The following is a 135,381-nucleotide window of genomic DNA, read 5'->3' on the forward strand; positions in this document are numbered from 1 at the left end:
CCGCCGGACGCACAGTAATTTTCCGAAACGGATGAAACGCCGCATCTCAGGATGGCGCTCACCGGTCTTCGCAGGCAGGACCAGAGCCCTGTCCCCCCGAGAAAGGCTTGCTCAAGAAGCTTCTGGGTACAAACTGAAGTGCCGCTCTGTGTGGATCATGGTTTTTACTCTGCAGGGATTACCTCCGGGTGTGCTGTTTAGTGTATTTTTGACCTTCTTGCGCAGGGCAGAGGAGGTGAGTGACCTCAGCTCATCGGTGATAAAGTCAGCACTGGAACCCAGCACGGCCCCCAACCAGTCCTCCGCTCCAACCCTTGCACTGCTTTGCTTCCTTTGTATGTGAGTCACGTGGCCAGCCCTTTGAGAAACATTTCCCCCGAAGGTAAGCCACTGACCTCCAGCCGAAGGAGCTGGAAAGCTCGTTGAAATTCAGATTCCTAGGCACCACCCAGACCCAAGGGATCCACCACTCTGGCGGGCCTGGAATCTGCATTCTCACCAGTTCTCCAGGGGATGCTGTCACGCAGCGAAGTGCCAGTGCCACTCCTTTAGAGGGACCACCGCAGCTGCCCTTCATGCCTTTACAACCCAGCGGTGGACACTGGGACCCGTGAAGCCAAAGCAAAGACTCCCATTCACTTCCGCGTGGTCGGCAGTGACACGCGGACCCCAGGCTGGCTTCCACCTGGCGCTCAGTGCACTTTGGAACCATCCTGCGTGGGGATCAGGTGCTGTTTACTCGAGGGACCGAAGCCTCGTATTAACAGAAGCGAAACATAATTAGAAAAATCTGTCACAAAAACCACCCTGCTTTCTAAGCCAAGTACAAATTACCCTGGAGTAAGTCATGCCAAGAATCCCGCTTCATTAGCTCGTGCAATTAAGAATGGCTGTCATGCCAATGGCTGTCAGCGTGTGTTTCTCCTAATTGTTTGGACATGTGGTCCCCCTGACATCTCTTCCTCCCAGTGCGTGTGTAGTTTGAAAGAGCGCCATCGACCATAACGGGCAGTCTTCGTTTTTCTTCATTCGCCCACTCGCCTCCCCATCCATTCTCTGCCCTCCCCAGCATGTCCGCGTCCGGAGGCTGACCCCTAGGGACAGTATCACCACCTGGGCTCCCTTGCTCTCTGGCCTCCGGTTGGGTTGGACCAATAGGAAGAACCAGAGGGGAATAAAGGGCCGGGAGAACAGGGAGGTCGAGGTATCTCCAATGCACACCTTTCTGTTCTTGGTTTCCTCTGTGGCCGCAGCTGCCGGCAGGGGCCCCTCTTTCTGGCTCCAGCTCCCGCCGCCTTAGGTAGCAGCAGCCTCGCCCTCTCAGATCTAAGGGAGCGGATGGCTTCCCGCTGGGTAGTTCTCCTATGTCTGCCTGCGCCTCTGTAGATAGTCTTCTCATGAGGTCCTCCCTTGAGCGTGCCTGTTGCCTATACGCGCAGGTGCATCTGTTTATACTGATGGTTACGTGCACACAAAGGTGTCTAGTCTACCTAAATTACTGGGTTAATCTGCAAATACATGATGGTCTGTCCAGAAGGTATCCATCCATGTAATAAGAAAAATAGAGATTTATTAAAGAAGCTACAAGATACAAGAAACATTGTACAGAGAACAATGATGCCTCAGTCCCCTTCAAAGTAGGCCCCTGGGGACCTCACACAGTTCTCCCAATTGCCATCAGCTGCCCTGTTGTATTTTCCTGAATCTCATACCAGGGGTGTCAAACTCACTTTCACTGGGGGCCACATCAGCCTCGAGGTTGCCTTCAAAGGGACAAATGTAACTTTAGGACTGTATAAGTGTAACTACTCCTTAACTAGGGTCCAGGAGCTTGGCATTGCCGCTGGGTAGAAACAAGGTGCTGAGCTGGATAAAACCAGGTAGAAGGCTGGATTCGGCCCACGGGCCTTGTGTGTGCCACCTGTGTCACAGATGGCCTAAAACCCCATCCCTTTCAAAGGTGATTTTAGTTTTGGAAAAAGCTAGAAGTCACAGAGCCCCAAATCTGGACTGTAGGGGGGCTGAGTCACCTGGGTGATTTGATGTTTCACCAAAAAACTCTGCATGAGATGTGATGTATGAGCAGGCACGTGGTCGTGATGAAGCTGCCAATCACCAGCTGCCCATAGCTGTGGCCTTCCGAGTCATCCAGATAATTTCCACAGAGGAACGTTTAAGTTAAGGCAAAATTTGATGCAGATTTGTTGCTGTGCTCGCTCAGTCATTTTGGATGTGACGGCCACATCCTCACACAGTGGCACGTACCGCCCCCACCGACTAGTACAGTGAAGTCGTCATTGTTCACACATGCGCAGTCCAGTCCACTCTCCCTGGCTGCCAGGTTACTTCAACATCGTGCAAACGGTTCTCGTTATGTTCACAACGAATGGGCTTTTTCTAGACAGACCTCGTATATATGCACAAATCCATACACACACACACATATACATGGAAATATTAAAGGTGACTGTCTACCCCTCCTACCTTCCCTAGGACAAAAGACTTACTGCTGGTTCCACTGAGGAAGCTGATGGGGATGGGCCATGGAGAAAGGGAAAACACGAAAGCCTAAACTCAACTTGATAAAAAACTGGGGGTGGGATTGCAGGAGCTGGGACAGAGGTGGGCGGAGAGGGGAGGGGAGGAGATGGAGAAAGCAGGGGAGCTGAGGGCTGCAGCGCAGGGCGGACATGCAGATTTTGGGGAGAGAGGTGACAGTGAGGAGTTGACAGGAGCTTCCTGTGTGTCGGGCAGTACGACTCCTCTCCCGGCTGCCCACCAGTTACGATCACCATCTCTCTCCCCCGACTGGGTTTTAAAACATGTCTGCGAGTTCTCCGACCTGTCTCCCATCAGAAGGCGGAGTCTACTTCCCTTCCCCTGGACTGTGGGCTTCCTTCAGGCAGAGGACAGCACCCGTGACCCTGTGTGACTGCAGCGGTGCGGCCACAGGTGTTCTAGCTGACAGCCAACACCCGCCACCAGACCTGGGAATGAACAGACCTCCGGGCGGTGCAAGCCCACCCAGTGATCGAGGGTTCAAGCCCCGCCCAAGTTGAAGATCTATGAGCAAAGAGAGTGTCACTGCTGTTTTAAGCCACTAACTTCTTGGGTGGTTTGTTACACATCAAAAGACAACTGGACATTCAACTTTCAACATTCAACTTTTACATTCAGACTTGGGGTTCTTTTCTTTTTTGTTTTTGTTTTTTAGTTATTACAGTATTACTGACTATATTGCCTTTGCTGTACTTTACATCCCTATGACTATTTTGTAACTACGACTTGTACTTCTTAATCCCTTCCCCTTTTCCAGCCATCCGCCAGTCCCCTTCCCATCTGGCAACTATCCCTGTGTTCTCTGTCCCTTGGAGTTTGTTTGTTTTGTTTTGTCACTTATTTTGATTTTCAGATGCAATGTATAAGTGAAATCATATGGTATTTGTCTTGCTCTGTCTGACTTTTTTCACTCAGCATAATACCCTCCAGGTCCATCCATGCTGTCACAAAAGGTAAGACTCCATTCTTTCTTTATGGCTGAGTGACATCCCATTATATAAATGGACTGCATCTTCTTTATCCATTCATCTATCGATGGACACTTAGGTTGCTTCCATGCCTTGGCTATTGCAAACATTGCTTCAATGAACAGAGGGGTGCATATATTTTTTGAATTAATGTTTTGGATTTCTTCGGATAAATAACCAGAAGTGGAATTGCTGAGTCATGTGGTAGTTCTATTTTTAATTTTTTTATGAGGAACCTCCACACTTCTCCACAGTGGCTTTAGCAATTTGCATCCCCACCAACAGTGCACGAGGGGTCCCTTTTCTCCACATCCTCACTGACATTCATCTGTTGAATTATCGACGACAGCCATTCTGACAGGTTGGAGGGCCTATCTCATTGTGGTCATAATTTTGCATTTCAAATTTGCATGGTGGTTCTAATTTGTGATGTTGAGCATCTTTTCCCACCAGACTTGGGTTTCGTAAGTGGGCCTTTGGGTGGCCCGGTGTTTCTCAGTAATAAGAAAGATGACCCAGAGACAAGACTTTTTACCCTCTTAGCAGTCTTCTGAGAAAGTCTCAGGGTGAGTTCTGTGTGTAATACGGCAGGCACTGCGTGCCCTGCACATGGGAGGGCTTAATACACTTATACTGTGGGTGAGCAAATGAGCCATGAGGGGGGAGGCCCCAGGAGGGTACCACAGTACGGTAGCCATCGGGGGTGGGGGTGGAGGCCTCCAAGGCGCATGCTCGGCTCCGCAGCTGGTGGGGTGCGGGGTTGAGGCACGTCTGGGGTACGGTGCTCACAGCCCTGTTGAACAGGGAAGGGGGCCAGCAGACAGCTCGGAAGTTCATCCACGTGCAGGAGCGAGGACAAGTGGTTAAAGGGCTGGGAGTGGAGATTTTTCAGAGACAAAACTGTCCCTCTGCAGCACAGCATCTCGGAGGGTGGTGGCTCCTGGGACGAGACAACCCCCGAGGCCTGGCCAGGACGGGTTCTGAAAGAGACCGAGAGCCGCCCTGGGCTGCTCCACGGGATGCAGTGGTGAGTCTGGGAAGGGTTCTCACGGAGCGAGGGCCAGTGCGGCCCCCGAGAGAGGAGCTGCTGGTGGGCAGGGGACGGAAGACCTTCAAGAACAAAGACGTCTAACAGTTATGTGTCGGTCATGGCTGTGATATTCCGCAGTAACAATCGATTGCGCCAAGTTTCACGGAAGTCTCTCTTACACAGGGACTCCGTCGGTGGTGGTTTGAGGAGCCAGGGCACTGGGCAGGGCCCAGCAGGGGGCAGGCGAGGGTCAAAGGCCAGACACAAGCAGGAAACACGAATGTGGGAGCAGAGGCCACCGGAAGAAGCACGGGTCCCCAAGAATCCCCTTCTGCGGCGGTTGCTCCAGAGATCAAAACACACATTTTAAATATAGCACGTCTGTTCAGAGTTAATACTACCCCATTTCAGGAACAATGGGTAATCACATAGCTCCCTTTCCCACTGCAAACATTACAAATACTACAGCAACACGTTATCACTCTTGCTTTACACAATCGCCGTTTAAAGAAGTTAAGAGAAAAAGTCTTTTATATTTATCCACAAATTTACCATTTCCAGTGCTTTCCATGTCTTCCCAAACAGCTGACTTTCTACCTATGATCATAGCCCACCGGTGTGAAAACATTCCTTCAGCATTTTTGTAGCAGGTCCAGCACAAACAAGTTCTCTCGGTTTTCTTTGATCTCGAACATGTCTTTATTTCAGCTTTGTTTTTGAAGAATATTTTCACTGGGACTGGCATTCTGAGTTGATCTTTAGAAGTGTCTGTTTCTCTGCTTGATTTCCTATCTTTTTATTTATCTCAGGGGTCTTCTCATTTACGTCCTCGGGTATAGTTACCATAGCTGCGGTAACATCTCTGTCCGACATCTGTTGTCTGTCTTTTCTTCTTAGATGTGTATGTGTGTGTGTCTTTCTCCCTTCCCTTCTCTCTCAAATTAACGAATCAATCTTTAAAAAAGAACTGGAAGGCCCTGGCTGGCATAGCTCAGTGGACTGAGCACGGGCTGCGAACCAAACTGTCGCAGGTTCGATTCCCAGTCAGGGTACATACATGGCTTGCAAGCCATGACCCCCAGCAACCGCACATTGATGTTTCTCTCTCTCTCTATCTCCCTCCCTTCCCTCTCTAAAAATAAATAAATAAGATCTTTAAAAATAAAAAAGAAAACAGAACTGGAGCAAGACAATTTCTGGGGATAAGCTGGAAATTGGCATGAAGATTCAGTTTACATCCATGCACAAAAACTCAGTTCCACATAATGCAAAGGAGGATGTCCCCTGTCTGCCCCCCACCCCTGCCCGCTTCTTGCCAGGGCTGTGCAGAGCATGGCCCCTTGTCATTCACAGGAATGCAGCTCCTCCTGGCATCCAGAGCTGCCCCTCCTCCCCCCCACAACCTGCTCTGCGGGCTGGGGCCGGGGTGAGGCGTCGGGGTGCCATGTGTAAGACCGTGCAAGCTCAGTTGGGCACCTGAGAGTGAGCGCCCCTTCCCTTTCGTTCCCAGCACCTCACCTGCCTCACCCTAATGTGGACCTTCCTGAGCACGGAGCAGCCTGTCACTGTCCACTCGAGTCCTGCGGGAGGACGCGTGGGCCGTGAGTCACTTACTCGGCGAGGGAAGACGGAAGAGGCCGGCGGAGGGAGAGGCAGGAGTGCTGGCGCCGAGCCCCACGGGGACAGGCTGGTGCAGAACTGCCGAGGGCCCAGAGCCGCCATGTGTGGGTCCCCAGGTTGCCACCGCGCGTCGGAAGGGCAAGGGGCGCTCACTGGCCAGCACTGCCACCCCCTCCACCGGGAAGCACAGCTGGGTCCCTGTGCAAGCACTTCCTGCGTGTCCCCAGGGTTCACTGCCCCCGCTCAGGCTATCTGAGCGGCTCTGATCTTGTGACTAAAGCGATCCAACCAGCCCCCCCCCCACCCCCCACGCCCTGTCTCAGCTACCCGCTTCAGCTAGTCCCCCGGCCTTAACTAGTACCCTTAAACTCACCTGGTTTCTCTGGCCTCAGCTAGCTTCTCCTTGGCTTCAACTAGTTCACCTGGCCTCAACTAGCCCCCTAATGCCTCCTGTCTTGAAGACTTTACCAGCCTCAACCTGCCCCTTGATTTCTGGCCTTGCCTGTGTCAGGGCCTTGCCCATACCTGGGAGGCCTTCACCTGCCTCCTGCCGGGACCCTCCCACAGAGCCCGAAGGCTCTGTTCAGGCACCTCCAGCCTCCGCCCCCCTCAGGGCTGCCCCCGGCCTTCCCCACCCCCGTCAGAGTTCCAGGGGAGGGCGGGGCTGCAGTTCCTGTGCTGGCGCCGCAGGCCAGGCCAGCCCAGCGAGTCTGCAGGGCTCATGGGGTCACACAACCACACCCCCCGCAGGGCACCCCGCTCCCCCCCTTAGAGATGAGGATGCTGAGGCTCAGAACACCTCAGTGCCCCGTGTGAGTTCATGCTTTTAGAGAATGGCAAACGAGACATTTAAACCCCATTCTGTCTGACCCCGCAGCCCAGGCTGTGCCACCCCTGCCCCGCCCAAGGCCTCCTTCCTAAATGCGAGGACTCCCAAGGCCCGGAACGAGCCGTCAGCAGGCACGTGCTGAGGGAATGAGGCCAGGATAAAGGGACAGACGAGCCTGGGCTGTGGCCTGAGAGAGAGCTGACGGGCGCAGACAGCTGCCCAGACGGGACAGAACAGGGCGGTGACCGTCCTGGCCTCTCCCCGCCCGTGGTGTTCTGGCCTGGAGCAGATGCCCCCACAAGGGTCCTCGGGGGTTGGGGGGTCTCTGTGGGTGAGACCAGGCGTTTGCCTCCCAGAGGCTCCCTTCCGGCTGGAGGGAAGCCTGGGGCGCGGGCTTGCTGCCTGGAGCATGCTTCTGCCCCCAGAGAGCTGGGTCTCCATGGAAATCAGTTTGCGGAGAGAAAGGAGCTATTTTAAGGACCCGCGAAGGGAGAACCTGTGGGCTGGGCTTAGGGAAGGTAGCTGTGGGAGAGCGCTATTCTGAAAGGCTCCCTAATTTCCCTCCTATCCGAGCGGAAAGAGAACTGGAGCCCAGGACGGAGGAGGAGCCTGCAGGCTGGTTGTCCCTGGGGAGTGGCCCTCCGGGACAGCGGGGGTGCCGGGGAGGGTGGGGGCCCCGGGCCCGGCCAGCTGCTGCGAGGAAATATCCACTGCAGAACGACACCTTCCTGTTGGCACAAAACCTGCGTTCTGGGAATCATGCAGAGAAGGAAAAAATTGCTTCTTAAAACAAGTAATTGTAGCAGCCTCTGCAGTCTCAGGAGTGGGGGGCCCTTGGTGAGGAGGGCTCGTTCAACAGTCCGCCCGCTTGGTTAGGAAGCTGGCGAGGAAAAGCTGGCGTGAAATACAGATGCTCCCCGACCTACAGTGGGGTTACATCCCCAAAAATCCTCTGCAAATTGAAAACATCACAAGTCAAGCCCTGGCCAGTGTGGCTCAGCTGGTTGGGAGTTGTCTTGCAAAGTGAAAAGTTGCTGGTTCAGTTCCTGGTCAGTGCACATGCCTAGGTTGTGGGTTCGGTCCCCAGTGGGGCACGTGTAAGAGGCAACTGATGGATGTTTCTCTCTGTTTCTTTCTCCTTCCCTTCCCTTCTTTCTAAAAATGAATAAATAAAATCTTTTAAAAAATATCATAGGTTGAAAGTGCATTTAATACCCCTCACCTACTGAACGCCATAGCTTCGCCTCGCCCACCTTGAAGGTGCTCAGAACGCAACATCCAAAAGCCACAAGCAACACAGCCGTGGCTACTTAACCCTGAGGTCGCGCACCTGGCTGGGAGCTGCGGCTGGCCCCCGTGTCCCTGGCCGTGGGACAGACCAGGATTCAAGATCCAAAGCACAGTTTCTACCGAATGTGTACCATTTCCACACCTTTGTGCAGTCAGAAAATCCTAAGTTTCACCACCGAACCACCCTAAGTCGGGGACTGTCTGTAACGTTGGTGATAAACAGGTGGCAATTTCTGGGGTCCCTCCTCATCCTGCTGTAGGGGTGATTGGGAGGCCTAGGACGGGGAGCAAAGCAGAGATGGCAGAGAAGTCTGGCTGGAGTGGGCCCCAGTGGGCAGTGGCAGCCGGAACTCGGGGACCGAGGGGGTCAGAGACCTTGAGGAGCGGGCGCAGGGCAGGACGGTTAAAAGGACAAGGGTGAGAGTTTCTCAGTCTTGCAGGGTTGCCCCCGGTCCCAGGCGCTGCGGTGGGCCCTGCCATCCGTCAGCTGACAGACGGAGTCTTGCTGGCGTTCGCACAGCCTGTGCTACCCAGCAGAAGGGGGCCGTTCGCCTGCGGGCATCAAAACCCAACGTTACACCAACCGGAGTTTGCAGCCAAGAGAAGATTTCTTGAGGAGATGATGCCGTGCCCGGAGTCACAGGCAGCTCATGCTTGAAGACCTGGCCCCGATGGCTTCCAGGGGGTGGATGACAGAGGGAAAACATCATCAATCACGGTGACTAACAGGGTAAAAGGTCAAGGCCTCTACTGACGGGCTGGTGCTGGGACGGCAGGTGGTCACTCCTTCACTGCGTCTGGTCCCGACCTCAGCCACGGAGCGGCTCTGTGCAGCTCCGCCAGGGCCTGTTTTGGGGATTGTTCTGCTTTCCCGGGTCTGGAGCTAAAGCACCACTGAGGCCAAGACAGAGTCTTTAGTTTGATTGAAAATCTCTGCCGCTACAGCCAGCGGACCCAGGACCCTGTTCCTAAGACTGCTGGATGCTGACCAGAACCTCATTGCCCTGAGGGCTTAACGGTTCAGCAAGGGAGAGGGAGGTGGGTGAGTCGGGGTGCTCGGTGCAGCCAGTTTGAGTCAAAGGGAAGAAAAAATCAAAATAAAGGGTAAATCAGAGAAAGTCAGGGTCCTGCGTGGTTGCACCTGTGTTGGCGCTTCGGCGAGAGGCACGAGGGGCACTGAGCTCGCCCAGGCCCCTGGAGCTCAGGACCGAAGGTGACAGGGAGCCCAGCGTGCACCCCACTCTGCCGCTCACCCCAGAAATGGCGTGGAGGGCCTGAGGTCTGTTCTGGGCTCTCTGCTCTCGTCCCCCGCATGCCAGCCCACCCTGGCAGCCCAGGCATCCATGCCCTGCTCCTCAGGGGCAGAGGATGGATGTTGGGGGATCGGCTTAAAGGATGTCAGGGCATCTCAAGCTGTGCCTCCACCCCCGCCCTCGGCCTATGAAGTCAGAAGGCTGGTGCCGAGGCACTTTGGTCAGGCTGTGTGTGTGGGGACCAGGAAGGGAGCCTGCGGGCTCGGGCATCCTGTCTGAGCGGGGGAGGGGCTCAGGTGGCAGCGGGTGCCCAGTCCTGTCTCTGCCAGTCTCCAGGGGCCATTGCTGAAGGGCAGTGAGCGGGCTGCCCCGTGGCTGCCCAGAGCACTGCTCCTTTAAGCTCTGTGCGGCGTCTCAACCGGAGCGGGGGCCGAGGAGCTGGAGATGGGGGCAACGGCAGCCCAGGCCAAGGCCCCCAAGGCACACTGGGTGAAGCCAAGCAGCACCCGCCCCGGCCCCTCGGGCTGGGGGCCTCTCCCGAACCCGTGGACAGGGCAAGCTGCCTGAGAACGCTGGGAGCCGGAGGCCCGAGACCTGAGCATTGTTTATATGTGTTCATTGTCCTTGGAGCTTAGCGACCAACAGTCCCACAAGCCGTGAGGAACGTGGGACTGCAGGACAGCAGGTGGTGAGCGAGGGGATGACACTGGCAGAACTGGGGTGGCTGCAGGTGCCCTGAGTCACGCAAACACGCGTGACGTCTACAGCCGTTCTGGGTCCAGGCGGAACTTCAGACTGGGTCCAAGCAGTCCCCTCTGGTCAGCACAGTGCTGGCCCATCGCCACGGTTAACCTCAGCACCCTGGCCTGCCCTCCCTCGCCGCCGCTCCGCAGCCTGGACGGCCTAGAGGCGCTGCCTGTGGTCGGGCGCCAGGAAGAACTGCCACACGGACGGGAGCTGGGTGAGAAAGGCACTTTATTGGTCGCACAGACTGACACACCACGAGGGGACACGGGGTGTGTGTCCCGTCTCCAGCACGCACACACGCACACGCACACACACACACACACACACACACACACACACACTCCTGGGTTTGGTTTCCTACATCAATTCTGTTACGTGGAAAAGCAACACAAGGAAAGACATCACCGACCTATTCTAGTCACCGAGGGAGCGGGGCCCAAAGCCACGAGAGCCGGGCACCGAGAAGCCCCCCACCCCCCCGGACAGCCACGGGGGGAGCTCAGGCGCAGGGGCAGCAGCGGAGGCTCTGCTATTATTAGCATGACGGGACAAGCACTGGGAGGCCTGCCTTGCCCTGTGGCCTGGTGGAGGTTACCCACAGCAGGGAGGGCATGGGCCGGGGGGAGGGGTGGGGGACAGGGCCCTGGTGGAGGCCTGGGCCGAAGCTGGGCCTCCCCACCAAAGTCAGAGCTGCTTTTCCTCCTTCAAAATAAGAGCTGAGAGGACCCAGACAGACCCCTGGGCTGGACACCAGTTCTGCCTGAACCGCTGGGGCTTTAGCTAAAGCAGTTTTTGTCACTGAAGCTACAACTACAAGGTCAGGTTCCTTGTACCCTGAATGAGCACTCACTCTTCAGCTACCTGCAGGCCGGGCCCCGTGTCGCTCCGGCAGGGCACCGGCCTTAATTTTTAATGCTTTGCCCAAACCACTCAGGACATGCTGTTCTGAACTGGGGGGTCCGGGAACGTGGTTTTGGTCGGCTGAAGAAGACTCAACCCACAATGTTTGCGAAGCACTTAGCAGGTGCCTGGCACACGGTGAGTGCTTGATACATGCAGCCATTATTATTATTAATATTATTATTATTATTTATATCTCCACCCGGAAATCAGCATTTCAGTTCCTTTCTTCAAAAGCAGTGACCGGAACGAGGCTCTTGGGTCCCAAGTACCGAGATCGAGCTGGGGGCCCAGGTGCGCCGGGGGCTCGTCGCCCACCGGGTGCGCTTTCCCTTCCAACCTCCGCACGAGGGGCCGAGTCTGGAGCCGGCACAGGCCGCTGGTCACGCAGGAGCCGGGCCTCTCCTGGAAAGTGTGCGGCCCTGCACAGGAGGCTGGGGAGGAGGGGCCGACAGGAAGTCCCGGGAGAGTGTTGGAGTGGCTGGGCGCGGCTGCTCGGGCTCCGGTCTCGCTGGCGGCTCACCGGGCGCTTCACTGCGGGCCAAGGACAGGAGGGGTCGGTCAGTCAGTGTTGCATTCTCGCCAGGCCGGGTCTGACTGACCGAGGGTCCCCAGGTCCCTGCACACGGTGCGCTAGGTCAGGGTTCCTTCGTCTGAGCGCTGGAGGGAGCCGACACTGAGTACTGTGCTCTAAGCACTTCAAGCACATTCTAACGCACGCACATCATGTTGTGTGTGTGTGCATGGCACACACACACACGACTTGGATGTCAACTACAGCATAGAGTAATGGCGTGCAAAAAAACTGAAGCCTCCTCACAAACCTATGAGGCAGGCTCCCCTAAGAGCCCCCTTTTTATAGATGAGTAAACCGAGGCTCAAGGCACAGCGTCAGGAGGTGGGCGCGGGGGACTTACACCCAACACAGTCGGGCTCCACAGTCTTATTAGCACTGTTAGTTCTGCTCGAAAAGAAATCTATCTTAAGCCCTGGCTGGTATAGCTCAGTGGATTGAGTGCGGGCTGTGAACCAAAGTGTCGCAGGTTCGATTCCCAGTCAGGGCACATGCCTGGGTTGCAGGCCATGACCCCCAGCAACCACACATTGATGTTTTTCTCTCTCTCTCTCTATCTCCCTCCCTTCCCTCTCTAAAAATAAATAAATAAAATCTTAAAAAAAGAAAAAAAATCTATTTTATAAAAAGGAAGGGGACAGTGCACCTGAAGTGTCTACAATCCTGGGAAATCTTTAGTACTAATATTAATGACATGTAAATGATCTGGGCAGGCTCAGAGTTTATCCACAGTCCCTCCTATAACCCTTTCACTCTTGGAGCAGGGACCTTCACGACAGCCCCGGGTTCAAATCCTGGCTCCACCCCTTCCTCATGGAACGGCTCCCAGAACCACTGTTTACTGGAACCCACTCCTGAGCTGGGTTGTCATGATCATGCACATTCACACACATGTCCATGCATGCAGAGGAGCTCCCACGCACACAGGTCCTGGACACGGTGGTTGTCATGCATGTGCACATGCATACACATGAGCCTATGTGCGTGCACTCCTCAGCGTGGTGGTTGTGTCGCTTGCTCGTGCACACACACGCACCCCCCCACGCACCCCAGCGCACCTGCGTGGTAGCCCTGCTGAGCGGCGAGTCCTCGGGGGGCCGGTGCTTGCCCTGGTAGGGGAGCTCGGTGTTCTCGCGGTAGTCGCGGCCCTTGGAGTACTGCAGGTGCAGGACTGCCGGGCTCTTGACCGGGAGGGGCGGCCGTGGGGCTGGGGTGGGCAGCACCTGCTGGCTCTGCTCCGACCTGGAAGGCTTGACGGGCCTCTTGGCTGGCACTGGGACCGGGGCGCCGGTGGGGGCCTTGGCCTTCCCCTGGCTCTTGTCCCCAGCGGCCGGCCGGCCCTCAGCTGAGGTCGAGCAGGTGAAGGAGCGGAGCCGGGGCGTGGGACTGAGGAAGGGTGGGGGCGTGGGCACCGGCTTGCCTGCCCCCTTGCTGCCCTCAGCCTCCTGGGCTTTGGAGAGCAGGATGCTGGGCGACAAGGACCCTGTGTCTGGGCACAGCGGGGGCTCCTTCTTCAGCATCTTGGGAGACTCCTGCTCTCTCCTGGGAGCCGGCTTGGGGAGAGAGCTCACAGACCCGTACAGTGGGTTCTCGAACATCTCGGGCTTGGCCAGCTTGGGCTCCTCCTGAGGCAAAGGTTCTAGGTCGCCAGGCCTGCAGAGGGAGAAAGAGGGGACAGGGGGGAATCCCATGGGAATGACGGCTTGATGCCGATGGCGTTTGCTTCGGGGGCTGGCAAAAACGTTTGGCAGCGGAGGGAGGCGGCAGCTGCACGACGTTGCAAAGCACTGAATGCCACCAAGTTGCTCCCTTTTCAAATCATTAATCTATGTTACGTGAGTTTTGTCTCAATTAAAAACAAAATTAAACACGAAAGGAAGAGAAACTGTGTGACTTGTATGTTGATGATCACATAGGTAACCTCCATGTCGCCTGGGCCTTTTCCGCTATAAAAACTGTTCACAGGACCCTGGCTGGTGTGGCTCAGTGGACTGAGCGCCAGACTGCAAAGCAAAGGGTCCCCGGTTCAATTCCCAGTCAAGGCACATGCCTGGATTGCAGGCCGGATCCCCAGTAGGAGGCGCATGAAAAGCAACCGAACGTTGATGTTTTTCTCCTTCTCTTTCTCCCTCCCTTTCCCTCTCTAAAAATAAATAAAATCTTTAAGAAAAAAACAAACAAACAAAAAACACCTATTCACAGGGAAGAGTGGGCTCACATGGCACCACCAATGTCAAAACCAGCCCCTCGGCCCTCTTCGGACAAGCCCGCCCTCCTCAGCCCTGCCCCCCACTGCTGCTACAGGCCTGCCTTCCTGGTCCCCACCCCACCCCCATCCCCAAGGATCCCGCAGCCTCTCTGACGTCTCTACCAAATTCTGCTCTGACCCCTGGGGAACGGAAGCCTTACAGGTGACCAGACACCCTCAGTCCCCATCTGTGCTACCTGAGTGTCCCTGTTCAAGGGGTTTCCTTTCACAGATGTGTAAGAGCCATTGACAAAGGAGTCAGCCACGAACGGACAAAATCTGGACTCAGGAGACCCACATTCCTGACGGACACAGTGCCCTCCCCGGCGGGGTCCTGGGGACTGCGGTTCCTCCCTGGCCTCACTTAGAGTGGGGGGAAAACCCCGTGGTCACAGGGGCAATCCCAGGGAAGCTGGAGCCGGGGACGCCGCCAGCAGCGAGCCAGTGGGCCTGCTGCTGACGAACAGCTGGAGGGGGGGAACACGCCTCTGTTTGCCGGTCTCCCGATTTCTCGGGGCTCTTACTAGATAGTGGGGTTTCTGCCGAGCAAAGGAGGAGAACCAGGAACACCAGGAAGGGGAACCCATTTTACTTTCTGGCCAGTGGCATAATCTCCCGGGGTATGGGGGTGGGGGGGGTCTTCTGGGTCCTGCTTCCTGCGAGGAGGAGGCTGCCGTGGAGAAAATGTGGGTCCCTGGGAACCCACTGACTGCAGGCCACGCCGCCTCTGACCCACAGAACGTGTCCTGACACCCAGCTCAAAGGCACTGAGCAGCCAAGGTCAACGGGCTCTTTGGGGAGTATGGAGGGGGCCGGGGGGGGGGGACAGGGCAAGATGGCATCCTTGCCCAGGTGCCAAGGAGACAGCATGACAGGGGGCGTCGGGCAGGCTGGCCTCGGGGACACGCCGATGGAGGCCCGACTGCAGACTCAGTTTTGGGCTCGCTCCCCTTTGGAAAGACCTGGAAGCAGTCGTGGAATGAGGAATGTTGGGGCCTCGAAAGAAGACTTTGGAAAGCCACCCCTCTGCCTCAGGCCACCCTCTGTCCCCGGTCTGGATCCTCGAAGACCTCGGCTGTGAGTTGGCCCAGGGAGGAAGGGGCAGGGGCGGGCAAGCAGCGCCGACCGGAAGCTTCTAGTGAAGAGGTAAGAAGGAGAAAAGGACAATGAGCGATCTGGCCCCTGACAGGCACTCTCGGCGACCAAGCCAGGAGGAGTGGGTTCTCCCCAGGAATCAGGGGCGGGGCCGGGAACAGGGCCCTGGATGTAATCCTTCTGGGGGTTCCAAAGCTCAGTCCCCCGCGGCAAGAGCAGCGACCGCGCAGGTCAAGTCCCCACTCTGGGAGGGGATGCTGTCACTGCCAGAGGGGAAAGCTTGGTCGGGTCAGGGGAGGCTGGGAAAACCACAAAAAGATGGAAAAAGCCTTAATTCCACGGCCAGAGGTGAAAGGAAACCGACTCCCGTCGCAGGCCACGGCTGTGGAGTAAGCGAGCCAGTATCCAGGGCACAGAGCTCTTTCCCGCGGCAGAAGGACTCGGCCTCTCGGAGGCCGGAGTCGGTTCCTCGGATGCTGGAGTCGGGGCTAAAGCAGCCAGGCACTCGGCAGGGCCTGAGAACAGCCGTCTTTCTGGCTAACCACATGGCCTTGGTCCAGGGCGAGCGGCTGTGCAGGTGCGCCCAGGACTCAAGGGTTCCCCGGGGTTCCCCGGGGTGTGGGATTCTTCGGGCACACTGGGATGGCCGGTCATCCTACTAGGGTGTAGGGAAATAGTGGGGTGACATGGAGGAAGCTGGTGACACCCCCTTTCCTGTAGCCTTTGCTCCGGCTGAGCCGGGGCCTGCACAATGAAGCAGGCTGCAGGCAGGGATGGGGGGGAGCTAACTCCTCTACCTGCCCCCCCAGGTGAGCTTAAAACGCCACCTGGGGGGGCCCTACCCACAGATGTCCCCATTCTAAAGCTGTCTCCCGTGAAGCTGGAGGGAACACCCCACCCTCCCGCCCCCTTCCAAACCGTGTGCTATGCTCAACTGGTTCAGCACAAAGACTCGCTAACTTTGGGAACTGAGAAACACTCCACTCGGATGGTCTCCTTGTTCCAGGTGGCTGTCCACAGACCGGTTCCCCGGGCTGCCGAAGAGGCGGCTTTGCTAAACGGGCACCTCGGCGCCCAGCGCGGTGGCCTCTACCCTCGTTTTCGTTCTTCCTTCCTCCTGAACACCGCCGACACCTTCCGAACTTGGGGGCACAGAGAGGGCCGCGGTGGGCTCGGGGCACGCCTCCCTCCTGGTCCTCTCCGGCCCCCTCCCGCCAGCTACCTTCCTCCCTGCCGCTCATCTGTCCACTTTTACTATTTATTTCCAGAGGAAAAGCTTCAGGAATAAAACTGTAAACTGCCTCTGGACAAGGATGGAAGCAGAGAGAAGAGGGCGACACTGTTGGGCCACACTCCCGTCGTCCCCGGGTCCCACTAAGGGACAGAAAGCACGACCGAGAAACAGAACCGCCCGTAAAGGGCAGCAGGTGGCCCCCCGAAGCGTCACAAACAATGAAGACAGCTGCCAAGGACAGAGACGCCGGTGCTGTTTTGCGCATCTGCCGTCGTCGTTCGTGGGGCTCTGCCCCGGGACTTCTCATTTCCCTCTGCCACTTGCGGTTGCTAGAGACTCGCCCGGCTCCACGCGATGATACTGCTGAGTGAGTCTGCTGGGTTCCGGTGCCCACGTGACGGGCGGCCGTGGCTCCTCCCTGGCTCTCCCCCCCGTCCCCGCCGACCCTACCGACACCTGTAGTTCTTCTAGACACGGGTCAGCTTTCTCTGACCTCCTGCCTTTTCCCGCAGTTTCATGGCCCCAGCCCTTCCCTCTCTGCAGGCTAGCTGCCCTCTCCTGGCCTCGGCCGCGCCTTTCCCCGACGGCCCTTAACAGCAGAGCCGGGAGAGTTTCTAGCACGGTCACGGGGGAGCAGGCGGTGTGCAGCCGGGGGCAGAGAAGGGAACTGCAGCTGGAGAGGGACTTCTGCACGGAGATCCCCACCGCGGCTCCTCGGGGGCCTCCAGGGAGCAGCAAGCGACCTGAGGGTCCACTGGTCTTAGAAACGCATTTTTCAATAAATGTAGTTTCAATACAAGGGCACCACATGATGCTGTGTATAATGCGCACTGTTTTGCCCAAATTTTTGAGGGAAAAATACGCTGCATATTATGCGTGGGTGTAACGAGTACGGTCCACGGGTATAAATGACCCCGTGTAGAATGTGCACAAAAACGTGGGTGCACATTATGCAAGGCAAAAAAAAAAATACAGTCCTTTTCTTGACAGTATCTTTAAGATGTTCTATTTAAAAAGCCTTTCCAGTCACACCCACAGGGTGGGACGGCAAGTCCTTCTCCGGTGCCCGTCGCGTTCCAGGCCCCGGGGATGAGTCAGGGACGGAAGCAGACACCACCCCTGCCCCCCTGCAGCTGCCGTCCCGGGGCTGGGTCCCCAGCAGCGAGGGCCCGGGGAAGGGACAGGCCTCGGTGGGGGGCGTGCTCACCTGGACTCCTGTGTCCTGGGGCAGGGGCCCCGGGTGGCCGTGGAGGACGAAAACTTCTTGGGCGATATGGGCGGCTGGGAGGGTGGCGTCGGAGGGCTCTCCCCCCGCCCAGGCCCCAGGGAGGGGTCCTTGAGCGGCTGGTCGTAGCTCCAGGCGGTGGGCTGCTGGTCGGGGGACAGGGCCTGTTTCATGTGCCCCAAGGGCCCCATGCCGATGTAGTTGGGGTTGATGATTTCGGTGATGCCGGAGCCCGTGCAGAGAGGGACCCTGTGGGCGACACACACGAAGGCCCACGTCAGGTCTCCCCTCCCCTCCCCACCCGAGGACGGTGTCTTCTGATGTTCCTCAGGGCCCCTCAGGATGCCCTCCACTCCCTCGCTGCACCGCCCCACCTTCGTTCATTCATTCACACAGCACAGCAGTGTCTGCAGGCCCAGGAGCGCCGGGCCCCGGGCCAGGCAGAGAGAACACGGCTGTGCGGGAGACAGTGCAGTCCCCGCTCCCCCGGAGCTCAGGTCTGCTGGAGGAGGCCAACCAGACCTGCTCAGGGACTGGGACACCTGGCGTGTCCCTGGTGCCGAAGTCCAACTGAGTCACCGAAGAGGCAGGGCGGGGCTGGCAGGAGCGTCAGGACCCACCGGGCCCAGGGTGGCCAGGGAAAGCCTGACTGAGGAGGCGGGCAGGAAGGACGGGGGAGACCATAGTTACTGCCATGGCCCTGGCGGGGGAGGGGCTTAACTACTCCAGGGGCCGCGGGGAGGGTGCCCAGTGGGGAGAATGGAGTGAGCGCTGTCCAGGCCGGCGGGGCCGAGTGGCCGTGCGGGAGGGGAGGCTGGGGGGGAGGCACACGGGGCGTTCCACCCGAGACGTGTCAGCGTGCACAGCGGGGTATGAGCATGAGAATGGAAGTGGCCACGTGGGCATTTGAAGATGGGGGCACGAAGGTCAAGGCTGGAGCCTCACACACAGGGGGCAGTCAGAGCAGACGGCCCGGGCCCGGGCGAGGTGACCTGAGACTCCAGCCCTGCGCCGCCCCTTGGGGACAGAACCGTTGTCCCTCTTTGGAAGACGGCGCTATCTATCGTGAGAACAAACTACCAGAGTTCTGAGTTTCCAGGTTACGACGACCCTCCCGGTGCCCATGCCCTCAGCCAGCCTGGTTCCACGCCCGCACAGGCACTGTTCACGCTCCCACCAGTGAAAAGGGAAATGACCTGCAGGCCTACGCTGACCCTGACCCTGGAGCCGAGGGCGCAGGTGAGAGCCACGACACTTTTGTCGATGGGATAATAGCGGAGAAAAGGATCGGAAGGAGATACTCAGCACCCGTGGCTACAGCCCCCAGGAGTTGGACGCAGACGAGGGAATGGTCTGGAGATGTGAGTTCCCATGTTCCCCGGGGCGTGCGGGGGGGGGGGCGTGGCGTGGGTGAGAGCCGGACGGATGGACAGGTGGTGTAGGGACCAAAGTGGCCAGCACGCTGGGGGTGGCAGCGGCGTCTGGATGTCCCCTCGGCGGGTGAGCAGGCACAGAGACCACGACAGCCTTCGCGGGCTTCCTGCTGGGGCTCGAGGCCCCACCAGAGAGCTGAGGCGACTCTTACAACGTCCCATTATTGCCAGTCCTGGCTCTGGCAAGAGCAGCCTGTGTGTGTCCCCCCACACCCTGCCTCCGCCGACTTCTCCCCTTAGTAACAGGACAGCGTTTGCTGCCTCCGGTGCCAAGACTGCCGACGTTGCCGGTCCATGGGGGACCTGGCCACCGTTCCACGCAGCCGTCCCCACATGTGTTTTCTCCTGGACAGGGCCTCTATCTGGGCTGTGAGTGCCTCAGTCAGGGGTGGCACCTATCTGCCTTGGTTTCTCCAGAACTTGCACACAGTAGGTGCTCAACCCAAGTCACACGAATCCCCACAGGGCCACAGGTTAGCGGCCTGACACCTTGGAGCTGGAAGCAGGACAGCGCCTCTTTCCCTCCAGGCCCTCAGTTTCCCTGCTCCCCCTCCCCTCCCCTGGGTCCTGGGTCTGCAAGGCCAGTCGTCTGCAGGGAAACCCTGGTAACCCCCGCCCTGTACCTGTTGGTGGGCTCCCACTGCTTCATGGGGTCGTGGCTGCTGAAGCTCTTCAGACACCGGGGCCCGCTGGCCTCGTCCCGCTCCGTCTTCACGAAGTCTGCAAGGAGAGGCCGGGACAGAGCACGTGAGGGCCCAGCAGGCAGAGTCCGGGCCAGGAGGGCGGAGGGTTCTACGGACGAGCCGGAGCCAGACGGCGGACACCGGCTACCTGGGCAGGTGGGCTCTACGAGACTTGGAGGCCTCATGCGAGTTCAGTGATTGATTAGTTCTGTCTGCCATGGCTCCAGAGGGAGGAGAGTTGGCACATGGGACCCAGGCAGGTCATTTCATGTGACACTTCCAACTTTTGTCCCTTGGTGGCAAGGGACAAAACAGGCAAATTATTCTTGGCAGATCCTAATAAAACAAATATACAGCCCTGGCTGGTGTGGCTCAGTGGGCTGAGTGCTGGCCTGCGAACCAAAGAGTCACCAGTTCGATTCCCAGTCAGGGCACATGCCTGTGTTGCGGGCCAGGTCCCCAGTAGGGGGCACTGGAGAAGCAACCACACATTGATGTTTCTCTCTCTTTCTCTCTCTTTCTCTCTCCCTTCCCCCTCTCTAAAAATAAATAAATCATTAAAATATATATACATAACAAGGTGACTCCCCCAGAGCTCCTGGTACCAAAGCCAACCCCCTCATGCGTTTAAAGGGCAGGTGGGACGTGTCTTCACTTCCAACTCTCGTGTATGGCTGCAGAGGTCCCCTCACTCACACCCAAGGTCCTGCTAGAGAAAGGAGCTCCCACAGGGCAAGGGGGTGGTCCCCGTCCGTGCGAGGCAGCACCCCAACGGCCCAGTGCCCCCTGCAAGGAGTACTGGGTGCCGGACAGTCCCCAGGCAGGGAGCCCCCCTGCCTCGCTGTCGCGCAAGGCAGGACCCCATCACGTTTACAAATTCTGCCCAGCACCGGGCTTCCCCTCGGGCTGGCTGCTTCCTCCGTGTACGACCTTCAGCCAAGCACTCTCTGTGGTTCCGTGTCCCCGCCCACCACACAGGGACGACCCCTGGCCGTCAGGCAGGAGATTCAACAGCTTTGCCGAGAGGAACCACACTCCCGTCCCTAACCCCGCGGCGCTGAGGGGGACGAGGGGATGGAGGGGGCCGGGGGGTGGTTGGAGCCTGCTTACCGTACAGCTTCTCCCTCATCTTGCCCTGGGACGTCTGCAGCTTGATCTCCCCCCGGAAGTGGCCCGTCATCTCTCCGTGGTGGGTGAGGGGCGTGTAGATGGGGAGCTCAGTTTCCGTGGCCTCTAACCGCAGAGCAATGCAGCCCTCGCCTGGGGACGTGGCGGGGACAAGAGTCAGGTCAAGGCCCCACCGTTTCACGGGAGACACACCGCGGATCTGGCCCGGAGAGTTAGCTCTGCCACCGGAGGCGGGCTTTCAAGGCAATGGCCAGGGCAGGGACCCTCGAATCAGCCTGTGGTCCAACATGCCCCGGCGACCTGGGGAAACGTGGCCAAGTTTACAGCAGGCCAGCTCCGCGCAGACTAGTTGGTGTGAAAAAGAAATGAAATCACAGAGCATCCCGCAGAAAAACAGAATTAAATCCTAATCTGATGGCTGGAAGGAATGACAACTTTCCACAGTTGGAGGCTGTCAGAAATGACAAAATAAGACTGACAGGGAAGAGGTCATAAAAGTTTAAAACTTTTACACAGAGGGGGAAAAAAAGAAAAAGAAAACGAGATGATTGACTGGAACCATTCACGGAAGTCAGCTTCAACAAAGCGGGTTTTATCTGAACTCACGAGGAACTCCTCAAAATTAAACCCCCAGCTGACAAATAGGCAGATCACCCAAACAGTCATTTCACACAAAAGAATTGTTAGCTGGCTAATTTCAGTAAAGGGGAACTCATCCAGCCTCGGAAGCCGTCAGCGACGCACATGAAGGCAGCACAAAGGGGCCCTCATGGCCTTGAACTCTGCCCAAAATAGGAGGAGGGAAGAGACGCCCAGCGCCGGCCCGGACCGGGAAAACCCGTGCCCTGGGACGGGGCAAGGTCAGTGCGGGCCATCAGCTTGATAACAAGGACCAAGGATCATGCCCATGTTCACACCCTTTGACCTGCAAACAGGGGAACTCATCCTAAAGAGATGACCCCAAACAATAAAAAAAAAAGTAGCTTCAGGAGAATAAGAAATGCCCCCACAAAGATCCATCTCAGCATCACTGATCACACCAACAAACACCACCGGCAGTAACAGTAATAAAGGCGACCTTTAAAAATGAGGAGACGGCACACCCACGGAATATTAGGAAGCCGTGAAAAAGCAACAATCGCAGAGACCATGGGGGAGAATCACGGAAAGTGGGTCTTACCGAACACAAGGTGAGGAGAGCAGAATATAAACGGCATCTCCGTGATGATTAGAGAGGCAGAAACCTGCGCACGCGTGCGAGAGGGTGCGAGCACGAAGCCACAACAGAAAGGACCGGTGCAGAGAGAGGGGAGGGGGACCGACCGCCGGTGGGTGTTTTTCTCTGTTGCTATTGCAGCGCACTCTTTGCGAGCATGCATTCCCAGAATAGGCAACAAAGGAGGCAGACAGTGCTTGACCGAGGAAACGGAACCATCAGACCCGAGTTCCCGGTTCCTGCCACCGAACCTGCGGGTTCTGGCATCCACACGGAACCTCTCTCTTTGCCCCGTCTCGATGGACAGGAGATTCGGATCTGGAGCCAGGACACCCCAGGCTCTGCCCGGCCCCTGCCCTGGCTCAGGGACCCTCTTTCCAGTGCCGTCCCGGGAGGGGGTGAAAGGCCTGATTCTGGAGCTGGGCTGCCTGGGCTCGAGTCCAAGGTCGCACCGTAGCTTGTCAAAGCCACTGTGACAGCAGTTTGTCCAAGCAGCTACATGACCTTGAACAAGTTGCTTCCTGTCCTCACCTCTGCAACAAGGGCAGTGACTGTCCTCACATCTCAGGGCTTCTCAGGGCCGAGTCTGCACAGCGGGCGAGAGCGCCCGGGGGCACCCATGCCCCTCTCTGTTCCCGGCCCTCCACCGTCAGCTCTGAGCACCTCCAACTTCCTCCCTCCGAAAACAAACCCCTCCCCGGACCAGGTTCACAGTCTTGCCGGCCTCAGCCCCCCCCCCTCCCCGGCTTCCTCACCGCACCCCCCACCGCCGTTCACTCCCTAACCGCCTGGGAACGCTGTCTCGCCGCGGCCACGATGGTCCCCAAGTCGCTCTAAGGGCCAGGGCTGAGTTTTTATTTTGTTGGATCTCTCAGGCACATCTGCCATCATGCCCTTGCCTGCTTCTCAAACCAGCTCTGACCGCGCCCCCGATGCCACCGCGTCCGACCGTGCTTGCCCACCTCCTGGGCCCGCCCCTCACCTCAGCGGGCCGAGGTCAGGAAATGGAAACCCCAGCTCCTCGAACCAGAAGTGCAGGGCCATCCTCGACACCCCACTTTCCCGATTCCCAAAGCCAGACCACGCCCCTTCGTACCACCTCTCAGGTTCACCCCACCTCTCCATCTTCACTGCCACTACTTTCACTGTGGACCCCTGTCTGTCCCCTTGATCCTTGCCAACACGTGTGTGAGAGGGAGAGCTGATCACGTGATCCCGTGCCCCGAGGATCAGGTGTTTGCCCCTCAGCTTGTACGCGCGGCTGCCTGACCAGGCTCTTGCCCCTGGCCTCTCCTGGCCGCCTACCCTCTCACTCCATGCTGCAGACACACCGACTAGCCAAGTGCGAGGGCGGACCTGACCCTGGGCTGCAGCCATGCACAGGCTGACGGCGTTACACAGAATGATGTCTCTCCAGCAGCACAGCTGGCGGGGCCGCTGGCCCGAGCGCTGAGCAGTGCTGGGCGGACCTGGGTTCAGACGAGGGCTCAGCCGGCTCCTACCCCTATGACTTGGGCAAGCCCCTTCCCCTCGCTGCGCCTCGGTTTTCTCATCTACAAACTGGGAGAACAGTGTCCGCTTCATACGGCCTTGTCAGAACACAGTATTTAAATGCCTGCAAAGAGCCCAGCACGGAATCGGACACAGGAGTCTCAAGACATGGGAGAGGCGGTGGCTGCTGTGGCGGGAAGGGCGACTGACCAGTGACTGTCCCCTGGCAGCCCCGGCCTGGGGCAAGGAGCGGCAGGAGAGTAGGGTGGGGAACGGAAGGGGGGCTTTCTGTGGCGGAGATGCCACCGCTTCCCTTACATCAGAGGCCACCGGCACACAGCAGGTAAGACACCCGAGGCACCCAAGGGACCCTCACCGTAGGATTCATCGCTGTCGGAGGATTTAATGCTGATCAGGATGTGCTGGTCCAGCAGGAACTCGGGGTCGGAAATAATGGGCTTCAGCTGCAGAGAAAAGGGCACGGGGTTAGAGGTGACAGGTCGGGGACAGGCAGGCGAGGGTCGCCAGCCCAGAGGAGAGGACGCTGGAGGAAGCAGGCCTGTGCGTGTCGGTATGAAGCACATCTGAGTCTGCCTGCCGTGCCCAGAGAGCAGGGAGGAAGCCACAGGTGCTCCATACCCAGCGAGGTGACGGTGGGCTCAACTTCCTTTCCTGTCCCCGTCCCCCATTCACGCTGAACCCCAGGCCCCAGGGACCGGGCCAGACCCCAAACACGCCGCACCGTCCCTGTCTCCCTTGCCCTCCTTTGCCATCCCCAGGGGCCAGGCGGGCCAGCCAAAGGGAACCGGACCAGGAACCAGGTCTGCGTGCACCCGCCCCCACCCCAGGCCCCAGGGCAGGGTGCTGTTCCAGCCGCAGCCCCTCCCAGGACGGAGGCTGTCGTGACCGTGGCACCCAAGGCCTCCGTGTCCGCCCCCGTGGAGCCACCCGGTGGGTCGGGACTGTCCTGTGGGTAGGTGGCTGTGTGGCGGAGAGGCACAGATCCCGAGTTCTAGCCCTGTCCCCGACTGCGTTGCTCCAGGCTGTCCCCTTGCTTCCCACCCACAGTTACAGAGACCCCTGGTGCCATGCTGAGTGACAGAAAGTTCCAGAACAGATGACTGGACATCGCAGTGGGTGCTCCAAGGCATTCTGGGTTCCAGAGATGCACCAATCACTCTGTTCACTGACTTCTGTTCACAGCCTGGCGGCCGCCTCGTAATAAAACCCAGGGCCAGGCACTGCGCATGCAGGGAGGTCCCACCCCTGGGGGAACAGTGGGAGCGGGGGGAGGGAGCAGGTGACATCTGAATGAGTGTCTGTGGGTGCACACTCACCATGGGTGCAGGGGGCAGCAGAGAGTGCCGGGCGTCTCAAAGGGGTTGGAAAGGGTGAAGTGAGCGGAGGCAGTGAGAGCGGCGGTGAGGGTCTCGGGGGGGCAGCAGAGAGTCAGGCCCCTGAGGGGCTGTGGGAGCAGATGAGGCTGGAGATGGAGGGGGGCTGGGAGCCAAGCCGAGGGGCTTGGGCTCACCCCGTGGGCCACCAGGGAGTTGGCGGACAAAGGAGGGTGTGCCAGGAGGAGACGGGCATTCCAGCAAATTCCATCAGGCTTCTCAGTGAGAGGACGGGAGCATGGAGACAGCTGGGAGGTGGCAGCAGGTGGAGAGGAGGGGACAGAGACAGAGCATTGGGTCTTGGCGGCGGTCAGGATGTGGGGACAGGAGCACCCTAGAGGTCCCCGAAGTGGACAGGGTGCGGCAGGGACTGGGACGCTGGCCTGACTTGAACACAGGAGGAAACAAGCACTTGGGTGCTGTGTGGGGGCAGCTGGGAGAAGCAGCAGGAGGGTGGGTGGCGCCCAGATCCACCTGGATGCAGGTGAACCTGAAAACAGCCCAGGACGTCTGACAACCATGCCTCACCTCGTGGGGGACCCCCCATCAGAGCGCACCTGAACTAGAATACTGTGGTTCGGGTGCGGCCTCTGCTCCTGAGACGGCATGGCCTTCGTGAGGGTGGCCCGAGAGCTGGTGCCAATCACCAGTGAGTGCCAGCATGGGCAGCCCAGCCCCTCGAAACCTGCCTACACCCCACCGCAGCCTTGGGAGAGGACAGGTCCCTCCAGCTGTGAAAGGCCATCCTCCAAAACTCACCTCGGGTGTCACCTCTGAGGGGACCCTCCAGGAGAGGCCCCAAGACCCCGCCCCAAGCGACAGATCATCCCAGCCTTGTAACTGCCCCTGTGCCACCTCCCTCGCTATGTGACGAAGACACAGGTCCTCCCCTCCACTGTGCGCCCAGCGCACACACCCAGACGTGTTCACGGTCAACCGAACATCCCCAAACTGCCCCGGGTTCCAGGGAGAAAGCCATGCCTTTCCGCAGTGAAGACGAACGTGTCCCCGCTAAGGTCTGCCTACGCGTTTTAAGTGGTAGCCCTCTGCTCGCACGGGCCACAGTCACCTCAAGTTCTCTCTGCGTTCACGTCCGCACAGGAGCCCGTGGCCTCCTCTCCACGCCTGCGCTTGACCCTCGGAGCCAGGGCCGACCAGGCGAAGGAGCACTCACTCACTCACTGCGGGGGAATCAGGGCCTCGGGGCACGGGGGTCCTGGGTCTGTCACTGAAGTCGGGTGACCGTGGACAAACCTCTCTGGGATCTGCCTCAGTTTCCCTCTTTGCAAAGCCACGTGGTCAGCCAAGGCGACCTCTCCATCCCTCCCACAACACCTCACGGGAACTGAAATCCCTTCAGAGACACTGGGGCTGCTGGACACAGGACCACATTTAGCCACCGCCGAGCAGGGCACCACAGACCGCCTTAGCAGAGGGCTGGTGCCACCCACGGGGGGGGGGCGGGTCTGCAGCAGCCTCGTCCGCGTTCGGCACCGGGAGGCCCACTCCCTCGGGGCAGGTCCGGCCGGGGCTCTGTCACTGCCCGGCGCGGCTGGCTGCGTAGCTGTGAAACCCTCCCGGGCAGGTGGGGGTGTGTGTGTGCGTGTCCTGTTCTCGCGTTACCTTTGGAAGGGTCTCGCCAAACCTCACCACCAGCTCCCCTTCGCTCCCTTCTTCATTGTCCCCTTCCTGGCTCTTGACAAAACCTGTCGGGGGACAAGGGGGCCGGTTTTCAGGGAACAGGTAGGCTCCTGGGGCCGCCCCACCTGGGCCGGCGAAGATGCCGTCCTGCCCCTTATGTCTGCGGGGGCCACAGCATCGTCTGGGGGGGGCAGGCATGCCGGGGATTCTGTGCTGGTGCAGGGGATGGCCAGGTGCCAATGGGGTCTATTTATTTTTAGGAAAATCAGATTTCTCTCCTTAAAGTCTCCTTTGTGCAATGAACCAGGCAACGAGGAACTCAGAGCTTCGCAGGCAAGGAGATCAGGAACGCGACAGCTCTCCCACGCCGCTCAAGGAGGCAGCCTTTGAGATGCTAATTTAAGCTCCCTAATATGCTGTTTCCATAGAGATGTATGCAAATATCTCAATAATTTATTAAAAAACGCCCTCACAAAAGTCCTCATCCTTTTTGGAAGTACTTTGCCCCTGCTCTGTGAACTGGGACCTGGAGACTTCACCGGACATACGTGGAGAAGGTGGGTCTCTCACCGGGGGCCGGGCCTAGGGGAGTCTGAGAAGGGAGGGGGTGGGGCAGCACTGTGCGGGGGGCCGGGGCCTTCTTCCTGATTTCTGGGAACTCTCCACCATCCCGTCACCACCTCTCCCCCACTCTCCCCGCCCCCTCACTACCACCACCACTCCCCACACCATCCCAGAGAGAAGACCTAGAAACCCCAGGAGTCTGCCCACGCGGAACAGCCTCAGACAGCAGGTCTGCCAAGTGTCACCTAGAGGGGAGTTCTGTGCTAACTGCTGCTGGCTGAGGGGGGCTCCAGACCCCCCGGGGGAGCTGTCTGTGGTGCAGAAAAGAGCAGAAGACCCCGGGGAAGAGCGGGCGGCTCAGGGCCTGGCACAGACCCCAGGAGCTCTGGACCTTTGCCCAGGACCCTCTGGTTCTGTCAGAGCTGGGCCTGGAGGGACCCTTGCGTGGGCTACACTCTGCCCTGAAGGGTGAGGAAAGGATCCAGCTGCCCGGGTCACCTACAAGGGGCTAGGGGTCATGACTGCAGTGACGGCCCTGTCCCTGGAGTGGAGCATCTCAGACCCCTGGGAACCACCCCCCCCACCACTGGTGTCCCCCTGTACCCTCCGCCTGCAACCCCCCTTCTCTGACCCCCCCCCTTGAAATGCACCCACGAGTCTTCCCCAGAGAGGAGCAACGGGGCAAAGGACCACCCACGGAGAGGCCACGAGAGCGGAAGGAAGTCCCGCAGCCCTTACTCTCCAAGCAGCTCGAGTGGAACTCCAGGTAGAATTTGGTCTGGGACTTGGTCTTCAGGGTGGCGAAGCACCTGAGGAACTCGATCTGCCCTTGGCTGTCGACAGTCCCGGGGCCTGGAACAGGTAAGAGCAGAGATCTGGACCCACAGCGTGCCTGCAGACGGGGCGCTGCCCCCCGGGGCCGGGGACGGCGAGAGCCCAGGGGGAGAGAGGTTGCCCTGAAGCCCCGCCGCCGCCCACACGGAAGAGCGTCCCCAAGGTGGCAACAGCAGCTGCGGCGAACCGCAAACTGGCGGGGACAGAGTGGGGTGAGCCACGCGGTCCCGGGTCAGAGCTACCCGCGGCTTTGTCACTGGAGCTGCGTGGTCCCCGGCCACGTCCTTAAGCTCACTGCCTCAGCCTCCCTGCTAGTTCCAGCAGACAGAGCTGGTGCGGCAGAGCTGCCGAGACGGATCCATCTCGTTTCCAAGTTCAGGCCGTGCGGGGCCCCTGCGCTTCCTTCCGCGGGCACAGCCACCGCCCCTCCTGACTCGGAGCCCCGGCCGCTCACTGGTGCGCGGGGAGCTTGTACTCAGCGCTGTTCAGAGACGACGCTTCCGCACGCGTCCCCAGGCCGCCTGTGAGCGGGGTCCAGTCCAGTCTGCTCACGTAGACCCCGAGCCACCGCGGGGCAAGGACAGACACCCCCTCTACCTTTCCCTTCCTTCCTTCTTTCCCGTCCTTTTCTCTCGTCCCCAGCTTTGCCGAGGAACCCCTGACAAACACGACTGCATGTATGTGAGGCGTGTGCCGTGACGCTTTGACACGCGTGCCCGTTGTGGAATGACCGCGAAGATCAGGACAACTCACACACCCACCGCCGTACTTCACCCCCCGTTTTTGCGGGGATTTTGGGTGTGGGGAGAACGCTCGAGGCCTACTCTCGGTAAGCTCCACGCGCACAGTGACATGGCACCGTGTGATCACCCGCTGCCACCGGGCTGAGGCGCAGACCCCAGAACCCCCTCATCTCAGAGCTGAAAGTCTGCACCCCTCCCCAACCTACGTCTCCCCATTTCCCTCCCTGCCCCGCCCCTGGGAACCACCACCCTGTTCTGTTCCTACGATCTGTGAGATCGGCTGCTGTTTTTCCCAAGTTTCCACACGAAGTGATTCCACATAGCACTTGTTTTTCTGTCTGTCTGGTTTCACTTCGCTTTTCTCTCCTTTTTAAAGCACCAGGGCACCGAGGCCAGGCTCTGCCTAGGTAGAGGGTGTGGGTTTGTGGGTGTTTCAGGTCGTGGGTGTTTGTGGGCCTCTGCTCGGTGCTGAGTCGCTCCAGGGGGAGGCAGGCCGGCCCCTGAGGATGCTATGAGGGTCCTCATCGAGGGTGTGACAGCAGGGCCCTCCCCATCGGTGCTGCAGGACCTCAGGGAAAGGGGAGATGGATGGGAGCTGGGGAAGAGGTGGAAGGTTCTGGAAAGCCCAAGTGGTCAGAGCTAGGGAGGAGAGAGGATGATGGGTCATGGCCGCTTGGGGAGGGTAGGTCGCATTCCTGGGGACCAACAGCACGGGGAGGCGTCCCAGGAAGGCTGCTCTTGAATGAGTCTGGGCTGTCCGCTGACCACAGAAGTGGTAGTTTGGCAGAGAAAGTGACAACAGTGTCCCCCAGTCACCCAGGCCCAGGGCTGAGCTCGGTCATTTGAAAAATCACCTGTAAATCTGAGCATCGCTTACTCTCGTGTTTCCCAGACTCGGTCATCTTCATCCCGTCTTCTCCACCACACACCTGCCTGCACTCACAGCGACCTACATCTCCTTCAGACTCACTTTTCAAACGTGAACAAGCGCATTTAAACACGAAGGCCTACCACCGCAAGACCAAGTGGGAAACCAGAGTTGCCTGCCTTGCACAGAAGAGTCAAACTCAAAACATACTAGGACAAATGCGTTACCAATAACCGGTCATCCGGGTCCCGCCCGGAAGTGTCTCTGGTGGCAGACGCACCCCACTGTGGAATACACCCAGTGACCCCATTTTAAAGACGGTATTAAAAGGGAGGCTTCCTGGCTGGCGTAGCTCAGTGGATTGAGTGCGGGCTTCGAACCAAAGTGTTACAGGTTCGATTCCCAGTCAGGGCACATGCCTGGGTTGCAGGCCATGACCCCCAGCAACCGCACATTGATGTTTCTCTTTCTCTCTCTCCCCCTTCCTCCCCTCTCTAAAAATAAATAAATAAAATCTTTTTAAAAAGTGAGGCTTAAAAAGCCAACGTATGTGCTGCAGAGAACAGGAAGGTGCTTGGCCTGAAATCGTGACGCAGCTGGGCCGCGGGTGTGCCGGAAGGAGGGGCGTGCGTGCAGGCCGCCGGCGGCTGCCACCAGAGGGCGGTGCCCCAGGGCCCCCGTCTTTGTGGACAACAGAGGGACGGACACTGCCCACCACTTACCATTTTTGGAGACAAACTGGGAGGTGACTCCTGCCTCAAATGTGGCAAACACAGGGCTGTGGTCACTTGTCATGATGTCGCTGGTGCTGCCTGCAGGGGAGGGAAGCCGTTTCTGAGCAGGGGAGGAGAGAGCCTTCTGGTCAACCCAGGGCTGGCAACCCCGCAGCAAAATCACTCACGCTCACGGAAGCGTCCAGAAGTTTTGCGCTCGTGTTCCCACTGACCTCCCACAACCATGCCCAAAGGTCCCAGTAACAGTGTGTGACACGGTCCCCTCTGTGGCCCAGATGTGCCTATGCTCATTTCCCCTAAAGACTCGTGACTTTTAACATAGATCTCGGAGCGCAAGGTGTGGGGAGTCTCGGGGTCTGAGCGCCCTGCTGGACTGAATTTTTAAGTGCGCAGAGCAGAGTAGCTCCAATAACAGGAGCTAACACTTCGCTTCTCAGAATGAGCACTCAAGCGATTAAGAATTCCTTCAGCATATCGTAAACTTCCAGGGTCCATCATTATTTAATCATTTTGATAATCTTCCCATGCTTATTTTTTAAAAATTGCACATTATGCCTTTTTCTTCCATGTAACTTATCTTTAAATCCCTCCAGCTGCATGTATGTATACTATGTATGAGGAGGAACCACACCAATTTCCAGTGTTTGACTACTTTTGATCCATGAAAATCACCATCCCACATAGAGCAAACCTAATACGCCCTTTTCAGAAGAAAGACCTCTATGTTTCTCTTAAAAAGCGCTCCATCATTCAAATGCTACCCGAACCGGAAGATGCCCCGTTGCTGCCCCAGACGGGAGAGGGCACATCCGCTTCTCCAGGCGGCCCGGCCGGGGCTGCAGGGGGCTCTCCCGTGTTACAGATGGGCTCCCGACCGGCCACTCACCGTAGGACTGACACACCACGTGCACCAGCGGGTAGGACTTCCAGAGGACGCGGTCGCACCAGGAGGGCAGGTTGTACTTCATCTGCGAAGCAAAGTCACAAGCTTCGTGAAATGCCCGCGACTCCCAAAGCATGAAGGCGAGTAAAAGAAAAGATGAGCGCGGGGCCTCGGCAACCCTTGAATTCGTCCGCTGTTGGTTCTTTCCAGAATTTCCCCAGAGACGGCGTCACGCCCCTTCGCTGGCCGCATGCCCCCACACTCTCCGACTCCCTGGACCCCCCCCCTTTAGAACCAGCCAGGCCCACTGCTGGGCCCCCTCGCCCGCCCCCTCCCCAGTTCAGCATCTCGTGTTTTTACATTCTTTTACTTTCTGTCTAACTCAGAGGAAACTCTCTACCTGTGTTTTCAACTCGGGCTCTGTTTATCTTCTCCAGCCACTTGCTTTAATGACATACTCCAGCTGTCGCAGCTGACCCCTCTATTCTCACATCTATCCATTGATCTGCTTCTCTGCCCATCTATACAACCACCCATCTGCTCCTTCACCCGCCCACCCATGCATCCACCCACATCCATCTTCCCAGTTGCTTATCTTATCCATCTATCCACGCACTCAATCACCCACTCATCCACCCATCCACCCACTCACCCACCCACTCACCCACCCATCTGCCCATCCAACCATTCAAACAGTACGTACTAAGTCAAGCCCTCTCTGGGCTTCACTTGCGAGCAGCACTTGCACTGGGCGTACTAAACAAAGCAACCTGGCAACGATACTGGTCCCCCTTACTCAATATCCTTATCTCCGTAAGTTCCAGCTCTCTCTCCTCTGCCTCCGAATGGAAAGGTGCTCATCCTGAAAGAGCCTATCTCTGCCATCTCCTTCCATTATTTCTCTCCCTTCTTTTTAGCCATTTTCTTTCAAGGATGTTTTTGCCTGGGCGGCCCATTTATGTATTTTTTAACTTGAGGTACAACATATTGAGTGAAGTGTACTCATCTCAAATGCAGAGCTTGAGGAAGTTTTACGGTCATGTACACCCATTTAACCACTACCCAGATCAAGATTTAGAAAATTTCCACCATCACAGAGGGTCCCCTGTCCCTTCCTTGTCAATACTATCCCCTCTTCAAGGCCAACACTGCTGGGACTAATGGCTCCAACGGTTCACTTGGCCTGCTCTTGAACTTACAGATGGTGCATACAGTGGACCCTTACACGATGCAGGTTCTGTGTGGGTCCACTTAAATGCAGATTTTTTTCAATAAATACGTACAGTACCATATATGGATTTTCTTTGCCTTTGGATTTTCTTGACAACATTTTCTTTTTCTCTAGCTTAGTTTGTTGTAAGCGTGCAGTATAGAACATACCAAATATGTGTTAATCGACTGTTCATGTTATCTGTAAGGATTCTGGTCAGTTACTACTAGTTAAGTTTTGGGGGAGTCCACGGTTACATGTGTATTTTCTATTGCATGTGTTGTTCCAGGGCCAACTGTACATTCTCTCGTGTCCGGCTTCTTTCACTCCTGTTGTTGCGAACAGGAGCCCTTTCATGTTACTGCCGGGGTTGCATCGCACTGTATGTATGTATGTATGTATGTACCACGTCTGTCTGTCCTACTGTTGATGGAAGTGGGACTGTTTTCAGTCTTTGGACATTGTAAACAAAGGTGTTAAACCAGTCTTGCATTTGCTCTTTGGGGAACAAATGGACTAATTTCTCTTGGGTCTACACCAAAGTGGAACGGCTGAATCATGGGGTAGGTGTCGTTTCACAGGTGCCGCCCAACTGCCACTTCTTAACCTTGCGCTTCCCAGCCCTGGCCGCCCCTCTGAAGGACAGAGATGCGGAAAGCGGGGCCCTGCCCCAGGCCTGTCGAGTCAGCACCTGTGGGCATGAGCCCCGGACGCCTGCGCTCCTGAAAATCTGCACCGACGACCCCTCTACACAGCCCTGGTAATGAGCCAGCCTGTCCTCCTGCAGTCGGGATCGCGCCCCCAAGACCCTGCGCCCCCCTGTTCCTTTAAGACCCGCCAAAACCTCTGGGCGGCAAGTCCAGCTCCCCGTGCCGGGATCCCCTGAATGACACGCGCTCTCCACTCCCATGTCTCACCCCTTACCGACCACGAAGGCTCTCACCCCGGCTGCCGTGGTGCGAGCTGCCTGCTGGGTCTTCCCACCTCCTACGCGAGCAAACGCTTTCTGTCTCCTTGGGCGGCTCTGCCTCTGCCTCGCACAGCCCCTAACGCAGAGGGCCCCCGGATCCGCCCCTGGCTCTCCCCGCCTCACCCTCCATGCACTCCTTGTCTTCTCCGGGCCGGCAACTCCCCGGTCTGCGGCTCAGCCCTGGCCTCTCTCATGAGCAGCAACCTAGTGTTTGAACTGCTTCCTGGAGGCTTGCTGAGATTCCCCATCACAGAAGTCGGAAAACAAGCTCTGGTTTTCTTTCCCCCCTCCAAGTCCACCCTGCCTTCTGATTTTCCAGTTTTTAATCAATGGCCATCAGATCTATCAACGTATCCTGCTTTTCTCCTTTTGTTTCACTTTCATTGTTCTTTTCACCCATTCAGACCCCAGTTATTTCTCAGCCGGGCCCACCAGTTGGGCCTCCACACTGGTCCCCTGCGCTGTCCTCGCCCCTCCCACCGAAGCAGACTAGGGTGCTCTGTGCATCTGTGACCTTGCCAGCTGCCCCCCGCCACCGCCGCCCCCTACAGAATGGTTGCCGGCTCCCTGGTACCCATGGAAAAGGTTAAAACCTAAACCTGGGACATTTGAGATCTTGCTCTCCAGCTGACGTCACCGGTTTTGGCTCACTCAAATAAACTTATAAACATCCAAAAACAGCAAACAAACAAAAAACCTTAATCTGGCATCTAGGACTCCCCCCAAGTCAACCAGACCACCCCGTCATCAGCCCCAAACGTGTCCCCCTGAACCTGCCACACAGCCACGAGTGGACGTCTCACAGGAAGGGGTCCCGCCCTGAGGGGGTGCCCTGCTCTGGGGGGGGGCCTCAGCCTCGCTCAAGGCGGCAGTGCTCGGTCTTCCCTTCTCCTCGGTAGCCTCTCTGTTCTGGCGTCTTCCCCGCCCTCGGCCTTCCTCTCCTGCTCCGGTTCTCCGAGTGCCCCTGAGCCCCGGGGAAGCCCAGGAGGCCCGCAGGCAGTGTCTGGGTTGCCCCCCGTTCCCCTGGGCCTCTCGCGGCCCCAGGAAGCTCGCCACTGCAGCGCTCCGGCCTCAGGACCCTACGGCAGGCCCGGCCTCCCCGGGTCGGGTCCGCTGGGAGACGCTGGATGCCAGAGCCTCCTGCCGCGGCGTCTGCCCCAGCAGTTCTCTCCCCCAGAAACGGATCGGCCCCTGACCCCTTGTCGCGGCTGCTTGTTGAAACCCACGCTGTTCTTCAAGGCACCACACATGGCTCCTCTTTAAGAACCCTCCCTCACCCTGGCCGGTGTGGCTCAGTGGGTTGAGTGCCAGCCTGTGAACTAAAGGGTCACTGGTTCGATTCCCAGTCAGGGCACAGGCCTGGGCTGCAGGCCAGGTCCCCAGTAGGGGGTGTGCGAGAGGCAACTGATCGATGTTTCCCTTGAACATCGATGTTTCTCTCCCTCTTTCTCCCTCCCTTTCTTCCCCTCTCTCTAGAAATAAATAAATAAAATCTAAAAAAAGAAAAAGAAACCTTTCCTGATCCTTCCCTGATTGCCCCTCACTGCATCTGGCACCACCAAACTCTCCTGGTGCATCTGTCTTGTCTTGTGTTTCCTGCTATCAACTCTTGGGGGGGTGAGGGGCCGACAGCCCACTCCCCTCTGATCTGCCGTCATGCAGCAGAGCACCCAGCCCGTCACGGCTTACCAGTACCTATCTGCTGGACAAGAATGAACGTTTTATTGCAGCGATCCCCACACACCAAGAGAACCCTTGGGAACCCAAGCAGCCTCAGGGGCTGTTCACTGGCACTCCAAGGCCAGTTGGGGCTGGCACCAGCACTGCCTCGTGGGGAGCTACTGTGTTCACACGCCCACAGGGGCTCTCACAAGGCCTGCGGCAGAGAAGCTGGCTTCCCGAGGACTCGCTGGGCACACATCAGCCAGCAGCTGGACCACAGGGCATTTCTTAAATGCGCTTCAGAACCCAGTTAAGGAAATGACACTTTTAACCCTCTCAGAGTCCCCGGATACTCGGACAGAAGGCAAATACCATAGAAGTCACGAGTCCAGCTCCTTATGTGTATATGTCTGGTCGTCCAGCCTCTCCTTTCCTTTTTTTTAATTTAAAAGATGTTATTTATTTATTTTCAGAGAGAGGGGAAGGGAGAAAGGAAGAGAACAAAGGGAAACATCCCACAGTTGCCTCTCGCACGCCTCCCTCAACTGGGGTCAGGGCCCACAGCCCAGGCGTGAGCCCTGAGCGGGCATCAAACCGAGTTTTTGCTCAGAGATGCAGTGTGATTTCTAGTTCTTTCTCTCTCTCTCTCTCTCTCTCTCTCTCTCTCTCTCTCTCTTTTGTTGTTGCCTAGTGGACAAGGACGCTCATCCCAGCCCATTCGCCTTTACGGGACCAGACCCGGAGCCGCGGGTGGAGACAGAGGGTGGGGAGCACTCACCCCCGTGGCCTTCTGCTTAGTGTAGGCGTACTTGTCCCGAGTCAGTCTTTCGAAGCGGTAGGTGGGGGCGAACGTGATTTCTTCCTCCTCTGAAACCACACGAAGCCCCAGGGTCAGCTTCGCTGCCCAGCGTCTCACGTCTGGAGACACCAAGTTCCCTCCGCCACCCGCCGGGCATGGAGCCTCCCCCACCCATGAGGACGGCATGGAGCCCCGCCCCCACCCACGGGGAGGAGGATGGCATGGAGCCCCGCCCCCACCCACGGGGAGGAGGGTGTTCGGGAGCCGCCTAGGGGAGGCGGAGCGAGGCAGCCGAGGGCCCGGGGGAGACGGACGGCCGCGCTCACCGAAGTGCAGAAAGACCTTCTGCTCCTTCCTCTCCAGGAGCAGCTGGTCGTGCGCCAGGAGGTCTGCGTACTGCTGCTGCCTGATCTTCTGGATGATGGCCTCCGCCTCCTGGAGCGGGGGCAGGGCCGCGTGAGACCCCCGTCTCCTCCGCCCGCGGCCGCCACCGCCCTCCCCAGGTCCCAGAGCCCCCCATGCTGCATCAGACCGGTCCCCGCCTGGGGTTGCCGGCTTGGCGCTTCTTAGCACCGCCGTTTCACAGGGAAAACCCTGCAATGGTGAAACCCCAACCGGATAACCTAAGTTCCTGGCTATTCCAAATTTGCCGAGGGACGTTGTGTTTCTTCATGCTGTCTTTCAATACTGTTCTGTCGCCACCCCATTCGGTAGGAAGGCGTGTCTGTCTCTTGGCTGTTTCTCGTGGAAGCTCCCCGCCCCAACAGGCAGCCCCAGCCCTGGGTGGGCAGCTCCTCACCGAGGTGGGCAGGTCCACGCGGTAGTTGAGGTCCCCGAGCCAGAAGAGGTGGGTGAAGCGGTGAGTGATGTTGAAGGGGCTCAGCTTCTTGTCTCCCAGAGCCAGAAACCGAAGAATGTTCATGTAGTTCTGGTTTCGCCTAATGGACCGACAGAGCAGCCATGTCAGGGCAGGGCTCCCCCCTCCGCCGTGGCGGAGCTCAGAGGGGGAGCGGCGGGACCGAGACTCAGGTTTCTGGCCCCTGCTGCAACAGACCACGGGCCAGGGCCCCGGGAGCGGGAGCTCAGTGGGGCCCGGAATTGTGAACGTTCCAGATGGCTGTCTTCACGACTGGGCCACCGGCAGGCACCTGAAAGGGTGCGCCAGGGGAGGTTCGTGACTCCAGAAAGAAGTAATGTTCAAGTGTCTATCCACTAGGCTAATGACACAAGAAATGTCCGTTCTGCCCTGGCTGGAAGTCACAACTGTGAAGACACTGCAGGAAAAGACCCCAGAGGCCGAGGGGATGGGGTCCCCGCCGCGGCCAGGGCGGTCGCAATCAGGGCTGAAGTCTGTCTGGACAAAACACCCCAACACAGGCTCTCGGGGAAATGACTGCTGTTACCTGAGTTTCTTTTCACTGCCGGAAGTCAAGTGGCTGTTGACGAACCCCAAGGAGGTCCCATTGAACATGAATGACACCCCCACAGCTCCCTTGTTCCCTAAAGGGAGGGGAGAAAGAGGTCAGGATGCCAAAGGGGCCGGCCCGTCCCGGGGCGGGCAGACAACACGAGGAAAGGCAGGCAGAGGCAGGTGCGGGAGAGTGGGGAAGGAAGAAAGCAACGTAGCTTCGTCTGGGAGAGGAGATGGGATGGGAGACAGGGACGAGGAGGCTGAGACCCCTCCGGGGGAATAAGAAAGCGAGGAGAATGGCCAGTAGCCTCAGCAGGGCCCAGGGAGGGGGCTGTCAGGGCACCCCATCCTGGCATCTCCCCCTAAGGGGTGCTCAGTCCCCCCACGCGCCACGCAGGCTGGACGATGAAAAGCGGCCAGGAGCCGTGGGAAGAAGTCACGGAACACGGAGCCGGGGCCGGGGGGGGGGCCGACCTTGCACCCGGCTGACTCCCGGTTCCCGGGGAAACCAAAACCCGCACCGGGACCACCTCCCTTTCCACCGGTTCTACTCTCTTCTGGACCAGAGGTTCTCCAAGTCCGCTCCAGCGCCAGGGTCCCGGGGGAGCGTGTGGGACAGGCACGTTCTCGGGCCCCACCCTGGAGCTGCGGCATCAGAGAGTCTGGGGGGAGGCCCAGGAATCTGGGGGTGTGCCAGGTCCTCTGGGTCAGGGGTGGGCAAACAGGGGCCCACCCCCAGCCCCAAATGGTTGTTACCTCTTGAAAGAGTTGGGGAAAAAAAATCAAAAGAATATCTTGCGACATATTAAAGTGACATGAAACTTTAGGTTTCGGAACCCGTGAAGAACATTTTATGGGCGCACCGCTACGGCCGCAGGGCTGAGGAGCTGCGACAGGCCACAGGGTCCGCAGAGCCCCACACCTGCGCTGCCCCCCGTGACTCTGCCTGGGAGCCCAGCCCGTCCCACACAGCAGCGATGAGCCTGTGTACCGAGCACGTGAGACGTGGCTGATCCAACCACGGCTGGCGTGGCTCGGCGGGATGGGCCTTGCCCTGCGAACCAAAAGGTCGCTGGTTTGATTCCCGGTTGGGGCACATGCCCGGGTTGTGGGCCAGGTCTCCCGTTAGGAGCACGTGAGAGGCAGCCTATTGATGTTTCTCTGGCACATCAATATTTCTCTCCCTCTCTCCCTTCCCCCTGCCTTTCCCTCTCTCTAAAAGTAAATACATAAAATCTTTAAAACAAGAAAAAAGGCCTTGGGCATCCGCCAGCTCTGCTTGGGAAGGGATAGGTGTGGGGTGCGGGGTGGCAGGCAGCCCAGGCAGCCACCGAACAAAGACGCCAGGAGGTTCCTAGGCAGCAGAGGTGTGGATTTCACAACAGGACAGCCACTGCGACAGGAAGGAAGGAGGGACAAGGGGGTGTGGACGCGGCAGTGCGAGGTCTGTCAGCAGAAACGCTGAGAGAGCTTTTCGTGTTTGGTTGCAGCAGTTCTGCTGTTTCCTGTTCTCTCTGGGACTGCCCTGGCTCTACCCCAACCCCCAGAAACCGCTGGCCTCACCCTCACCTCCGCCCACGGCCCGTGTGGGGGCACCTGCCACACGCACTCACACATCCACACACAGATGCACACTCACACAGTCACGGGGTCCTCTGCTCTCATTTCGACTCTCTGAGGCACCCCAGTTGGTCCCGCTGGCTTGTGGCTGAGGCCTGCCTTTCCACACCCCACCCGCATCAGTCCAGGGTCAGACCAGGGGTCGGCAACCCGCACCTGCGTCAGCTCAAGGCCCCCCCCCCAGGCCTGGGTGGCGGGTCAAGCGTTACAGAACAGCCCCTCCCATTCACCGCATGCATCTGTGTCTGCTTCTGTGTGACAGCGGTAGGGACAAGGAGGGACACACAGCCTGCAAAGCTCAAGAATTTGCTCTCTGGCCCTTCGTAGCGCGTCCATGAACCCCACCCTAGGTCCCCCTGTGCAAGGTGGGGCCCGGGGGCCAGCGGTGCTGACACCACCAGCTCCTTGTTGGAAACACAGCAAGTCGGGCCCCACCAGAGACTGGCCGAGTCAGAGCCTGCATTTCGGGCAGAGCCCTCACGGTGCTGGTGTTGACCCGGGTGAGTGTCAGCTCGGGGACCAGCCGCCTTGGTCTGCCCAGGACCGAAGGGATACCAGGACGGGAGACTCAGGCTTTAGCCCGGGCATGTCCCGGTGGCACCGGACAGGCTGAGGGACGCGGCCCCGCCCCGCCCCGCTCACCCAGCGTGTTGGCGATGCCCGTCTTCACGTTGTCCGTGCAGATGTGGCTGATCCGGTTCTCGTGCTCCGGCTTGGCCAGCACCACAATGCGAATGTTCCAGAGCGTGTGGATGGCGATCTGGTGGGGAGGACAGCGCTGTGACCCTGGGCCGGGGGGTCCTGCCTGGCCCCAGAGATAGAGACGCACACCTAGCCCTCGCCTCCTGAGTGTGGGGTCCCCTGTCCATAACCCTTAGACTTTGGGGGACTCCTAACGACGTCCCACAGATGGGACAACGTATCTCAAAGACGAGAGCTGGCCCTGATGAGGTTTCGGTGACGTGAAGATGCTCTACAAGCACAGGCAGGGCCGAGGGGGCCCCAGGCACTTCCAGGGACACTCACGGGCCCTCTAGGTTTCTGAACACAGGCCCCCCTCTTGGGCCCCGGAGGTGAGGGGAGGACCCCTGAGCACCCAGGCATTTTTAGAAATGGAGCACCGATATGCCGAGCCCACCCACGCCTCTGAGAAGCCCCTGGCCAGCCTCGCAAAGCCCACCGCCCCGGAGTCCCAGCCAGGGTGGTAGCCAGCTGTTCACCGTTTTAAAAGTTATGCTGGTGATTTCTTGCAGGGAGTTTCTGAGTATCTCCAGCCACTCCTTCTCGCCCAGGGGGTCCTCCTGGGTGCCGATCACGTAGATGTCGTGGGGGATGTAATCGGCAGAGTCGTCCCGCGTCTTTCCCTGCCCCTTGGAGAGAAACCAGGACGTGATCTTCTTGGGAGGGGGGGCGTTACCTTCAACAGCAAAACCCAACACCAAGTGAGTCACAGGCGCATCAGCAGAATTCAAACAGAGCTGGGGGACGCGCTGGGGGTGGGGGCATCACACAGACACGAAACTTTTTCAGGCCGCCCCACGCAATGCCTTAGACGCAGAACCAGGTACTACTAACCCCCGGATGTCAGGTCAGTTAAGTGTCTTTGTAAAGATCATATGAAGCCTTGGCTGGAATGGCTCAGTGGATTGAGTGCCAGCCTTCGAACCAAAGGGTCGCTGGTTCAATTCCCGGTCAGGGCACATGCCTGGGTTGCAGGCCAGGGCCCCAGTAGGGGGTGCATAAGAGGCAACCATACATTGATGTTTCTGTCCCTCTCTTTCTTTCTCCCTTCCCCCTCTAAAAATAAATAAATACAATCTTAAAAAAAAAGATCATGTGAAGTGTCAAACACCGGAGGAGCCCACGGGGCGTCTGGCACTAGGGGTGCACGAGGGCACACACAGCGCCGAGTCCCTGCAGCTGCACTGTAGCTGAGACACAGCCCTCTGGGGACACAGAGTCTGTGGTCAAGGCGACCCAGTGGGCGGACAGGTTTGGGATGGGGCCTCTGGCCCACGGCCAGGAGACCATGGCTTCTGTGGCTTCCTTGCAAACGAGAGACCTCGGCCAAGGTCAGACGTGAGTGAGGGTGTTGGCCAGAAATGGAGGAAGGGTGTGGAGACCCCCTCCATGCCCACTCCGAAAAATGCACTGAAGTAGCTCAATAAAGAAATGATGAAAGATTTATTTCTCCTCTCAGTGACCTTAAAGGGTAAGTAAGCTTTTCCCCCAGAGATTCGACTTCTTGGCTCCCAAATCCCCAAAAGGCAAGAACTGAAGCCATTTGACGGCTGCGGGGCTCTGCTCCTGACTATGTCTCACTGGGGGGGGCATGAACGCTGGGGACCGGTGGTCTCTGCTTAGGGAGACCCTCCCACCCCACCCTGGTGTAGCCAGTTCCTCTGCACTGTCTTCTGGGTGAAGGGCGCCCCCTGGAGTTGTGCACCAGGACGGCCTTCACCGTGCCCAGCCAAATCTGGGCCTCCATGCTCACAGAGGGAAAAAAGGGCAGGGGCCGTGAGCCCACGTGCACGCACCCGGGCGTGAGCGTCCGTAAGAGACATGGGAGAGGACACGGGAGGGTGCAAGACCCTGGGGTGCAGGCATGAGCTCTGTGTCAGTGCTGCTGCGGCCCCTGGAATATCCGGGCATGAAGGCCTGGGGGGGGGGCGGGGGGCGGGGCGGCTGGCAGCTCGTGGAATCGGGGTTCGGAGCTCTCCTGACTTCCCTTCCGGAAGACTGGCCCATCCTCCACTCCACGGGTGGGCCAGGAGTCCCACATGGAGTTCTCACCCCCTGCCCCCTGCTGAGGCTCAGCCCTCCTTCCGGGGCTGCCGAGCGGCTGTCTGCTGCATGGGGGGTGGGTGGCGGGGGGCCGGGCCTCACTCTGCCCAGAGCCATGCGGGGAGACAGATGCCCAGTTACATTTGCGTTTCAGACAAACAGTAGAGATTCGTCTGTAGAATGAGTTTATCCCATGCAGTATCTGTTTCTCTGAAATTCAAATTTAACTGGCCGTCGTATATCTACTTATTTTTCATGTCTCAATGAATACTTACGCTAGATAATTATTGAGCATAATTTACAGTTCGTATATAAATATGCATTACTATATAAGTACATAGTACAATATCCAGTATAATATATAGTTGGTATTTGGCTGCTAGTACTTATTTCTAGCTGCTTAGTTACACTAAGTAGTAAAATTTGTATTCAGTATAAATTATATTACATTTATATATTTGGTATATAACATATATTAGTGTATAAATATATAATATGTACATTTAGCATAATATATAGTATGTATATATGTGTTTCTAGGTAAATACCTATACTAAAAATTATTTGTCTTTTTTAAAGATTTTACTTATTTATTTTTGGAGAGGGGAGGGAGGGAGGGAGAGAGAGAGAGAGAGAAACATCAATGTGCGGTTGCTGGGGGCCGTGGCCTGCAACCCAGGCATGTGCCCTGACTGGGAATTGAACCTGCAATGCTTCGGTTTGCAGCCCGAGCTCAATCCACTGAGCTACGCCAGCCAGGCCAAATTATTTGTCATTTATGCGAAATTCAGATTTAATTGGGCACCATCCCTCTGTCTGTCTGTCTGTCTGTCTGTGGCAATGCTGCCACTCCAGGAAGGAGTTCTTTCTTCCAGCCCTGCCCCCTCAGCGAGCTGTCCGAGACGGGCAGCCCCAGCCCAGGTGCGCAGCTTCTCCCACCCCCGGTGCTCTCCGACTCCAACAGGCGCCAAAAGCCCCTGAACTTAAGCCCCTGAGTGGCTCCTGGGGAACAAGAGTCCCAGGGCTTGCCCTCCTACCCATCGTCTCAGGAGAAGGTTGGTACTCCCTGGAAGGGAGGCTGTGCAGGGGGGGCGGGGGCGACAGTTCCCTCCGCCGCTCTGAGGATGCCTGAGGCGGGAAGCAGGACCCAGGGGGAGGCGCTGGGAGGGAGGGCGGCCGCCGGACCTACCCATGTTCCAGGTGCCGATGAAGATGGTGATCATGTCGGGCTCCGGCTGCTCCGAGTGCTTGTTCTTCATCTGCTGCAGGAGCTGGCAGAAGCCCTCTCTCTTCTGGGGAGTGAAGGCAGACAGTCTCAGACAGGCCTGTGCCCGGCCCCCCCCGCCCCAGCGCACTGCGCTTTCAGAGCGCTCGGTCAGCCTCGCTCAAACCGAGAGGCGGGGCGCTAGTCGGGGCGAACTTCCCGGACACGGAGCGAGCGGGGAAACAGGTCGCAGACGAGCGAGTGGCCGCTCTGTGACCCAGACGTGCGGCGGCAAGGACCAGCCTCTAGAATATTCCAGAACCGGACACAGGCCCAACCATATCACAGGAGCTGCAGCATGCATTTTAATGCAGAAAAAAACAGAAGCAGCCGTAACGTCCAATCTTAGGAGATGAAGTCACAATGGTTTCAGGGGTCACCCATACGCTGGGACACCACAGGGCTCAAAAACCGCGGTGCAGAAGCACTGTATCAGCAGGACTAGGTGGTCAACATATATTAGGTACAGAAAGCTGGGTGACGAAACAGTATGGATGGCACCACTGCATTTTTATCAAAAAACACAAAAACCATCCTGGAAAGATGCCATCTAGGAAGGTTTACTGGTGGTATGCGGGTGCTGCGATTTTACACTTTTTGCCTCTTTGTAACTTTGCCACCAGGGAGACTAGATTGCTTGTGCAATGCAAGGAAATTAAAGGAACTAATCGAAAAGTAGAAAAAGGAAGGCTGTGGCCATAGGCTCCCTAATAGTCTTCCTTTAGTTATCCTGGGAACCCGCCCAGGTTCAGTTAGAGATAGGGCAAATGCGGTGCCTCAGGTTCCTGTGGGGCTCCACCCTGCGGAGCCTGCGGCGGTGGGTGGCACTGGCTTTTGCCCCTGCGCCCAGCACGATGCCCAGCATGACTCCCAGCACGATGCCCTGCCGGCCTTCCATCGCCTGTCGGGCCCCCACGTCCTTGTTTCTCCCAGCCCCTTCCCTATCACCGCTCCCAGTCCTCCCCACCCTCTCAGCGGTTCTGGGCATCCCGGGACCTCCCACTGGACTCCCGCCAGCCCACCCCTGCCACTTCCCCCACAGGGGGCCCCGTCCCTGTAAACCCGTGCTGGGAGCTCTTGCCCCCCCCTGCCCCGCCTTACCGCGGTGCCAAGCTGTGACCAACTGACACCCGAGGTGAGGTGGCGGGGACCCCTCTTGTCCTGCCTCATCCGCGCTGTGCACCAGAGGGTCAACACTAGGGCCATGATTAATCTTAACCGTCTCCTGTCACTTACTTTGGAGTCGGCAAAAACATATTCCTTCCGCAGGGTCTTCTCCTTCTCTGTTTCCACCAAAATCACCAGCTTGTTCAGAAACTTCTGAGACTTGATGAGCTGCAGGACTTAAGAGAAATGGAAGTTCACCTACTCCTGCGCCAGCTCGACCCCCAACAGGTACGGCGCCCACTCTATCCTGGCACCTGACTGGCAACCCTGACCGTCCCCTGCTCAGGCGGAGCACCGTCTTTGTGCCGAGGCTCCCAGATGCCTCTGCTCCCAGCTGCTCTTGCGGGGAGAGCCTCACACCGGGACAGAGTGGTGTCCGCGACAAGCAAGGGACGGCCTGGCTGGGCGGAGGGAGTGTGACTACTGTCTCTTCATCTTCCTCCCTCTTCCCTTCTCTTTCTCCCCCTCCCTACCCCTTTTCCTGCTTTTGCTTTGCTTTTCATTTACATCTAAATTAAAATTTTTTTTCTATCAATGGAGAAAAGACCCAAGCTGTTCCACAAGATTTGTACACAGTGATATGCCCCGGCCCCACCTCCCTCCAACGTTCTGCTTCTCAGAGGCAACCGCTTTCTTTTTTTAAACCAAGATTTTTTAAAATTTATCTTTAGAGAGAGGGGAAGGAAGGGAGAAAGAGAGAAACATCAATGAGAGAAACATGGATTCGTGAGAGGCAACCACTTTTGACTCTCCTAATGCAGTCTTTTGAAATTTTACTTAGTTTCTAAATAACATGCCTACACGGCTACTTCCCAGTGTTCCAGGCCTGAACAGTGCAGTAGTTCCTAGTGCACGTTGGCTTCTCGCTCTGCAAGATGAATGACAGCCCAAGAGCTCTGTTTCTCGCACAGCCTGTCCTCTGGTCACCATTCTCCCACCCCCACCAATGCATGAGGTCAGTCTCTCCATCCTCCTTCCAATAATTACACGATCCTATTGGCTGGGTAAGTGGTCAGTGTTTTTTCATTTTGACTAGGAAGACGCTACTGACAGACACGTCCCGATGGTTTCCCTTTTTGGCATGCAGCTTTTTGTTTTTCCCAGAGTTAATAGTCGCCATGGTTTTTTCCATTGGTCCCCCCTCTGTTTATAACTCTTTTCTGCGTGGTCAAGCACTTTCGCCAGCTGCCCCCCCGCCACCCAGGGGAGCTACTCCCAGAGCCTCCGGGCCTTCTCTTCTCTGCACGGGCGGCCTCTAGGCCTGGGGCACAGCCATCACCCGCGGGCCTGCCCTGCCCACCCTCCAGGGACCCGTCACCTGCTTCCCTTGTCCTCTTCTTCCTTGGGTTATGCCCTCATTTTTGCAACAGTGGGAAATCGGAGCCCACCCACCCCGTTCTTTGGACATTGGTTTGTTAGGTGCTGACTCCGATGGAGATGAAGCTGGTGGACGAACAGCATGTTTGTACAAGATTCCTAGAAACTGACTTCAAAAGATGCAGACCCGACCTTCAGGCATCCCAGCCCTGGGAGATCTGCTGACCTTCAACCGCAGAGACAGGGTGACATGAAGCCGGGATGACTAAACCCGGACGACACGCACGGGACTGTCCCTGTCCTATCGGAATGGGCCACCGTGCTTGTCTGCACGTGAACTTGGCAAGCCCCTCCCTCCTTATAAACACTTCTGCATCCTGAGAGGGGGAGATGGGCTCTGAGACCTCAGTCCCCACTTTCCAGGTGGCCGGCACCCGGAAATAAACCGCTGTCCTTTACGCCAGCACCTGCCTCTTGAATATTGGCCTTCTCAGCAGTGGGCAGCCAGACTTGCGTCTGGTTACATTTTGGTAAAACAGCATCTCTAGCAGCTTTCCAAGAAAGGAGGGATGGGTGATAAATGTTTGGAGGCCTTGGATGTCTGACAATTCTACCCCCTGCTTCACTAACAGAACCCCAAGCTCAGAATTATCTGCCCCAGACTCGGAGACCTTGCTTCACCACCTCTAGTTTCTGGCACCGCTGCAACGATGTTCCAATCCTCCCGCGTGCAGAGAAGGGCACACAGCAGGCCTGACCGTGACGCCTAGGACAGCCTGCTCCCCAGGAGGCCCTGGGCGAGCACCTGGAACTGACTGGCAGGGGGCGGTTCCCAGCACTCTCCGAACTGCTTGCTGTGCCTAAACTGGACAAACGTGGTGTGGGCTGACCACCTGCCCCCCACCTGGGAGTTGGGGATGGGTGCAGGGGCAGGCAGAGGGCGGCTCTGTGACCGCAGACACCCTGGCCGCCGAGGGTCCCAGGGGTTTCCCTGGTGGACGGCTCTTCACACGTGCATCCACGCCCCATTGGCAGACCTGTGCCTGGTGCCCCTGGACTTCACCCACGTGCCCTTTCCCTGTGATGACCCGTAGCTGCGTGACTCTGCGCCGAGTCCTGCGGGCTCCCCGGGTGAACCACTGAACCTGGAGGGGATCTTGGGGACCCCCAGCACAGGCCCCGATTCTACTGTTTGCTTTAGCTTCTAGGACCTTTCCCTCGAACGCAGTGCTGTAAGGCTTCCCAATGCTGCGTGTGGCTCAGGGCAGGACGGATCTCCTGCCCTGCTGGGCAGTCGGCGGACCCGGTCCAAACTGGAAACCCACGCTGCTCAGGGTGCTGAGAATTTCCTTTAACAAATCTTCTCATTCTGTCTCCATTTTCCCTTACTGGCACTTATATTCCGGTGTGGAACCTCATGATGCCTTCCACTCTCTAAAAATCCGTATTTTCCCCTCACTAAATAGGGAAAGATAGGACATTTGTTCTACCTTTTGGGAGCTCCCCTCAATGTTAGATTTCCACTCTTCCCTTGAGTCTTTATTTTTAAAAAATAGTTTATTGTTTATTTATTTTTAGAGAGGGGAAGGGAGAAAGATAGGGAGAAAACCATCAACATGCGGTTGCCTCTCACATGCCCCCTACTTGGGACCTGGCCTGCAACCCAGCCATGTGCCCTAACTGGGAATCGAACTGTTGACCCTTTGGTTCACAATCTGGTGCTCAATCCACTGAGCTACACCAGCCAGGGCAGTTTGTATTTTTTAAAGTATCTGCCATAATCTTTTGATTCCTCCCTCCCTTCCCCCTCCTTCATTCTTATTTTCTTCTCTGAATGTTCCTTTTAAAATAGCACTCTTCTTGTTTCATGGTCCAATCTCCTTTGCCTTCATAATCTGTTTCCTTCAAGTCTTCTGTTTTTTGGGGGGCTTGAATCCCCCATCTCCCCGCCAGTGCCTGGTGACCCTTGGCTGTTTGCGACCCAAGTGACAGAGGGGACCCGCGGGGCAGGGCTTCCGCACTGGGTGGACTCACGGGCTGACTCGTGGGGAAACCATCTTTAGACTTCTGTGTGCCGGTCACATGCTCCCAAGACACTTCCCACTTCCTGCCTGCAGGGCGTGGGCCCAGCCAGCAGCATCCTGCGCTGGACAGGGCCGAGGGCTGGGGCTCAGCCTTCAGAAAGTGAACAGTAGTGTCTCCAGCAGCTTCCTCTGCCCTCACCGTGGCCGGTGCCCCCCAGCCCTTGACCATCTTCTGAGGACCGACATCCTGCCTTCTGCCCGTGAGGAGTGGGGGGATTTGCTGGGTCTAACTCTTTTTAAACAGATTTCCCTCCAGTTCTGCTGTTTATAACCCCAAGCTCAGGCCCACTCCTAGGGGCCCCTGATGCTATCAATTCCCATGCCCTTTGTGGGTTCTGTGGTGTGACTCAGGTGTCTCAGTTTTTCCTACTGCTCGCTCAAAATTTAACTTTTTTTTTTGGTTCCGGCAAGTTGGTTATCACGATCCGCCTGTTTTTCAGTGTTTAGAGTGTCATCACCTTCATTTGCTCTTGTTGTCTTTGACCTTGTGAGTGCCGCCTTTAGGAAGGGAGCAGACGGCAGTACGTGCATTCAGAAGCCATCGCGATTCCAAGTCTCGCCCAAGGGATACCGGGTGCGTCCTGTGTGCTCCATCTGCCGGCCGGGGTGCCCAGACGCCTCTGAACCTGCTGGTGTTGGTCTGTACCTCCTTCCTCCTGGATGTCTGGCTCCCCCTGACATCTGGTTGCACAGCTGCGTGGCTGCCCCGGGGTGTGACGTCTTGCTTGATCAGGACTAACACGCCAGCGGGGCCAGTCAGTGGCCCACCTATCCGCACACCTGGTTCAAGAAGGCTGGAGACGCTTTGGGTCCCTCTCTCCCTCGGCCCTCTTCCTGTCACTCGTCGGCAGGTATGAGCGGTCTACCTCTCAGACACTCCCGACCTGTCCGTCTCCAGTCACTGCCGCCTCTCACCTGGCTACCGTCTGGCCTGAGAATCGCTCTCCCAGCACTGCCCACCCCCTGCCGTCACTTATTCTCAGCCCAGCAGCCACAGTTCATTTTAAAGGGGAAACCTGTCCCTCCGCTGCCTGACACCTCCTCACGGGGACTCCGCTCACCCCGCCCCCGAGACTGGCACCTGATCCCTGAGTCACCTCCACTCCGGACGCTCCACCTTCTCGCAGTGCTAAGGTGCTCCCACCCTGGAGCCTCCGTCCCTGGGCCCCTTTCTCAGGTCCCCCCCACGGCCAGCATCTCCTGGACACTCAGGTGTCAGCTCGAACGGCCTTCCTCCATGGACGTCACGTCATCCCACCGAAATCCCAGCCGGGAGTTTACCCCCGACGCTGTCCTGGTGTGCATGTCGGTGTACCTGTTTTCTCCTGGACTTGAACTCGACCTCCCTGGCTTGTTCATGCCCGTCTCCCCAGCGCCTGGCGCATAGCGGCTGCTCAGTGAGCGAACACATTATGACTTCTTCCTGCGGGCACCGGCTTTTCCTATGCCCCTATGCCTAGCCGGCTCGGTGCCGGAGCTGCTGCGCACACGGTGATTGGGACAGGGCAAGGACGCTCCAGCCACCGCCGCCAAAGAGTTGCTCCCAGAGGGACGGGGGCACCAGGCCTGGAAACAGACTGCGGGCCACGACCGGCCCAGGGCCGACCCTGTCCCACCGGCCCTGCCACAGCCTATAGGGACCCCTCTTTTGCAGGGACACGGAGGAGGCTGTGAGTGTTTAAGTCACTTTCTCCAGGTCACACCGCTATTGAGCCCTAGAGTGAGGACGTGGGCCCAGCCCAGCTGGCACCCTCACCCCGAAGTACAGTGCCTCCCGGCGCCAGTTACAGAAGCCCCTGAAACACACAGCCACACGGGCTGTGTTCCTGCGCTGGTCCAGAACGCACTCATTCATTCACTCGTTCATTCACTCGTTCACTCATTCAGTACATATCTATTGATGCCCTACTCTGAGCCTGACAATGTCCTAGACTCTGGGGATTTAGCAGTGAGCCGAAAGACCCACTTCCTGGCCTCTGTGGAACCTGCATTCATGGACGGGGAGGGGACACCTGAGCATAACTGCCGCAGGGGTCTCAGTCACCTGGCAGTCCCTGAGTGCGCACCTGCTGAGCACCAGGTCCTGTGCCGGAGCGGGCCTGTCAGAGAGAGACCCTGCCCACTTTGGGGGGGGGGGTTGTGTTCTGATGTGACAGGTGCCGTGACAGAGGTGAGCCGGGCCCCACCAGCCCAGAGGGAGGCCAGGAGGCAGGCAGGTGCGTTCCCCGGAGAGTCTGGGCTGGCAGGCGCCAGGCGCTCACGCTTCTCCTTTAAGGGCTCAGAAGCCTACAGTGTACTCATCCATTCGGGGCTGGAGCTGGGGTTCCTCAGGGCCGTTCATGTCCAGCTGAGCTCTCTCACCCATCTCTGGCCCGACAGCAGCTTGCCCACCGTCCGCGATCCCACGAAGGTGTATTTTCACCCTTCTGGTGCTAACCACGCCAGTGCTCTCCAGCCACAGGACAACAGCTCCGACCCTGACTTTGGCATTTAAGGCCCTGCCCACCTCAGGGACCCCGTGCCCCACTGCTCCTGCTCCTCTCTTCACGGCCACAGCAAACAGCATGCAATTTCCCCAACAGTCTGCTGCATTCCTTGCACACGCCATTGTCCCCGGCCAAATGCCCTCCCCCGCCTCAGGCTGGGTGAACTCCTAGTCATTCTTCAAAGCCCCGGACAGAGCCATCTCTGTGGCAGGAAGCCTTGCACCACCCCACGGCAGGGTTCACTGGTCCTCCCCCAGGGCTGACCTTGCCTCTGACCCACATGCTACCACACGCTCGCAGGCCAGCGTCTCTCTTTAAACTGCTGATTCCTTGACGGAGGTCTGCAACTCAGAGCTGGCCCGTGCAAGATGTTCAGGGGAAAAAAGTGCCCATTGAATTAAGCTGGCAAGAGCTCACGGTGCTTCTCAGAGTCCTGGGAGGTATTTCTTTCAGCCCAGAAACCTCAAGTTTTTTTTTTAGAGCAACCAGGCACTCTTTGATAATCGCTTCACTCATCTTAGGTTTCTGTTTCCTCTTGTCAAAGTTGGGACCCCGCCCCCTTCCAGCTGTAACCCTCTCTCTGTCACAGATAAAGATAAAAAGTGTGGCTCTAGGCTCGTGGCTTTCAGTGAAGCCCTCTCCAGCTCAGGCTCTCAGTGAGTCCCCCATCTCTCCTGCCCAACTTGGCTGTGGACAGAGTGCCCCTGCCCACCACTGGGACCTCACCTCCGCGTGAGTATGACAGCCTGTCATGCTCCAGCATCTAGGGACTTCATTCCTGATCCACCTTCACTGACCTATTCTCCTTCCTCACAGCTACCTTGGACTTGGAAGGATAATTATGATGATGGTCGTGGCAGCGGCAGCCAGTTTTATTGAGCACCTACTAGATCCTAGGCCCCACGCACTTTGATGTTTACCTATTTGAGACTCGTGGCAGCCCTGCAGGATGCTGCATACCCATCTGACAGAAGAGTAAACTGAGGAGCAGAGAGAGAGAGAGAGAGGCCACTAGACCAAGGTCACAAGTGACCGAGCTGGGACTCAAGGCTGGGCTTCTGAGCCCGCTCTGTGCTGTCTGCACCCTTCCCCTTGCTGCATCCCACCTCCCGCCCAGAGCTGGTCCCCACACTCCCATCCCCCGCTGCCCAGAAAGCACCCCTTGGGCCTTGGGGTGGCTCCCAGGTGGGACTCAGCAGCAGCAGGTTGCGGGATGGGCAGGCCCGTGTGGGCAGAGCCCCTCTCCCGGCCCCCGCCTGGATACCGGGCCCTGGGCTCACGCTGCGGCAGGTCAGTGTCAGCTGCTCTCACGTGCACCGGCTCACCCACTCTCAGGGCAAGTCTGTTACAGAATCTGTAATTATCATCATCACTCTGCCCATTTCACAGATGGGAAAACGAAGGCCCAGAGAGAGTTTGAGTGGCTAGGCTGTGAGGCAGCAGCCCGTGGCAGAGCCTGATCCAGCACCAGAGCCTCTCGTGCTCTCACCCCCCACGGTGCCCCCAGTGACCTGCCCCCAAGCACGTGGTGTGTGAATATTCCTGATTTACTCATGACTTCACTCGACGGTGCAAAGCCTCAGGTGTTCAGAGCAGCCCCGCCATGCCTGGCTCCTTCCTAAGAAGTCTTCCACGCCAATTATTCACTTCATCCTCGTCACCCCCCTTTTACAGATGAGGACACCGAGGCCCAGTGTGGTTCGGGCATCCAGGGTCCCACAGCTGCTGAGGGGCAGAGCTGGGGTGTGAATTTGCACAGTCCGGCTGCAGAGCCCACGCCCTGGGAACTGCCTCCCAGTGACTGCTGCACTGAAGACGCTGCCTGACTCTGGCCGCAGCCCTCACACATGCAAGGCCCTGGACCAGGCACCAGGAGGTGACCGTCTGCGTCAGCCTGGCCCCAGCAGGGAGGAACGTGTCGCAGAACCGCCACATCTCCCGGGTCCCGAGGAAGGAGGTGGGACGGATGGGGAAGGCCTCGGGAGGAGGGGGCGTGAGATGTGGGCCCTAGAGCCGGGCGGGGTTTTCCACGGGTGGTGGGGGGGGGGTGGCGGGAGGCACCGGGTGCCCTGGTGCAGGGGAGCACGGGCCTGCTGCCGGGCGGCCATCGGCAAGGGCACTGGCAGAACGGGAGCGTGACCGGCACGAGGGCCTTACTTTTCTTGTGGTTGTAGAACTTGTCCTCAGAGCCGTCCTTGGACTTCTTGACGATCAGTTTCCCGGACTCGACGTCGACTTTGAGGTGCAGTTTCTGAGGGATCGCCAGAGACTCCGCCTTCACCTGTGAAGAGGAGGAGGAGCAGGAGGAAGAGGGGAAGGAGGAGGGGGAGATGTCGGTCATCTCTTCTCTGTCCAGGCTTTCATCAGGGTGCCAACCCTCCCATGGCGAGCCCCTCTCTCCCCTGGCCAGTCCAGCCTCCGTGTCTTGCAGGTGGCCACCCAGCTTCTACTTCCAAGCCCCGCTGGCCCGGAGCCACACCCCCAGGCTTCCCGGGGCAGCTCCTAACAACGGCTGACACGAGGGGAGGAGCCCAGCGAAGCCGTCGGGGGTGCGTGAGCTGCTCTGCCCACAGGTTTGCTGCGGGACACAGGTGACGACCCGCTGGAAAGCCGTTCCTGCACCGCCTCGTTGGGCAACGCCCATTAATCTGACGTCACCTACTTCCAGAGACTGTTTTTAGCGACAGACTTAAGCTCCTGAGCCTTATTACAACCAATAATGGAATAATGACAGATACTAATTAGGAAAAAGACAATTGCCGTGCTCGGAAGGTAGAAACTTAGGCTAAAGCAGAATTATCATCAGGGCTGGGAAGGGCTTTCTGGGAGGGGGACATGGTGGGGCGGGGGGGCATCTCATCCTGGTTCTGACTGTGGGCCCAGGGCTGAGAGGGACGCACCGCAATCTGTGGGCACAAATAAGGGAGGCAAATTTCCAGACCAGAGCCTGGGGGTTCTGACTCGGTCACTCCCGGGGAAATCATACCATTCCCTAACCACCACCCCCCACCAGGCACTATGCAGACAGTTCGGGGGGCCCACTGGATGCCCTCACCACTTGCCCCGTGCTGAGATGAACAGTGTTTAAGTCATGTGGGGCCGAGAAGCTCTTTCCCAGGGAGCCTCCCCGGGAAGCTGGGCTCACGTGCCCACCCGGACACCCGTTCTGACGCCTAAGCATCCTCACGGGAGGTCCCACTGCCTGCCGTTCTCAGTCACTGGGCTCCCTGGCCTTGCACAGCTGGGCCAAGAGCTCTCCTTCTGCGGGGACCAGAATGTGCCCCAGCCTCCAGCTGCAAAGCGCAAGGGCACAGCCGCTTACCTCGAAGGTGACCGGAGGGATGACCGACCGCCGGTTGGGAGCCTCGGGGCCCTCGTGCAGCAAGGCCTTGACCTGCGGGCACACATGCAGAACGCCCCAGGTCGGGAGGCGAAGGGAGGCGGCCTCCTCGGGGACAGAGCCGGAGGCGCGGAGCCCGCGCGCCTGGGCACTCTCCGAGCCAAGGGGAGACCGAAGAGAAGCCAAGGGAAGCTGCAGGACCCCCCTCCCCAGGTACCTTATCTTCAATCGAGGACAGCAGACTTGTCAGTTGGCTGAGCTTGGTCACCATGTTGATCGGAGTGGTGTCACCAGACCCCTGGGAGGGGAGGACACGAGCCAATCAGGGCACATTCCCCGCGTGGCAGCCGCCGAGAGCGGCGACCCCGAGCGCTTTCCACGCCTCATCGCACCTCATCGCCGCCCCCCCCACGACCCAGAAGTACTGTCGTGCACGCCCTTTGCCCGTGCAGAAATCAAGGATACTGCCCATCGCCTTAAATGCGTCATGGCTGAAAAACAAGTCCTTTTTTCTTCCCTCTCGATCTGCTTCTCCCCCAGAGCTTCGCACCTCATCCACTCATTTGCTTAAACAAAACTCTAGGCCTGGACTTGACTATTACCTCCTCCTCCCACAGCGACAGCATCACGCGGCCGCCTTCCTGGCATAGAGCCACCCGCTGCCCGACACCCTGCGCCGGCTGCTGTCCGCCCCTCACTGGGAGAGGCTCATCCAAACGCCTTACCCCGCCCTCCAAGACCACATGACCCAACGCTCCGCCCCCAGCCTCCCTCCTCATCTGCCCGTGGTCTTGAGCAATCTATCCTTTCTGAGGAATCCCCAGAGACAAGGATTTCACCCAGGACGGCCACCCCTTTTGTCACTCGGGTCTCAGATCCACAAAGAGGGGTCTCCCCTGATGCTCAAGGAGCCACCAGGGCATCGCTGTCATGTCGCCCTGCTTTGCTGCCTATCGATCCCCCACGGTCCTTGATGTGTTCACTGTGTTTCCCCTGCTGGACCGCAGGCTCTGTGAGAACGGGGACAATGCACTGGGTGCACTGAGTGCCGTGCTGCGGCCTGGGTGCTGGGAAGAGCCCCCAGCCAGCAAAGACGCTCGGTGAGGTTGTCGGATGCACACGCGAGGCCCAGAGAGCTGCAGCTCCGTGCCGGAAGTCACGCAGCTAGCGCACGGCAGAGCAGGTCTTGGGTCTCGTTGGCCCGGCACCACGCCCACCATCTCAAGCGTTTATTCCCAGAATAAATATTTATAAAGCATCTAGTCTGTGCCAAGCACACTGCCGGGTGCTGGAGGTATAGAGAGTTAATATAGATACCCCCCTTGTCCTCCAGAGGCAGGACGAGCAAAGCGGGCAGGTGTACAATTCGCCCGAATACCGGCCGGAACGGAACGAGCTGTTAACTCTAACCAAGTGACGCCCCTTGATCCCGTCCCCTCATCCCCGTTTGACAAGTCAGCCAGGCCGTGCTCGCTTTTGACCCCAGTTTTCTGCCCAGCCACGTCAGAGACCACTTCTGCCATCGGCAACCAGCCATCCCTTCTGTCACCACCAACAGCAACACCATCCCCACGGCTCTCCCCACCACGACCACTGTCACCTCCGTCAGCACCATCTCTACCACCTCCAACCACCAGCCATCGACACCCCCACCGACACCCACCACAACTGTCACCGGCGTCAGCACTTCCATCAACACTTTCTCTGACTACTTTGCTCCTTAAAGCTGCCGTCTACGGTTGTGGTGACCAGGGAGAAGCCTTGGCAGAGCTTGGTAGGTTCGGCAAAAACGTAAAGCAAAAATGAGGTTCCTGACAAACCGGGGAGAGTCCTTGGAACAGAAGGTACGAGAATGCTGGGACTCGTCCGTGTGTCTGCCTCGTCCTCGGGCAGAGCCCACACGGGGACCAGATGGGCCCTTACACTCCGGCAAACGTAGCTTGAGCGCACCCACTCATCTAGCCTGCACGTGCATGGATTCTAAGAACCCTTGTTTTGCAGACGGGGAGGTGGGGTCAAAGTGGCGAGTCAACTTGTCCAAGGTCACGGAGCTAGGGAAGCCCCCCCACCAAGAGCTGAATGCACCTGTGGTCCAGTGCTTCTCAGCTGGTGGCGATTTCGTCCCCCAGGGGGCACTCGACAAGCCTGTTGGCGCGCTGGGGGCTGTCACAGCTGGAGCGTGCTGATGGTGTCCAGTGGGGAGAGGCCAGGTTGCGTGAACAACCAAGCGGCCTGGGGGCAGAGGCCACACCTCCCAGCTCAGCCTGGAAGCTCGTGGCTGGGTCTGAGGTTTACACAAGCTGGTGAGCTTTTCCACTTCGCTTCGCTTTGCAGTTGCTAACGTGGGCCCCGAGGCTAGTAGCGACTCTCCTCCCTCACACAGGACAGACGCAGGACTCCAGGGGTCCCCCTCTGGTCCCACCCCCCTCAGGGCAGGGGTCTCATGTTGGTAAGAGTCTAGCCCAGCCAGGCGGCTCACACACGCAGTGTCACTTCCCGCGTAGGGGAACCTGCAGCGTCGGACACGACTGGCCCCATTTCACGGAAGAGAAAACCGAGGTGCACGGCAGGCGAGTCCGAGACCACACCAGACATTTCCAGTCCGGGGCTGGAATTCTTTCCCTGGGGGAGCCTTGAACTCCCTCCTCTGGGGGGGGTTCTGAAGACTTTTCTCTCGGAGTCAGGGTCTCACAGGGTGGGAAGGAGCGAAAACCCTTTGTGGCCGCTCTGCCCCGCCACCGTTCACAGACTTTGGCCTCGGCTGAGCAGTGCGCGCAGTGGGACCGCCGCCAGCTCGCGTCTCCGGGGGCTTTTCCCTCATCGAACCGACTTCAAAGATCTAGGTGCGTGGTCTTCTAGTTAAACTATTTAAACTTTACTATCTGGCACCACCCCTATTTTGTCTAGATTTGTTCTGACTGTCCTGTAAATTTATCCATCGTTCACTTGGAGGAAAGCAAAGTTATCTCTTTTTATTTTCTGATGAATTTTAAAGTTGTACAAGTAGAAAGTAACACATATAATTTCTCACTAAAAAACTCAAACAATATAATAATATATAAAAAACTCAAACCCAAAGTCCCCCTCAGCTGGGACCCTTCTCCCCCGTTTTACGCCCCACCCCCACCACCGCTGCCATGGTAACCAGAGTTGCCCTTTGGGTATAAGTCCTTCTGGCACAATTTTCCGGTATACTCTATATACTGTCCTGCCATTTGCTTCTCTTCTTTCTTTTTTTTTTAATCCAACAATGTGTGTTGGAGATCTTTCCACATCAGTGCATGCACCGCAGCAAATTCTGCACAACTCCCTCCATGTGTGTGTTTCCAGTGTTTTTGCTTTTAGAGACAAGGCCACAATGAAGAGCTTTGTCCGCACCTCTTGCCCCTAAGACAACCGCCTCCACACAGGACTGGTTGCTTGGGGGGTGCGTGCATTGAACATGTTCACGCTGTCGGGGCCCAGGGAGGCCAGGTCACGGGATCACACGGCGTCCCAAGGTCCCACAACAGCCCGTCGACTGTCTGCAACCACAGTGGCCCGGGAAGACAGGGAGCGGCTGTGCCCCCAAGAGCAGGACGGAACTCTCCCGGGGCCGGCTGGGCGCCCTCCCTGCCCCCGAGGGCTGAGACACAGCCCCCTCTCCAGGCCGAGGGGCCCACGGGCGGCCCTTCTGGGGAGCAGCGACTCCCTGCTCCTGCCGCTCCCCAGTGTGTCCGTCCCCAGCGCACGCAGGGGTGCCGGGCACGGTCATTCCTGTGCGCCTCATTTTCCCATTGCAGCATCAGTCACACCGATTCCCCCGTGCGCACGCATTAAACTCGTTTTTCTCCTGTTCATCTGGTCTCGTTTCAATCTTACTACCTAGTCCAGCCGTAAAAACTAAAGCAGGGCAGAAGGGGGTGAATTATCCCCTCTCCCTGACAGTGCAAACAGTCAGATTGCTTTTCAGAAAACCCGTTTCCACTCCAGCAGGGACGCGAGCCCTCGGGAGTCCCTGCGCAGCCCCTCCCACCCCCCCCCCCCCGCCCCCCAGCTTCACCCGTCAGCCTCTGGCCCGTCTGATGTGCACGAAGGCAGCTAGCTCCTCATTGTCAAGGCCATTTTCTGGTTACTAAGGAGGTGAGGTTTAGCATCTCTTCCTGGCCACACCCAGTTCTTGGGTAAAACAGTCTTCTGCACATCCTTTCCCCATGCTACGGATTGGGTTGTTTTTACCCAGCTATTTATTTTTGTAGACTTTTTAAAGTGTTAACCCTGTGTCCCTTATCTTGATTGCAAGTACTCCCTCGGATATTTCTTTCCTTGTGTTAAATTCTGCTGCTGACACCTGGTTACCCAGAGCTTCACTCAGTGGGGAGCTCGGACTTGGCCCCTCTGGGCGTGAGCAGGTGCCTGTGGGGGGAGGGGGAGGTGCACCTACACCTTGGACTTCCTGGGGCAGAGGCAGGAGCAAGGTTTTAGGCACCTCGTGTGTGTGTGTGTGTGTGTGTGTCTCTTTCAGTTTCTGAAGAGAAATGGAGGGAAAGGCCCCGCCCCGCAGCCTTAGTCAGCACTACTAATAAGCCGTTTTGCTGATGGATGCATCATTTGAAATCTTTACTTCTGAAATTGAAATCAGGCAGCGGGAAATGCTTTACGGGGGAGGGCGGGGTGGCGTGGGCAGAGTTCTGTGGCCCTCGCCCCTCACCCCGAAGCATACTCTCGTGGTCCCCCAACAACATCGGGGCGAGGTGGGGCTCCCACCTGAGCACTCAGGACCCTGGCTACCTCCATGGCCCTCCCCACCCCCCGTATCAAGTTCCTCTTTCCCACCGCCACACCTTTACCTGAGGCCGCGGACGGAGGCCCGGTGAGAGCTGCTGGTCAAACAACCTCTGCAGAGACTCCAGGGAGGGGAGGGTCCGGATCACTTCTCTGGGGACGGGGGACAAGGGGAAGGTCGAGGGTTAGTGAGGGGCCGGCTGAGGCGTCCCTGGCTTCACCTGGAGCCACACCTGGCGAAGCAGTGTCCTCCCTAGAAGAACCAGCCCCGGCAAAGACCCAGGCCTGCCCTCCCCCAGAGCCCACTCCTTCCTCCTTCCCACACCCCGGACCACACGGGAGTCGTCCCGCCGAGAGCGGGTTTACCTCCGTTTCCTCGCCCACGGCCTGTGAAAAACTTGGATCCAGAATCACAAAGCTGCTTTGAAAGACCTCGGTAATCCATGCTCCCAACCTGGACGGTTGATAAGGGCCGTCCCCCGCCCCCACTGTTAAAATGCAAATGTCTGGGCCCCAACCTGGTTCGGTCTGGAATCTGCATTTTAAATGCCTGCCCCGGGGGCTTCCGGCGCCGGAGGTCTGTGCTTCCCGGCTCCAGTCCCCTCCCCCGAGCTCAGGTGGGCGCAGAGAGGGTCCCCTGGGTCTGACCCACCCACGGCCCCGGGGTGGGCCCCATTGTGGGGCCTTCGCCCCTTCTCGTCTCGTCCTGTGGCTTTCTCGTTGTTTTAGGAGTGGTGGGCAGCTCTGACCTCCACTTTTCACATACTTCACCGACAACTGTCAATGTTTTTACATGGTTAACTTTCTCCATGGCTTCCAGAGACCTCATGGCGTGAAGGTGTTCACATCGGGTGTAGACGTTTGGGTTATTTTGAGACCTTGGGGATCATACACGAGGGCTGCCCTGGAAAGTTTTGTTATCACAGCTTCTCTCCAGTTTCAGCCACCGTTTAAGGACCACCGGAGATTACGGCTCTCGGGCAGCGTCGCCCAGCCTTTGAGGGGCGTGCGGAGGACGGGCCGTCAGGGCTGCCCCAGCCCGGAGGTGCCGGCTGAGTTCCTTCCATTGTTACCCTTCCTGCCGTCCGCAACACTGCATTTCCATACTGATGAGCTGATTTGCATAGCTTTCATCCCTAATGTCATTAAGTTGTTTTTTTTTACTCGGTTGGTTGCAACTGTATCTCTCTTTGTGCAAACTGTCTGTGTTCTTTGTCAGCGTTCTGTGGGGACTGTCGTTAGTACTTTCATACATTGACATAAACTCTTAACACGTTGCTTCCGTTTGTATTTCATCTAGGGCTTGTCTGTTTTTCCCCATTCTGTTAGTTGCCGTCGTGGGTGGGCCGGATGTCATTATAAAGTGATTTGTCATTTTTTTTATTGTTCCATGTTTCATCCTTTCTGGGGTGATGTTTGGCTTACCCGAGTCAACCAGGGGTCCCCAGGGTTTACCGGTGAGCAGCTCTCTGCTCACGGTCCTTTGGTTTCTCCCTCGTAGAAGTGACGTTTCAGAGGGGTGCGTGGGGACCTGCTGCTCTCCACGCCCCCACACCTGCCCCAGGTGGGCCGTCGTGGGGTCGGTTTCCTCTTTCATTTGGCCATCATTTAGGAGACGATCTGCAAACACCTCACGGCCGCGGCCGGCGCGGTTCCTTCTTTCCGTTTTCCCCGAGTGGCGTTCTGGGAGTATGGAACGGACATTTCGCTTCGTGTGTGTTCGCATCCAGCTGCTACCCCGAGCAGCTGGGTTCTTATTTTTAGGATCACCAGCTCTCCAACACATTGGGAGGAAGAAATGCTCGGATCCTTTTTGAAGCAGAGGCATGTGATTCACACATTTTCACAACTCTTTTTTTTTTTTTTTTTTTAATTTGCAAGGCCTCCCTGGTCCGAGGTTGGCCTCAGTCAGAAGTCTTCCGCTTGGGGACATTGAGTCAGAACTTCTATCGCCTCTTCAGAAAGTGTGGATAATGCCAAAGGTTGCCGTTTTTTTAAAGCAACAGTGCTGTTCCCAGGTGTTTCCTCTCTGCACTCACTCCTCTTCCTCGGGGTTTAGAAACGTGATAAGAAGAGGTTGAGGCATTGTTATTTGGTTCTTCTGTTAATCGCGTCTTGGGGAGGTTTTTAAATTCATGGACTTAGCTCCTATAGAAGCCTGTACATTTTTTTTCCTCTTATACACGTAGTCATCAATTATGCATCATTTTTTCCTGCTTCTTTCAGAGCCCATCCTACCCGTGATAAGTTGAACCTCTACACCAGGGGTGTCAAATTCATTTTCACCGGGAGCACCATCAGCCTCAAGGTCGCCTTCAAAGGGTCGAATGTAACTGTAGGACTGTATAAATGTAACTACTCCTTAGCTAGGGGCAAGGAGCTCAGCACTGCTGCCAGGGTAGAAACAAGGTGCCCGCCGGATAAAACCGGGTAGAGGGCCGGATCTGGTCCGAGGGCCTTGTGTCCGCCACCTGGGCTCTACACCCTCTTGGCGAAGACCGCCGATTTCGGCTACGCATCCTCCATGCCCGCTTCCTCAGCCCCCGCCTGCCCGCCCTCCCCGAGCTTTCTGAGCACGCTCCGCTGACACTCAGCTCTGTTCTCTGATTTGATTTTCAAATTTGATTAGAAGATCATGGCTTTATTTCTATGGCCGCCATTGAAGCGGTTACAGTAACGGTGAATGAAGTGTTTCTGTCTGGGGCCTGTCTGCTCACTGAGATCTTCGCCCTGCCCCACCTCACACCACCTCCACACTTTGCCCCCTTATTTTAGAGCCCCACTGTCCGACGTTCCCCGTTTCAGGGGTTTCCACGTCTGTCCAGACGCTGGTGACTTCATTCTCTTTATTTCTCTCTTCTCTCTGGAATGGCCCCGGCCCGGTTCTGGATAACCTCACTTGGGGTCACCCATCTTCCTTGAGCCGCCGAAGGCCTCCATGTCCGACGCAGGACCCGCCCCCCCCAACGACGGCCTTTTGCATTGGGGGGGGGGGCTCTCGCCCTGCGGCTCCCGCCCTAGCTCCCTGCCACCGTCCCACTGAGGGCGGCGGTGGTGCTGGGCCAAGTGGCACGAGTGGGCGAACCTGGGCCCCTTTGGCGTCACCCTCGGACTCTGGTTCCAGCCCCTCCTCCTGCACTTCACCTCTAATCAACCAGCCCGGGTCCCCGTCTCCCTGAGTGACCTTATCCCCCCACCGTCTCCCAGCTGGATGCCGGTGGGCCTCGGCGTATCCCCCCAGCCTCGAGGTCTCGCGGGCTCGGACCTCTAGCACGAGTCCTGGGTGGACGGCTCGGCTGGCGGCATGTCTGACTGCACCCCGAGCCAACAGCAGCCCAGAGAAGACCCCCCCACCCCCAACCCCTGCACCTGACTTCCACTCTTCAGTGGCTGGCATCGCCACCCCCTCGGCTGCTCCCACCAAAAATCTAGGGGTCACCCTGGGTGTCCCCTCCTCACGCCACATCCAACCAGGCTGCTCTACCATCCCAGCGTACCCCAGGTCACACCAGCTCTCGGCGCCCACACGACCCCCGGCCCCCGGGTCACCTAACTAACGTCCCCCAGCCGCCACGTCACAGCCACAGCCACTGCGCTCTGGTCTCCCGCCTTGGGCCCACCTCCCGGGGCCCACGCACCACAGCCCCCACCCCATCACGGCCCAGTCCTCTAAAACCTCTGCAGGGCCCTGCACGGTGGAGGACGTGCTGTGGCCCAGCCCAGCGCTGGCCGGTGGAACGCAGAATGTCCAGTCGAGCGTGAATTACAGACAAACCACAGATAGTCTACTAGCGTAAGCCTCTCCCAACATTGCATGGTACGCACCTCTACTAACAGAGCATTTGCGGTTCATCTGCCATCCAAACTGAGCTGGGCGTCTGGGTCTTACTGGCTGAATCTGGCCACCCTTCCCCCAACCTCCGCTCCGAACCCCTTCCTTCTCTCCTTACGCTCCAGCCACACGGCCATTCCTCCTGTTCCTGGCTGGCCCGCCCCATTCCCACCTCAGGACCCTCGCACCTGACATCCCTCTGCCAATCGCCGGATGGCCAGCCCCGTCACTGCCTCAGAGAGCCCTCTCTCCCTGACCCCCCACAGGATACTGTCACCGCCACCACCCCCCCCCAGTGTCTCTCCACCACCTTTTCCTGCTTTCCTTTGCCATGGTGCTGACTGAAGTTAGTTTGCTGACTGACACACCTGGGCTGCTCTCGTGCCCCTCACTGAGACGTCAGCTCCCACAGGGTCTAAAGAGCAGGAACCTCCTGCATCGTGGTCATTGCTGGCACCCAGCACCTGGCACCGAGATCGGAGGATGCCTTCCAAACGGCCTTGTCGAGTGAATGAATGAATGAATGAATGAGTGTGTGCCTGCACGGACTCAGTAAACTGAAGAACAGTTCCAACCAAATCCCCTTGAAAATGACAAGTTTATAGTTAGTTTCATGGAATGGCCCCAGCAGCAGTGAAAGGGGGGGAGGGGGGCGGGAAACATCATCTTGTTCCTCAGATTTTCTAAAATTCCACCTCTCAGTTATGCAAGCCTCTGAGTCTGCTATCGCTTTTTCTGCGAAGCTGAAGACAAACAACTACGTGGGGGGGACACCACGGTGTCTCTAACCCTGGCTGCTCTGTAAATAGAGGCACGAAACAGCCAGAAGCCAAAGGAGGCTTCTTCCGCCAACACAACGCGCCGGAGGGCAGTCGTGCTGGGGAAGCCGCCGCCCTGCGAGGCCAGGCGACCCGGACCCCAGGGCAGCCCAGGTAGCCAGCCACGGGGTGTCGGGGGACTCGTGCCTGTGCCGAGTGACTGCGGCAGCTTAGAGGAGCGACTTTAAAGCGCATTTGCGTCCGGACAAGGAAGCGGCGAAAAAAGAACCCGCTCTCCACTCTCGAGCAGAAACAAAAGCTTGTTTGTTACCAGTCATCAGGAAACCGTTAGTTACAAAGTGTCGTGTGTGCGCGTGTTTCCCTAGTTACAACAACAGCATCGAACGGAAAAACTCCTCTCCATGGGAATTTATAAATAACGACGCTAGGTCCAGGGGGCCAGAACTGGATCAGTGGAAAGCCAATTTCTTGAAATTAAAGCGGACAGGCCAGTTTGATGAGTGCTCCATTGGTCAAGGAAATTATTTGTTAAATTGACTAAAGGTACTGATGGTAAATTTTGAAAGAAAGGTCAATTTGATTACTGATGATAGATTCTTGTGGGGTTGTTTTTTTTTTTTTTTGGCATATTTACTAGATGAAGATGGATACAGCACCAGAGAAATTGACAAGAGAATTTTGAAACTGTTGAATCCGTAATAAAACCCAAACCAGTATAGGCCAAAAAAACCTCCCCCACCTGAAATGCAATTTTTTCCAACCACAATGTTGACCTCTTAGTTATAATGGGATCCCTTTGGCTCCTTGTGATTTCTTTCAGATGTTTTTTGAATGTTCTTTTCTACTTTTCAAGCTTCTAAATAAAGCATGAAAAAAAAATCCTTGTGCTGATTTTTTTCCGGTGACAGACCAGCCTAAATGTTGTACGTCCAATAATGAAAATGAATTAAATGTCAGATTAATTTTTATGTGAATAAAATTAAAATGTAAAATTTTAAAAAAAGGCCCTGGCTGGCATAGCTCAGTGGATTGAGCGTGGGCTGTGAACCAAAGCGTTGCAGGTTCGATTCCCAGTCAGGGCACATGCCTGGGTTGCAGGCCAGGTCCCCAGTGGGGGCCATGTGAGAGGCAACCACACATTAATTCTCTCTCTCTCTCTTTCTCCCTCCCTTCCCCTCTCTAAAATAAATAAATAAATAAAATCTTTAAAAAAAATTTAAAAAGTCTAAGCGAAATTGGAACGCTTACCAATTGGTCACTTAACGAACTCAGTGTTAGGAAACAGACATGCTGGCGAGTCGGCTGACTTGGAAGACTGCTGTCGCCAGCCCCCTTGGGCCGGCACCAGCCACACAGAAAACAGGGCGACTTTAATTGAGTCCCTTCAAGTGTCCAATGAACTTGTCAAAGGTGCCGGCTGCCGCCCACACACCTCCAATGCTAGATCCTGCCCCCCGCTTCCCATAGCAACTGACCTCCAAGTGACTTCAGGTTTTTTTTTTTTAACTGTTATATAGTTCAGAGAGCGTGAAAACAAAACCTAGAAACACCCACGGGGATTTCCAAGCCCTGCAGAGTGCCCCATTATTCTGAGCACGGCAGCGGGATTTCAGCAGCCACGGGGGGAGCCCTGGGCCACCCCACGGAGCAGTTTCCCTCGCCCGCCCCGCCCCTGCCCCCCGGCCCCCGAGGGCGCGCTTACCCATAGACCTCCTTGCACAAGAACACTGTCAGTTTCTTCAGGTGGGGGAGGCTGCTGGAGCCCGTCTTCACAAACTCGGCGTCCAGGGCGAGCTGAGTGCCTACGTAGTCCTGGATGGCTTTAAGATGCTCTTCCGGGAGCCTAAAGACACGGAGATGAGAACACGCATGGCTCGTTCCTTTGGGCACAAACTCCAAAAGGGAGGAGAAGAAATTCGCATTGTCAGGGTCGCCCGCTGAGGTGAGGTCTTTCTGGGGGGGGGGGGGCATCGGCGCACCTGCTCGGCTCCCCGAGTCTCACCAGCAACATTAAAGGGTCCACGAGGGACCGTGCCTCGCAGCCCACCCATACAGGCTGGGAAAATGTCCCGTGAGCCGTGTCCCTGCCTCGCCTGCTCCTGAACACGGGACCTGCGGGCCGAGGGAGGCTCTCGTCTGCAGACGGCCCGTGGTTCCGGCTCACGTGCCAACTGCACAGTCACAGCCGGAGGCCACCTGCAGCCCCCACCTGTGTCGGTCGGGGGCGCCGAGTCGTCTGGGCTCCGTGACGAGAGACGGGGGCTGGGGATGTGGCAGTGGTGGCCCCGGGGCCCTGCCCTCGGCCTCCCCACCCCGTCCAGGGTCAGGTCCGGCCCCTTGATGGGCCGTAGGCGCCCCTGTGCGCCTCACACGACGGCCCCCACCCTGAGGGCAGCCCAGGCCGCGAGGCACCCAGGCCACCCCCCTGGGTCCGGTCACACCTCGACGTTCTGTGTCCCCGCACTTATTTTTCCAGGTCACTTTTGAATCTGGGTTCCTCTAGTCATGAAAATTAGTCTCAGCAAATATTTGCTGAGCGCCACCTCCTAGGCACTTCATGCTCCTGCCCTCCCCAGACCGTTGTCCCCGGGCGGGCAGCGTCACTCCTCTTTCACAGACGAGGAGGCTGAGGTTCAAGGCTGTTTATTGGCCCGCGCGAAAAAAAATTCACCGCCAGCCTGAACAGTCTCCGCTCCAGCCTGGGCAGATAATCAAATTGGAGCTGGCGGGCACCAGGTGGGGGTTTTTTTGTGGCTGGTTTGTCTGTTAGGATCCTTGAAAGTATGACAAGCTGTTGCTCTTAAGACTAGAAAGGAACACATTCCGGCTCCTCTAGCTTGAGAAGTCGGCAACCAGTTACATGCCAGTCGTCGTAATATTTCCGTGTAATCTGTGCTTATTCTGAGTCTCAGCATCACAAGAGTCCGGCTTCTGCCTAAGTCCGTCTTACTAAAAGGGACGAAATCCCCCCTGCGCCACTAAGGTACGTATCGGAACCATTGCAGTGACCACCGACGTAAGTTATGTCTCGAATCCTTGTTACCGGAAGTCACGTGTGTTTCCATGTCCGGGGCAGGAAAGTGCGGTCCCAAGGTGGAGACCCCGCGGTGCAGAGGCTGACCTGCCTCAGCGTCTCCTGTTTGCGGGGACCCCGCCGATTCCATCTAACGAACCGGCAGGAAAGACTGGGCGGGGGCGGGGGGGCGTCTCATCCAGGAGAACCTGCAGGCGGTCCTCCGGGTGCGAAGCTGTTTCACCAGCAAGATAGATGGGCTGCGGCACCCAAGGAAGAGCCCGGGTCTTTCGTGACCCAGAAGAGAACAGAGGGCAGGACCGGGCCACCACGGTCCCTCCGCCACACGCCGTTCACTCATCCCCAACTCCGAGCAGAGGTTTCAGGAAGGCATGTCGGCCGACAGAGCGAGAGGGCCTCCCCTGCTCACACGCCCTCAGCCGCCCCCCCCCCCCCCCCCACCCCACGCCTCTAGAAGACGCTGCACAGGGCCCTGGCTGCACACACCGCCCCGCCCCACTGGGCCCTGGGCCCACGAGAACAGCTGTCCCTGGAGAGGAAGGACAGGAGAGGAGGCGGAGTCGGGAGGTGTGGGAGAGGGGCTGGCACCGCTGGGCTCCCTGCCTGTCTCCCGCAGGAGGTCGCTGCACTCGCACCTGAACCTGGAGAACAGGGCTCTGCATGGAGCAGGTCCTCAAGCGTTTGCTATTCAGACGCATGTATCAGAGTAATCAGGACAATGGATCAGCAGAGTCAAAGCTCTGGGTACTTAGCCAATTGCAAACAGCACAGGAGACTCAGAGCGTGCAGGGCACACAGCCTGGTGGGCCTGGGGGAGAATCAGAGGATGTGGCAGGGCGGAAATGTAAAACGCCAGGTATCCTAGCAACCTGGAGGCTTGCTCGCACCTGCGGGCGTTTCCTTTGTATTTGGCCAGATCGGGTGGTTGGGTGAGCGGCCCTCAAATTGATCTTCCAAGTTGGAGATGTTGCCGCAGCCTGACATCTGGGGGGCCCTTTTCTCACCAAGAAACAAAAGTGTTTCTAGATTATTAGTGCGTGGAAGTTACTGAGCACCAACTTCCGAATTCATTCCACACACATGCAGTTAGTGCCTACTCTACGCTGGGCAACATGCTGGGCGCCGGGGCCAGTTCCCCTCAGGGAGCTTCCTGGCCTTTTCTAAAAAGATTATGTTTATTTATTTTTAGAGAGAGGGAGAGGGAGGGAGAAAGAGAGGAAGAGAAACATCAATGTGAGAGAGAAGGGTGCCTTTCACACACTCCCCAACCAGGGACGGAACCCTCAACCCAGGCATGCGCCCTGACTGGGAATCCAACCAGCGACTTTTCGCGTAAGCAGGACGGTGCCCAGCCGTCTGAGCCACACAGGCCAGGGCCCCCTGGCCTGTCTTGAAGCCCGGGCCTCTGATTTGCAAGACCCGGGCCTAAGACAGAAATGGACCCCGTGGCAAAAAAGCTGTTGGACCCCGTCAACCTGGCCCGGCAGGAGCCAGCCTGGGAACATACGAAGGCCCAGGCGCTGGGAACCCTGCGTCAGAGCAAGGAGGACTCCAAATATTAGGGTGAGTGCACCTCCCGCCTCCCATCGCCACGGGGGAGAGCGCTGTGCCGTGCCGTGCGGGCCTCCCAGGCCCTGCCACACTAGAAGTGATTATTGCTCTGGCCTATTTACTGGTGACAAGGAAGGCACCCCCCATTTGAGCGGGGCCCAGAGCAGGAAAGGGCCGTGTGGCTGGTCCAGGCGGCAGGGCAGGTGGCTCCCCCGCCTGGGGCCTGGGCCGTCTGACTCCGCAGATGGGGCGGCTCTAGAGGGAGGGTGCTGGGAGGAGACGCCGCCTGCAGTGAGCCCCAGGAAGGGAGTCGCAGCACAGGCCCCTGGTGTCCGGACCACGCCGCGGGCAGGAGAGGGATGCACATCATTCCGGAAGCGGCTCCCCCCTCAGTGGAGCCTGGCAGAGGTGGGGCCTCTGAGCGGGGCGTCCACGGCCGGGGCAGTGGAGCCGCAGGGTGAGCTGGGCTCCCTCGGGCGCCCCATCAGGCGGCAGGTGGGCTCCACAGCCACCTGTCCTGGGTGGGAGGGGCACCTCCAGGAGTGAGCCCCGAGGGCACTGCCCACAGGGTGCTGCGGCCCCGGGGTGGGTCTGCAAGGGGACCCACCGGGTCGGCACTCACCCGCTGGTGTCCATGCTCTGCAGCCGCTGGAACAGCGTCTCGGAGAGGCTGGGCCGGCTGACCTCCACGGCTCTTGGGTTCTCGATCGAGGGAGGGACCTCCTTGGGCTCGCATGGCCCGGTGGACAGAGGGATGTTTCTCGGCGGCAGCTCAGGTGGAGACGGGACGCCTTCTACCCAAGACAAGAGCAGGCGTGCCACGTCGGCAAGCGTGAGCTTCTCTCTAGGTTGCTGGCCCACGGAGAGGGCCACCTGGGTCCTCTGTGCAGTGACCCCACCCCACACATGAGGTCCAGGCTGTGGCACCCAGCTGCAGACCCCACCTGAGCCCACACTGTCCCTGCCACCGCCCTCCCTGCCTCCCTGGCAAGGTGGGGGCCCACTGAGGCCAGGGACCTCATCTCAGTGGTCTTCAGCCCTGGGGACCTAGCACAGTTGGTCCCACTGAGGCACTCCACAAACGCCTGACGTTTGGGTCTGACGGCCGTGCCGGGCGGAGCGGCTGGCCTCGGACAGGTGCAGCCAGCAGCCCCGGGCAGCTCAGCAGGACGGCCAGGCTTCAGGGCCACAGCAGGGGCCTCGACCGGGCAGAGGGGGACCCAGGTCGCAGAACAGGAGGAGCAGCAGGACTGGGAGCAGGCAGGCCGGGACTCACAGCCCGCCCCTCTCCTTGCTCCCCTTCTCTGCTTTCCCTCCAGCCCCTGCCTGCCCTCCTCCTCCCCGCCCCTCCCCCCAGGCCCTCAGAGACAAAAGAAACGGAGGGGTCTTCCTTCGCCGAGAGAACTGAAACAGGGCACGTGACTTGAAGTCGGTCTGGAAAGGAAAACTCCTGCACATCCACCTTTCGGAGAACTTCCGTCCTCCACGCACCGCGGGTGGGCGCACCGGGGTCCTGAGCCCCTGGGGTCCCGGACCTCCTGCCTGAGCCCCTTCCCGCACCAAACGGCCGCCCACGGCCTTGGCCACGAGCTACCTCTTTAAAGGCTCAGCCCTCGCTTCCTCTCCTGGTGGGGCTCTTTGCTTCCCGAGGTGGTGGTATCTGTTGTGAGCCCCGTGGGGACAGGGACAGCAGCGCCCTGAGGACACCCGTGCTTCCCGTGGGGAGGCAGAGCCTGTGGTCAGCAGGCTGCTCCCCCCTTCGGGCCCTTACAGAGCGTGTGTCCAGGAGGCCGGCCGCAGGGGGGCGGGAAAGCTGGGCGGAGGCCCTATGGCTGGTGAGGACCGAGCGTGGGGAGGACATTTCTGCAGGACGGCCTCTCAGCGTCAAGGCCAAGACCGGCTGCCTGGGGACAACGAGGGGCGGGGATAGATGTGTGGCTGTGGCACAGCCCCCCGTGAGCGACCCTGGACTCCCATGTGGACGTATCAGCTGCGGCTCTTTCAGAGCTGCAGGGAGACACGACCTCCCCGGGTCCCTCTCAGCCCCCGGAGCTGCGGTCCGCTGGGAACCCTCTAGCCCTCTGCCTGGCCCCAGCCCTCCCCACCCAGCCGACGAGGCACCGGAGGCAGCGAAGAGCCAGCCGAGCAGGAGCTCAAAGCGGGTGACCGGGAAGGGCAGAGGAAGGGCCGTGGCCCACAGGCCAGCCCAAGGCAGCAGGATGAACGGCGGGGCGCCCGGCACGTGGCTGCCAGGGTCAGGTGGGGAGAGAGGCCAGGTGCCCCCCACCGTTCACTGTCCCTGCTCTAATCTGCCCCACCTCAGAGGCGACCCTGGAGACCGACCGGGCTCTTTCCAGGCCCTGGAGTTTAGGAGTCCTGACCTCCTCAAACGAAGGGCTCAATTCTGTGTCTCAGGCTTTTCCTTCAGGAAGGGAACTTTGAAGGGGCAAAGAAGGGCTCCCCCAGGGTGGCATCCCACCCCCCTCCGCCCCTGCCCTGTGAGCTCTTGCCTGCACCGTCTGCCCCGAGGGGTCCTGTTCTGTTGGTCCATGTCCCTCTGCGGCTTACCCAGCGGGGCCACCCCACACAGGACTTTTTAGGGGTCTGTACCTTTCATTTTCTTTCTCTTTTAAAATATTTTATTTATTTATTTTAGACAGAAAGGAAGAGAAGGAGAGAAACATCAATGTGTTGTTGCCTCTCATGTGCTCCTTACTGGAATCCTGGCCCGCAACCCAGGCATGTGCCCTGACTGGGAATCGAACCAGCAGCCTTTCGGTTCACAGGCTGGCACTCAATCCACTGAGCCACAGCAGCCAGAGCCCTTGCATTTTCTTTTAATGAGGATACAAAGAAACTCCTTTCTCGCCCTTCCAGTTAGCTGCAAGGATTTCCTGTTCTTTCACTCTCTTCCTAGTGAAATGCAGCTAATTATTCTGAAGATGATGGCAGCATTGATTGAGCGCTTACTGTGTACACTAGGTTCTGGGCTCGTACCTATCAACTCATTTAACAACACCCTGAGAGGGAGACGGTGTTTTTACTGTCTCTTTAAGAGAAGTCATCAGGTCAGAGAGGTTAAGTGATTCAGCCCAGGCCACTCAACTAAGATGCTGAGGAGCAGGATGGCCCACGCAGGTTCATCTGACTCCAGAGCTGTGTCCTAACTTGTCCTTAACCGTTGTGTCCTGCTGGCTCCTGCTGATCATCGAACCCACCTAGTCTATAGCACCTGTGAGCACCTGTCACGAGAGACACCCCCCAGGGCCTCTTGGCCACCCGCTGCTTAGAGACCAGGGTCCCGCAGGCACCTCCCACAGCAGGCAGCCGCCTGTCCCCTGCCCCGCCTACCTGTCTCCTCCTCCGGCTCATCCCCCGGGTCCTCCTCCTCCAGCGGCACCGGGTACTGCAGGTGGGTCACCAGGCCCATGTTCTCCTTCTTGTAGAACTCGATGAGCTGGTCCAGCTTGGTGAAGAACCTCAGAGGGACACCCTCGGACGCCTGCGGACAGAACCCCCAACAGAGGTGGGGTTGGACGGGCGGGGACGTCACCCAACCGCAGAGGCCACCACATCCACAGCCGTCCGGGCAGCGGAGCCCGGGGGGCCGAGGGAGGGACCACGTCCAGGAAAAGCCCTGGGCCAGGTCAGCCTGCTATGCCCACACCTCACATCCCGTAACCAGCGGCCCCCGGAAGCCGCTCTGCAAGGGGCACACGTAGGACCGTTTGAAAGGTTTTCTTTTTTCTTTCAGTTAAAAAATGTATTTTTAATACAAGTAACATATATTTCCATTATGGCAAAACTAGAAAATACAGAATTAAAAAAAATAATAAATTGCCTGTCATCCCACAACCTGGAGACGCCTATTTTCAACAATTCAGAATGTTTTTCTAGACTGTGTGTGTGTGTGTGTGTGTGTGTGTGTGTGTGTTTGGTGGGGGAAGACACCCCTTACAAAGAAATCACTTATTTTTAAATACAGGACGTCTATCCTAGCAATGGTTTTGCTTTTATTTTATATATTTTTTTCATTTGCCACCATTCTGTCTTATCAAAGCTCGGAAAATGAGTCAGCACAAGAAGCTTCCCTGATCTGTATCTCTTGTCGGTGACAGAGGAGCCAGGAGATAATTGGTAACTCCCTGGGGCCGGTTATTCTTCTGTGACTTTAGCAGGAAGTTCCAGGATGTCCCTGGGCAGCCGGCCCCTTTGGGGGAAGCTCTATTTAGGGGAGACCCCCCCCAACACCCAGTGTCACTCATCCTGCTTGAGGTCCCAGGGCTCTGAGGCCCCGCCCCTGCCGGCTCCCCCGAGGGCTTGACGGGCAGCAGGGAGGGCCGGGGAACCACCAGGAGGTTTGTCCTCCCATCCGTGCTGTGCCCTGCAGCTCCTAACCCAGCAGCCTCTCTCTCCTCCGGGCAGTCCAGTACCCTGCCCTGCCACTGCCTGGTGCCCCCTGTCTCCAGGACTGGCACTGTCCATCTGCCCGCTGGCACAGAGGACAAAGGGAGACACGGTGAGGCAGGGTATCCCTGATTCAGCCAAAAAAGATGCCGAGCAGGGAGGCCGCCTTGAGGGGGGAGGAAGGTGCATCCAGGCTCCAGGGGAGACAGTGGGCCTGGGGCAGCTGGACGGGAGCAGGGGGCCCCACTCAGGCCATTGGCGGACACAGGGACGAGCACCAAGAGGCTCCCTCCTCTGGGCGGGGCTTCCTCGGCCTCGTGGGAGCGCAGCTGGTCCTAACCCTCTGTGCCCTCTGTGCCCGTGATTCACCCCTGTTACCATAACCACTGTCTGTGCAATGACAGTCAGGTGATTTTTCAATGAGTCCAGAGGCCCTTGCTGGGTAGCTCAGTTCGAGTGCCATCCCAGTGCACCAAAGTTGTGGGTTCGATCCCCGGTCAGGGCACATACAGGAGTTAACCAATGAATGCATAAATGAGTGGAACAACAAATTGATTTCTCTCTCCCTCTCGCAAAATCAACCAATAAAAAAATATTTTTAATGAGTTGAGAAACTGCCATTTTAGAGTTGGAGGTCGGGGGCCCAACGGCTCCCCCTCGGGCTGCCAGTGCCATCTTGCCCAGCACACGTGGAAAAGGGGGCCAAAGGGCAAATAGGACAGACGTTGGAAAGCCCATCCGGACCACCGCACCCCAGGGTCTGGGGCTGAGTGTGGCTGGGCCGCCTGGACTCGCTCCCCTTCAGGGCAGGTACTGCCTGCTCTGGCACGGCTGGGCCTGACGTGGCAGGATGGCGTGGCGTCCCCGCCTGGTCTCAGGGCTACAGGTAAGTGGCCTCAGGAGGGCAGACCAGGCAGGCTGACCCAGACTGGGGCAGCCCCGGAGGTCTCGGGGAGGACCGCGACCAGTCCCGTCCCTGAGCCCTTGCTCCCGGCGGCCAGCCCCGAGTTGTTGTGAGAGTGCTTTCACCTTCAACGAGAGCCAACCCCACCCCTCGGCCTGGCCCTGGGGACTTCCCACGCGGCCTCTGTTTCCCCTCAAGTGTCCCTGCGTGTTCACACACACAGCACGCGTGTGTAAACCTGTGTGTGAGGGCGTGCATGTGCGTGCTTGAGTGTGGGCTTAAGCTATTCGTAAATTTGTAGAGTTTAACAAAAAGGTTTTTAAGAACATTTTCTTTAATAACTAGATTTTGGGGTTTTCTGATTAATTGTATACTTTACTTATTTTTTTTTAAAGATTTTATTTATTTATTTTTAGAGAGGGAAGGGAGGGAGAAAGAGAGAGAGAGAGAGAAACATCAATGTGCGGTTGCTGGGGGCCGTGGCCTAGAACCCAGGCATGTGCCCTGACTGGGAATCGAACCTGCGATGCTTTGGTTCGAAGCCTGCACTCAATCCACTGAGCTACACCCGCCAGGGCTTTTAAGAACATTTAAAAAAAATAAGCTCCCTTGTTTCCACAGAGCCCACGTTAAGCAACCTCTTCCAGGCACTCCTGAACCAGACACATCTGAGCAGGCGCAGCCGGGCCGTGTAAAGTAACTCAGATCGGTTCAAACCCCAAAGCGAGCGGAATAACAAAGGTCATTTGAAACGATACGCAGCCGGAGGTGACAAGCCACTGGGCGCGCGGGAAAAGGACGTGAAGACGTCAGAGAAGGTCCCCCGGGAACGAATGACCCGTGTGCGGGTCTGGAAAAGGGCCCCCAGCTGGGGGGCGTCTGGGGATGAGCGTCTGAGAGAGCACGTCGGGTAGGGGCGTTTCGGCCGCTGCCGGGGCTGAGACTCGAGGCTGTACCAGCTGCTGGGAAGCCAACTGCTGGGAAACTGCCGCGCACCGTCGGCCGCAGACACATTTGATTTCAGAAATGGAAAAAAGTAAGGGTCCTAGAACTGGCGAAATATGCTGTGCACTGAGCATACAGCACAACAGGGCACTCTAAAACTAACCGAATCACCCCTAAATAAATAAAGTTAAACTAACCTAACCTAATCCCTGCAGATCTCCTCAGGCGGGAGGGATGGGAGGAGGCCAGCGCTGGGTGCTGAGTGCTGCTGGCAGACCGGTGTGTAGGGATCGCTTGCCCTTGAACTGTTCACAGAGGCTGGGAGCCAGCGCCCAGCAGACCAAGGCTGCTGGACACCCAGGTGGCCCAGGTCCCCAGGAAGGTAGAGAATGAGGGTCCAGTCCAGACCTCACAGGTGGTGCAGCAGCCTGTCTGGCGGCAGGTAGGCAAGCCAATGAATGGCCGCTCACAGGCGGTGCTAGGGGAGGGGCACCTGCTGCCCCTCCCCCACAGCTCAGGCTAGGGAGCGCCCAGGAGGAGCAAGGACGTCATGCAGGAGGCAGGTCTACGGTGGTGGATCCCGCCTGAAGCGGAGACTCCCTGGGCACAGGCGGGTCAGCAGGGAGCCGCCTGCCTCCGCGGGCAGCGCAGACACACAGACACACAGACACGGAGACGCACAGCGAGACGCCGGGAATGCTGAAGGCGGGGAGCCGCCTAGGCCAGAGGTAGGGTCTCCTTGGAGGAATTGTTCCTGAGAGTGTCCCCAGGAGTCTTTGCTCTGGGCCCTAAGACTTGAAGGGGCTCACAGGGACTCCTTGGGGAACCTATGCGCAAGGCCGGTTCTCGAAGAGGACAGGAGGAGGAAAAGGTCCAGTGGTCAGGGCTGTAGAAGCTCCTGAGCTGGTCTGACCGGTGAGCTGGGGCGCGAGGTGGCGGGAGGAGCATCGTCCGGACAGGCGGTCTGCTCACAGGGCGCCTGCGCCGGCTGCGGCCACCCGGGCCCTGCCAAGTCCGAGCTGAGAGTTGGGAGTTGGGGCCTTTGGGTGGTAGACAGTGCACTGACCTCGGGCGGGTGGGAGCACAGGGCCCCGGGGGGTGGGGGGGAACGGGCGTGGCCAAGTACATATCCACCTGACCTCCCACCTGCAGCCTGCTGTGCCCAGAGGGTGCCGCAGCACCCGGCAGTCAGAGGTTGGGTGGGCTTGCTGCATTTGGAATCAGGGGAGGTGGTCAGGGGTGCTCTATGTGGGTCAGGGGCTGGGGGTGCGGAGAAACAGTGTAGGGGAGGGGAGGGAGCAGGCGAGCACCCCTCCCCTCTCCCTGACCACAGCCCAGAGGCCCTGCCTTTTCAATAATTTAAAACACAACACGTCTGGCCCTGGCTGGCGTAGCTCAGTGGATTGAGCGCGGGCTGCAAACCAAAGCACCACAGGTTCGATTCCCAGTCAGGGCACATGCCTGGGTTGCAGGCTGTGGCCCCCAGCAACCGCACATTGATGTTTCTCTCTAACTCCCTCCCTTCCCTCTCTAAACATAAATAAATACAATCTTTTAAAAAACACACGTCTGAAAAGAAGGTTGCCACGTATATCAAGGGTCAGGTCCTGGGAAGAAGCAGGTGTCAAGTTAAACTGGGGAACTGGGGTGTAGGGATGCCCATAAGAGGGGTGACACACCTCAGAGCTAGCAACCATGCCACAGCCCCCAGGGGAGGGGCAGGTGCAGGAACTGGAGGGGACTGCCCAGCGGGACCTGTGCCCCACCCCCAACCCCGGAAGCCAGAACCCCTCCCTCTCCGCACCGGGCTGCGCCTCTGACCGCCCAGCCGGGCTGGACAGCCCATCACGTCCTCAGAAAGGGACCTGTTCGCTCTGGGAGTGCAGCCTGTGCGCATACCAGGAGGGGGACCGCGCGTGCTCCCAGGGAGGGGGCTGCCCTTGACCCTTAGGAAGTCGAGGCCTGCAGACTTTGTTCCTCATTCCTCCGCCGCTGGCTTCCTGAAGAGATTTACCAAGTGATTTTGAAACAGAAAAGGAAACCCTGAAACCTTCGCCATTCACGGAGAACGCGAGCTCAGCCCAGGGGCAGGCGCGCGCCCGCCCCCCCAGCTAGCGACCTCTGCTCCGGGACAGCTCCCCCAGCCTGGGACGAGCCCCTTGTCCCCGGCAGGTGCCTACAGCGCGTAGCAGACGGTGTGACTCCGAACGAGTGAAGAGTGGCATTTCCGAGTCACGGCGGCCTGTTCACAGCTTACAGCGTGCCAGCACAGAGCAGATGCCCCTTCAGGGCTCATGAGGTCCGCAAGACGGACGTGAACTTGTGCTCATCACCAAAAGTCAGGCAGAGAACAACCTGGCGGGTTAGTTCAGGTTGCAGAACAAAATACCCAGCTCCTCTCCTGCCTCCCATTAAACTCTCCAGGTCTGTGGAAGGTTCCAGACGCTTTCCAGCACGGTGGCTTCCAGGGAGGCCCTGCAGGCAGCCCCCACCCAACCCAGGCGTGTCTGCACCCCCACAAGCTCACAAACCCTGGAAGGAAAGGGACCCGGCTTGGCCGGCCTTCGTCTAGTCGCCCGAGCCCCACGCGGGGGTTCCCGCGGGCCCTGCAGCTGTTGGGGCGCACGGGCGCACCGCCAGAAACAGGCCTTGCAGTGGGCAAGGTCTCTGCAGGGGGCAGAGCCGCGGATGTCCGAGGTGGGCCCTGCAGGGAGGGGCCCTTTCTCCTTACGGCTCGGTGCCTAAGCTGCCCCAGGTGCCGTGCTCCTGGGGAAAGCACAGAGCAAGGGCTGAGGGCCACCTCCAGGCCAGGGGGCGAGAAGAGGCCACCACCAGGATCTTTAGGGCAAAGGGCAGCTGAACCTCCAGTCTGTGGGAGGCTCGGGGTTGTGCACTCTGAGATGGGGTGTTTCGGGAAACAGTGCTGTGTGACTTTCAGACACCCTCCAAGGGCGGGGGAGTGGGGCCGGGAGGCCGGAGCACAGGGCCACCAGGCGGGCTGAAGTTTCCCAGGGGGTAACTTTAACTACACGCCGTCTGCCGTCCCTAAATGGGAACCGAAAGTGGCTCCTCGCAGGAGGAAGCCAGCACCGCGTGGGGCAGGAGCCGAGGAGCCCTGCAACACCCCCACCCCCACCCCGCACGGTTCTGCCAGCCTGCACTGTACATGAAAAGGCCTGTATGTACAATCAGCGTGGCCACTTTTACATGATGGGCAAGGAGTAAGGCGTGGGGGGAGATCCCTCCTCATTATCCCACTTCGGCAAAGCACTTCGTCCTCTTCAACCAGCATGTCCCCCGGAAAGGTCTGAGGCAGGGCAGCCATACCCTGTGGTTGCCGTGACCAGAGCGGCAGGGACAGTTGGAGGGGGTGGGGTGCTGGTGTCTTTCTCTTCTGTTTCTCCGTGGAGGTAGGAGAGGTGGCGGAGGCCCCAGAGGCAGCAGCGAGGGCAGAGCTGGGTTCAGGCCAGGTCCCTGGAGCCCTCAGGCCGGGGGCTCACACCAGCACGAGGGCAGTGGGGGGGGGTGCAGGCCCTGCACCGATGGAACGGAAGCAGCCCAGCCCTGCTCTGAGCCTCACCTCCTGCCCCCAGGGGCTCTGGCCTGAGGCCAGGCAGCCTCTCCCCCACCTGCTCGGGGCCCTGCCCACCCCTCCCCCATCCCCACCAGCTCCTGAAAGCTTCCCTGGGTTTTTCTCCCGCCCTCAGAACTGTTCTCAATCCTTAGTCACCTCCTCTCCCCTTAACCGCTTCCTCAGAGTTGCAGACCTCAACCTGAGCATGAGGAAGGGAGGAGCGGGGAGCCGGGCTCACCGGCCTCTCGGGCCTCGGCGACTTTGGGTTTTGTGCTGAGCGGCTTAGGTGGACGCTGGGGCCCCTGGGAACCCCACGCCGGGGGCTTGAGCTGGGGAGGCACAATGGGGGGAGAGGGTCAGGATGGAGCTGGAACCAGAGCCGCTGGCCAGAGGTGCTGACATGCCAGGGAGAGAGGCCGTGAGTGACAGAGCGCCGGGGAGGGGGACACCAGGCCTCTGGCTTTGCTAAGCGATGGTGGCAGGAAGGCCCCCTGAGCTCCAGAAATCCCTCTTCAGCCCTGTGACCCGGAATGGACCGCAGAACACGTCTCCTTAGAACCAGCTCTTCCTTTTCTCTTTCTTATAAAACATACTTATGGTTTTGCTTCCTCCCCTGCTCGGCCTTAGGTGACCAGGGCCGATGAGCTGTGGGGCTGGGGCCAAGGAGGGGGTCAGCAGGCAGAGGGTGTGGCTGGGGCAGGAAGTGGTAGGGGCCTGAGCAGCCAGCGGCCGGCCCTGGAGCAGCAGGGTGGGCCACGGGGCCAGGGATAAAACCCCTGGGGCCACGGGTTTCTCGGGGTCGGAGAAAGGACTTGGGCCGCAGTGAAGTGTCTGCTGAGTCGCGGCAGCAGGGGAAGCCCCAGAGTGAACGCAGGGTTCTACTCTCCGTGGGTAACACTGACGTGCGAGTGTGAGAGTGAGTGTGTGTGCGCGTGTGTGCACGCCTCCCGGTTCCGTCCACCCGGCCCAGCCGCAGTGAGCAGCCGCACACCTAAACGCCACTCTCCGCCGAGAGAACCGGCCTCCAGGGGGATGCGGCTGACTCCAGGCCCCGGGTGGGGCGGGGGTAGGGGGAGGCATTACGTGGGTCCAGAACACCCGTTGCCCCAGAAAGTAAGGAAACGCCCCAAAACGATGAGGACGTGCGAAAAGGTCCCAGGAGCCAGGAGACGGCGGCATGGACGGTTGGAAGGACCGTGCGGCACAGTGTGAGCATCCGCATGAGCAGGGAAAACAGTCACAACCCACCGAGTAAAATACAGACTCGTGCGTCTGCACCGAGGTCCGTGAGCGGGAAGGGACACTCCTCTCAGTAAAGGCCGGCGGCAACCGTCACCGGGCGATGGCCGTAGTCACCGCTGGCAACCGTCACGTTCATGACTGGCTGGCTCAGGCAGGAGCCCGCAGACACTGGAGACGCCACGGCTGGCGGCAGGGCGAGTCTGAGGGGACGGGGTATCGGCTCAGTCCTGCGGACACCCCTGGGCGCCCCAGATCGAGGGGCGGCCCACAAATGCACCGGCCTCTTCTCTCCAGACACGCCAAGGTCAGGAAAGGCAAGGAGCTGAGCCCCGCTGAAGGGAGGTGACAATTACAGGCAAGGTGTGACCCTGGCTTGAACTTGGGGGCCAGAGCCAAGAGGTGACCTGTAATATATAAGTGCTGAGTCCGGCACAAATAACGCCCCTCTTTAATAAGCTGGTGATCTGTACCAAAGCTTTCATGACAAAGTCATAAGCATGTAATCTGGTAACATACCAATATCACACTCACGCACACCATGTGACGTGTTAGGCGAAGTGTTCACATGGCTGTCCATCTCGTGCGAGACACTCGTGTCCCGACCAACCACACTCAGCCTTGCTGCCTCCACCAGCCCCCCGGGAACACGTTTATACGCTGCTACGCAGGTGTTATCAGGACAACTGGAGAAACGGGGACACGGCCTAGGGACGAGACGGCAGCGTTCCATCAGTGTTAACGCTCTGATTTTGACGGTCCCTCCAACTGTGGTTGTGTAGGAGAGACTACTTGCCACTCAGGAGAAACACGGGGACATGTTTAGGGAGAGCAGGGCATTGCCAGCGACTAACTCTCCCGTAATCCACAAACACAAACAAACAGACAAACAGTCACGCTGTGACCAAGCGAGCAACATGGTTAGTGCACGGATACACAAACTTCAGGCCGTGGGGAGGGGCTCTCAGTGTCGGCTTTGAAAATGTTTCGTAATTCTGAAACGATTTCCAAGATAAAGAGTTAGAAAGAAAAAGACAGTCAGGCCTTAATCTGCACGGCGGCTACGTGTAAACACTTTTCTGAGCTGTACGTGGCAATACAAAAGGTTTTTTAAAAATTAGCTCGCAAAGCCGAGCTTGTTGAGTGACTGTGTGTGAGCTCACACACGTGTGCCCAGAGGGGAGAGGGGTTTCACAGGCAGCTTGTGTAAAAGCATCAGGTTTGGGGTGTTTTGTTTTAATTGTACAAAAGTATTCCTGGCCTACAGCCTTCTGGAGGTTCCTGTGCAAAAGTAACATCCTGGAAGCATCGGTGTCGCTCAGATCCCCGCAACAACGCTCGTGTGCGGAGAACAGAAAGACCAGGGTGGGGTGAGGGCGCACCGCAGCCCCACGACAGCCACAAGGTGGGTGCAGCCTCGGGGTGGGTGTGCGCGCTCGGGAGACCGCCCAGAGCGGGGGCAGCACCCACTGGGACCACGTGAGCTGGGGAGGAGGTCGGGTGCCCCCGGGGCACTGGCGTGGCAGAGCTGGGCTCCTGCAGAGGTGCCGTCCGGGGAGGAGAGGGCAGGTTTGCTTTGTGACTAGGAGAAGGGAGAGCCTGGGAGGGTGGGTGGCCAGGGAACTCGGGTAGATGTCGACATAACTTTATGACACAGCTTCAGTTCTTTTCTAGGACTCCTGAACTTGATGTAGGTTCTGGGGTGAATGAGAGACAGACAGAGACCGCTGGCAGGGACTTTGGGGGAGCAGAACCTGGCAGGCCGGTGAACAGGGCTTTTGGCACCTGGCACAGAGCCCCGGGCGGGGCAGGGACAGGGACCCTGGTGCTCTCATGGTACACAGGGGCAATGTCAAGTGTCTTCCAGGGTCTTGCCTGCCGCGGCCCCGCACCAGCAGCAGGGGACACAGGAGAAAAGAATGGCGTTCGGTGTGGCTCCTGCAGCTGGCCCGCCAGTGGAGGGCACACAGAGGGGTCTCCCGGGATGTCCCAGAATATTTGAGGGACCTTTTGAAGGCGCCGCTCTCTGGCAGCCAGGCTGCAGGGTGCTGGAGCTACCGTGTCTGGTAAACAGGTTCGCGGGCTGAGGGCTGGGAGCCGTGGATGGCGTCTGACAGGCAGAAGAGCGGGTGGGGAAGGGGGCCTGTCCAGGGGCAGGGGCCAGGGGCCTCCACCACTCCTCAGACCTTGCTCTGAAGCAGTGACCGGTCCTACGAGTCCATCCCTCAGGACACAAGACAGGTCACGGTGGCAAGGACCCAGCTCTCGCCGTGTCCCATGCAAGGGCGGGGGGCGGGGCCCTCTCAGGGGTCTCTCGCAGCGTCTCTGCTCTTCCCAGCTGGGGACCCCACACCCCGGATGGGAGCAGCTGGAGCTGGGCCAGCTCTGCTAGGCACGTAATCTAATCTAAATTATATCTAATGTCACCGCGGAGTGCCACAGCCCAGGGCGCAGCTGAGGAAACTGAGTCTCAGCGACACAGAGCAGCCGGCCTTGGGGGGGGTCAGGGGCATTGCCAGAAGAGCAGAAACTCGGGGGATGTTTCACGATAAGAAAGAGGATGTGGGTGGGGACGCGTGACTTTCTAGCCAGACAGGAGGCGGGGCACCGGGCAGGGCGGCTGCCGGCTCGGCTCGGAGGGAGCCAGGGGGTTGGAGACCCTCCCGAAGACTCGGGCCCCCAGCCGCTCAGGAGTGGTGGGGCTGTGTGACCCCCGGCCTGTGGGAGAGGCTCGTTTCCCAGGAGGCGGCCGGCCTGCCCCCTGAGCAGTGGGGGCCGGCGGGGACGGTGGAGAGGCTGGCATTTGCTGTCTGTGGGCACCATCCTGTCTCCGCTGGGGTCCCCAAACCACGTGTTGGGGAGCTGGAAGAGGGTGAAAGAGGACGCCAGGCTCATTCAGAGCCTCGCTGGTGCACAGGGGAGCACCTCGGCGGCTCTGGGAGGGGGCGTGGGGCTTAGAGGAAGGGAAGTGGGACCGGCCAAGCCTGACCAGCGCCCCGCCCACCCGCTGTCACCGGGGGCCATCCGTGCTCTGAGCCCCCCGCCGGCTGCCCACGGGACCCTTGCCACCCAGGTCTGGGGGCCCGGTGCCGGCGGGGTGGGCTCCGTCTTCCACTCGGCCAGCAGGCTGGGGTCTCCCACCGACCGTGCCCGCCCCGGCCCCCACTTTCGGAAAATCAGCTCTTCGGCTCCTCGCTCGCCTGTTTTGGGCAAAAACTTCCCGGGACAGCTTGGTGTGGGCTTCATACTCATTTCTAAATCCACGTCCTTCCCAGACTCTCAGAGCTGAAGCCCCGTCCTTGCCTCGCCTCGCCCCCACCAGCCCTTCCGGCCGCACTCTCCACTGGGGACACCGCCACGCCAGGCTGACTGCCGTGGGCTTGTTCGCTCCATCAGCTGTCAGCAGGGATCCCCGGGGGTGCCGAGCTGGCCAAGCCCCAAACCTTTGCCTTTCACCTGCTACCTGCGCAGTGGGAGTGAGTCCTGAGCTTTCCTCAAAGACTGAGAAGTCTGCAAAGGGCTTTGAACCTCTGACATCAAAGGAGCTGCAGGCTGGAGGCTGGGAACTCACCCCTCGGGCTGGTACTGAAATGACAGGCTTGAGAGGCCCGGCTGAGGTTGCTGGGGGCGGCGCACCGCCACTGCCAGGGGGGCAGGGCGCAGCCATGCCCGGCTGCCATCCCCGGGGTCTGGGTGTTCAGGCAGTGGAGCCCTCGCCTGGGGCCCTGGAGCCCCCAGTGAAGACCCCGGGAGAGGACGGAGGCTTCGTGGGGAGTCACAGCTGACAGCCGGAATCTGCGCAGCACACCCAGCAGCAGAGTGGGGCTGTCAGCTGACTACGGAAAAGGTCCCCGCACTTTCTCCAAGAGCCGGCACACACAGAGGCCCAGAGAGGGGGGCGGGGGCCGTGGCAGCGTGGGTCCGCCCCGCTCGAGAAGACGCAGCCTCACCCTCCTCACAGCACCTCGTGACATCTTGACCTCAAGCGTGAAGAATTCACATCTTTGTACCGCTGAGGACGGGCTTGGCCACGAGGCTTGCTTTGACCAATGCGATGTGGGCGAAAGTGCCAGTTCTGAACTCCTGGCTCAGTGGGCATTGCGGTTTCTGCTTGCCCCTCCTGGGCGCCTGTGACCTGCCCTGTGACCTCACCCTCTGGCCCTTCGGTGCGGTCCGAGAGTAAAGGCACGAGGAGCAGACCTGGACTGGACCGGAGACCCGGGGTCCAGGAGAGCCCTGGCCCAGATCAGCCAGCCGCGGCTGACCCGCAGACCCAGGAGAAGGAAGCGAACATTTGTTGTGAACTCCTGAGACTTTTGCATGCTTGTTACACAGCAAACGCTGACAAACACAAATCTCAAGGGAAGAATGAAATTTTCCTGAGTCTTCCTCTATTGCAACTTCATGACATAATTATTTCCATTCGCCCGCAAGCAAGCTGAAGCTTCAAGAGATGAGGTAACTTGCCCAGTGCCCTGCAACTTGTTTACCACCAGGACTCGCCACAAAGGACAAAGCTCCAAGTTCCGTGTCCTCGCTCCCAGCATGTCTGCTCTCTGGCCTCGAAGAGGCCACCCTTCCCCTATCTCTTCCTCTGCGTGGGCCCACAGGCCCCTCTGGGCCCTGCCGTCTTTCTGACAAGCCTGAGCCCCACTGTGGCCCCTGGAGGTCCTGTCCCCTTGTCACCCTCCACTCCCTGCCTGTCAAAGCCGTGACCTAGGACCAGCTCCCAGTCCACCTTCTGCGCCTGAGCAGGGCTGGAGGAAAGCAGAGCTGGGAGCTCACTGAGCCGGCGGGTACCCCCCAAGCAGTCACTAGTACGAACCCCCCCCCATGTGCCGCCCCTGGGGCTCGGCCACGGGCACTCAGCAGGGACCCACACAGACCCCGGCCGTGCCCGCAGTCTAGCAGAGAAACAAGACATGAGACCATAAACAGTGAAGTAAAGAATGACACAGTGCAGTCGCTACTGGGGAAGACAAGACCTCGCAGGTTATTATACCACGGACTTCGCCGGGTGGGTCCGGGGGGATTACTCGTCAAAGAGGCAGCAGTCAAACTGAGATGCGAGGGGTGGTGGCCGCCGGGCAGACAGGGAGCGAGGGCAATACCACAGCAGGCAAAGGGAGCAGCTTCTATCAAGCGTGGGTGTTCACGTAAGTGTGTGGTTGCACTTAGGTCCTTATATGGAATGCTGCTGGGGTCACGCCCAGTTCCTCTAGATCCCTCGGCTGCCCTGGGGTCCCAATCCTGCCTCTTCCCGGAGCTCTGGGCTTTGCTGCCAAAGGCTTCAACCTGTGACCTCGGGTGACTCCCTTGGGCACTGGAGCCACGGCATTCATAAGGAGGCCCAGGAGAGACTGGGGAGTTCTGGGTCCAGCCAGGTAGCCCACTCGTGCCCAGAGGGCAGGTGCAAAAAACCAGCTCTTCGCCTCGATGCGGGACAAACCCTAAGGTGCAGTCACACTCCAGGGCTCCCTGGAGGACCAGGCTGGCTCTGAGATTTCACCCAAAAGGGCACGTTTGCTCGACCTCTCCCTGTCCCTACCCCGTGCCCCTCCCTGTCTGTCTGACTGGTTCTGCTGGAAACCTCTCTTTAGTGAATTACTGGTTCCCAAGCCCAGGGTCTGCTTCTGGGAGGACTTGACCTGTGATGTTCAATTCCCACATCAATCCTTTTCCTTGTGCCTCTTGAGCTCCCCGCAACAGCTGTCTTAAGGATTTGCTTGCAGGCCCTGAAACCAGGCCCTTCGCCAAGAGCAAGACTCTGGAACCCCCACTTTACGGAGAAATTGATCAGATGGGATCAGGCTTGGAGTCCTTAGCTTCCTCTCCCTGTCCCTCCCCAAATGTGGCTACGCAGGAGGACCACTAGCACCCGACCCTTCTCTGTGCCTCCCCTGCCCCCTGCCCCCTGCCCCGGGCTCAGCACACACCCTGCCTCAACTTCTGCACAGACCAGTTCATAACCCTCCCTGGGCCCGTGAGAGGGGAGAACAGAAGCCCCAAATGAGACTGGATACACACAAAACCCACATGTAGGTGACGACAGCATCCTGTATTTACCTACACGCTGAGAATGAATGGATGAAAAGACGAATGTTCTCCGAGTATCCAAGCAACCCGACCCGAGTTTCAGCGGGCCCTCCCATTTCACAAATGAGGAAACTGAGGCTCAGAAGGCCGGGACGTCTCGCCCTGGACGTGGCAGCTGCAGGGCTCCGGGTCCTTCACCGCCAGCTCTGCGTCCCCGGCCTCCGCCCCCGGACTCTGAAGGAGGCCACCCTCCACTTTCTCCGCCCGTGTTCTGGCACCTCGGTAGGAGGCAAGCGCTTATTGTGAACTCCCTCCGAAGGTAATGGATACTATATATTTAAAAGCCTTCTCTCCTCCCATTCCTCCCTTAATGTCTGTGTTTTATAAAGAATCCTAGGAGAGCAGACCAGTGTACTCATTCTGCTGAGCAATCAGACACAATGTATCCTCATGACCCAGCAATTTCACCCCTGGGCCTGTGCCTCATTGGGCCAGCTACATGGATGGCCATCACAGATTCGTGGTGGCAGAGGCCTGGAGGGAGACGGGGTGTCCATGGCTGGGCAGCGGACAGGTGTGGTGTGCTCACGGTGTACTGGGGTGTTATGCGGCAGCCGGAAACAAAGACTGAAGTGTGCGCAGCCACGTGGAAGGATCTTTAAAAGATCCTTTGATGCAGGAAGGAGAAAGCAGAGCGAAAGCCATGAAATCACTTCAGTGAATTAAAAATGCAGGTACACAAAAATAATAATAAGCATTTTAAAAGAACATATTTAAATAAAAAGACATCAGCTAACTGGTTGCGTGTCCCGGGAGGGCAATGCAAGTACACTGCGGGTCAGAGGGGTTAAACCCGTTTGTCAAGACCTCGCTTTGTAGTGAGAAGGCACCGTGGTTTCACAGTTGCTCACGTGGCCCAGTTGCAGCAGATGGGTGCTTCACTTTGTTCTGACCTGTCTGATTTGACCTGAACTACCAAAATCTTCGGTGTCTCACTTTCTTCCCTGGTCAAGAGTGGAGGAAAGACTGGGCAAGGGGAAGTAATGTTTAGTTAGAAAGCACCGTCCATAAATATGAGCACAAAACCTGAAACCTGGCGTGAGTGGAGCAGGCAGGGTGTGAGACACTAGGGAGAGGTGGGGACTGCGGCGCACTGGAAAGATGTCCCTTTAAAGGGGTCAGCTTCCACTTAGCTCCAGTTTTATCCCCAGAGGGTAACAGAGGCCTAGAATTGTCAGAATTTCAGAATGTTCAAGAGAAGGTAAAACAGCCAGATTCTCAGATAACATCTCAGATTTTTTGGGGGTGCTTGCAACTAACTTTTTAAAAGCCCATGTCAGCTACAAATTCAAATCTTAGCTCCACCACCAAAGGGCTGTGCAACCTGGAGTGTGGTATTTGACTTTCTCAGGCTAAGCCAATTTCCTTGTCCATGAACGCTGACTCTAAGGCCAGCTCTGCCCAGAGTTTAAATGAGCTCATTCAAGTCCAGGGCATGGCTCTCAGTCAGGAAGGGTCACGGTCATCACAGAGCACCTGCTGCGTGTTGAATATGCTAATGTATTATCGATCCTTATTTTTCAGATTAAAAACATTGATGCTCAGAGGAGTGGAAAATTAGGTAGAAGAAGAGTCCTGTGTGGAAAAAATCCTCTCCAAATGTGATAAAAGGAATGGGAAAAACGGAATTGAAATAACGGACAAGGAAGGGTTGGGGGATTTAAAAGCCTCTAAGTCAAACAGAAGCGATTATTAATGTGCCTGACTGCTAATGAGCCGCCAGAGTCTCTAATAAAGACACCGGCAGTCCCCACGGCTCGCAGACTCCGCCCCCCCGCCCCCCCTGGGGGGGGCAGCAGTACCTGTGAGTTTCCAACACCCAGGCCAGTGGGAGCTGCTGCTGCTGCCGCTGGCTCGTGCCAGCTTCTGCCAACCTGTCCTGGCCCCAAACCCGACTTTTCCGGAACACCCAGTGCTGGTTCTTAAATGTGGCCGCCACGGTGGGGCCATGGCGAGAGTATTTACACCACAGAAAGTGGCAACCACAGCCCATCGGGCCTTGCTCTCTTCCCTAGGGAACTGGTTGTCAAAACACCTACCCCGCCCCCCCCCCCGGGCAAAATCGTCCCTCCAGTACCTATAGGCCTGCTCCTGTCCCCATGCCTTTCTCTCTGCAGGGCCCCCCCCCCCCCCCGTCTGCAGAAGCAACACCGGTCAGGAAAAAATTCCGTTGATGCAAGCTGGTTAATGATTCATTGCGGGGAATGAGGAGGGGGTTGCTGTTTGGTTCGGGAAAACGCTTCTTCACTGAGCGATAACAAAAGTCCTAGATCGAAACGGGAAGCTTCCTGCCTGCCTGCACGGGCAGGTGGCAATTGTCTGCGACCACGAGAAGCTGAAAAGGGACCACAGCCAAGTGTTCTGGCTGGCAAGCTGGTGTGACAGATGCGAGTGGCCCAGCTGCCCAGCAGGGCTCCCCCTCGACCTCCAGGGGAGAGCGGTGCAGGTCAGGTTATCAGCAGTGGACGTGCGGCTTCTGGAAAACACGTGCCCTGCAGAGGAACCGAGAGCCACCGTTTGCAGGCTCCTGCTGCTCAGAGGAAGTGATAACGGCACTGCTCTCATGGGACCGAAACCCCGGACAGCAGAGGGGAGTGCCTACACCTGCTCTAAGGGTCCCGGCCTCGTGCCCCGGGAGGAGGAGGAGGAGGAGGAGGGGTCCGGGTGAGGGAGCTCAGCCACAGGGTGCTCACGACTGGGCGAGGAGCGGAGAGAGAGGGGGCGGGGTGGCTGAGGGCGCCCAGGAAGCTGTGGCTTTCACAATGGGTACGCTGGTTCTTCTGCAGTTTACCGTTTAGGGTGCACTGTGCCCACCCCAGGCAGGATCCTGGATCAGGTTACTGAGCGTGGTTTGTAAGGTGTGCCGAAGCCAATAACCATCCTAGGAACAAGCAGGAGCTCACGGGGCACAGACCAAATCAGATGAACCTGTTTTTTTTTAAATTTTATTTACATAGTAGAAGGTCCATGCATGTTTGCTAGCCTGGTGAATCGGATCGTTTGTGGCACATGATTGAAATTACTGCTCAGCTGCCTACAGAGGCCAGGCGGCTGATGTAAACCAGCGGGACGAGATGGGAGTGAGGCAGTAGGGGGAGGTGGGGACTGTGGCACATTGAAGACAAATGCCTCATTGAAACAAGGCGGTTTCCACTCAACTCTGTCCCATCACCATGGGGTCCTATAGGTTACCAGATGTTGAACTTTTTCCAGGGCAGCTGAAAATTCAGAATATTATGTAAAATCTCTGAATTTTAGGAAATGCTTTTAACTGGTTCATAATTTTGAAAAAACAAAACAAAACAAAACAAAACAAAAAACCCAAAAACATATGTCAGGCAAACAGAACACCAAATCCAACACAGGGGCTACACTTTTGTGATCTTTGTTATAAAACACAAAAATCTCAGCAAAGCGTTTTTGTGATACTCCTCTGTGATTTCTGCTAGGAACCACATGGCCGGACACGGGCCGGGATGAGACCGCCTCCCGCCAGCCCGGATGTAGGTTTCTGGCGCTGACGGGTCCTCCCTCTCCCACCTGTGACTCGGCTTCGGTTCCAGGAGGCGGACTCACCCCTGTGTGGCTGCCACAGCTAGGGGCATCTCAGATACGCTGGGCGACAGGCAGAGAGCCAAAGCGAAACGGAGCTCAACAACCTGGAGCGACAGGGTAGCGCAGGGAGAAGGCACTGTTCGTGTCCCAGCCGCTCCGCCGCTCCAGGGAGGGCGCCGTTTAGTTGATGCGCGTCTCCTTGGCGCACTCATTTCACTCCCTGCTTTGGTTGCATCCGCCTCGCAGAGCGGAAGCATCTTGCGCATCAGAAACAAGACAACAAGCGCCAGCGCCACGAACCCCATCACTGCACCGCGGTGCCAGCTGGCGCGGAACAAACCAACACTTATCCCTCCCTCTCCCCAAACCAGTTGCATTGAGAAGAAACAAATCTATCATTATTTGCAGACCACAAGGTCATTGTACCTAGAGAAGCCAGAATACATAAAAAAAAAAAAAAAAGATGGCCCTGGCTGGTGTAGCTCAGTGGATTGAGCTCAGGCTGCGAACCAAAATGTCGCAGGTTCGATTCCCAGTCAGGGCACATGCCTAGGTTGCAGGCCATGACTTCCAGCAACCACACATTGACGTTTCTCTCTTTCTCCCTCCCTTCCCTCTCTAAAAATAAAAAAAAAATAAAAATAAAAAAAAAAGATGACAAATGGTGAGATAACTCAGAAAGATAGGTAAGAGCGCCTCCCAAGACCATGACTTTCTTGGACACCAACACAAGCCGATTAGAAAACGTTGTGAATTCTGTTTGCCGAAGTTGCTAAAAGTACTCCACACCCAGGAACAGGGCGGATGCAAGGATTATATGGGGCCCTGGCTGGGCCGCTCAGCTGGTTAGAGTGCCGACCCGGTACACCAAGGTTGCAGGTTCGATCCCTGGTCAGGGCACCACGAGAACAGCCAATGAATGCATAAATAAGTGAACGACAAATCGATGTTTCTCTCTCTCTCCACCCCCTTCTTCTCACTTTAAAAATCAATAAATAAAAATTAAAAAACAAACAACAATATGAAGAAAATTTAAGACATACAAAAGAATGCCCCAATAAATTGAGAGCAATGCCATGTTCTCCAATACTATAGAGCTCAATCCTATAAAAATATGCGTGATCTTCTAATTAACCCATAAACTCCATGTAAATACATAACAATTCCACCATAGCCCTGACCGGTGTGGCTCAGTGGGTTGGCCGTCATCCTGCGAAGCGAAAGGTCGCCGTTTTGATTCCCAGTCAGGGCACATGCCTGGGTTGTGGGGTCGATTCCCAGTCTGAGTGCGTGTGAGGGGCAGCCGATGGGTGTTTCTCTCCCTCCCTTTATCCCTCCCTTCCCCTCTCTCTAAAAATAAATACGTATAATCTTCAAAAAAGATTCCAACTGTAATTTTTAGGGCACTGCTTTACAAACTGACTATAAAATTCACCCGGAAGAAGAACGTGTGGAAACCAGCGAGGAGTAAAGGGAACAACAACCAGGTCAGGTCTGCGGGGTGGGGGCAGACGCGGCGATGCCCCGGGAGGACGGCAGGACGGACCTGGGGCCGGGAAGGGTCTCCGGTCTGTGGAGCAGAGCGCGCCCACAATCGGATTGGGACTGTGTGGGAATTTAGCATGCGGCGTGACGGCATTTTGAATCAATGGGAAAAGGGTGGACTGTTGAATGTGGAATATCTACAGCATGGCTAATTTTCCCTGGATAAATAATAATTGAGATGAGTGACTCACAAAACCCAGAACCCATAAATAAAAACACTTGACTCTAGAAAACTTGTAAACTTCCACATGACAGATGAACCATAAACAAATCTCCTTAAAAGTGACAGACTGGGAGAAAATATTTATAGCATAAGTAACCAAAAAATTAACGTGCCAAGCATATGAAGAGCTTTTTTGGAAAAAATCAGATTTTTAAAAGGGGAAGCCAACGGACAAGGAAGGCAAGGAGGCAGCTCGCAGGTAAAGAAACACCAGTGGCCAATGCACGCACGACAACAAGCTCATCCTCGTTTCAACAGAGGGGGGTGTGGCGTCAAGTACTGGGCTCCTGCATCTCGCCCCACCGTTGGGTGGAAATCACACCGATCGTGTCGGTTAGGAGCCGACGTGGGGACGCGGTGGGCGCCGAGGGACACCAGGGGGTGACGATCATTGCAGGGGCTTGGGCGGGGTGGTGGGACAGCGCCTGCGGTAAACACCTGCCTCCCTGCGGCCCAGTGACGGGTCGTCTGGAAGACAGCAGAGGCGCACACGGACCTTGCTTGTTGCAGTAGCAAGGGAGGGGGGAAAAGGGAAAATTGTCTAATTGTCCCACCTGGAGCTGGACGGTGAACTGTTTGTGTGACAGTTAAGCACAAAGTTAAAACATGACTGTTAAAAGTCTAAAGTTACCCTGGCTGGCGTAGCTCAGTGGATTGAGTGTGGGCTGCGAACCAAAGCATCACAGGTTCGATTCCCAGTCAGGGCACATGCCTGGGTTGCAGGCTATGACCCCCAGCAACTGCATATTGATGTTTCTTTCTCTCTCTCTTTCTTCCTCCCTTCCCTCTCTAAAAATAAATAAAATAAAATCTTTTTTAAAAAGTCTATAGTTTATAATGCTCTGTTGTATATTTGAAAGTCGCTAAGAGTCTTGAAAGTTCTCGTCACGAGAAAAAAGCACGGGTGACCATGTGGCACTGGATGTTAACCAGACTTCCTGTGCTGATCGGTTCGCCATAGATCCCCGTACAGCAAATCACCGCGCTGTACACTCAACACCCATACATTCTGCGTCCGTTACATCTCAATTGAAAAATAAAATAAAATGGTCTTCTTCCCGCCCCTCCAGGAAAGCACAGAGCAGAGTGACCCGACTCGGAAAGACCCGAAAGACGGGTCGCTGTGGGGAGAGAGGAAGTTACAGGGCCCTGTGTACAGCTCACCCCGTTTATTTTTTGAAATACGTGTATTCGCACAGGCTCACGTCTCTGTGTAAACGCAGGCAGGAGGGGGCGCGGGCTGGTGAGGGCACGGGGGCAGGCTTTCACTCTCTACTCTCTGCGCTTCTGTGCTGTGCCGACGCTTTTAAAAAGCATATTCATCTCTCACTTTGGCTGAAAAGCCAAAAATAAAAGAGGAAAACGAGAAAGAAAGTAAACAGGCGAAACTGTTGCGAGCACAGCTGCCGTCCTCCCAGAAGGGGCCTGGCCTCGGCACCCATCATGTCACCCTGCCCCACAGGGAGCACTGCCAGCCGGCCTGCCTGGTGGGGGGACTACCCTACTCCTGTGGTTGTACCATCCCTTCCCCCCGCCCCTGCAAACCAGAGCTTTAAATAACAACAGATTTTTTAAAAAACAGACAAAAGAGAAATCACCCCCAACACCCAGTTTTTGCCTTGGGGGATTTAAATTGAACACATACGCCTTTCCCAGAGGGGCATGGGGAATAAAAGGTAATTTTTTATGAAACTAATTTTAAATTATTATTACGTGGGTATGGCCGCTTATTCTGGAGAGACGAAAGTGTTCAGGAAGGGAACATACTAAATGCCACAGGTCGTTCATTTTTAAATGGTTACTTTGATGCTGTATGAATTTCACCTCCATTAAAGACAATCCCCATGGCAAGCAATGCTCCCTGCTGTCCGCAGGGCGGAGTCCAAACTCCCAGCCCCGCACCCCAACCCTTTTCAAACGGGGTCAAAGGCTCATTCCCAACCTTGCCTGCTGGGGCTCCGGGCTGGGACCTCAAACTCCAGCAACCTTATCCCTACGACGTCTGAACCCCATTTCCTGTTATAATAATTCTTCAAGAAAGACAAGGGGTGAGATGTGAAACAGAAAAAGCTATTGTATAAGTTATAGCTCAGCCATGGTTTAAAAAAACTCAAACGGTCCGGAAAGGGTGTGCATTGGAAAGCAGAAAGGGTGCCCCCTCGGGCAACCCCCACTCTCCCCCACGGTTACCGGCTTCTCCGACACCGTCCCTGTCACTCTGACGCGCGGGCAACCTTGTGTCCACACTCTCCCCTACCAAACAAAACCCCTGCAGACTCTCAGGCTGCAGTGTCATCCCATCGCCTCCCCCGTTTTCCAATGCAGTGTTTATTTTGGCGGGTGTGTATTGATCTGTTACATTTTCCTGTTCAATTACAGCCGACATCCAACATGCCTTGGTCTCAGTTTTAGGCATGCGGCACCGTGGTTATAGGCAGTCACGTACTTTACAGAGTGTTCTCCCCACGACAACTTTTCCTCTAAAACTTGGAGATGTGTCCGGCTTATGACACGCAGCTTTGTCCTAATTTTCTCCACAGTTGCTGCGGCTTCCACCGGCCACATCCCTGTGCACTTAAGTTTCCTATTAATCCCGTTTAGGCTCCTCATTGATGCTGGCTGGTCCCCAGTCTGAAGGAGGCCGCAGTGAAGGCTCCCGGACGGATGATCTCAGCCCGTGGGACCCGCCGGACACATTCCTGGGGGGCGCTCAGCTCGGGGCCCAGACGCCACAGATGGGCGTGGATATGGGCAGTCTGCTCTTTGGAGCGGTCGCCCCCGTGGGTGCCCCCTCCCTCCGTGTGTGTGAGCCTCTTGCCCCACCTCCACGCGGTCTTCAGACCTGAACGAGCACACAGATCACTGGAAGGTCTCAAGTGAGTGCCGATTCCGAATCCGTGCGCGTCGGGGGCCCAACTCTCTGCGAGTTGGACAGGCCCCGCCCCCGCCCTCGCCCTCGCCCTGGGGGTCGCGGACCACACTCTGCGTCCCCAGAGCCCAGAGCAGCGCCGTGCAGCGTGAAAATGACGGGGGCGTCACATGTGAGTGAAAATGTTCTCGGAGCCACATTTTTAAAAGTTTTTAAAAGCCAGGTGCAATGAACTTGGTGAATATATGTTATGTAATCCAATATATCTGAAATATTAGGAGTTTAATCTGCAATTAAAAATAAAGCTGTATTATCATCTTTTTTTTTTTTCTTTCTCCTCCTCTTCTTCCTCTTCTGTACCAAGTCTTTGCAGCCTGGTGCGTTTCTGACCCCTCGCACACCTCAGGTCACGCTCGCTGTTCCCCAAGTGCCCGGCGGCCGAGGGGGCCGGGGCTGCCGCACCACCCGGCTCTCGCGCATCGCTGAGCTCTGCCGGGGCCCGCGGCCTGACGCCGCCCCCGGGACTGACGGTGCAGGGAGCTCTGCGCGGCCTAGGGCTCCGAGCGCGGATGCTGTTGTTAATATCGTTACCCCTACCTGTTTCTAGGCAACGTTCCCAGTAGCTCTTTTTTCACATTAAAAAACGTTGAGATGCCATTGCCACGTACTATCGCATCGGCTTCAGGCGTACGACCTAACGATCTGATGATATTCATGTACAGCGGGAGAATCGCCACCGGACGTCTGGGTGACACCCACCACCGCCGCCGCGCCGTGGCACGGCATCTCTTCTTGGGGATGGGAACGCGCAAGACCGACTCTCTCCACGCCGTTCAGATGCACAACACGGTATAGCATTCACGACAGTCCCCACGCCGCACGCCACGCCCCGGGACCATTTCTTTCGTGGCTGGAGGTTCGAATCCGTGGGCCACCTCCACCCACTGACTTTGAAAGGGAGTCACAGCGCATTAGGAATGGGGTCAAGTTCGTGCTCGCCGACCGGCCGGCCGGCGCTGCACTTGCCGAGTTTCGGCGGGTCCTCGCTGCCCCAGACACCCGAGGGCCGCCGCTGACCTGTGCAGACGCCTCCGAGAGCGCCCGGGTGCTCAACATAAAGCCTCCCGGACTATTTTTAAGATGGTGAAAACCTCGCCGGCTCTGAAGTTAAATTTATGCTGACAAGGCCCTGAGAAGCGAGGCGAGTTTCGGCAGCGGGCGGCGCGGGGGGGGAGGGTTTAGTTCTGTTTTGTATTTTCGATTTGAACTTCCTCACCCTTGCTGACTGCCTTCCTGAGAGAAAAAGCAGAAACGACAAAGATTGATCTGCAGTCATCCTTCCTAATATATATATATATATATATTTTTAAAGAAAGGAAGAAAGACGCGTTAGCCTGGAGGGTAATTCGGAGGGCCGCGCCGGGCTGCGCGCAGAGCGGGCCCTGGGCCGCGCTCAGACCGCGGAAATGGGCCTGTTTCCCCATTTCTCTCCGGACTTGCTGTTTGATCTTTCTGCTCCTTCCTGTGTAACCATTTTCATCACGGGGTCAAAATTTGTTCACCCAGGCCGGCAGGAATACACCCTTGTAGGTGCAGGGCAGGGGGCAGGGCTGAGGGGTGCAGAGGGGTGCAGGGGGTGGGGGCGGGGAGGGCACAGAGGAGAGGCTTCCTTGGGCACCTGGGGGCCGGAGCCAGTCCTGGCCCCGAGGCTCCGCGGCCTGGTTCAACCCGGACCGAAGAGGAGGAGGCGGGTGGGGGGTGGGGGGGTGCTGCCAGGAGTCTACATCCTCCTCCCCCTCCAGTATTCAGCATTTGCTTTCTGCGAGAGCCATCTTCCTAAGCCGACGCACAAAACAGAAACACGGGCAGGGACCCATGGCGCAGACCGACAGCTGTCAGAGGGGACGGGGGAGGGGGACTGGATGAACGAAGGGGGAGGGATTAGCCGAAGAACATGACAACACGAAAAAAAATTAATAAATAAAAGAGCCGTTTCCCTCTGACACAGGCAGGGGGGGAAGCTCGTCTTCTCCTTTGCTGTTTCCATTTCTCCTTTTCTCTCCCCCCAGACCAAGGCGACAGCGGCGCCTCCCCTTCCAGACCGGAACCACAGACCGTGCTGACCGCCGCGCGGGCTCCCCGATACCACAGCCCCGCGCTGATCGGCTTTCGGAGACCCACGCAGTTCCAGTGGGGCCCGAACAGGAGCCTCCTCCGGGCCCCCTCCGCAGGAGCCTACGGGGATATTTTTATCCTTAATTACATAGCCCCGTGATGCCTTCCAGCAGCTTGCTTCTTTTCTTGAAACTCCCGAGGTCGTCTGGCAGAGACAGCAGTGACAGCTGGCAGACAAGCTCCGAGTCCCCCGCCTGGGGGGAGCAGCCTCGGGGGCGAGGAAGCCTGGGGCGGTCCCCCATGAACGGTGCAGCTCGCCCCCAAACTCTCCCGCTGCCCTCACTTCACCCCGGCCCCGTCCCTGCTGCAGTCACTGTGCCCGACCCCTCGGAGCCGAGCCGATGATGACACAGCCACCCTGGACAGCCCCCTCCTAAGCCTTGGCCGATGTCACTGTTCCAGAAGGAGTCGTAGCATCTTGGAGCAACAAGGCGTTTGGAGGGCTCCGGTCCACCGCCCTCCGTTCAGAGGCAAAGAAAGGGAGGCCCTTTCCCCCCTTGCTCACATTACAAATTTACCCCTTCCTTCTGCCATTTAGCCAATGTTTACTGAGCACCTACTGTGTGCCAGGTGCTCTTGTAGGAGCTGCAGATACAGCGGTGAGCAACACTGACAAGGCCTGAGCTCCCTGGGGCCTTCCACCCTCACGGTGAAGACAGACAACAGAAGACTGAGTCGATACGTAACAGGAGTCGCCGTGGTGGGCGGAGCAATGACCCACCTCAAAGACCATTGTAACCTGGTCCCCGGGACTTTCCTACACGGCTTGTCACAAGGAGTGGGGGCACCGAGGTGCAGAGGGAATTGAAGGTGCTGACGCACCCACCTGGAGATAGGGAGAGCACCCTGAATTACGTCGGTGGGCCTGCTCTAATCCTGAGGGCCCCTCACAAGGGAAAGAGGGAGGCGGACAGTCAGGCCCAGCAGACGGCCTGGTGAGGAGCTCTGAGCGCCGTTGCCGGCTCTGAAGATGGAGACAGGGGTCCCGCGGGAGCCGAGGAATTCAGGCGGCCCCTTGACGCTGGAAAAGGCAAGAAAACAGACTTGCCCTGAGCCTCCAGAGAGGATCATAGCCCTGCCGGCACCTGATTTAACCAGGGCGACCCACGGGGGACTTTCGGCCCCCAGAATTGTAAGACGATGTATTTGTGTTGTTTTTATTTTAAAAAAAATTTTAAAGATTTTATTTATTTATTTTTAGAGCGAGGAGAAGGGAGGAAGAAAGAGAGGGAGAGAAACGCTGATGCACCAGAGAAACACCAATCCATTGCCTCTCACTGGGCTGCGGAGCGAACCCACCACCCAGGCGTGTGCCCTGACCGGGAATCGAACAGGCAACCTTCTGCCTTGCAGTACAACGCCTAACCAACAGAGCCACACCGGTCAGGGCTGTGTTGTTTTTAAACCACTATACATGCGGTAATTTGCTACGGTGGCAAAGGGAAACCAAGTATCATGGCAGACGGTGCTATGGCCGTGAAGAAAACTAAACAGGCGTGTCATGGAGAACGACTGTGGGGTGCGGCGGGGCAGGGCACGACTTTCGTTCGATGGGGAGGCCTGGGAGTCAGCCACAGGGTGATCTGGGCGTCAGAGCCCTCGGCGGGGGTCAGAGCAAGTGCAAAGGTCCTGGGGCAGGGGGCAGTTTCAAGTTCATGGGGGGACTACCTCGTCAATGCCTTCTCAGGAAGAGAGAGCCGTTCTACTGTCTGGTCCCCCTCACAGCCAATGGCCTTCCTTGCAGACTCCTGAGTAACCCTTAAATCGACCTGTTTGCACGCCTGGTTTCCCTCCTTAAAGCCTGGGACCGTGTCCTCATGTTCTGCCCTGGTCCCAGGATGAGGGGCTAAGGCCTCTTAGAGTCTGCAGAGTGGACATTTGTCAGGGACACTGTATTTTATTCTTTTTAAGGTTTTGTCAGTTATTTATTTACTTACTTATTTTTAGAGAAGGAGAAGGAGAGGGAGAGACACTTGGATCCACTGCCTCTCGTTAGCTCCCCAACCGGGGACCTGGCCTGCCAGCCAGGCACGTACCCCGACCGGGAATCAACCCGGTGTCCTTTCGCCTTGCAAATGGTGCCCAACCCACTGAGCCACACTGGTCAGGCAGAGACACCGGATTTTAGAAAACATATTTCTTCATTTCAGGATTTCAGAACCTTGTCCCCCGAGCCACATACGGCCGAGAGACAGGCAGACCCTGGGATGGGCCTCCAGCCTCCCGGGGAACTGCGGGGAATGGAGCGGCTTTGGGAACCCCCGCTGCCTTCCGGTGAATCTCTGTGTATACACGACCAACCGATCGCCTCTGCTTCGGGCTCTACAGATCGGGGCTCACGGTGAACAACGGTAATAACTGCCTGTCTTCGGTGTCCCCACGGAATGTCCCTCGGGGCAAGGACCGTGTCTGTGAGGGTGACGACCGTCCCACCAGGGCCCAGCTGGTGTTTGCCGAGGGACTGAGCGGATGGGCAGGCGGCTGTGGGAACCTCTGAGCTAAGTCGTGCTGCCCGGCAGGGGGCACGGTCAGGAGACACAGCGGTGACCCTGGCTGGACTTGGCTTGAGAGCAGGGCCATCGGAGCCTCATTCCTGGAGGCTAATGGCCCAAAGGCCGTGCAGCTTGCAGCTGGGCCCACAGCTGGGCCCACCCTTCTGTGGCTGGAGAAGCAAAGGCCAGTAGCTGGACATGACGGCAGCGTCGGACTCAACGTGGCATCCACCGTCTAGCCAGGGGGCCCAGGCTGCTAGGCACCTCGGTGACTGAGCCAAGGAGGGGACGCGTCGTCTGACCCTTAAGCTGCAGCACAGCCGGTCAAATGACATCTGTAGTTGGTCACTGACTAGTTGTGTGAACCCAGCAAACCATGTGACCCCATCTGAGCCTGAGCTCCCTTGTATTTCAGGTGAGAACGATGACAATGCGTCCTTCACAGGACTCGGTTAAACCTCATAGGGCCAGGGTCTGGCTGCTGATAGGGCTCCGTACGTGAGAGCAGTGAAGGGAAGGGGTGACCAGGTGGGTCCCAGGCCTGGGGCCCTCCCTTGGGCCCCTCTGGCACCCTCGAGGTCTCTCTCACGGCTGCCTCCCTGGGCGCCAGCCCCTGCCCCGACATCTGCCTCTCTGTCTTCCCCAGTCCTTCAAAGCTGGGGGCACGCGGGCCCGATGAAAAGGCACGTGCAGCCCTGGCTGGCGTAGTTCAGTGGATTGAGCATGGGCTGCAAACCAAAGCATCACAGGTTCGATTCCCAGTCAGGGCACATGCCTGGGTTGCAGGCCACGGCCCCCAGCAACTGCACATTGATGTTTCTCTCTCTCTCTCTTTCTCCCCCCCTTCCCTCTCTAAAAAATAAATAAATAAAAATCTTAAAAAAAAAAGGTGCGTGCATCAACCGTGACCCAATTCTTCCCTAAGCCACGTGTCAGACGCTGCCCTGTGTGTGCTTCATGTAAACCACCGCTCTGGCCCCGGAAACCCCCTGACGTGAGAAGGACCAGCGCCGTCCCGATGTTTCAGAGAGGAAAGGAGCCCCTGAAAACGCTTTGCGTGAACCAGGCCGGGGAGCAGCGGACACCCTCCCGGGGACGTGCAAAGGCAAGGCCTCTAGGACGCGGGAGCCAAGCCCGCAAGGAAGACAGCAGGCGGCAGGACCAGTTACAGAGGGCGACGGGCCGCGTGAGGCGGGCTGACCCCCAGGGGAAAAAGGCGATGTCGGCATTGAAGCCCATGCTGGAGGGAGTGACGGCAAAACCGAGACTGCGGGCCAGAGCGCCCGGCGAGGGACGCAGAGGACATCGGCCAAGGGGCGGGAGCAGGGCCACGAGCCGGCAGACACGGCAGGCGCGGGAGGCCGGGGGAGAAGGCACACCGAGACTTAGGACAGCAAGCCGTGACTTTAAACGCAACACGCAGAGCTTTCTACCGGGCCGGCCAACGTGCCTGTTACTCTGTTTCTGTAAAACAAGACACACTTTTCGTTTTTGCCAGTAACTTTATCGATTCGGCTACTTTGAGTGTGTCGGCTGTCTCTCGCTATCAGCTCCCAGTGGGGACAGGCCGGGGTGCGGCTGAACACCTTCTGACATGTGAGACAGCCCGCGGCACAGAGCTGTTTGGCCGCAGTGTCAGGGGCACCGAGAAGCTTTTGCAAACCACTTCTGACACGTCTGATCAGTCACAGCACCTTGTCCGTACACTGCACAAATAACGAAGAACACGCCAAAAATGTTGTGTATCTTCCATGTTCAAGGTTAAAATGGCTGCACAAAAATTTACCAATTTTGATTTTTTTTAAAGGCACACTGATAGGACAGCTGTCACGGTACAATCTAACAAAACTGTTTTTGAATGAAGTTAAAGACAACTAAGCACTACTGGAGCTATCTTATGGAAAAAAATATAATGGACTTTTCACCCAACCCAATAACTTCTTATGGGGGCAGCGGAATTGAATCATTCAGTAAATATTCATTGAGTGCCCACCACATACCCAGAACCGTTCTGGGACAGAGAGTAAACAGTAGTATTAAGTATATAAAGTCAGGTGGTTAAGAATAAATCCCCACGGGGTAGTCCAAACCTTCACACATCAGGATACTTTGAACTGCAGGTAACAGAAAACCCAAATTCAGCTCCTTGAACAAAAAAGGACTCAAACCCCTCACAAACAGGAAGTCCGGGGACAGCGCCGCGACCAGGCCGGTTCATTCCGTTCGGTTAATTCAGTGGCATCATTGAGGACGCAGGTTCATTCCGTCTTCCTGCTCTGCCTTCTGTGTATTGGCCTCACTCTCCGGCCACTGCCCTCCTGACTGCAAGATGGCGGCAGCAGCCCCAGCAATCATGTCCTAGGACAGCTTCCACAGGTTGACAAGGGACCACGTCATCCAAGACCAACAGACCTTCACCAGAGGCCCCGCAGAATTCCCCCGTCACATCTCACGGGTCACAGCGGCCTCCTCGCCCTGTGCCTAAACCCACCAACCACAGCCAGTGCAGACCTCGGGGGAGATCTGCTGTGGGCGACAAACAGGAAACGGGCCCAGGTCCTGGGGCGAGGTGGGCCAGGGACGAGATGACTGCAGGGGAGGCCGGGGTGGGGGGAGAGTCAAGACAGCCATTGGGAGGCAGAGGTGGCACCCGGGGACCAGAAGGAGATATGCACAAAGACAGAGGGAAGGAAAGACCCAAGAAGGACCCAAGGGCCGAAGAAAGACCCCAGTTTGCAAAGCAAACAGGCTGAACACCTTCCAGGAATGACAGGGGCAGAAAAGAATCCCCCCTGCACCCCCAGCCCCCTGGCTTCTGAGCAGAAAAGGGGAAAAACCGGCTCCCAGCGGTGGAAACGGCACCAGCCCGGCGCTGGCGCTCCGATCTGGGGTTGTTCGCGTCGTTCAGGTTCTCGAGGCAGCGGAACGACACCTGGGTGGGGTCTGAGGGACAGCCTGGCTCCCAGGGAGTTTATCTCCACCCAGTTCCCTTTGGAGTGTGAAGGCGGAGACTGGAAGCCGTTTGGAGACACCCAGAAGCTTGGACCACAGACCTGCCTGTGGTCCACAGCAGGATGCAGGATTAAAATAAAATAAAATAAAAATAAAATATAAAATAAAATATAAAAAATAAATAAAGATAAATAAAAATAAAATAAAATAAACATAAAAAATAAAATGAATACAATATAAAATAAAATAAAGTAAAATAGAATATAAAACAAAATAAAATAAAATAAACATAAAAAATAAAATGAATACAATATAAAATAAAGTAAAATAAAATATAAAAAATAAAATAAATAAAATATAAAATAAAATAAAATAAAAATGCAGACACCGGAAATGGCAGTCATGGCATCAGGGACAGCTGGGCCACCAGGGGCCCCCCGCCGGGTCCCCTGCCCCCGCCACGCCCTGCAGCCCTGCGTGGCCGCCCTGGCCCTGCGTGGCGTCTGTCGCCCGAGCCTCTCCTGTCCCCGCTTGTGCAACGCCAGGAAGTGTGCGCTAGCTAGCACCACATCCTCCCCCCGGCGGCTCCGGCGGAGTCTGCGCCTCACTCGGTGACCACTGGGCACAGTCACAGCCGCCACGCTCTTCCTGAGCTTCATAACAATGGCTGAGCCGTTTACCCGCCGGAGCCCTGTGACGGAACGGCCTGCAGAAAGTTGTTTTCTCGTCTCTCTCTGGAAGCCACACTGCCCAGAGCTACGTAACAGCCACCGTCAGGGGACAGGAACTGAGTCACGAGTGGCTCACCCGAGCGGCTCGCGCCTCGGGGCCGGGTGTCATAGTCAGGGGTCGGGGTGGGGGTGGGGACGCTGAGAGCGTGAGTCAGAGAGTCTCACCCCCTCCCCCGATCCCCCACTGGCGGTAAAGCCTGTGCAGAGGGTCCTGTCTTCACTCCAACAGTCAGAGCCCTGGCTGCTCTGTTCTTCTGGGTCGGAAGGATGTCAGGGGAAAAAAACCGGGGTGGAAGGCTGGTAGGAATGGAGCCTTGGTGACTTGGGGGGGCAGGGGCCCCACTTCTCAGAGGGCCCCACTCACGGGGACTGAGACCCTGGGTGTGGGGCGGCCAGTTCCGGGACAGGCCCGCAGGCCGCTTCGCCAGCCCCGAGGCCTCCCTTCAACCACCCTCCCGCTGGCCCATCGGGGCTGCAAACTGTCCTGAGTCTCCCCGGGAAGGTCATTTCAACGGGCAGTGGGAGCGCGACAGCTGGTCCTGGACTCGGCATTCCCGCTCGGGGTCACTGCCCTGTTCCGGGTCAGGGAAGAGGTCAGGTTTGACAAGCAACCCTGTTCCCCGCCCCCCACCCCATGTGGGACGCTCAGGCCAGAGGGGCGGGTGGGGCTGCCTTTCTGGCCTCACCCGGACTGCAGGGCACTGCCACCCCCGTGGACTGGCTGCTCACGTCCCGTCTCGGCCCCCGGGCTAGAAGGTTCTCCAGGCCCGAGGATCGAGGCAGCTGCCGAACAACAGCTTCACACCACCGCACGCTGCCCAGGCACGGAGACGCAGAAACCCGCAGCGCAGGGTGCGAGGGAGTGTGACGGCCACAGAGTCTGCCGCCCCAGGTGCGGCCGCCTCAAATCCTCCAGAGCATTGCCCGCCCCCCGCCCCGCCCCACCCCCCTTCTCTGGGTCTCCTCGCCCCACGCCCCTTTCCATCGCTCTGTCAGCACTGCCCCCGACCCCCATGACCCTCACGCACTCCCCTCCTCCCTCGTCTCCCTTCACTTCTTCTTCCTCTCTGACTTTCCTCTGGCCCCCCCTCCTCTGTATTTTCCACTGTTCTTTTCTTCCCCCCCCCTCCATTGTCTCTCTCCCTCCCTCTCTCTCTCCATCCCAGGTTCCCCCATCGCTCCTTCCCCTCACCTGCGCACACGGCAGACCCCACGTACACGGGTTAGCAGACGAGACGGTTTGCTGGACGCCTGCTCCTTGTCGCGGACAACCAAGACAGCGGCCCCGCATGCCGACCACCCGCCTGCGCTGGGTCTGTCACACGGGTTCTGGGAGGCACGTGGGTGACTGCCACTTTCCGGCGGACTTGCGACCTCACCCAAGGCCACACCTACAGCTGGCAACATCTGCAACTGCCCCAGCTGGGCGCGCAGGGGGCTGCCTCGGTCCCAGGTCCCTACCAGCTTACCACAAGGACCGATGCCCCCGTGATCAAATGTCACCTTCTCCGTGGGAAGGACAAGGGGCCCCTCTCCTTGACAGGCTACGTTGCCCTACCTCCCTGCGCTCCTGGGGCAGAGTGCGTGCGCCCTTCCCCAGGGGACCCAACACCCGGCCAGGTGCGGACACCCCTGCGGGGAGGCCTGGAGACCTGGTGTGGGCTCCACCACCTCCTGCAGGCCTCCGCTCCATCCATCCTTAAAGCAGGGTTTGCCTGAAGTCAGTGTACAGCTTCCCCACCCACCTCTGATTTTTCGTAGATCTGCGAAGGTAGAAGGAGAATAAAGTCACCGAGGGTCAGGACCCTCCTCTTCCTAACCGAAAAGGGGGAACCCCCTTGCGCGGAGGCCGCTCTGCAGAGCGCGAGGGTGCAGGATGCAGCGGCTCCCAGGTTCTCACCCGGCGGGCGGGCCGGGAAGCCCCCGTGAGAAGAGCGGAGGTAATTAACATAAGAAAGCGACGAAAGCCTTTGGGTGCTGCACTTGGCAGCGGTTCAGGCCGCTGGGTTCTTTCTTATCTGGGGAGCCGCGTTGTCTTTGGTGGCCCTCGCAGACTCGGAGGTGAGGGATGAGTTATTTAGAAACTGGCTCAGCTGAGAAAACGGTACGAGGTTTCGTCTCAACAAGAAAAGAGGAACTCGCGTCGGCACCACCGGCGGCCCCGGCGAAGCGCCCTCCGACCTCCGTCTCGCTGTGCCCCTGCTGCCATCTGCTTCGGGGAGAAATCCACTCTCCTTACTTCAGGGGGGTGCTGTGTTCTTACAGGGCGGTGCACCTCGGTGGGGGACGCTTCCTCGGGCGACCCAGGCCCCACAGCTCCCTGTCCCTGGTTGGTTACTCGGGGTCGGCCACCGAGGCGGTCACAGACCCAGTGCTGGGGTGAGGGGCAGACACGTCCCCGCAGGGCCACAGCTCTCGCAGGGAACCCGCCTGCCTGTCACCCTGGCTGAGTGTGGGCCTCAGGGAACAACCCTCTGTCCCCACAGCTCGACCCCCAGGGCCAGGGGGTGGGCGGGCACCTGCTTCAAGACAGCCTGTTTGTACGCAGACCCGTGGCCTGCACGTGGCCCACGCAGAAAAAGCCGTTGGGGGGTTGCCAACCAGCCTCCCTCTGGGGACGGGGAACCGAGAAGTGAGTCTGCCAGTGGGAGAGGAGAATCGCACAGAGCACCCACCCCGCGCCCTCCGGGTCCGGGTCCCAGGCCTTCTCCCCACTCGCCCTGTGCATCTCCGCAAAGGCCGCCTGCCCCTTACATGCGTTAGCCAAGGGGAGTCTCTGTTCTTTGCGATCCCCCCTAACTCAGGGATGCCCCCAATTCTGCAGCTGCTGCAGGACTGGCTGCGACTCCCAGGGCCACAGGACGAGTGGACCCGAGAGGAGACAGACGGCAGACACAGTCTCCCATCCACAAGTCCTCCCCGGGTGCACACTCTAGACAGGAAGCCGCAAAGTCACGTCTTTTCCAGCTTAAGGCCAAGTCATACTTCAAGTCTTCTTCACTTTGAAGGAAAAGAACAAACCACAAGGGGGAAAAGATCAAACGCACCGACCCACTTTTAACTTAAGAGAGTTCAGACTCCTTTCAGCAAAGCGCCTGTCAGGGATGCCACCCCGAGAAAGCCCACGCAGTCCTAGACGTGGAAGGTAGCGTGGAGGCCGTTGGGGCCCACGGCCTGCCCCACGCAGGGCCCCCCGCCCGCCCCCGCGGCCACGTCCCCGGCAGGGTGAGGCGCCCACACGAGAGACCCCCGTCTGAACGGTGGGCAGCCACGGCGTGCTTGGAAGGACCGCCGTGCACCTGGTGGCCAGTGCTTGTTTCTGGTGACCAGACTGAGTCACGCAGGCACCTGGACTGGCTGAGCACATGGAAATGGATGCGCTCCGGACACTGGAGCGGGGGCCGGGACAGCAGGCACAGAGAAGCCAGAAGCGGTGCTCAGCCCGACCCCGATGGGGTGGAGCGATCCCGCTGGAGCCCGCACTTGCACCTCCCGTGGGAGCCGCGCAGCACTCGGCCCCAGGCCCCAGGTGACACCTGGGTTGGCTCACGGGACCCTCCTGGACCTCCTCGCTGTCCCAAGTGGCCCACTGATCCAAGCGACCCCTCCGATCCCCAGATGTAGTCTCGCCAGAGGAATTCTATGAAACAGTTTCTCCCTCTTGATACATCTCCAGCGCCTTGGGCCCCGGGGACCCGCCCGCCGCCCTGACCTGGAGTCCGGCTCTGTCTGCACCACTGCCTCTTAGTCCTGCACAAAACGCATCACCCTCTTCACACGTAGAATCGGCGATAGTGTCCCTTCCACCCTCACTTTCTTTTCCACTAAACCCCACAGGACCCCATGGCTGCTCCTCCATGACACGGTGTCCCCACTGGTGGCTCGCCTGGCTGCTCTGGTCGCCGCATGGGTGCGCTCGGCCTGTGGGTGCCTGTCTCCACAGCCCAGAGATCTGCATGTGCCCCCTCTGCCCCCACTGACAGTGTCACCTCCACCTTCTGCCCCTCTCCCCCGCCCCGCTCTCTTAACGCAGCCTGACAAAAATAGCTCCCCTGGCCTCCACGTCACTCAGCTGTCATGTGCTGTGGTCACTCAGCCCTGGTGTTTGTCACACCAGCTGGGCGTAGGGTGGTCTTCCCCACCTGGAGTGGCGCAGGCTAGCTTTTCCCTAACGTTTAACAGGTTCCCCACAGTTGCCCTTCACACGGTGCAACAAACAGGTCTCTGCCGATGGAAAGGTCCCATCTCGTGCTCACTGGGCAACCGCCTAGCCCCCTGGAAAGTCCGGTCTATTCTCCTGCAAGTTCCCCTCCTTCTCTCCTTCCGGGTCCCCTGACCCTCGCCCCGTTCAGCCACTGAAGGAAGTGACCGACGCGCCACAGTGGCTGACTTTCCTCCGTCACCGGGTCCTTGTACCACAGCCCCCCCTGCACACCCACAAATACAAACAACGCCCCTCCTGTCTGCTCCATCAGGTCCCAGAGCAGGGGCACCTGGTGGCGCCAGCCTCCCTGCAGAGCCCTCCCCGCCCCGCCCCCCCGGAACCTCTAGGAGAGAAACAGGCTCAGCCGGGCCTTCCTGTCGGGGCTCCGTGGGGGGCCCACGCCGCTCCTCCTCTTCCCGTTGTCACCGTCTCCGCCACCACGGGCTCCCGCCAGGTGAGGTCAGGAGGCGCGCTAGAGGCTTACCTGGACAGTGAATTTGTCCTCTTCATTGGGCAGGATCCGGTAGGTATAAACGCAGTTCCGATACCTGGGAGAGAACAAAGACGTTGTTAGAACCCACACGGGAACATTCTTCAGGTAACCCAAGTGACGATCCCTGACACAGCTCGGGGATCCGGAGCATGAAGTCTCCGGACTTTGGAGCCAGCTGCGCCGAGGGGGAGCTCCGTCCTGACATCTGGGGCGGGAGGGCTCTCCCAGGCATGACCGACCTTGGTGTGAAGGCCCCGGGGTCTGAGCTAAGGCAGGCGGCCCGCAGGGAGGGCTCCCTCCACCTCTGAGCTGGCACGCGGCCAGAGGACAGAGCCAGAGCGGGTGCGTCAGATAGAAATGAGGCTCCTGGCGCGGTGCGGCTCATCAAGGCGGGGACAAGCCCAGTGGGTGTCACGCACAGCCACAGAGAGGGGCCGCCCCGGCCAAGGAGAGGCTGGCTCAGCTCCGGCTGGAGTGCCTCCCTCCGGCGGAGTCTCCCCCACGCCCGCCCAGTGACCTCCTCCCGGGCCCCAAACCCGTCAGGGGCCTGGGTTTTCCCAGCGGCTGCAGAGGGAGCCTCAGGCTGGCGTCTCCTGGGGAAGAGCCAGGCCCTGGGTTCTCTTCTCTTTCTAGAGACTCCTTAGGTGCAGGGTCTCCCACGTGTGGAGGAGGAGCCACTTTTCACTTTCCTGAAACTTCTGGGAGTCAGGGGAGAGTCCAGTGGGAGCCCCTGGGGGAGGAGCATGGTGGTGGGGGGTCGGGCTGGGCCCGGGGGCCGCTGGGGCTTCAGGGTTTGGGCTTTAGGCTCCGAGCTGAAACGGCCGGTCTGTTCTCCCTCCCCACATTCTCCCCCTCTTTTCCCCACGTGAGATTCTGGTGAACCTCGAAACTCCACCCCTGCGGAGGCCCCAGGCAGGCCCATACTCAGACTGGCAAATACTTTTATTTCTCTGATCAAGGCAGTGAATACTGCATCACAAAAATCTCACTTTCGGGGGGGAGGCTTTCTCGCATGCCCAGCCTGTCACTAAGCACGTGTCTGTGTTATTGTGGGACTAGACTTTAAAGTTATGCACTAGTTTTAAAATTTTAAGACTGTCCAGAAAGATAGACAATAAAAACAACCGTCTTCTTCCCCTTTTCCTGTGAGTCCTGCTTCTTAGGTTTACTGCTCCTTTTTGTAAATCATTCCAGGGCCTTTAAGCATGCACTCAAACTTACCCACGCACGTCTTTCTAAACGCAAATAACATCACACGGTGCCCACTGTACGCAAGTGTTCCCCAGTCACCGGCCACCTCGTGGCTGTACCACTTTCTGCTTGACTAGACCCTGGGGATGGACAGGCAGCTGTTTTTAGCTCTTTACTATTACAACGAGAGGAGCAGCGAACATCTCTTTCCTAGAACGCACGTGAGTTCCTGAGTTCAGAGTTTTAGTTTCCGTCGGTAAACCGGGGTCAACGACACCGCACTCCATCTACCCCGGTGCCGAGTAGACTGAGGTACATGAATGTATGAAAAGCCTCTGGACTAGCCCCTCCCCGCCCCTTCCTGAACACACTGAACACTCGAAAGAGAACAGCTGGGCTGAGGGACCGCCGGGTTCTGGCGCAGACCGACATTGGCCTTCCCGGGCCGGCGGGGGGGGGGCGGAGTCAGCCGACCGGATGTGAAAGTGTCTCTTTCTCCACACCCTGCCTGCAGGCTGTTATCAGACATTTCAATCGGAGAGGCAAAGGGGACAGATGATAAATGACAGCTTGCTTTATGAAAAAGGTTGTATTTCTTTTTTCTGTGAATTCCTTTTCATGTCTCGGGCACTTTAAAAAAAAACCTTTTGCTTATTTATTAGTGAGACCGATACCTCCTACAATATATTTCAGAATCACTTATTTGCAATAGTGTTTATTGACTTCATTGGGAAGTGTTGTTCGCTTTTTAAGCTGTGTAGAAGTTTTACAACTTTGTGTGGGCAATTTTACGGTCTCGAACGGGCTTTTGAATGAATGGATGTTTACAGAGAGTTTTGGAGAATGTTGTGGATGGGGTCAGGTTTCTCTTGAATTCCCGCCCCTTCAAGAGCCTGAACGGACATCACAGTTGGCTTTTCATCAGAGCTGGCAGGGGTGACTCTCTGCTGCCAACTGACCACATGGGGAGGTCCTGGGAGACAGAGAGCCACCCCAGGACCCCAGCCCAGCTCCCCCAGCCCCCCACCTCCAGCCTCCACGCGCTTTTGCAGAGCCTGCCAAACGCAAGCCAGATCCCTGGAACCCTGCTGTGCTCTTATCTGTCCCGCCTAGTCCCAGTGACACTTCCTCCTGCAGATATGCAAACGAAGGCGGGGCACAAACGGCCTCTCCTTTGGCTGAGGGCGGCTGGTCTGTGGAAGGGGGTTGAGCAGGGTGCACACGTCAGCCTGCAGACGGAGAGAGCCCCGAGTCCCAGGGAGCGGGGCAGAGATAGGCGCGCAGGACAGGAAGGCCATTTAGGACTTTCTCAAAGATGTCCCAGAAACACTGAAACTGAGAAGCAGCTCCACAAGACTCAGTGGGTCCGAATTCAAGGCGGGTACAATAATAGGAAGACAGGGCGCTTTGCCCTTGGTAACCGCATCTCAGCGTCTCCGGTGCACGGGGCAGACACGGCGTCCCTGGGGCTGAATCTGTTAGACCTTCCAGGGAAACCGCCCTCCCCTGGCCCCCTCCCCCACTCCCCTGGGGAGCAGTCATTCCAAACTGCACGCCATGGAGTGCTGGGGGGTCTGCGGGAGGTGGAGGCGGGCGCTCCCCACCTGCAGCTGCACTCCAGTCTGGTCCTAATCGCATACACATGTACACACCTGTACGCACAGGTGCATGTACACACATGTGCAGATACAGATACATCATGTGCCCATACATACACACACCCACTCCTTCATGTAAAATGTTCAGAGTGAAGCTTCCCCGACTGAGCCGTCTTCTACCACTTCTGCCCTAGAACGCAATCCAGACGACCCGCTCACGGCTGTGTGGGGCCACGGTCCCCACCGGGCCCTCGCCCAGCTCTCTGGTGTGGTCTGGTGACAGTGAAGGGCACCGACACGGCCCTCCGCTGCTACTCCTTCCAGTGGCCCAGGGGGTCACACGTCAGGGCCCCTGGGCTGGGAGTGCCCCGCTGGGCACCCAGGTTGGGACAGCGCGTCTGCTGTTGAACGAGATCGCTCCGTTCTCCAGGGGGGCGGGGCTTAGAGCAAATTCCCATGGGACATGGGACCTCCGCTGGTGGTGGTGGGGACTTCCACACTGTCAGCGACGGGGGGGGCGATGCTTCCCCAGGGGAGGGCATTTCCAGATCGACCCTGAGACGGTTCGGGGAGCTGGACTGCGAGGCGAGAGTGCAAGGGAAGAGAAGGAGGGAGCGACATGGGGGCGTTTTATTTATTCTCTCAGATAAACCCCGTGCGTCCTGGGAGGCAACGTGCAGCCTGGAGACTGTGGCGGACAGCGCGGCACTGTGTGTGTGAAAGATGCTAAGCGAGCTGATCGTCACAGTTCTCCCCATGAGAAGAAAAGCTGTGTGACCACGTGAGGTGATGGGTGTTTACTGGACTCCCGGTGGGGTCATTTCACAGCCTGGACAGGTGTGGAATCATTACGCTGGGCACCTGAAGCTGATAGAGTGATCGACATCACCTGCACCTCAATAAGCCGTTCTTCTGAAGGACTACTTCACATAACAGACACTGACGAGCATGGCCAGGAGCACCCTTCACCGTGGCCAGCGAGAGAGAGAGAGAGAGAGAGACCACATTCTAAACCTCAAGAGCATCCTGCGTGTCTCTCTCTAGCTCTGCTGATCACTGTAACGTGCCCCTTATAGACCCCTTATTTATAGACCCCTTAGTAATTCGTTATATATCATGTCTAATTTCTAATGTTGTTTTACATGTTTATAATGTTGTTTTCTCGCTCAAAGGCGGCGAACTTCTGGACAGGTGGGGTCTGGGAAGTCTGCATTCAGATGACCCCTGGCCGTGTAGAAGCGAGAGAATGAGACGGCCCCAGGCCAAGGGTGTTCGAGAGAATGAGACGGCCCCAGGCCAAGGGTGTTCGCTACTCACCGCCAGAACCCCCAAGGAATCCCAGCCGAAGAGAGTAGGAGGAGAGAGACGAATCAACAGAGAAAGCAGGAGGCAGTGGCCGGGGGAGAGGCGGAGGTGGGGCAGCCGGGGCGCTGCTGGGGGCCTGCTGAGCGCCCTGGCCCCGCAGCCCCGGGGCCAGCAGGTGGGAGGCAGCCCACCTATTAGCGCGGCACATCACCTCCTCGCCACTCACCCCATCAGCTGTGGCCTGGATTGGGACAGCACACCCCCATCCCCGACGGTACTTCTTCTCTTTGGGCAGAGACTCACTCTGATCTCTAAAGGAATGTGATCTGGTCTTCCCTGACAGTTCTTTGCCAGAAAAGCAAAATCACCTGAACTTTGGAAACATATGGCCGCCCAAAAGAAGGGGCACCATGTTCTAAGGACTCGAAGGTGTTACCTCTGTGTTACACAGAATCACAGCAAAAAGGAAACAAGACATTCCGTGTGTGTGTTGGGGTGGGGGTGGGGGGCAGGTCTGATCCGTGCACTCGGGAAGACTCACCGCTGCTTCTCCGGGACTGGAGGAAACCTGTGTGAAAACTGAGCAGCGCGAGGGAGGACCTCTGATCAGAAGGGTCACGCCCGGCGGCCCAGAGTCCGCACTCAACACCGCAAGACAGTCCGTAGACAACGGGACGTTCTGGAGAAAGGTCACGAGGAAGAAGACAAACTCGAGAAAGTCAGTGCAGAAGGAAAGGATGGATATCAAATGAAAGGGGAGAAGAGAAATACAGGATGATGGAAGACTGTCCTCAAACTGATGTATGACAGAGAGAGAGGTTCCTGAAAGCACAAACATTTTTAACTATAAAAATAAAAAGGAGCATATTGCTTGAAACACGGGAAATTAGATGGACAACCCTCTGACAAGTAGAGTGGAGGAGACAAAAAAACACAAGTGGACAGGACATTCTCCTTTCGCCCCCTCCCGCCCCCCTGCCAGACCCACTCTCTAGCCCCCTCCACCTGTCCTGGGCCCAGAAGGCTGCTCTGGGCTGTGTCAGCCAGGTGTGGCCCAGGGGAGGCATGGGCAGTGTGAGAGGAAGAAGGGACAGAGGTGTTTGTCCCCCTGACCCCGCCCTGCCTGCTGCAGGTCCACAGTGACGGGGTTCCCTCCTGAGAGACCACGGCTTAAGGCAGATGGCCCTGTGACATAGGCCTCTGCGGGCCCAGGCTTGGGAGTGGCCTCTCGTGGTTGCTGGCCCCAGGCTGCCCCGCCATCCCCACGCCTACCTCCCTTGCATCCTCCCCAGGAGGAGTCCTGTTTGATTCTCGCACGCCTTCTCCCGGAGGGAGCTACTTCCTCTTCCCCAAATCCTCCACTGTAACATCTTAGAAATACTGGCCAGCATAATAAGTTATGACATCTGAATAAGAGTTATAAGCATTGGGAAAGTAGAAATGTCAATCAAACTGAATAGAACGTGATCACCCTTCACCTGGCAACCTAATAATGTTTTTCTAAATGAAAATATTCAAACTAGAGAGGCTGGAATGAAGTCTCCCTCTTTGTACTGCTTACCGAAACATACAGATTGGAGCAAAGTTTCTGGAGAACAAGTCTGTCATCCTGTATCAAGAGCCTTGAAAAGGTTCCTATCCTTTCATCTAATAACCCCGCCCCTGGGAATCTCTACCAGAAATGTCACGTTTCCACACAAAGGCCTTCCTGCCGTCATATTTATGACAACAGAACACTGCTGGTGACTTACGTGCCTGAAAGTAATCTATGACACGGCCCATCGTGTCCCAGAACCTTGTGCATCCATTGAATGTGATATTCAGGAAGAAAGTTTCATGGAATGGGAACATGTTAATGCAGTTAAATTATAGAAAGTGCAGGCTAAAATTATATGGTTTCCGATATTTATGAAGATTATATACGTGTGCACATATATATGTATATGGTGGGGGAGAGAATGAGAAGCTACACCAACCAGCCCACAGTGTTTACGTCAGTCTCTCCGTGAGGGGGTGACTGCTCTCCTTCTCTACACCGTGCTGTGCACTTTGCATGTTGTACTTAATACTGTATAAATTTGCATTTCTGGAACGAACGCTGCACTGTGTGTCTCAGGAGATCCGTCTCTACATGGCGCCGGCGCCGCCGTGGCTGCAGCCAGCTTCTCCTCCCCAGAGGGCGCAAGCCTGGTCGGCAAGGGAAGGGGCTGGACCAGCGGATCTTTGGGGTCAGCCCTGTCTGGCTTTATTTGTAATTAGTAATTGGACCCAAACCGTCTGAGTCCTGGCATTTGGGAATACAATATTTTTCTAATTAACGGATAAGGGGGTGTGGAGTGAGCAGTCAGGAAGGAAGGACCCTGCCCCCCACCCCGAGGCTCCCGCTCCCCACGGGCGGGGGCACTGACCCCGCTCCTGCAGGGGCTGCTCGCCCTTCCCGCCCCCTCAGAGCCCAGGGCCTCGGTGCTCCCGGCGTCTCCCTCCACACTGGAATGGGTTACTCCCCAGACGGCCTCCCTTTCCTCTCGCCTTTACCTTCACTCCGTCTGGCTTCCTTTGGTGGCTCTCCCAGCCACCCGGGCCCCAGGTCCCCTTCTGCCTCAGGCTTCCAGGCACTCAGCCCCGGCCCCAGCAGCAGCCACTGGCCACTCGTGTGTCACCCCAGTGCCTCTGAGCACGTCCTCTGAGGAGGCCCCACAGACAGCTCAGTGTCTCCCGGAGGCCCCCGCGGGCCTCCAGGACCTTCCAGAAGGGACCCTGCCTCCGCTCCCCTCTTCCCTTCAGCAGTCTTTCTTCCCGGGCGGGCCCTGGGCTGTTGAGACATCATGGCTCGCTCCCTGCATAGCTAATGAACAGTGATGGCCAGCGCTCAGCAGGTGCCCACTGCGTACTGGCCTTGGGGGGTGCACGTCGCCCGAGTTCCTCTATGTTGTCCTCTCAGTGATCCAGTGACGACGACAGAAGGAGAACTAGCCCAACTGTTTCAAGGGGCAAAGAATGTGAACATGTCTTCAAAGAAGATACACAGATAACCGAGAAGCCCATGAGAAGTCGCTCAGCATCACTAATCATGAGGGAAATGCCCCCTGACGGGTGTGGCTCAGCGGGTTGGGAGCCGTCCCGCAAACGGCAAGGCGGCCAGTTCGATTCCCAGTCAGGGCACGTGTCTGGGTTGTGGGTTCGGTCCCTGACTGGGGGCGCTCAAGAGGCAACAGATCGACATTTCTCTCCTGCATCAATGTTTCTCTCCCTCTCTTTCTCCCTCCCTGTCCTCCTTGCTAAAATAAATGAAATCTTAAAAAACGCCACTAGGGAAATGCACGTCGAAGTCACAGTAAGATGCCACTTCACACCCGCAGGACGGTCACTCTCAAAGAGACCATGACAGCGCCGGCGAGGCTGTGCAGACGTTAGAACCTTCCTATCCTGCGCTGGGGAAGCAAAACGGGGCAGCTGCCGCGGGAACGGCGCGCCGGCTCCGCAGACACTCAAACGGAGGGCTGCCGCTCGCCCCCGCACGCCCCCGCAGTTGGACCACAGACAGCAGGAACCATCCGCCCCCACGGAGACTTGTGCACGGTGCTCCCCGCCGCAGCGTTATTCACAGCAGCCACAGCGTAGAAACCACCCGAAGTCCACCAGCGGGTGCGCAGATCGATGAAATGGGGTCTATGCGCACAATGGGGGACGGCTTAGCCATAAAGGGGAAGGATTCGTGCCGCGCCAGGGGCGAACCGCGGGGGAGCGCACGCTAAGTGAAAACGCCAGGCCCGGAGGCCGCACATTGTACGATTGCGTCTCTGTGCACCACCCAGAAGAGGCAGACGGTTACAGGCAGAGAGCGGACTAGCGGGGCCGGGGCTGGGAGGAGGGGAGCCATGAGCGACCGCGCGTGGGTACAGGTTTCTTTGGGGGACGGTAACGTGAAAATGTCCCGGAAGTAGATCGTGGTGACGGCTCCCAGCGTTATGGATGGGACTAAACAGCTCGGAACTATACATCGTACAACGAAAGGGTGACGTTATGGGATGAGAATTCTACCCCAGTAAAAAAGAAATGACCCAGTGAGCGCGCATCCCCACCCCTGGGGATGCTGGGAGGGGCCGGAGGTGGGGTGAGCGACCAGCTAAAACTCAGGTCAGATCAATGCAGCCACAGGGGTTTCCACCTGAGGGCTGGGCCGCAGGGCCTGCGGTAGGGGGAGCCGGCCACCGCCACTGCAGCAGGGCGGGGGCCGGGCGGGGTGGGGGGCGCATCTCGTCACCCCGCTCAGGTTCTCGCCCCAGGAGATGGGCTGCTCAGTGGAGAATCGCTGATGTCTGCGCACAGGTGAGTTTAACCTGTCAGGTAGGCAAGCTTGCCGCCGGCCCCGCAGCCAGAGCTCACTCGGGATGGACAGAAGGCTGGCTCTGGGCTGCTGCGCATGGGCGCAGAAAACCTGGGGACACTTGGCTCTCCCACGGTTGTTCTGAGTCACTTGGCAGCGAAGATACCAGCCAACCCGGGCCTCCGCTCTCTGCTGGACTTGCTCATGGAGAGGAAACCCGGGAGAGTTGCCCTTGGGCAGACTCTGGTGCACACTTCAGAGCCTGTGGCCCCCCGGCTCAGCCCTGTGCCAGCGTCTCCACCCTTTCTGTCCCCAACGGCTACGAAAAACAGCATCTTCCTCTGCATTTGCACCAAAGTCATTAAGGGGTGGTGTCGACGGGACTGAAACTTGGAAAGGGAACCGAGGAACGAGGATTCCATCACACCAATCCACTCCTCCCTGGGTCTAAAGAACAGCGTGAGTTCAAGTCCCGATCCTGCAGCTTATTAGTGCTGTAAACATGGCCCATCCCCTAGCCTCCCTGGGCCTCAGTTTCCTTATCTGTATAATGGGCATGATAATAGCACTTTGTCCAAAAGCCACTGTGAGGTGACACACGGAAAGAGCTTAGAACAGAGCCTGGCACACAGCACACCCTTTATAAGTCCTTTGCTGTTATTTTTAGGCAGGACAGGTTAGCAACCACGTTTTGTTAGCGGAGCAAGGGTGGGGCTCCGCTGCCCTCGAGGGGACCGTCACACTCCTTCTAGCCAGGACAAGTAGAACGCCTTCTCTGCAGAGACTTGGGGGACTAAATGTCCTTCTTGGGACTCTTCATCTTTTTGGCTCCACCAATAAAGCCACTAAGTCCAGGTGGCCTGGCAGACTGTCCCCGGGAAGGAGACCCTGTGTCCCTGGGCAGGCTGTGTGCTGAGGGGAAGCGAGGCTGGGTCCCTGTCACAACTGCTGGCCCATGGTGGCTTCCGAGCCAAAGGCAGCCCATGCATGCCCCTTCCCCCGCAGGGGAGCCAGCTCTCTCTAGTGTGGTTTGTGGGAACACCACCCAGCCGGTTGGAGGGTGGCTGGCGAACCCCATCCCAGCTGGCTCTCCTGGGGCCCAGGACGCTGTCACCAAGGGGGCAGGCTGCAACCCCAGCAGGGCCGGGCCACTGTTCTGATTCTGCCCGTGCGGCCCTGGCAGCGGAGGAGGGTGCCACCTTGCTGAGCAGCCCCTGAGTGCCCTGCAGACTCCCTAAGCAGGGCCAGCTCCGCCGGTGGCGTTGAGGGGGACCCAGCGCGGAAGACATAGACCTCACCTGGGAGAGCCCGCCATCCCCTGTTTCCTTGACTCCTCTGCTGCGGACGCAGAGCTGGACCCAAACCAGGCGGCCAGCTTCCTGGGGCCTTCCCCCTCCAGCTCTCTGTACCCTGAGGCAGGCTTCCAGATGCCCCCCCCCTCCAAAAGCAGGGCTTTCTGAGTTGCTAAGGAGAGAGCTGGGCTTTCCTGCCCCGTGGCGGGGAGGGGGGGCGGGTGGCAGGCTAGCCTCTCCAGAGGCGGGGCACCTTGGGCAGGCCGGGGTCACTATGACTCTCCAGCTGAGCAGGCGGCACTGAGTCGCAGCCTTGTCCTTTGGTGTGCCCCTCCCCTGCCCCGCCTGCCCAGTCCATTTCAATAGTCAAATCCTGTCCTCTTCTCTGAGCACGAAGGTCGCTGAGGAGGAAGCTACGTTCAGTTCCTGGAGCTCCCCACACACTGCCTAAACCAGTGTGTGGGCCCCGGCTGTCCCCTCACCGGAGGGGGCCGGGCAGAAGCTCTGGCCCTGGGGCCCAGGCGGGATGTGGCGTGGGCGCCCCGGGCTGTCAGGCCTCCTCCATGTGGATGCTTCTAGAACGGCAGGGAGGCTGAGGCCTGGCGGCTTCTCCCAGCAGTCCTGGCTCCCTTCAGAGCTGGGCGACTTGGAGGCCCTGACCTCACGCCTGCCCCACGGCGGGCCCCTGCACCCTCGTGACTCCCAGGGGGACAGCAGAGGGGCGAAGCTGAGAAAAGCCCAGCTGCTTCCTCCCCTCCGCTCCCCCGGGGTCCCCAGCACCAGGTGGGTGTGGGGCCAGGTCTGCGCTAGTCTGCAGGGAACAGAGAGACCCGGGGATGGTGTCTGGTTAAATCAATTTGAATTAAAGGATTGGCTTTTTTCTTTTTAAGGGTATTTTTTTTTTGTCTCTTCGGTGTTAAAAGATGCTTTGTTTCATGATATGAGCTGTTGGGAGGTGGCAATTAATTGTCATTCATTTGGTTAGTTTTTAAATCTCTTTAATGGGCAGAACGAGGGGTAGCAGCAAAGTGAGGTCTCCCAGGTTTGGGGTAGGTTTGGTGGTCCGGGGTATCCCCCAGCCTCGGGTGGCTCCTGACCCCACAGGAAGGGTGGCGTCCCCCACAGACGGAGGCGAAAGGGGAGCCCTGGGGTGAGGGCTTCAGCCCTGGCATTTGGGGCCTTGGGGATGGGAGGCTGATGAGAAGTCCAGGCCTGGGCTGAGGGGTGGTGGACATCTGGGGGCATGAGTACCATGGACCCCCCTCCCTAAGGTGCAGACCCTAAACATCTGCCACGGGTCTGAGTAACTCAGTGCAGGAGGGGGAGGCGAGGGGGGCGAGGAGGAGGAAGAGTGAAGGCGGGACACCAGGCCTGGATCCCCGTTTGCCGCCAGCCGGCCGGGCAGGGCAGACAGAGGCCTCGAGCTCCGCGGCCCCCACCGGCTCCCTGCACAGGCAGGGCCGCCAGACTAGAGGCTCCCGGGGCCTGTGGCCCCAGCCCTGGCCAGCCATGACACCACACTGGGCGTCAGAGGAAACCCGTTCCCCACCTGCAGCCTGAGCACCAACCAGCCTGGCACCTGGGCAAAGGGCCACCGTGCAGACAGGGGGCCGGGGCCCTTTTCCTGCAGGACGCCCTCATCCACCAGCACCCAAGGAATCAGCCCCGGGCTGGGTCCTGCCAGGGCAGGGGGAATCCACGTGGGCCCTGGGGAGCCTCCTTGCGGGTTCCAAGGCCCCGTTAGAGGGTCCCCATGGGGTCAGTGTCCACGGGGAAGTCCGGGCCCGTGTCCCCTCCCCGAGGTGTGCGAGTAGAGGGGCAGAAACCCTGCCTCGGGAGGTGCAGCTGCTGCCAGTCAGAGCGCAGGCGTGGGGCCAGCGTGGGCCTGGCTGGTTTTCTAAATGCTCCCAGCCGGCCCTGCAAGCTCTCTGGCCTCTCTCGCCGTCGCCTGGAGCCTGTCCTCACTCCCACTTCACAGGGGCAGGAGTCTAACCGTCTGGGGCAACCTCTGGGCGCAGACGACCTCGGCTGTGACTGTGGTCACCCGTTTAAGCTGCCTGAGCCTCAGTTTCCCCATCTGCAAAATGGGGTGAGAGCAGGACCCGCACTCCAGACTGCTGCGGGGCTGCGAGAGGATGACGCACCAGGGCTTAGACTTGGTGCTCAATACGGGCCCGTGCTCATCGACCCGCTGTGGCTCCCGGCGGCTCAGAAGGACCTTTCCGCAAGCTCAAGGCCACTACTGGGAGACGCATGTGGGGGACACACCCTTCACCCTCCGAGCCCCGGAGCTCCCCGAGGCCCCAGCTAGAGGGCTGGACCGCGGGGCTGCGGGGCGAGGGCCCCCGTGAGACACGGGTCTGGAAGGGGGTTTTAAAGAGGAACCTTCAGCAGCAAGAGGCTGGTCCCTCGGCTGTGAGGGCAGCTAGCACATTCAGCAATGTCCAGAGCCAGGGAGCGGGACGGGGGGGCAGCTCGCCGTGGCTGAGGGGACCAAATGGGTGGGGACGCAGCGGAGTGTGGGGACAAGGAGAAAAGAGGCTGTTGCTGCCCCGGATGGGGACTTCCTCTGTGCTCAGGGCCCTGAACGCCACTTCTGGGTGAACTGAAAGTCCGTTCTTGAGTGCACCCAGCCCGCATTCATGGCTCCCCCAGTAACGGCTTCCTCCGGGGCCTGGCGCCTGGGCACGGGAGGGTCCCCTGTGCCATGTCTGTTCTCCGTGGGGGCTTCCACCCCGGGCACCCCTGACTAACAGCAGGGCCGACGGGGCTGTTCTCTGACACACCCACCATCGCGGGGCCCCGAGCTTCCGCCTACCCCAAAGAGCCTGTACCCCTTCTCCCGGCCTCTGGGACCCCGAGAACTCCCTGCACCACAGCTCATGGGCAGCTGCAGTGTGTGACCAGGCCTCAGGGTGGCTCTGGGGGTCTCAGCGCTGCTGAACCTGAAGTCCCAGGCCAGCCAGTCCACCACGGACCACCGATGGGCCCCCGCCACACCTGGACAGTGTGCAAGTCCGGTCACTCCGTGCCAGGACATAAAGACCCCCCACACCCCCCATCTCAGTGCCGGGCCCCTGACTCAGCCCCGAGCTGGCGTCCCCTCTCTGAGCAGCACCCCTGCACCTCTGGGCCCGGGCAGCGGAGGCCAGGCCGGGACGGAGGGCGCTGGCCGGGCAAGCACGGTACTCACAGCACGCAGAGCGCGTAGGCCCGGGAGATGGACTCGCTGGCACGCACGAGGAAGCTCCCGTCCTTGCCAGTCCTGGAGAGCAGCTCCTCGGCTTTGGAGCGGGTGATGTTGCCGTGGTTCCAGCAGGGGACCATGGCGGGCGTGGGCCTCCGAGGGCCGGGCCGGCGGCCACCCCCAGGATCGACAGGCCACCGAGGGGGAGCTGAGGCCCCTGAGACACTGCCACCCGCCGCCTGTCCCCTCTCTGCTGCCCGGGCTGCTGCCACCAGCTCACTGACCGACGACTTCCTGTTTCAGGCGCTTTGCGAGGGAAAGGAAACGAGAGCTGCAGAGAACTTCCTCCTTGCAGAGCCCAAGCAGGAGCTCCGGTCCTCCGCCGTCCCACCCCACCCGCCGAGGCCCGCGGCCCCCGCCTCCCACTTGCCCGCCCTTTCTCTGTCTTCTGATGGGCCCCGGGCCCCAGAGGGTCAAGTGCCAGCTCACGTCCTGGGGGGATTGGCAGCTCCTTTGGGGTCAGGAGGTTCGTAGCGGGCTTCTGACAGGCGTGTGCATGCCCACGTGGGGCGGCCACGCCCTGGACAGATCCTCAGCCTTCTTCCCTTCCCCAGGGCTTTTCAGCTCCCGCCCCTCTCCCCCCGCAACAGACCCCAGGAACTGAGGCTCAAGGGGCGTTCTCGGCGGGGGCTAAGCCTGCCCGGGGCTGAGCAAAAGTGAGGGGGAGGGATACAGTCCAGCCCTCCTCCCCATATTGGAGACTCATGGTCATTCAGACACCACACAGCCCTGGGCACGGGGGACACCTTGGGTGTCCCTACGTGACAGCCCCAAGGGCCCAGGTGGCAGCTCTGTGACACCTTTACTCCCATCCTCAGGAGGTGGGGCGACTTGACCTTCACGGCAACATGAATACAGGCTGGGTTTTCACCTGCGGGTCTTTCCAGAGCACCCACCCAGGACACCCACACGTCCCCCGGGGGGCAAGCTCCTTCCTGAGTTCGTCTCAGCAGAGTCGGGGGTGGCCAGGCATGGCTGCCGTCGCCCACGGCTCAGAGAGAAGCCGCCTCTGTGGGGCCACCGCCCCGGACCAGGGGGTTCGAGGGCTCCAAAGTGGACATCCTCCCACACTGGGCCCCAGACCGGGGGCCTCAGTCCTTGGGTCAGACCCACCCCCATGAAGGGGCAAGTGCTGACCTTTGGCGCAGGGGGCCCCCCAGTCCCACATCCAGGCCCTGCCCCCCAGGACATGTCAACAGAATGCCCTCCGTGCCCTGGGCCAGGCCTCCTCCGCCTTGAGGACAGTGCCGGGGGAGCGCCTGTGTGCCGGGCGGTGGGGGGGGCCCCAGCACCTCCAACCTGCAGCCGCGCCTGCGGCGGGTGATTGCGAGATGGCGAGGGAGCCATGTGCTCTCGCCCAGGGGGCCTGACCTCGCCCTGATTCTGAGGCCCAGAAACCACCCCCCTCCCCAGGGCCTCTCTGGGCTCCAGGTGACTCAGCCCCAACACCTCCCATCCTCACGCCCACCCCCCAAAGCCCGTCCCCCCCTCCCGCCCCCTTCCCCGGCTCCGCCCACTGAACCCAAGGACTAGACTCTCAACCCTTCGGCCAGCCCAAATCAGAGGCCCTCTGGGCAGGCCCCGAGCGGGCATGGGGACAGGGCGGGGCTAAGAGGTGGCCTTCAAGCTCTGGCCTTCCTGAAGCCAGCTGGGCCCTGGGGCTGCCAACTCCCCCCTCCTCTGTCACCTCAGGTCTCCCCGACCCTGATGCTGCCATCCCGACCTTCCTTCCCTCCTGACCTGAGCCGGCTTCTGCCCTGCTCTCGGCCTCCAGGCCCCGGGTCAGCCCAGGGCCCCTCAGTGCCTGGGCCAACTCACCCCTAGAGCCCCTCCACCAGGTGGTGCCTATAACCACTGCCCCCCCTGCCCCACCTTCCAGCCTCCCTGTGTCCCTCTCTCACACCTCCGGCCCCCCTGAGCCCTACATCTCAGCAGTCGGGAGTGGCCAGTGGGCCTGTCCTTGCCCTTTGACTCCGGTGTGGTTTCCCTGTGACACACACATGACTCATGCTCGACACATACATGACACACATTTCCCTGATTTGTAAGGCCCATCTCATCCGCACCTTGTCCCAACCCAACTGCCTGAGCCATCTGAATGGTCAGCTTTGCCGTCCCCCTGCCTGATGAGCCCCGCCCCACCCGGTGCGGGAAACCCCAACACCCAGGCCGGGCTGCCCTGACAGTGGTGGGTGGGGCCTGGGTGAATGTTTCTGGCAGGGCCCGTATCTATAGAAACAATGAAATTCACGGACATCAAAGAAGACTTAGCACAGTGGACGGAGAGGAGGTCGGCACGTGTGTGTTCTGTGTGTGTTCTGTGTGTGTGCATGCGCCGTCCAATCAGGGCACGTGACGTCCTCGTGACGCCAGGTCCCCTCTTCCTGCTTTCCGGCGGCCGATGCCTGGTCCCTGGCTGATCCCGTCTCTCGCCCAGTGGGGCCGGGGTGGCAGTGTGCGCCTGTTCATTCCCAGACGACATCCATCCTCCTGCTCCACAGTCCCCAGCACGTTTACCTGTCGCTGGGTGCCCCATTGCTGCTGATGCCCGTGAACACCAGCTTCTGGCAATTCCCTCCGGGGCCATGGACAAACTCGGATGCATGTCTTGCCCAGAGCACACAAGAAAACGGGAACGACCGTTCGGTTCATTTTCGGGTCCCATTAAAGCTCCTGTCCTGAAGTTCGCAGGCTAACCGTAGAGCAGCACACCATCTCACCCGCTTCTCTTGCGCTTGGGGGCCACGGTCACTGCGTTGCTAGATGGGGGTCTCTGCCACTGCTGACCACGCCCGGCCTTGCACACAGTGAGCAGTCCCGTTCTCGAGGAGTGTCCGTCCTCACGGGGCACGCGTAAGAGTCCCCTGGAGAGCTCAGCGTCAGCTGACCGGAGGAGCCCCTAGCGGTTGTAGAGGGACAGTCCCGAGAGCCTTTGGAGGAGAGGCTGCTGCCCGACACCTGGACAGCAACCTCCAGAGGGGCCGGAGTGACCGCCCCAGGGCTGTCGGCCGGCGTGCGGAGGGCAGAGAACCCCTGCCGTGCCCCTGCCGCCCTCAGTGCTGCTGGATGGAGGTGGTGCCGTGGGTGGGACGCCATTAGGTGAGAGGTGACCTGGGGCCTACATACAGTTCAAGGCCGAGGAGTGGCCGTGAACGCTTAGTGTCCCAGCGCCCCAAACTTCTCTTGTATCTGACATGGGAGTCACCCCAAATCAGCATCTCAGCACCATTCTAGTCACCTGAGCTTGTGCCATGGAGCAAAAGAAACCCCACGCTGGTTAGGAGTGACCTGCTCCCCAGGCTTCGCTCTTAAATCACACCCCGCCGTGGGACTCCGGAGAGACCCCGTTGGCATGAGTCGCAGAGCTCCGTGGGACAGCTGGTCGACCCCACATGTAAGGGGCAGGGTTGGAAAGCAGCTGGTGGGAAAGACAGGGCCCAGGTCCAGACTGGAGCGCTTCACCCAGCAGCACTGCAAGCCCCGGCCAGTGCCAGGCGCTGGGGGGGACTTGGAGAATTTCTAGGAAGTCAGGGCAGTGAGCAGCAGCAGGGTGGTCTGGCAGGCGCCAGCTCACGGGCCCACGGCTGTCTCTAGAAGCTCTGGGAAGAGCAGGCAAAACCTCGGTGTTGAAGAAACGAGCTTCTGTGGCTGCTCCCCCCGCCTGCCTTCTCCTCCTCCTCACAAGGAGTCTCGGTGCCACGTCTGCTGCTGGCATCTTCGAGTTGGCCTTGCCAGACCGTCTCCTGGACCCCCGAAGATGCAAATTTGGCCCCAATTCTGTGAAACCATCCCTGAGCATCCTGACGAGCAGGCAGGCGCGGTCTCTGTTCACAGTCCCTGCCCCCCATTCCCCGCTCCCCCAGGCTCCGATAACTCTGCTTCAGGGCGGTAAATCAGACCTGGGGCTCAGACACAGGTGAGGGGCCCGCGTCTGCATGCGGCTCTGCCACAAATACCCAGCAGCTGAATCCCAGTTGCATCTCTGTGGAGTTATGGAAGGTGCCTGGTGCCAAGGAGGTGCTGGGACCGGGCCAGTCTCTGGGGTGGCCCCTCAGATCAGTCCAGTGCCTGGAGGGCAGAGCCTGGCTTCAAAGAGGAAGGGATTGTCTAACGTGCTCTTTATCTGCAGCTAAAAATAACCTAACTGGGTCAGGTCCTGAGGCTGGGGAGTCCCGCCACCAGGGGGAGCCTTGAACTGTAGCCCCATCCAGGAGTTCAGGTGGGCTGGTGGGCAGAGCCCTAACTCTCATGTTCCCATAGCAACAGTGCCAGCAGGGATAGAGGCCATTTCCCAAGAGGTCCTAATTGTGCTAGAGGACATCGGTGAACACCAAAGCTCCGGCAGCAGGCTGCTTTGCCTATTCACCGAAGATGCTGGAAAATCAAACCGGTGAACAGCGACAAGAAATAGTTTGACTTTGGGAAGAATCAGCTGAGGGAGAATTGCATTCACAAAAATAACTTGGGTCTGTTGCCAAGGTTCTCAAGGACACGGGAAAGTATTTGTAATCATACAATGGTAAGTAGAAAAAAAACCAGAAAACCAATCGAAGATATTGATTCTAAGCATGGAAAAAACTTTATCTCAGGAAATCAGTGATTATGAAGAGTGCTCAGTTAGGTGGCAATTCTGTAAGCATTTTTTTTTCTTCTTTTTATTTTTCCAGGTTTCCTTTATGACCACACACTACTTTTATAACAATAAAATTAAATACATAAAACGATAACTCTGGTTCTGGAAGGTGTGTACGAAGTCCTTTGGGACAGCCTGGCTTTCTGTAGGGGCTGGTGGCGTCGCCAGAGACAAAATGTCCCTCAGGGTTCCTAAGGAAGAAATGGACTTCTTTCTTTAATCTTTTAAAAATTATTTTTATTTTTTAGGTTAAAGATTTTATTTACTTATTTTCAGAGAGAGGAGAAGGGAGGGAAAAAGAGAGAGAGAAACATCAATTGGTTACCTCTTATTTGCCCCCAAACGGGGACCTGGCCCACAAGCCAGGCATGTGCCCTGACAGGGAGTCGAACCGGCGCCCTTTCGGTTCAAAGGCCGGCACTCAATCCACTGAGCCACACCAGCCAGGGTGAAATCTTTTTTAAAATTAAAAAGTAGTACGCACAATGGAAAGCAAAGTTTCCTGCTGACCCAGAGGCCCTGGTTCCACCGTCCCGAGGCCAGCACCTTGAGGATTCTTGCAGAACTCTGCGCTTACACGAGCATACTTTTGCGAAGCCTCTCTCCTGTTACCCCTGTCGTGCACCTTGCTTTGTCCACCTGACACGATTTCGGAGCACTTCGTGGCAGGTTTTGGGTCTACCACACTTTTTTGAAAGCCAGCATGCCCCATCCCATGCCACGGCATAATTCATGGAGCCCGTCTGGACACGGGTGCCGGTACGGTTCCTGGCATTCGCTCCTACCAGCCGCGTCAACCACGTCACAGCGCACGCACGTGGCCGGGCCTCTGGGCACTGTGCGGTCAGGGCGCCTGCCAGGTCAACCCCCAGAAGGGCAACCCAGGTGAAAGGCGGCGCGCATGTTCCGTTTTGGCTGATGATGCCAAATCGTCTTCTAAAGAGGCCGCGTCGAGCGCCATCCCCGCCATCTGGGGAGTCAGCCCCGATGGGCGAGTCTGCGGCATCCCACTTTCCGAGAGTGACGTGAATGAGAATCCCGCTTAGGAAAGAAATGTTGAGAAACAGGCCTTGGTGACCCGTTTGAAAAGGGTTCTTGACCTTCACTGCAGTGCTCATTGAAAAGGAGCTGTCCTCCGGTATTCACGGTATGATTTGGGTTTTAAAAGAATGTATACATTTCCTTTCCCAGAAAGCTGCCTGGCCGCTTCCTGGCTGAACATGGAAACGCTCAGGGGGCCCTGGCTGGTGCGGTCTATGGGGTTGGGGCGTCGGCCTGTACACGGAAAAGTCGAGGGTTCAACTCCGGTCAGGGCACACACCTGGGCTGTGGGTTTGATCCCTGCTCAGACATCGATGTTTCTCTCTCTCAAATCAATAAACATATTTAAAAAGAAACATGAAGGGCTTGGCCCAGTGGCCTCGAAGGCCATGGAAGCTTTGCATCTGGTGTAGAAAGCAAGACACACTAGTGATCTATCTCCCCAAGGTAACCACGCTGCCATAGCAACCACCCCCCCTGGTTCTCTGCCTCCAGGGCTGCGGAGGCCAAGCTCTGGAGACGGCAACTGTCTGGCCCTGAGTGGAGCCACCATCAGCCAGCACTTGTCAGCCTGCCCAGCGGCCACTGTCCCGTGCTGGGGCAGCCACTGCCCAGCCCCCTGGGCAGCCTCCCCGCTCTCCGCTCCAGTCCCGAGCACTTCCCGGGCCTGGATCACACAACCCCCCTTGGCAGGGCCCAGGGCTGCCTTTCCTACATGTGCTCTCTGCCAGCAGCCACTCCCCCTCCGCGGTGATTAGGCGTTAGCTCCTTCCCAGCTTCACGCTCTGCTCCCCTTCCTCCGCGCCCCAGACGCACGCAGCAAGGCCCCAGACTGGTGTGCCGAGCCAGAGACAGGCCCGCCCTGCCGGTACCTGGCCCATTCCCATCAGAACCTTCTGCCCAGGGTCGTCTCTGGGTGGCCTCCCCGCGCCCCAGGAAGCCCTGGGTTTTCCTGACTGCTTCCGCGCCCATTGCTCCGCTCCCAAAGCCACGGGAAAGCGGCTTCTGCGCTGCCCTCCACCTCCCGCCCCGCCGCACCTGTCAACCGGACTGTCCCTGCCTGGCAGGCTGCCAGAAGCACCGCTCTTTCCCAACTCCACTCCTGCTGACAGCCACCTCCTCCGGGACCCCCGCCTGCCTGACGAGGCCGCTCTTCGCGCAGAGCACTTCCCCAGCGCGACTGGCGTCACCTTGCACGCACCTCTCTGAATCCACAGCTGTCTTACCGGGGGACGGCTGCGGCCTCCATCCGCTCCGCCGCAGAAGAGGTTCACAGTCAGCTGGGGCGGCCACAGCAGAGCAGCACGTGGGGCGGGGGGGGCTTCACCACCACACGCTGCTTCCCACAGCCCCGCAGGCTGGGGCGGGGTGGGGGGGCTGTCCTCAGCTCCCATGTGAAGAACGAGAGAGAGCTCTGTCTCTCTCCTCTTCTATCAGGCCACCGACCCTACAGGATCAGGACCCCATCCTTACGCTCTCATTCCGTTACCTCCCGGACACCCCGCCTGCACACACAGCCACGTGGGGTCAGGGCGTCCACAGGTTCATTTGGGAGGGGGTCGGTCCAGGGCGCGGCGGTGCCCACCAGACACCCGCTGGAGTAGAGCGCCAGCGGCTCACGCCCGTCTGTCGGCGGTTTCGTGCAAGACAGTCTGTGAAGCTCTCCGCAGGAACCGCCTCTCGTTCGGTCGCCTCCTGTCTCAGAAGGGAGCCGTGGGACTGTCTCCACTTTCCCCGCGGAGACGCGGAGAGCCAGGGAGGGTGAGCACGTGGCCGGCACGTCAGTGGCGGAGCTGAGATTCTCCGCGTGCAGGCTTGATCTCCTAACCGCCCTGCACAGCTCGTGCTTTGATATGTACGAGGGGGACTCCCCCGAATGGAAGTTACTTATACAAAAAATTGAATATTTATTCTTCCATCTTTAAACTTCAGTCACCTTCAAAGTACTCTCCATTTGATGCACGGCGCCTATCGAGACATTTTTTCCACTGCTCAGATCAGTTTTTGAACTCGGCGATTTCGATGCCTTTTAGTGCTTCCGCCGTTTTTTTGGTTCGCCTCCAACAGATGGGCAAAGCGATTCCCTTTGAGGACTGTTTTCATCCGCCGAGACAAACAAAAAGGCGCTGGGGGTGAGATCCGGCCGCCTTCAAACACATCCGCGTCTGCCCCGCCTCGGGCCTGCGTCTGCAGCTTCCCCCGGCACCCGCTGGGGCCCCGCCCAGCGCAGCCCAGACCCTCCTGGGGTGCAGCCCGCCCTGCCCCTCACCCTATAAAAGCGAGCTGAAGATTTTTCCGTCTTAAAAACAATCAGCCAAAACAACAACCACCACCACCCTGCTGCCCATGGCTCTGGGCCTTGGCTGTGTATTTGACAGGCTTTACGCCAGGTCCATTAAACAGAAATCTCGGACGTCCCAGACGGCGGCCGAGACTGCGACCCAGGCTCCCACTGGCCTCCTTCTTGCCTGGGGGTCGTCCTGTCTCTTCACCGCAACTGACGACATTTGGGTACCTTGCCCTCACTCACTGTCACAGCGTCGCCTCCCCCTGCAGCAGGCCCCACCCTGCCCCCGCCCCACTGAAACCTTCTCATCCCCGTCTCCCGACTTCCTTCTCCTAAGGTCACCCTGCCCGCTCCCGCCCCCACCCCCACATTCTTCTGATCGCACCCCTGCGTCCCCACCTTCCTCCTGACCTGCAGCCTCAGCCCTGTGCCTCTCCCCTACTTTATTCTCGGCTTCCCTTCCGGCCTCTCCTCGCTGTCCCCCAGGGCGCTCTCCCCCCACGACTCCCAAACCTGCATTTCTAGCCTTGGCCTTCCAGAGCGCCCCTCCTCACTTCCTGCTGCCTCCGTGAGTAGCCAATGGACACTTAAGCCCCACCTCCTCTGTGCGCGGCATCCACTCGGGGAAACCTGTTCTCCTGCACGCGCTGCCCACCTGGATTCCGATCCCCATCCACCCAGTCTCCCGAGCCAGAGCCCAGATGCATCTTCCTCCCCGCCCTCCTCGGGTGGGTTGATCAGTGGGCTGATGGCAGAGCTGCGGAACTCTCCGGAACACACCCCCTGTGGTGCAACTGCTCGGGCCCTGGCTCTGTTCCACCCCTGCATCGTTGGTTCCCCCAGGCTTTCCAAGGGCACCTGGGGGGGGGCTCGTGCTCCGCCCCCTCCCTCTCACACCTCCCCCTCTGTCCTCCCCGTTCATACCAGGGCTCCCTTCTAAAATGCAAATCCGAGCCTGCCACTCCTTCCCTCTGTGGGAGGACGAGAGGCAAGCTCCCTGGCAGGTCACGCCAAGCCCTTCGCCTTGCCCGCCTTTCCTGACCTGCTTCCCCTCCCGCACTCACTCTGGGCCCCCACGCCCCCACGTCAGTGCCTGGCCTGTGTCACTCGTTCCTTCCACAAGCGTTGTCCGAGAGCCTCCCCTCTGCCCGGAGGCTGTACCAGACCCCAGGGAGGCGCCAGAGAATGAATGCCCCGCCTTCCTGGAGCTTCTATCCCCGTGGGGACTTCCGTGCGCCCTGTGCGGCGACAGTTGTCTCCAGTCTAACTGCTCTGCAGCCAGGCGGGCAAGGGCGCTCTCGGGAGCCCTGCCTCCTGGCTCGGGCGCTTACCAGCTGGTAGACGCATGGCCAAGTAGCTTCGTCTTTCTCTGCCTCGGTTTCTTCCTCTGCAAGATGCAGACACGAGTAACCTGCCTCGTGGGGCTGTTGCGAGGACTGAGCGAGCGAACACCTGCGAAGGGCTGAGAAGAACACCTGGTCGACCCACAGTCGGGTCTCAGTACCTTTGTTTTATTCCCTCAGCCCAGTGCTTAGCACGTACGGAATGTTCGATCGATGTTTTCTGCTGGGATTAAAGGATTGAACAGGATGAGTAGTTACACGTTGGGATCACGTTCCCCCTGAAAACCAGGGGGCCCGCCGCCGTAAACCCGCACGTGGACGGCGCTGCAGGGCCTGGGAAGAAGGGATGTGCCGTGGGCATGGAACCACCCGAGCTGGACCCAACGGCCAGCTGCGCACCCTCGCACCCCAGCCCCCTTGTGCAGAGGGAGGGCCTGACAGCTCAGCCAGTCACCCTTTAGTGTGAAGGCGAAGGAAAGGAGGTGACAGCGGTCAGGGTTCCATCTGTGTTTGCTGGGGTCCTTGAGCTCCGGTTCGGGGCAGAGGTGGGGGGTGGTGCCCGCAGGGGGCTGACACCACCCAGACTGGAACTGTGTGACCTTGACCGAGGCGCCTGCCTCTTCAGGCCTGTGTCCTCCCTGCACCAAATGGACAAAGTCAGACCAAAGAATGTCCAGGGCCCTTCTGACCTCCGGGATTCTAGAACTTTCTGCGTGATAAACTTAGACTACAGACTGCACTAGGGAGAAAGCAGGGTCCATGACTTATGAATGAAAGAACAAGTGCATGCCAATTTTCTGGGAGCTCGGGTGTCTAAAAGAATGAAAGGGAAGAATAAAAGTAGGAAAGAAGAAAAGCCATTTCAGGACAGCTAAACGCATGAGGAGCTGCACTTCGCATTTGCAAACGACACGTTTCAGTCGATTTCAAGTGTTCGTCTTTGACTCAGTCATTCCTTTTAGAGGATTCACTCGACAGAAATAATCACAGAGGAGCGCCCCGGTTTGCTCACAAAGATATTCATCTCAGTGTGTTTGTAATAAACAAGGAAAGTAGCTTCCATCTCTAATCGTCAAGGAATGGTTAAATAATTCACGGTGTGTCTCTTTGATACAGTACCTTTTCTTTTGCAAGAAAACAATGCAGAGGGAATGCATACAATGTAATGTCAGGTGGGGAGAGACATCACCCTCCTGCAGCGGGCTCTGCTGCGTGATCTGTTTCAGAAAAAAAAAAAAAGGAAGAAAGAAAGAAAAGTTCACAGATAAAAGACCGGATGAAAATGTGCCTCTGGTTAGTGGGATTCGGGGGACTTTTTTCCTGCATCTTTGCACTTCCAAATGTTCGGCATCTAGGACTTTGAAATCCTCCCTTAAAAGCAGCACAAAAATGGAATTTGAGAAAGTAGCACTTTGCCAAAAGTACAGTCAGCTTTCTCACCTCTTGGAGCGGTGTGATGAAAGTCTCCCATTTAAATACTGGATTCCTTCCTTCCTTCCTCTTTCACGTGGTGGGGATGGGGGGTGTCTGGTGCCAACCCTGAGATCTCAGGATGCTGAACGGGGCCTCTGAGCACGAGCTCTCCGCTGAGCCTGAATCTCAGCCTTCTTAGATGAGCTGGGCTGGTGAGTCCTCAGACCAGGACTGACGTGGGAGCTGCCATGTCCCCGCCCACTCTGGCGAGGCCAGGAAGGCATGCCAGGGAAGGAAGGGGGCCCAGGGACTGAGGGCACAGGCTCCTGTGCCCAGGGACTGAGGGCACAGGCTCCGAGACAGACTGAGCAGAACTCTGCATCTCAGAACCTGGACGCATAGACACCTCTGCCCTCCTGGGATGTTCGGACACAGATGAGGGAGACAATTCGGAACAGAAGCGGGAACACTGGTCAGAGCTCAGAAAGCCCAGCTGGTCCTCGGGCCCTGCTTCTACCGGGCTATGGGGTCTTGAGGAAGTCACCAAACTGCAGGGGACCTGCTGCGGTCCCCTGTCAACTGCATACGAGAGGGACTCAGCTTCGAGGCCACTTCTACCCTGTGTGTCTCACTCTGTGCGTGGCCTTGCCTCTAAGAATGGACTGGTTTCAGCTAGTCTTTGTGGCCACGTGTTGTCCCCAGTTAATCTCGGCTGCGCAGAGAGAGGGTCTCTCCTGAGAGAGACAGACCCTCTCTATTGGCACCACCGAGTTCGGCAGCCCACCCCCACCCCCGGCCTCAGGCTCCGGGCCTTCCTTCCCAGGTACCGTTCTGGATGTGGCCCGAGCCCTCCCTCCTCTCCCGGGCCTCACGCACGCTTGCAGCGGGGCCTTCTGGACCTCCGCCATCGCCGCACCCCAGGGGTCTGACGCAGAGCAGGGTCTCTCCCGGGAGGAACGGCGGGCCCTCGAGATTCAGCCAGGGGGCTGTTTAGGAGGCATGGCCTTCCGAGGCATAAATTATCATGACAAGCTGGTCCCTGGGGGAGGAGAGGGGAGGAGCAGAAACGCTGCATGAGTACGGGCATGTGTGTGCGTGTGTGTGTGTGTGTGTGTGTGCGCGCGCACATGTGTGCGGCCTTGGCACGACGACAGTTCTCCGGGGAAGAGGCAGAGTCCGCATGGCTGTGGTGGACCTGGTCTAAAGACGACTCTTGGAGCTTTTCCATTTTCTTTCTTTCCTTGCTTAAAAAATTTTTTACTTATTTATTTTTAGAGAGAGGGGAAAAGAGGGAGAAAGAGAGAGGGAGAAACATCAATGTGTGGTTGCCTCTTGTACACCCCCAACTGGGGACCTGGCCTGAAACCCAGGCGTGTGCCCTGACTGGGAATCGAACCAGTGACCCTTGAGTTAGCAGGTCGGTACTCAGTCCACTGAGCCACCCCCGCCAGGCCTGCTTTTTCATTTTCAATTGACAAATTTCAGACGGTTCCCACCGTCACAGGACAGGGTGTCCAGTGCTCTGTGTGGGCGTGTGTCCCACGGTCATTTCTCAGCAGAACGGAGGCAGGCGGTGGACTCGAGAGAGCAGACGGGGCCCCAGACGGGGGCCCCAAACGCACAAGGGCCGCAGCCATCCTCCGTGCAGCTCCGTGACTTCAGAACCAGGGAAAAGCCATCCCCAGCCTTTCTCCTGGGCTATGCCAGTTAGAACCATGCATTTAAGTTACAGAATGGCCACGAAGGGACTAGGCTTACGTCCCGAGGGCCACTGAGGTTGTAGTTCGCTGCATGGGTGTGTGACAGAGGAAGGGCCGGGGTCAGGGGTGGGCCTCAGCCGGCGGGCGAGGCAGGGAGAGACCAGCGGAAACGAGAGGGCCGCAAGCGTCCCCGGGGCCTGCACCCCGGGCCCAGAGGACAGAGTGAGGAGGCCATGCCCGGCTCCGTTCTCCCTGCCCCATCCACATGTGCTGCTGGCGGACACAGAGCTCTGCCCGCCTGTCACTCCCACCCAGATCGCCGCCCCCTCCCCGGGTCCCCAGGGTTTCCGGTCTTGAGTCCCACAGGCAGCCGTTGTATCGGTGAGACCACCAGAGGGGGTCAGGGTGGTCTTGCAGAACTGGGAGGAGCTTCCTGCGTCTTGAACAAAGTCCTGGCCAGATCGGGGTCTACACCGGGGTTTCTCCAAGTTCTCGAACGTTCGCCCACACCAGAATCGTCCGGCGGGCCTGTTAAGGCAGATTCTGGAGCGTCAGATTCAAAAGGTCTGCAGGGTCCGGGAGGACCGAGGATCCGCGTTCCCCACAGCTTCCCAGGCTGCCCCGGGGACGCGGCTCCGCAGGCAGGCAGACCGCAGGGACCCGGGGCCCAAGCGCAGCACCAGCGAAAGGGAGGCGACGGAGGTCCCTGGGCCCGGCAGCCAGCTGGACCCTGGTCAGGTCCTCGGTCCGTGGCTGTGGCTCCGCGAGGAGCACCTCTGGGCCTCTGGGCCAGTGTCACCTCCTCAGAGATGCGGTCCCTGAGGACCCCAGGGCCGGTGGCCGCCGCTCCTTCTCGGCCGTGTGGCTCCCTCCCGCGTTTTCTTTGTCACACGCGGGCGGAGCTGTGTTTCCTGCTCACCTGCCGTGTGTTCCTCGTCCCCTGCACCCCACAAGACGAGGGCTTCCTGAGGGCCGCGGCTGTGCCCTGCCCCTGCCGAGCCCTCGTCTCCCAGAGCAACACGTCCTCTCCTGCTGACAGCCAGCCCACGTGTGTCGTGTGACGGTGGCCGTGGCCGTCCCCGGGGTGGGGAGCAAAAAACTGAACTCTGGGTGCCGGGAGTGAGTGGTGTGGAGAAGTTGGCCTCGGCCGTGTCCCTGACCCCGATCTAGTCCCCAGGTCCTCCACGGACCAGCTCGGCAAAGTCTTTGCGACGCGTGAGGCTGCGGCGAGACCACGGCACGTGGCTCTCAGTGCCCCACTGTCAGTTCAGGGGCCGTCGGGTGCCTTGACCGGACACAGCGGGGAAGTGAGTGGGGACGTGATGGCAGTGATGGGCCTCGTCCCGGGGTTCCCTGGTGGTGACAAGAGCTCCAGCGTCTCCATGCTGGTAGCAGCCCTGAGCCCAATATCTGCAAGGGCCAGGACCCACGGGGCTCCCCAGACCCAGAGCTTCAGGTCTCTCGGCTCTGCCCTGAGTGGGGTGCGCCATGAGGTCAGGCTCCCTGCTCCCTGCACTCTGCACCCTGCTTGTCGGGGCACCCGGTGGAGTATTCAGCAGAGTATTAAATGGAGCTTCTCTGCAAGACTCCATCCAGCTCGGGGCTGGCAGTGCAGGAGAGCCACCACGTAACACACACATGCACACATGTGCACACACATGCACCACCAAGCCCACCCATGTCTCAGGCAGTGCCCTCTGCCACGGGCCACAGCCCGGAGCTCTGGTGTAAGTGACCTCGGGGGCCACCTTCCCGAGCCTTCAGAGGCTGAACTGCTTCTGACATTTTCGGTCCAGCCGTCTGGTCCTGAAGCGTGTGTTCCTGGCGTTTGCTTGTTCGTTCATTCGTTTGACAAGTGTTTTTTAGGGGAGGGTGGGGAGAGGGGAGGGGCCTGCTGGAGCTGAGTGCCCATCTGTGGGTGGGTGCGTGTCTCTATGGACATGAGCTGTAGTAAAAATTCAGTTTCAGCCCTGGCTGGTGTGGCTCAGTGGATTGAGCGTGGGCCTGCCAACCAAAGGGTTGCCGGTTCGATTCCTAGTCGGGGCACATGCCTGGGTTGTGGGTCAGGTCGCCAGTGGGGCGGGGATGTGTGTGAGGCAGCCACACACTGATGTTTCTCTCCCTCTCTTTCTCCTTCCCTACTCTTCTCTCTAAAAATAAGATTTTAAATAAGATCTTTAAAAAAAAATCAGTTTCACTAAGTGCTCTGAATACATCCTAAATGGCATCCTGGAACAGAAAAAGGACAGTAGCGGAAACCCGGGTGAAATCTGAATAAAGTGTAGAGTTTGGCTAGTAGTAAGGCCCTGTGGTCATCTCATAGTGTTGACCGCTGCACCACGGTGCTGTGAGGCGCTTGCGCTGGGAGAAACAAGGTGGGGCGTTCAGGGACACTCCACCCCATCTTTGAGACTTTTCTGTCAATCTAAAACGATCCTCCCCAAACAGTTTATCTAAAAGACTCAGTTCCCAAGTTTTACAGTCCAGTATAACCTATTGATTTGGAGGTTTGGCGAGCAAATCCACTATTTGATTCAACTTGTACATTTTGTTGAGATATAACACACACACACACACACACACACACACACACACACACACACACACGGGGCGCAAGTCTCGTGGGAGCTGCTCACTGCAGAGCCCCCTGACCAGCTCCAGGCCACACACCGGAAAGTCCCCAGCCCCCGGGAGCCTGCTTCCAGCCCTTCCCACGAACAGTGCCGCCTCCACCAGACCCGGCCACTCTCTGGACCTACCTACAGGAGAAGGGCGGCTTCTCCTGTTCTTGAACCTCCTCTAAGGAGAACCCTAAAGTCTGCACTCTTCTGAATCTGCCTTCTTTCCCTCCACATCCTGTCTAAAAACCAGCCACGTCACTGCCTGCGGCAACAGCTCCGTCTCCGATTCCTGGGTCGTGTTCCACTGCATCAGGGCTGCCTGGGACGGTTGTCCATTCTGTTTCGAATGGGCTGTTTCCAGTTCGGGGCTCGTACGAACGAAGCTGCTGCAGACATTGTCCCTTGTGTCCCTCGGCCTTTTCCCTGGCTGCGTGCTCCAGCGTGGAACCGCTGGGTCGTAAAGCCCTGGCGTGTTCGGTTTTAGCAGGAACTACCGAGCCTCCGCCACGCCAGCTGCGCTTCCTCCAGAAATGCAGGAGAGTTCCGGCTGCTTCGCATTCTTGCCCCCGCTTGCGGCTGCCAGTGTTTCTAGTTTTAGTCGCTCAAGTGTGTACGTGTCTCAGGTTGTACCATGCAGCTTCCGTGTGTGTGGCCGCCTGTAGGAGATCCTCTTTCGTGAAGTGCCTGTTCGAGCCTCTTGCCCATTTTTAGTGCTGTTTGTCTTTTTCTTGTTGTAGTTGCTCTCTCTATATTCCGGGTACAAGTCCTTTGTCAGATGTACGTGTAATAAACGTGTTTTCCCGACTACGGCTTTTCGTTTCACCCTGAGTGGTATGTTTCGAGGAGTAGATCGGTTTAGCTTTAACCAAACAAACTCGAGCTTTTTAAAAATCCACATCAGAAGACTCTGGCGTTTGTATACATTCAGAACGAGAAAACCTTTAGAGATCACCTGTGCCAACGGTGCTTAAGCCTTATGGCCACTGGAATAACTTGAGGAGTTTTGGGAAAAAAATACTGATGACTGGGCCCCCACCCCCAGAGATTATGAGTCCGTTGGTCAGGGCTGGAGCCTGGGCATCAGCCCGGTTTAAAAGCTCCCCAGGGAATTCAAACGAGCAGTTGGAATTGAGACCCACTGGCCTCTGTGACAGATGGGGATCTAAGAGAGAGATGTTCTGCTTGGCAGTGGCCAGACACCCTCTCCCAGGCTGCCTCACCTCACGACCCTTCACAGGAAAGGGACTTTTCCGGAGCCGTTAGCGGAGGCCGGTCCCGGGTACGATCCTCGGTGGGTCTTTCTCTCTTAAGCCTCTCAGCTTGCCTGGGACGGGCCTGGTTAACACCCATCGTCTGGGTGTGGCAATCACTAGCATTGCACTTGCGGGAGCGTCTGATTTGGATAACACACAGTGGGACTTGGATAACACACAGTGGGACCGCTCGCCCTGGAGGGTGAGCTGCCTCTCGCCTGCACGCCCTTCGCTCACCCTCCTCTCGCAGCCTCAGACCCCGCACGCCGCCCCCACCCGCTGCCCTGGCAGGTGTGGAAGATACCAGGTGGGCCTCTCTGAAGCAGAGGGGCCCGTCCCAGTAATGGCCAGGCCCTAATTCCCCAACTTCCCAGCCGGATTTATTAAAACCCCACAAGGATAAGCAGCCCCCAGGCAGGAGGCCAGGGCCGGGAGCCACACCCAGCACCAAAGCCACACCTCCGGCTC

General features: G+C 58.2%; 1 protein-coding gene across 1 annotated transcript; it reads right to left on the reverse strand.

Moving 5' to 3' along the window:
* Window positions 1–10,507: 10,507 nt before the first annotated feature.
* On the reverse strand, window positions 10,508–118,836 carry INPP5D (inositol polyphosphate-5-phosphatase D). Its single transcript, XM_045845719.1, has 27 exons — window positions 118,569–118,836; window positions 105,654–105,717; window positions 70,610–70,760; window positions 67,881–68,052; window positions 64,376–64,516; window positions 58,128–58,215; window positions 53,516–53,596; window positions 53,281–53,352; window positions 52,116–52,239; window positions 44,141–44,247; window positions 42,830–42,932; window positions 40,077–40,273; window positions 39,499–39,616; window positions 37,229–37,325; window positions 36,625–36,763; window positions 36,152–36,260; window positions 35,805–35,893; window positions 31,188–31,269; window positions 30,290–30,379; window positions 27,861–27,974; window positions 26,541–26,623; window positions 23,900–23,987; window positions 20,799–20,948; window positions 19,629–19,725; window positions 17,555–17,821; window positions 12,829–13,423; window positions 10,508–11,730 (listed from the first exon to the last, which is right to left on the reverse strand). Exons 1-27 carry the CDS (start codon window positions 118,700–118,702, stop codon window positions 11,728–11,730), a joined length of 3,555 nt encoding a protein of 1,184 aa, XP_045701675.1. The 5' UTR covers window positions 118,703–118,836; the 3' UTR covers window positions 10,508–11,727.
* Between the last annotated feature and the right edge of the window lie 16,545 nt (window positions 118,837–135,381).

Source organism: Phyllostomus hastatus, unplaced genomic scaffold (genome assembly GCF_019186645.2).
Source record: "Phyllostomus hastatus isolate PE091 unplaced genomic scaffold, TTU_PhHast_1.1 phas_contig_477, whole genome shotgun sequence".
NCBI classification, from domain to species: Eukaryota; Metazoa; Chordata; class Mammalia; order Chiroptera; family Phyllostomidae; genus Phyllostomus; species Phyllostomus hastatus.

Excerpts from the sequence above, each read along its gene's own strand:
- INPP5D (XM_045845719.1), bottom strand. The coding sequence starts at position 118,702 with ATGGTCCCCTGCTGGAACCACGGCAACATCACCCGCTCCAAAGCCGAG. Across the intron at positions 36,764-37,228 it reads GGCAGTGAAAAGAAACTCAG|GCGAAACCAGAACTACATGA; the intron begins GTAACAGCAGTC and ends TCGGTCCATTAG. Across the intron at positions 23,988-26,540 it reads TTGGCGAGACCCTTCCAAAG|CTGAAGCCCATTATTTCCGA; the intron begins GTAACGCGAGAA and ends TTTTCTCTGCAG.